The 144,179-nt window shown below is 37.5% G+C and overlaps 1 protein-coding gene across 1 annotated transcript; it reads right to left on the bottom strand.

Annotated features, from left to right (window-relative positions):
- Positions 1-13,694: 13,694 nt before the first annotated feature.
- LOC114053998 (thymocyte selection-associated high mobility group box protein TOX-like) lies at positions 13,695-74,418 on the bottom strand. Its single transcript, XM_027877096.1, is given in 9 exon segments — positions 13,695-13,880; positions 14,014-14,027; positions 14,192-14,336; positions 15,559-15,627; positions 15,630-15,665; positions 16,095-16,349; positions 33,616-33,696; positions 58,962-59,189; positions 74,140-74,418. Coding segments are annotated over 9 exon segments (1,293 nt in total).
- Between the last annotated feature and the right edge of the window lie 69,761 nt (positions 74,419-144,179).

The raw sequence follows: 144,179 nt of genomic DNA on the forward strand, positions 1-144,179 counted from the left end.
AGTTTATGTTCTCAACTTAAAATCTAGGCAATAAGGACTACTGTTGATCAGTACATGATTAATTGCTAAATAAGGCACATAAGTAATATATGCTTTGGCTTCAGGAAAAGGTCAGAGCATCTGTTGAGTAGTCTGAGAAGAAATGGAGAAGAGGTGAGCTGTGAATCTTGAAAAATAGATGAAATCTGGGATAGGCAAAAAGGAGTATGATTACCGTTCAGAGGTGAGTGTAGAGACGAGTATAGGGGAATAGTTGGCAGATGGTGCACTGATTTTTTTTCAATATATCTCATATTCATTCCTCTCCACCATGTCACTCTCCTGATCAAAAATCTTTAATGTTTGTCCAAGAAAGTAGCTAGAGATAAGGGTAGGATGGTGGGTTGGACCTAGATTGTAGTAGACATTAAATGTCAAGTAAAAGACTTGGAACTTTATCTGTTGGGAGAGGAAGATGTTGAAGTGTTTTGTACAGTGAAGCAACATGATGGAAAAAAGTTAAGATAGAAAAAGGTGGTCTGGGCATGAGAGTTTAAGAGAATAAATACGATGATAGTAGTAGGCTTAGAGAGAGATGAGAGACACTGTGAAAAATAAGTAGACTTGGTGAATTAATTCAACATTAGAGGAATGGAAAAGCAAGAAATCAAAGGTAACTCAGGTTTCAAGCCTAAATGGCAGGGAGAATTTTGGTATCACTAACTCAGAAAAAGGAACAAGTTTCAAGGGGAGGAAGATAAGGTCAGTTTTAAAAATGTGTTGAATTTGGGTCGCCTTGCTCCCAAACGATACTTCACCAGTGTAGGTTGGTGTATCTGCCTCTAGGAGATGCCAAAATGTTACCATTCTCTTCTGTCTTACCTTAACTCTGAAGAGACCCTACTGGGTGAGTTCCACAGGGACTTTGTCAGAATGCTTTTGAGCCCCTCAAAATTTATTCAGTAAATATTATATCACCCATTTCTGCATTATTTGTATAAATTTGTAACATGGATGCTATGTGTATTTGTCACAGAGTCTGCCTAGGCTAACAGTAATAATAATAAAAACTAACATTTATAAACCGCTTACTTTATGAATAAGCCAGGCACTTTTCTAAGTGCTTACAATTACTATCTCATTTGATTCTCACAACAACTCTGGGAATCAGGTGCTATTATTATTCCTTTTTCACAGATAGGGAAATTGAGGCAAACTGGTTAAGTGACTTGCCCAGGGTCAAACAGCTAGTAATTGTTTGAGGCTAGGTTTGAAGTCAGGACTTCTGGACTCTAGGCCTGCCTTTTCTATATAATGCGCCATGCTAAGTGAGTTTTGTAGCTACCACTTTGACTGCCATCTTACTAAAATCTTGGCGAGAAGCAAGTCTTATGCATTGTCTATCAACGTGAAAGCAACAATGGAGTTTGTTAGTTATAGTGTTAGAAGAGCAGACCATCAGAGTATACCCAGGGTTTTTAAACTAGGGAACGGAGTCTTATTTTTTGTTTTTAATATTTTGATGAGTCTATTCCATATAATTGTTTCTCTTTGTAATATTATGCAATAAAACATTCTGAGATGGGCTCCACAAATTTTCCAGACTGCAAAGGGAGTCTATGCCACAAGAAAGATTAATAACGCCTAGAATATGCCCTTATACACAAGGTAGTCACTTCCTTAAGGAACCCACCTGCTAAACTGTGAATTCTGTGTTGGGGAGGTAGCCCAGAGGGAGTGCTGAACATATATATCACCATATGTTCAGTTTCTCCAAAATTGATGGGTGCCCACTTAATTTTAAGTTCTTTGCTTCCCCCCGCCCCCTCCACTCAGTTTCTTCTGATATTTTGGAACTTTGTTTCTATCTCTGACTTTCTTGGTCAGTATATAGAATTTAGCCATCTTTCTTAAATAATTCCAAACTGTTATTCAGAGAAACTGGATCAATTCAGTTCCACTGTCATAAATATAGTGTACCTGTCTTCTTGTAGCCTCTCCAAAATTGATTATTTCCATATTTTGATGGCTTAAAGCCATCAGGAAAGCCTCAATGAGGTTTTAATTTTCATTTTATACCTTATTTATTTGGAGCATTTTTAGATGGTCACAGTTTATAATTCATATTCTGAAAACTTTTTGTATTCTTTGACCAGTTATCTATTGGAGAATGGCTGTTGGTCACATATATCTGCATTGATGACTAGCAAAAAAGCCACCTCTTGTATGGGACTTTCCTTGATCCTCTTAGTGGTTTGACTTCCCTCACTCTCTACTGAAATTAGTATATATTTACTTGGCATGTGTTTTGTATTTACGTTTTGTATTTACTTTACTATATATATTATTCCCCCTCTCTATAGTAAACCATAAGTGCTTTGAGAGCTTTGTGCATTATGAAAGGCTTAAGCATCATAAAGACCCACTTGGCTTATCCTATTGTAGATGTGACCTCGTGCTCGAAAAGGTCCCACCAGGCAAGCAAAAAAACTCTATTGCGCTGGAAAGGCTCTGAGTGTGGTCCTTGGGACAGGATGAGCCTTGCTAAACAATGAGAAACTCATTACCTCTTAGCTGCCTATTAGTGATAAATTCTTTGGCCAAAAGAACCTATGGAACAAGAGAGAGATAAGGACAGGCTTCCTATAGGAAGTAGCACCTGAGCTCATCTTTGAAAGAAGTTAGGGTTCTATGAGATGGAGATAAAAGACTTTATATTTGAGGCACAGGAGATAACCTGTACAAAGGTAGACATGGGAGGTATGGTGAAGGGCTCTGAAAGCCAAACAGAGGAATTGTTTTTCATCCTAGCAGCACTGACGAGCCACTGGATCTAGAACTTTTTGAATGGGGGAATCATATGGTAAGAACTTTGCTTTAGGAAGATTCTTTTTTTTTTTTTTTTGGCAGCTGAGTGGAGGCTAGATTGGAGAAGAAAGACAGCGGAAGTTAAGAAAGCAATTATGAGATTATTGCAATAGTTGACATGAAAGGTGATGAGGGCCTGAACTAGGGTATCAGTGGTATCAATGGAGTGAGGCCAGTACTAGGTATATGGAGGTAGAACAAATTGCTGGTGATAAAAAGTGACAAATGGATAAAAGAAAGGATATCAATACCTATTATAATGATTATATATAGAAATTTACCTGATGTAAATCAAGTGCATTGGGAAGAAAAAAACAAAACAACCTCACTAAAACTGCCTTAATCAATGCTTCATCTACTTGAATATAAAGTGATTTATAAAATATTATGGAAAAGTACAACAGAAAAATATTAATGTAGTTATATCATTAAAGAAAGAAAAATGGGGCAGCTAGATGGCACAGTGGATAGAGCACCAGCCCTGTAGTCAGGAGGACCTGAGTTCAAATGTGACCTTAGACACTTGACACTTACTAGCTGTGTGACCCTGGGCAAGTTACTTCACCCTGTTTGCCTCAGTTTCCTCATCTATAAAATGAGCTGGAGGAAATGGAGAATCACTCCAGTGTCTTTAACAAGAAAACCCCAAAAGGTGTCAAGAAGAGTTGAGTAGGACTGAATGAATACACACACACACATATATATATATACATACAGGCACACATATATCTCCAAACTGGCATAGTTTGCCATGCCCTCTGATATATTCTCTGCCCCAAGAAGTTTTCAGGAATCTTGACTAAGGAAAAAAAAATTTCAGACTAGTTGAGCAATAAGATTAACAGCCCAGGCCTCCAGGACATCAATCTAGGAGTAAATAAAAGATTTCCTTCTTTCCAGGAATATCTTAATCCTCTTTCTAAGGAGAAGGATAAATTCTATCAGGTGGTTAGGGAGGCTATGATGTGCATAAAACCAGAGATACTCTTTGTTAGTTCATTTTCCTAAGAAAATCTTTAGTTTTAGTTTTACCCACTTTTCTAAAAGAGTCTAGAAAGTGTTTTGGGCTAGAGCAATATTATTTCTTAGTACAGGGTGTCCCTAAAGTCTTAGTGCAGTTTTAAGCTTTAATAAGTATTATTAAGTTATTATTCTACTAAATAAATTAATGCTTTATTATTTATCAAAATTAAATAAACTATTAGCTTATGGTTATTAAACTACTAAAGCTTAAAACTGCTTTAAGACTTTGAAGACATATTATATTTTCACTTTTACTAAAAATGAGGTTTTAAATGTTTCTACACCAGGATGGTTAAAGGATTTCTAATTAGATTAGCCTTAGAACAAAGAATTTAGGAGCACAATGTAATTGTATTCAAAAACTTAAAAGATGTCAAACTTTATAAGAGCACAATAGGTGTTACTACAACAGTTTTAAATTGATGAGATTGACCTTTAAATTAATCAAGTCTCCGTAAAGTAGGTGGAGTTACAAAAGTAAGAGTACAAGTCACTAGAATAGAATGAATATCCAAGTAACCTGAGGTTACCTGAATCACAAGAATAGGATTATGACCCAAGTGATCTGAGGTTACCTGAGTAAACTTACATGGGCAAAAACAGCGAGGGAGAATATTAAATTTAGCTTAACGAAATAGAATTGAAAATTAATGTTCAATTTCACATTTTCAGAGTTGTATAAACAAGGGATTGCACACATGTGTGTGACTATTATCCCTAAACACTGCTCTCAGAATCAGAGCCAAAAGTAGTAAGCAAACAAGCAAGTTTCTGTTGTCTTTGCCTAGAAGGAGGTAAGATCCCTTTGCTATGATGCCCTTTCATCTCTTTTTAGGGTATGATCTGGAATTGGAATCAGCCAGAGCAGAGTGGAGTTCAGTTTCTGCCCTCTAAAATGCCTTCCTTTGTAGAATTTTCGCTTATTTCTCTTCTCTAATGGATTTGGTGGAAGTGGGCAAGAAAAAGGAACTGAGGATTATCACTGTTCTTGGCTCAAGGAACCAGGTGGACTTGAGAAAAAAAAGATCCTTCTTCCCAACTAATTGGATCTCAAAACTGAGCCAGATCTCCCTGACCTAAAATACATAGGCAGTAATCTATCAAAATATTAGTCTTAGTAGCAAATCCTTGACTGAATATGATTGTTTTTCCTAGCCACTACAATATAAACATGGGGCTTAGATTTCTAGCTAAGATTTAAAATCTGAATATTTTAGTGGTAGCTCCAGTGACAAATATGTCTTTTAGGTTGAAAGATTAGGCTGAATTTAATGGCTGCACACACTTATCTTAATTTGTTTAGGCAATGGTTTTATGATCTTTCAATATTTTGAAACTCTTGTTCAACAAAATATCACTTTTATCTCATACCCTTCAAATACCTAAATTTTTTTAAAGAGAAGAAAATTTTTTATGAAGTAAAAATTTGCTTAACAGAAATCTAAATTGAGATAGCACACAAACAGCTTCAGTAAAACCTGGATATAGGGGTGATACCTATCACCTCCGGTGTTTTCTGGTCTCTACCGAAGTCAGATTCCCACAGACTGTGAGATGTGAAATAACTGATGTTTCCAGGGTTGCCCCAGTAATGCCTTCACCAAAAGAAAAGTATGTCATCCAACATTAAATGGGTTCAATGAGGATATCCATTAAAGACATTTTCTCATCTTTCCAAAAACCAGAGGGCAGTAGATAGTTGGTCTGGCATGTTTGCTCCTCAGTGTTGCCCCACTGGTCCATGCTGGACACTGCCAGAGGCAACAACAGTGGGGCATGAGGTTGTGACACTTTTTTCTCTGCTTCCAGATTCTGGCTTCATTTGGAGTCAGTAGATTTGGAGTCACAATAGGATAAGTGGGCTGTGTCCTACTTATTTTGGATTAAAGCTGTAAAGGTTTCCTTGCTACAGCTCCTTTAGAGCAGGAGTTATTAAACTATAGTCCACAAACCACCAAAGGGTCAATGGATGAATTTCAGGGAGTCATGAGGTCCTTGAACTTAGATGGGAAAAAAACTGGATATTTATTTTAATGAAATTAGTTTCCTTTGTAATCCTATGTAATTTATTTCATGCATTTAAAAAGCATTATTCTGAAAAGTGGTCCATGACTCGCACACAAAAGGTTAAGAACCCTTGCTTTAGAATGAAGGGCAGAAACTAACACACTCCTGAGTCCTAGGCCAGCTGTCTATCTGTCTATCTGTCTGTCTCTTTCAGGAACCAGGCCTTGATAGGCTTTGCTCAAGATGAGACTCTTTGCCTTAGGCACCAAGTCCTTTTCAAGACAGAGCAGACTACCAGTTAATTAGTGTCCTCAGCCTTAATTCTATATATTAAACTGTACTTCTTGATCAATGTGGCTTTAGTCTACATCAAACCTCTCTCATTAGCTTATTGCCAGAAAGTCTATGTGATTACCCATCTAATTTCCAGTAGCTAAACTACAAGTCATCATTCAGGTAAAGGCTACTCTTTGAGTAGACTACCCAGGGCTCTGAGGTCCATCAGGTTTCCAATTTCCAAACTCTTTTTCTTGTACATGCAAATGAATGAGGGAGGGGGAAGGAAAGAAATGAAATGAAATCAAGTCCAGGGGGGCAAAGATAGGATCTTCTGCTGCCTAGACCGGGCCTTACCTTTATTATGTAAATATGACTCACAAAAACTTCCAGGCTTTGAGCTCATTCATCCATTATTCAATTATTTATTAAATGATAATAGTTTTTTCTACCTAACTCAGAGATAGTCTGTAAACTTATCTTTTTTTCCTTTTTAAGATAACTACTTTGGTATAATTGGTTTCCTTCATTAATCCTATGTATTTTATTTTATGCATTTAAAAACATTATCCTGAGAGGGGGTTCACCAGATTACATTGGCTTCACCAGATTACAAAAGGAATCCATGACACCAAAAAGGTTAAGAATTCCTGACTTAGATGGATGCTTGAGGATCTTTAGCACCTTTTACAAATGTTGCTAATCTTAGAAACACAAACCAAACATGTGGCATGGAGCTGGGAAGGACATGTGCCAACAAAATAGATTCTGTAGGAGGGAACCCATGATTATGAAAAGAAACAGTATCACTAATTCTTGTGACTTCCATGATGTACCATACATTCATTATTTTAAATTATACTTTTTCAAAAAGCAGAACTACATTTATTGAATGTAAACAATTTTCCCTTTAGCATCTACATTTATATTGTTTAGCCCTCCTTTTACTTCTTTTTAAAGCAGAGAGAATTATGGGATTTGTATGGCTTTTTTTGGGAGGGGAAATTTGTATGAACCAAAGTGACTCTGTTTTATTTTTTTAATTTTTAATTAATTTATTTTATTATTATTATTTTATATTTTTATATTTAATTATTTTATTAATTTAATTAATTTATTTTGAATTATCAACAATCACTTCCCTAAGCTTCTGAGCTTCAAATTTTTCTCCCTCTCCCTCCCCACCTCCCTCCCCAAGGCAGCGTGCAATCTGATATAAGCTATACATATTGACTCCATTTTAAGACCTAAATTTCATTTTCCTGTAAACTCCACCTGCTTCTTAGTCTTAGGAATTGAGTGACATCCTGTTTCATATCCAGAAAAGCACACTTGCTCACTCTCTAAAGAGGGTTTCATTCAGTTTCGGAAGCTGAGACCTTTGCCACTAATAGTTTTATTATTAAGCCCTTTTCCAAAGCCTGGGCCTCGCCTTTTTTGATATGCATCTTTCCTCCCAGACCCTGAAAAGAACCTGGCTCCTGTGTGTCTCTCTTTAGCTCCATTTGAAAGCAAACTTCTACCTTTCATTTCCCTTCATTATCTATTCTCATTGTCTGTTCAAATCTCTCAGACCTTCCAAACACCTGGACCCTTTTTCTCAACCACCTCCCCCCTTCAACTGGCCTTTCCCATTGTTTTACCTTCCAGTGGCCCCTGGCCATTTCTCACTCTTAATCCTAGCTAGGCACCATGAGGTCCAGGACCCAGGAGTTCTGTTCACCCCAGCTTACTAGCCACTCCCATCCAGATCTCCTTAGACCCTTCCTCCAGTCACTCCAAACTACTTGGCCACTCCTAGATCCCTCCCACTGTCTTTCTGTACTTAAGATTCACCTTTGCCCTCATTCTGATGCTGAGCTGTTCTCATGCCTAAAGGCTGAGACCCTCATGCCTGCTTGTACTCACGGGCGTCATCTGGCCTATATGCTTTATCTTTAATAAGCTTTTTCTCTGGCTGGAAGATGATTTGGGTTGAATTCATACAGGCAGGCCCGCATCATGATCTTGTGTCCCGTCCCGCGGGACATCAACGGAGGTCCGGACTTGTAAAAGAAGGAGGGGAGCAGGGGACACAGGAAATGGAGACAAGACAAGCTTTCTGATCAAGTCTCGTTTATTGAAGGCAAGCTCAGGGTAGTTATACACACAGTAAGAGGGAGTGGGGGAGTTCCACCAATGGTATAGGGGCGGGGTATTCCAGGAAGAGATACAGCTTTGTCCGTAATTTGTTCTTATCACAAGGACAGCTGCAACGCTAGTAATTTTCCAGAGGTCATACTGGGCCTGTGGTCCCTTACATGTCTCCCTTTTCTTTCCTTAAAAGGGAAGGTTTAGCAGAGGGGTTTGTGCCTGTCTTAGGTTGTCCCGAGGAGTGGGAGACTGTTGCCCGTCATGGGGGCAATATGCAAGGCAACGCCCCTGGCTTAGGTCAGACTCCCCTCAGGGGGATCTTACCCGTCATTGGCTAACCAAACCAGCGCTCAGACTAATCCTTGGGACCGGCCAATGTCGGTATAAAGATCAGGGTCGCCAGTATCCAGCCGACAATAATGGACCTGAATAGGTTTGGACAAGGCCTTGTCCAGCTGTTGTTTGACATAGGAGGTGATCTTCCGGAACACCCAAGGACCGAAGGTTAGAGCTAATAAAAACACAAATATAGGCCCTACAAGAGGTAAAATATAAGGAAGAAAGCCATGAAGATTACTTAAAAAAGGATTTTCAAACAGTTCTCTCCGACGATTGACCAGATCATCCTGTAATTTCTTTATCTTGTCCCGGACTACACCGGACTTATTAGCATAGAAGCAACATTTCTCCTGTAAGGCCAAGCATATACCCCCTTGTTCGGCTGTCAAGAGATCCAATCCCCTTCTGTTCTGCAAGACCACCTCGGCTAGAGAGTCGATCTGGTTCTGGAGATCACTAATAGTTCCTGATAAGGTTTGGATATCATCAATGAGCTGTGCAGAGAGTTTATTATAGGAGTATATGGCGACTCCCAAGCCCCTAGACCCTGTCGCAAGGGCTCCCGTAATGCCCAAGCCAACAAGCAAGGGAATAACAAATACGGCCCTTTTATGTCTTCCAGCCATAAAGTCGAGGCTGGGAACCGGAACAGGCTCGTTCCCTGGAACAATATCCATCTCAGGTAGAACGGAGGCAATGGAGCAATAACCAGTCCAATTTACGGGCAACGCTGGGAACGCCATATTCCCTCCGCAGAGAAAAACATGGCCTAGAGGGGGACACAGGAAACTGCTAGTACGAAGGACAGAGGAACAATTCACATGAGGGAGAAAACCCACATCAATGGAGACAGAGGCATTGGGAGTGGTACCCTCAAAGCAGGGGGCTACAAAGAGTGACTGATTCAAAGGGATCGGTTGAATCCTAAAAGGGGGGCCTAGGGAACAATTTACCTGAAGGGAAGGATTTTCGGCAGAAGCAAGGTTACCAAGGCGGGGTAACGCCATAGGAATGGGAGTACCGAGGGGCAAGCAAAGCCAGCAGTCCGCAGCCAACATAGGATTGGTCTTATTTAGCATAAGGTGAGTGGATTCCAAAATAACAGACGTCTGACTATCGAGACTCAATCTGTGAGGCCGGGGACACGCAAGAGGATGATAATGGAGGGAGGGGAATTGGGCCCGAATGAGTTCCTCAATGTGCTGCTGGACCTCATGTTCTCTGGCTCTGTCAGAAGGGCCCCCTCCGTCTGATACATGTAGGGGTGCACGTTCGGGCCAACAGACATCGTGGCCAACATCGGCAGACGAACAAGACGCCTGGGCATATTTGTTAGTATGTCCCTGGAGAGTGGCGGAGGTTTCCCCACCAAAGGTTCCTGCATAGGCTTGCTGTAGAACTGCCGTCAAATAAACCTTATTATTAGAAGAACACTGCTGGACGCTGTTATAGCAAAGGGAATGAATAGCTTGATAGTAGCGACAGGGGGAGGGGCAGGGACCAGGGGACCCAGGCAGAGAGGGAATGACTCGGGGTTTGGCAACACACTCCCACCGTTGCTTAAATCCCCCACCGGTGGATGGTCGATAGGTGAGATAGGCGGTGTATTCATTGCAGTCGTTGGAGTAAGAGAACTGCTGCGGTGTTACCCGTGTATACCCTCCACAGCAGTCACAGGGTGGCCCAAAAAGGGAGGCGAGGAGATCGTTGCCGGCCGGGGCGTCAAAACCAGCAAGGCAGACCCTCAGGACTGCCAGGAGGTACCAGCGTAGGGGTGATCGTTTTCCAAGCATTTCCTGTAGATAAAGAAAAGAAATATTTCTCAGAGAGGTTTGTCCTCCCTGGAAGGAAGGTTAACTGGAGGCGGAGAAGCCATTTCACAGGAATCAACTTGCTTTACAAGCCTCTCAGGAAGCCAGCTAGCAGATTGTTTTTCTTTAATATATATACAGACCGAACCCCGACCCCAAATAAGAACAGGGTCGGGACCCTGCCACTGGTTAGTAAGGGGATCTTTCCACAGTACTTTGGCATAATTGTGCTGGGATTCGGGGTGCCAAAACCTATCAGCCGCTGATTTGCCAGTATCGTCCAATTGAAGAAAATTTAATATGAAAAGAGCATGGCTGACCAGGTTCCGAGGGGATCCTTTGACCGGGTAGAATGCCCCTCTTCGAAGTTTGGTAATAGTGTTTTTTAAGGTTTGATGGGCCCATTCCACAATACCTTGCCCTTGAGGATTATAAGGAATGCCCGTGACATGAGAGATACCAAGGGTGGCACAGAAGGAGCGAAAAGCTGTGCCAGCATAACCAGGGCCATTATCAGTTTTAATAGACTCGGGCTTGCCCATAACAGTGAGGCAAGAGAGGACATGAGCTATCACGTGGCGGCAGGCCTTACCGCTCTGCAATGTGGCAGAGAGAAAGCTGCTGTGAGTATCGATGGAGACATGCATATATTTTAAATGACCAAAATCAGAAACATGAGTCACATCCATTTGCCATAGGGCGTTAGGAAAAAGACCTCGTGGGTTAATCCCCTTACTGGGTGGAGGGGGCAGAAAAGGAACACAGCGCACACAAAGCCTCACAATTTGTCGAGCCTGTTCACGAGTTAAACCATACAGGCGTCTCAGGGAGCTCGCTGGTAGGTGTAAAAAATCATGGGCTTGTTCAGGAGGGGTGAGGCCTGGCAGTAGGGAGCACTGTAAAGCACGATCTGCTACATCATTGCCCTCAAAAATGCCTCCTGAGGTAGACTGATGAGAATAAACATGGAGAATGTAAAGGGGGTTTTTTCGCTGCAACAAAATTTGCTGTAATTCCCTCAGGAGAGAGGATATGGTGGACTTATGAGGTTGGAGGACAGCGTCCTCTATGCATTTAAGAACCTTTACTGCATATAGACTATCAGAGATTATGTTTATAGGCTCAGGATATTTACGGCAAGCCTGGAGGATGGCAAAGAGCTCATTTTTCTGGGTAGAGTCATAGGGGGTTTCTAATACTGTTATTTCCTTGGAGGCCTCATGATAAATAGAGGCCTTATAGTTTTTTATAGCATCAGTGAAAACATTTGGGCCTTGAACAGGTTCTCCCATAACCTTTCGTTGGGGTGGTGCTAAGGTTATTTGCTCTAGCATAGGGAGAAGCAGACAGGAGGAATGAGGACTTATCTCAGCCCATTGGGAGCAATGTGCCCAAGACCAATAGGTTTGCATAATGGCTTCTCGCTGTCCAGGTTCAAAATTCGAGTAAAGTAAAGGTCGTTGTCCAGACAAGTGGACAGCCCTTTGTACTGCAGCTAAGGCTAGTTCCCCTAACATCTCATAATAATTTGGCAGTACCTTGTGAGCCTTCTTTGCATATACAAATTCTAATAATTTGGGACCTTGGTGTATGACACAAAAAGGACTCTGTTGATTGACCAAGGAGACCTCTATTCTACCTTTGGGGTCCCATCTGGCGGTCTGGGCCTGGGCAGCAAGTGAGAATATTTGGGACACTGCTGCCTTAGCAGCAGGAGTCCATGCCCGAGGGGAGTTTAAATCTGAATTTCCTTTTAAGATATCATATAAAGGCTGCATTACAGCAGGAGGAATGGGTGTGCGGGCCCTGAGCCATTGGATCTGTCCCACTAACTTTTGGAAGTGATTCAAGGTGGTTATCTTATCAAGCCCTAATTCAGGAATTTGATTGCTAATAGAAACAGCCTCCATACAAGGCCTAGGTATATAAGTGGGTAATTTTGTTGGACTTTGTCAGGGGCCACCACCAAACCATAATGAGCAAGTGCAGAGATGGTTTCTTTTACTAATCTTGCTAATGTTTCATCACTGCTGGTGGCTAATAAAATATCGTCCATATAGTGAAGTATTGTGGCTTTAGGCCATTTGTCCCTGATAGGGTCCAGCACTCTCCCCACATAAGCCTGACATAAGGTGGGACTGCAGCACATTCCTTGGGGCAGGACCTTCCACTGATATCTTAAATCTGGTCCTGCATTATTGGTAGTGGGTATGGTAAAGGCAAATCTCTTTCTATCTTCTGGGGATAATGGGATAGAGAAAAAACAATCTTGGATGTCTATGACTGTCACAGGCCATCCAGATGGCACTAAATTAGGGGAGGGAAGGCCAGGCTGTAGGGTTCCCATGGGCTCTAGGGTGGTGTTAACCGCCCTGAGATCTATTAACATTCGAAATTTCCCTGATTTCTTTTTTATTACAAACACTGGGCTGTTCCAGGGGCTGGACGTGGGCTCAATGTGCCCCACCTGTAACTGGTGCTGCACTATATCACGTAAAGCCTGGGCTTTCTCTGCAGGGAGGGGCCATTGGGGTACCCAGACTGGGTTATTAGATCTCCATGTTAGAGGAGTGGGTCTGATACAAGAAAATTTTTGCTGTTGCCCAACGGCCCCAATTAAAAATCCTGCGGGGGTGGTATATAAACAGATGCACCACAAGCCTTCAAAATATCCCTTCCCCATAAATTGTATCTCAAACCAGCAACCACCGGGGTCGATTTGGAAAATTCTCTTGCTGTAAAGGGGAAGTCCGAACCACCGGGTAAAAGTCGGAGATTTTCCTGATGCAGCCCCGAGGGCGCATTCCGAGGGGGTGGAGCTTCCATCTGGTAAGCTTGTTGAGGGGCCCTCCTTGCCCCGCCTCCTGACTGGCTTGCAGCATTCTTTAGCATAATGGCCAGATTTGTTACAATTGTAACAAATTGCCTTAGAGCAGGCTCCACCAGATATCTGGCGGCATTGTGCCTTAAACTGACTGGCTTTTCCGTATAGATAGTACAATTTAGTCTCTTTTGTTTTCTGCACTTCTGATAGTCCTCTCCAAGCGGCTGCCTGTAGGCGGGCAATGAAATCCGGGAAGGGTTTTATCAGGACCTTTTTAATCTTGGTCAGGGAGGGCCTTTGTTTCCCCAAAGCCTGAATCTTACAAAAAGCCTGTAGGGCACATTGGGAAACAGCTGCAAACGCTGTATTTAGTGCCTCTTTTAACTCCTTAAACTTCTTCCATTTTAAAGGGGCCCAGGTCCTCCCTCCTTCGATTAAGTGTGGGGGAGGGGGGCCAAAACAGGGGATTCGGATTTGGGTTTGGAGGTTACTGTAGGGACAGTGAGAGCAACAGCAGGGCCAGGAATGCAATCAGCGAGTTCCAAATCAAGGAGCCGTAGTTCCTTAAGCAGCTGTGCTTTCTCTTTCTTAAACATCAACGTCTGTTGGAGGAACTGAATCTGAGAGGGGAGCGAGGTCAAGGGAGTATCAACAGGCGGAAAAGGGGGAAGAGTATGATAAGAAGGGGGAGCAGAAGGGGGCAGAGAAGCATGAAGATGAGGGGTTGGGAGTGGAGAAGCAGGAGCAGCGGGCGCGGAAGCAGAGTGCTGTATAGTAGGAAAACATGCAGGAGCGGTACTGAAATTATAGGGGTCATTATAAGAAGCAGCCTCCTGCTCAAGGTCAGCTGCATCAGTAGGATCTAAGGTATCATTTGACCTCTAGACCAAAGCCTTTTGTAAAACAGGATAAATGCGCTCAACTCTCCTACTTTGGGAGGAGAAATCATCTAAGGGCATGTTGATGGACACAGAATCACAATCCTTCCTAGACTCATCCTCTGTTGCGGGTGGGGCTGGTAATGGACAAGGAGGCTCCGGGGGGCCTCCGTCTTTTTCACTGACAATCTTACAAACCTCCGTCTCAAAAGGACGTATTTTCAAAATATCATAAATACAATTCCAGTAATTGAACGCAGTAACAGGGACCTTCTTGGGCCCGAAAGTTCTAAAATAATCATTAAGACAATGTCCCACCCGTTTCCATCTTTTCTCATCTATAGTTCCTTCCTGGGGGAACCAAGGACAAACGTCCTTTAAAAAAACAAAAAATTGTATAAGATCCTTTTTCTTAACCTTTACTCCCCGTGTCTTTAATGAGGCCTTAAGCCCTTCTACAAATTTTTCATGACTACTAGCATCCTGCCCCATTTTGAGTGTCTCCTTACCTCAGGTCTCTATTCCGCAGATCAGGCAAATCCGCGGCGACCAATTCTCATGTATCGTGACTGCAGTCGTTTTTTCCACAGGAGCACACACCAAAAACCTTTACTCCTTTTAAGGGGGTCTCGGGCCCCACGTTGGGCGCCAAATGTCCCGTCCCGCGGGACATCAACGGAGGTCCGGACCTGTAAAAGAAGGAGGGGAGCAGGGGACACAGGAAATGGAGACAAGACAGGCTTTCTGATCAAGTCTCGTTTATTGAAAGCAAGCTCAGGGTAGTTATACACACAGTAAGAGGGAGTGGGGGAGTTCCACCAATGGTATAGGGGCGGGGTATTCCAGGAAGAGATACAGCTTTGTCCGTAATTTGTTCTTATCACAAGGACAGCTGCAACGCTAGTAATTTTCCAGAGGTCATACTGGGCCTGTGGTCCCTTACAATCTTGGGGTTCAGCAACCCAAAACCCCTATACCTCTTCATCTCCACCCTCTCAGTTCTTTACACTTCTTCATCCCTACCTGGTAACTTGGAAAACCCTAACCTTTCCTCCAATTAGAAAACAGATTACCTAATCTTGCATTCTGGTTTATAACCTGTTGTTTGCTTTTAATGTGTAAAAATCTGTCTCCTCCTGTATTCAGGGTCCAATACCAAGCTGAAGAGGCCTGTTCCCAATTTGTTAATCAGTGGCCACATATGGCTTGATAAACTGATACGCTCAGAAACTCGAACTCGAACCTTTGCTTCCTCAGTTGTTTCACAATGCATCTGATACACTGAAATGCTGTAAAAGTACAATAATTCTATTCTTCAGAACAGAGAAAGAGATAAAAGTCCCTTTTGATTTATTATAATAAACAATCTTGTTCTGTGCTTAACAAAAGAGGCTTGAGTCAAGAGTTAGCAAATACTTACTTGTTGCATTGTGGGTAAATGTAAGGCAGACTGGACCTGCATTGGTAGTTGGTTTCCAACTGGCTGCTCATTGTGATTGGCTGGTGCTTCTGGTGAAGAGGTGGGCTCTTGTCAAGATAAAAATCTGCGATAAAGAGAAACTGAGGCACAGAGATTCAAATATTATCAATTTATTAGCAAAGCTAGTTATTGCCAATAAAAGGGATCTGAAGGTCCTTAGTAGCCAAGGATCCAACTGACAGAGCAGCTCTTTTATAGTTGAGGGGAGTACACAAAAATCCAAACAATATATAGGAGACAAAAATAATGTGGGACTTCAGAGAGGGAGAATGAGTTTTGACTGGCCAGTGTCAAGAGACAGGCATTGTGCTATGATTGGTTGGTGATGCTTAAATTAGACGGAATAGGGAACTAAAGTTACAGGCTTAAGGGAGCTCAAACTCACATAATGAGGGGGCCACACAATACATAGTAGATTGATCATTAAAATGTAATAAATTGACAAAGTAAAGTGGCATATCAATTTTCATTTCCACAATCTGAGGAGGAGACACTGTCCCGTTAGCTATAGAGACAGTCACTGGCCTTTGGTTATCAGGTTTTGGTGCTATGTTCCTGGGAAGAATAGGGTGCATGGCAGTTACTTGAGTCTTCATTCTTGGCTGTTGGTGAGAGTGGGAACTCGGGAAGAGGGCTGAATGAGCGTGGGTGGACCCATGGAACACTGACTTTTTACACTTAATCCGCTGAAGAGGCTGGGATGTTTTAACATTAACAGGATCACTGTAATTCTGTGGAGAAAAGAGATAAAAATAGTATTTAAGATTGACAAGCACATAGGTTGATGTCTATATTCAAGAGTACTTGTTCTTATATTCAGAAACATCCATACTATTTAGCATCCTTGTACACTGTAGATACTTAATGCTTATTGGACTGGACTACATTTTTGACTCCCTGACCTAAATAAGAGAATTTCTTTATGTGACCTTACCAACAAGTCATTACCCAAATAATAGTCTCTGAACACTTGATCTTCTTTTATTTTATACAGTACTTTACAATTTATGTGTTATCCTTACATTAACATTGTGAGTTAGGTACCACAAATATCTTCATCTTCCAGATGAAGAGCCTGAGGCTTAGAAGGGTGAAGGGATTTGTCTGAGGTTATGCAACTGGTCCAGCCAAAGAGCCAGCCCTTAAAACTCCTGTCTCCTCACCCAGGCCCACCGTTCTTTCACTTTTACATCTTGCCTTTCTTATTCCAGCTGTCCTAATACCTCTAAAATTATCTGTTTAGATTTTTTCCCCCCTCTCTAATTTCTAATATCTAAGTTGCTGACTTTTCAGATTCCTTGAAAACAAGAAAGTACCACTATTGTTCCACTATGAATCAGAGCTGTAGTATACTTTATGAAGGTTCATATTTGGGCTTTTCCTCAGGATGTTTTTGGTATATATTTTTCTTCCCAGTGGGATAAAGAAAATTGACCGCAATATCTGTAATGACAGAATTGCTGCTGGAAACTCCTGGAAATGGGTTTTGAGGAATAGACTATTGAAATAAATTACTTAAGTTGCACAGAACCATATTAACATTTTTAAAGTAACTCACTGCAGTAACTCACATTTTGATTTCTTTAAGGAGTTAGTGATGAATTGTTCTCCATAATGATTTGGATAAAAATAACCTTTCCTGATTTTGAAACTCCATCATAAATTACTGTAATTTTGCCTTAAAAATTTTCCACACAGTCATATACTAATACCCTAATGATCTTTAAATTGACTTATAAACTAAATGAATTCCACTGAAAGCCAGAAAACTGTTCAGAATCGACTCCTAAGTGTTTTTTCTTTAGTGCGGTGGACAAAGGCCTGGCCCTGAAAACAGGAAGACCTGGATTCAAGTCCTCCTCGTAGCTATATGACTCTAGGCAAGTCACTTAACCTTGAAGTACCCCCTTACTTACTCTGTAAGACAATAACTTATAGATGAGTTCCTCATATGAATTGTGGGGGGAGTTTGTATTTCATAATTTCCCCACCATAATGTAATGACAGTTGTAAACTAGGGAAGAAAAACAAACAAGAATTCCCATAATCATGAACCTACCTACTAATTATGCAGAGGGAGGAGAGGTTGACAAAATAACTGGTGAAAGGTGAAACTAGCTGGAAAAAATGCTAAAATGGCCCCCTGGAGAAATAAGCCATTTTGTCAAAACAAGGCCTTGAAGATGCATATGGGCCCTCATGCTGTGACTTCCAAGTCACATTTATTCAGCTTACAACCCAAAATACGTTTCTTGTTACTTTTCAGCACTGCTGGCTGAGCTGAGCCTGGAAGGGTCTATTTGTATTCTTCCTGAAATATGCACTATCACCAACAACCAACCAATACTCACATTATAAAAATTATTATGCATGATGACATAGCACTACAAAAAAGTGATAACTTCATTTTTGTAAGTCAGGCTGCCCTAGTAGCAATTTTTAAAATACCTGTTTAGGCCAATAAAGTGGGAAAATTAAATGAAAACGATATGAAGAATGAAGCTGTCTATGCATGCTGACTCTTGAAGAAAACTGCAAATTCTATGCTAAAGCAGAGATAGCTGATGAAAAAGTAGATAGAGTGCTGAGCCTGGAATCAGGAAGACCTGAGTTCAAATTTTCCTCAAACACTTACTAGCTATATGACCCTGGAAAAACCACTTACCCTTTGTTGACCTCAGTTTCCAAAACTATAAAAATGGGAACAATAATAAGACCTACCTTTCAGGGTTGTTGTGAGGATCAAATGACATAATATTTGTAAAATATTTAGTTAGCACAGTTCCAGGGACACAGAAGGTGCTATATAAATGCTTTTTCCCTTCCCTTCTCTGCTTTCTCTCGAGATTTAAAAGACCGTATCTGAGAACTATTAAAAAAAATCAGACATTTTTTGCGAAGTAACACCACAAAATTCCATCTCTTAGATGAATGTTCTAATTGTGACATGTTTCTATGTGTCCTATCAATGCTAAAACAGCCTCCTTAAATAAGGACAAATAATTTAAAAAAAAAACAGCTGAATTATGAAAATGAAAGCTATAATTATTTTTTTAATCACACAAAGACTTTGGGATCAAAGAGTCATTTTATGAAACATAATTTCTAATAAGGTCTTTTTCCAAATGCTTTTAAATTTTTTCCCTACCTATTGTTAAGAGGAAAATTTAGTAGGAAAGTTAAAACTACAGTCACTTTTTACGTGTATATAATTAGTTACTTCTTTTTTATATATATTTGTGACTCACAAATTTATTTATATTTGTGCTCTTTAAAATTTTTTTAATTTTATTTTTCCCCAATTACATATAAAAACAATTTTTACATTCATTTTTAAAATTCTGAGTTCCAAATTCTCTCCATCCCCTGAGAGGATAAGCAACTTGATGTAAGTTATACATGTATAGTCATGCAAAACATTTTTCCATATTAGTCATGTTGTAAAAGAAAATATGGACAAAAAAAACTCAAGAAAAATGATGATCTGTATTCAGATACTATCAGCTCTTTCTCTGGGGATGGATAGCATTTCTCATCATAAGTCTTTCACAGTTGTCTTGGATCATTGTATTGCTGAGAAAAGCTAAGTCATTCACAGCTGATCCTCTTACAGTATTGCTGTTACTGTGTACAATGTTCTGGTTCTACTCATTTCATTTTGCATCAGTTCACATAAGTCTTTCCAAGTTTTTCTAAAAGCATCCTGTTCATTTCTTTCTTTCTTTCTTTTTTTTTTTTCCCACATTAGTCATGTTGTAAGGAAGAATCAGAACCAATAGGAGGAACCACAAGAAAAGATGAAACAAAACAAAGCAGAAGAGAAAAAAAGCAAATAGTATGCTTTGATCTGCATTCTAACTCCACAGTTCTTTCTCTGGATGTGGATAGTATTTTCCATGATGAGACTTTTAGAGATGTATTAGATCATTGCATTGCTGAGAAGAGCCAAGTCTATCAAAGTTAGTCATCAAATAACTTGGCTGTTACTGTGTACAATGTCTCAATTCACTCAGCATCAGTCCATACAAGTCTTTCCAGGTTTTTCTGAAGTCTGCCTGCTCATCATTTCTTATAGCACAATAGTATTCCATTACAATCATATACCACAACTTGTTCAGCCATTCCCCAATTGATAGGCATCCCCTCAATTTCCAATTCTTTGCCACCACAGAAAGAGCTGCTATAAATATAGTTGTACATGTGGATCCTTTTCCTATTTTTGTGATCTCTTTGGGATATAGCCCTAGGAGTGCTATTGCTGGATACATTTTTATAGGCCTTTGGGCATAGTTCCAAATTGCTCTCCAAAATGGCTGGATCATTTCATAACTCCACCAACAATGCATTAGTGTTCCAATTTTCCCCTATCTTCTCCAACATTTATCATTTTCCTGTTTTGTCATGTTGGCCAATCTGATAGGTGTGATGTGGTACCTCAGAGTTGTTTTGATTTGCATTTCTCTAATCAATAGTGATTTAGAACATTTTTTTCATATGACTGTAGATGGCTTTAATTTCTTCATCTGAAAACTGCCTGTTCGTATCCTTTGACCATTTATCAATTAGGGAATGACTAGTATTCTTATAAATTTGACTTAGTTCTCTATATATTTTAGAAATGAGGCCCTTATCAGAGAGACTGGTTGTAAAAATTCTTTCCCAATTTTCTACTTTACTTCTAATCTTGGTGGCATTGACTTTGTTTGTGCAAAAACTTTTCAATTTGATATAATCAAAATTATCCATTTTGCATTTCATGTTCTCTATCTCCTGTTTGGTCATGAATTCTTCTGTTCTCCATAAATCTGACAGGTAAACTATTCCTTGCTCTCCCAGTTTACTTACAGTATCAGCCTTTATATCTAAATCATGAACCCATTTTGACTTTATTTTGGTATATGGTATAAGATTTTGGTCTATGCCTAGTTTCTGCCATATTCTTTTATAGTTTTCCCAGCAGTTTTTTTTCAAAGAGTGAGTTCTTATCCCAGAAGCTGGGATCTTTGGGTTTATCAAATAGTAGATTACTATAGATATTGACTACTGTGTTTTGCATAGCTAACCTATTCCATTGATCCACCACTCTTATTTCTTAGCCAGTACCAAGCAGTTTTGATGATTGGTGCTTTATAATATAATTTAAGATCTGGAATGGCTAGGCCACCTTCCCTAGCATTTCTTTTCATTAGTTCCCTTGATATTCTGGACCTTATGTTCTTCCAGATGAATCTTGTTATTATTTTTTCTAACTCTATAAAATAATTTTTTGGTAGTTTGATTGGTATGGCACTGAATAAGTGAATTAGCTTAGGTAGAATTGTCATTTTTATTATATTAGCTCAGCCTACCCACAAGCAACTGACGTTTTTCCAATTATCTAGATCTGACTTTATTTGTGTGAAAAGTGTTTTGTAATTGTGTTCATATAGTTCCTGGGTTTGTTTTGGTAGGTAGACTCCTAAATATTTTATAATGTCTACAGTAACTTTAAATGGAATTTCTCTTCCTATCTCTTACTGTTGGGTTTTGTTGGTACTATATAGAAATGCTGATGATTTATTTATGTGGTTTTATTTTATAGCCTGCAACTTTGCTAAAATTGTTTATTATTTCAAGTAGTTTTTTACTTGATTCTCTAGGTTTCTCTAAGTATATCATCATATCATCTGCAAAGAGTTATAGCTTTGTTTATTCTTTGCCTATTCTAATACCTTCAATTTTATTTTCTTCTCTTATTGCTAAAGCTAATGTTTATAGTATTATATTGGACAACAGTGGTGGCTGTATTTTGTCAAAAGCTTTGAGATGATCATGTGGTTTCTGTTAGTTTTGCTGTTGTTATGATCATTTATGCTGACAGTTTTCCTAATATTGTTTAGCTCTTTTTAGATAAGTGCTGCCAGGTGTTTATCTGCCTGGGGCCCCTTGTAGTGCTGCCTCCCTTATTTCTGTTGAGGCACTGGGAGACTTCTTTGCTGTAGAATGCTGAGGCACCTGGTGGTTTTCTGAGCTGGTTTCCACCAGTTACCCCACCCTCACTGAGGCACTTGGAGGTACAGCTGTTGGCATTTGCCTGCTCGACCACCTGGGCTTCGGGATCTCCTCCTGGTTGGCAATTGGAGGAGGTAGGGTTCTGATAGCTTACCTGGTGTTGGGCTGGAATCAACAAGGCTGGAACTTTTTGGCACCTCTAGGTTGCTTTCTTCAGCTCCTTTCAGACGAATGCTGCCAGGTGCTTATCCGCTGAGGGCCTTTGTAGTGCTGCTTCCCTTATTTTTGCTGAGGCATTGGGAGACCCGTTTGCTGTAGAATGCTGAGGCACTGGAATCTCCTCCTGGTGTGCTAAAGTGGGTCTTTCCACTAACTGACTGGGCGACTCCCGTTTCGTACTGCTCCCCTTCCCCCAGGGTAAAAGGGGCCTTTCCCGTTAATCCCTGTAGCTACCTGGGCTACTGCACTGCTACACCCTGTCTTTCTTCTGGTTCAGCTGTTCCAGTTTTTTTTCTGGGGTGATATTTTTTGGGTTTTCAGAGGTTGATAGGGGAGGGTGAGAGTGACTACCTTTTTACTCCACCATCTTGGCTCCCGGAAGCGGAAGTCTAGTTTTCCTAATATTGAACCAGCCCTGGTTCAATATAAATCCTACCTGGTCATAATGTATTATTTTTGTTATAAGTTGCTGTAATCTATTTGTTAATATTTTTATTTTAGGCAATTGAGGTTAAGTGACTTGCCTGGGGTCACACAGTTAGTAAGTGTCCAGTGTTTGATCTGAGGCCAGACTTGAACTCAGGTACTCCTCACTTCAGGGCTGGTGCTCTATCTACTGTACCACCTAGCTGCCCCTTATTTGCTAATGTTTATTTAAAATTTTTGCATTTATATTCATTAGGGAAATTGGTCTATAATTTTCTTTCTGTTTTGGCTCTTTCCGGGTTAGGTATCAGTACCATATTTGTATCATAAAAAGAATATGGTAAAACTCCTTTGCCTATTTTCCCGGATAGTATATATAGTATTGGAATTAATTGTTCTTTAAATGTTTCATAGAATTCACTTGTAAATCCATCTTGCCCTGGAGGTTTTTTCCTAGGGAGTTCATTGATGGCTTGTTCAATTTCTTTTTCTGAGATGGGGTTATTTAAGCATTTTACTTCCTCTTCTGTTAATCTGGACAATTTATATTTTTATAAATATTCATCCATTTTACTAAGATTGTCAAATTTACTGGCATACAGTTGGGCAAAATAGTTCTTAAATATTGTTTTAATTTCCTCTTCATTGGTGGTGGATTCACCCTTTTCATTTTTGATACTGGTAATTTGGTTTTCTTCTTTCTTTTTTTAATTAAATTAACCAAAGGTTTATCTATTTTATTGTTTTTTTTTTCATAAAACCAGCTCTTAGTTTTATTTATTAGTTCAATAGTTTTCTTAATTTCAATTTTATTAATCTCTTCTTTGGTTTTCAGTTTTTCTAATTTGGTATTTAATTGAGGATTTTTAGTTTTTTCTTTTTCTATTTTTTTTTTAGTTACATGCCCAATCCATTGATCTCCTCTTTCTCTATTTTATTCATGTAAGCATTGAGAGATATAAAAATTCCCCTAAGAACTGCTTTCACTGAATTCCATAAGTTTTGGTATGTTGTCTCATTATCTTCATTCTCTTGAATGAAGTTACTGATTGTTTCTATGATTTGTTGTTTGACCCATTCGTTCTTTAGGATTAGATTATTTAGTTTCCAATTAATTCTTAGTCTGTCTTTCCATGGTCCTTTATTACATATAATTTTTATTGCATCATGATCTGAAAAGGATGCCCTTAATATTTCTGCCTTTCTGCACTGGATTGTGAGGTTTTTATGCCCTAGTACATGGTCAATTTTTGTGTATGTGCCATGTACCAATGAGGAAAAAGCATATTCTTTTCTATCTCCATTCAATTTTCTCCAGAGTTCTACTACATCTAACTTTTCTAAAATTCTATTCATGTCCTTAACTTCTTTCTTGTTTATTTTGTGGTTAGATTTATTTAGTTCAAAGAGGGGGAGGTTGAGATCCTCCACTAGTATAGTTTTGCTGTCAATTTCTTCCTGTAACTCCCTGAACTTTTCCTCTAAGAATCTGGATGCTAAACCACTTGCTTCATATACATTTAGTAATGATATTACTTCATTGTCTCTGGTGCCTTTTAGCAGGACGTAGTTTCCTTCTTTATCTCTTTTAATAAGATTTTTGCTTTTGCTTTGTCTGAGATCAGGATTGTTACCACTGCTTGTTTTACTTCAGGTGAAACATAATATATTCTACTCAAGCCTTTTACCTTTACCCTGTGTGTGTCATTCTTTTTCAAATGTGTTTCCTGTAAACAACATATTGTAGGATTATGTTTTTTAATCCATTCTGCTATCTGCTTCCACTTTATGGGAGAGTTCATTCCAATCACATTCACAATTATGATTACTGTCTTTCTCTCCATCCTATTACTTCCCATTTATGCTTTTATTTTTCCTTTCTCCCTTTCCCTTCTCAATAGTGTTTTGCTTTGGAACACTGCCTCCCTCAGTCAACCCGCCCTTTTATTAGTCCCCTCCCTTTTTTTCCTCTTTACCCTTACTACTTCTTCCCTCCTTTCTATCCTCCCTCTCTTTTCTTTCCCCTTTTCCCTCCTACTGCCTATAGGGTAAGTTAGATTTCTATATCTAACTGATTATGTTATTCCCTCCTTGAGCCAAATCTGATGAGTGAGGTTCAAACAATGCTCATCTCCCTCCCTTCTTTCCCTCTACTGTAATAGGTTTTTGTGCCTTTTCCTGTAATATAATTTACCCGTCTGCCTCTTCCTTATCTTTTCTCCAAGTGCAATTCAGTTTTTTCTCCCCAAATTCCCCTTAATGAACACAACAGGGCAGCTGTGCTGGTCTTCTGTTTCTTGAACATACCACTCTCTCTGTTATAAAATTCTTATTTTTCAAGGTTCTGCTTGATAACTCCTCGATGAAGACTCCTCTGAATCCTCCCACTTAAATGTAATGTTTCTCTCCTCTGACCCAACAAAGCTCTATTAACTTTTCATTCTAGTTTCACTTTATAGCTTGTATTACAGTGATTTGTTTGTATGCTTTATCTCGTTAAGGACAGGGATTGTTTAAAAAAAAAAAGAATACACACACACATATATCTATGTACATATGCGTGTATATCCACAGACATGCACACACATATCTACATACATATATAATATATATATATTCATATTTAACAAATATTGATTGAAAATGCAATATGTGCAAGGCACTGTAGATTAAAAATATATGAAAATATTTCATATAAAATACTAGTAGTATACTACTAGCAGTATACTATTTTGGTAAATACTACTGAAATGGTATTTTACATATATATGTATACATATACATATATATGTAGATATAAAATGTAAAATCTACAGTGACTTGCACATACTGAGTTTTCAATTAATATTTGCAAAATGAATCTTTTGAATTTCCGCAACCATAATATTATGGAAAAACTAGTAGTTAATGATCATTAACCCACTATTGTCTATGGATTCTGACACAACTTAATCTTACTCACAAAATATTTTCTGAGAATAGTGTATCAGAGTTAAAATTGGCATAGTTTTTGGCATGGAGTAAACCCTTAATAATTTTTTTTTCATTCATTCATTCATTCATTTATAATAAAAGAAAGTTAATCTATTTTCATTTTCATCCCTTTGTGGTAGTTTGAGGTATCATTTCCCCCATTTTATAAATAGAGGAGTTTAGGTAATAAAGTATTAAATGTCACCCAAACCTGAACAAAGCTGAACTCAAATTTATAGACTCATTTTTCAAGCCTATGATCATGACCTATCAAAGTTAATGGAAACTCTTTGTTAACACTGTAAACATTGTAATAGTATTTTTATTAACATTGTACACACTGTAAAGTATATTTTTTCCAAGAAATTTCTCTTTAAAAGTTCTTTTGTTTAGCCATCTGTACTGGCATCTATTTGTGTCAGAGATCATGCCAGTACTTAAACAAGTATAATGTCAAATACTAAACATAAAAATAAATAACATTTTTTTATTTTAAAAAGCTTGTTTTGCCCTAATGGAAACAGAGAGAAATGTGACAAAAACAAGTCAAATATACTTGCTCTTGGCATTTTCAATTCAGTGCTTGTTGAACTGAATTTCTCATTTAAATAAAATAAAATGACCAATGACTCTAGAAGAGAAAGTGAGGCCGACAATTTTGCAAAGCTCTGCCGCTTAAATCCAACTTATGTGTACAAGATATTACCAATACCATTTTACCATTTTTACCTACTTTAAAGTCCTGTGGTAATGGGTAGGTGTTGAAGACGCAAGTGCTCATATACTGGGAGCTTTAGTTCCATCTCTGAACAGAGGCAGCCCAGGCCATAATGTCATCTTCTCCCTGGACCAAAGCAGCAGTGGGATTTGGGAGCCCCTTGGATGTCTGAGCAGCTGCCTTTCTTAAGTACTGCATTGTTCACCTCCTGAGGTGAGGAAGGGGCTAGAAAAGGTGCACTGAAAATTGTCTGCTTTGTTTAACTCTGGCCTGCTTACTGTGGGAGGTGGGGATCCTTCTCTGTGTTCAAAACACAAAAAAAATGTACAAAAACTTTTGCAAAGATGATTCCGCTCACCACTGTTGTGTGGAACATATGTATGCTTATGGACAGCACAAAATCCAGCAGACCTGAAAGTTGAACAGCTCTTGTTGTGAGAAAACTCAGCAGGTATTGCATCCAAATAGCTGATCATTCCAGTATCCGCATGGTTTCTGACACAAATAATAGCCTGGAGTGAAACAAGGCTGGCAAGTGAAATCCAGCTTACAGAAGTCAGAGCTGGGTACACATTTTTCTAGAATGTCCACAGTGATGGGAAGTACCATGAAGCTATCATAGATTTCACAATCAAAACTAATCTAGTCAGCAAACTTGTATGCCTCTCAAAAGAGTCAATGACAGACTCATGACAATGTGATTGCCAATTGCAGCAAAGGACCACACTACCATCATCAGTATGTATGCTGCCACCATAATAAACCCTGATGAGGTCAAAGAAATTTTTTAAAAAATTTTTAATAATTTATTTTGATTTATCAACAATCACTTCCATAAGTTTTTGAGTTTTAAATTTTTCTCCCCCTCCCTCCCCTCCTCTCTCCCCAAGACAGTGCGCAATCTGATATAGGCTATACATATACATTCCTATTAAACATATTTTCACATTAGTGATGTTGTAAGAAGAATTAGAACCAACAGGAGGAACCGCCAGAAAGAGGAAACAAAGCAAAACAGAAGAAAAAAATAGTAAATAGTATGCTTTGATCTGCATTCAAACTCTGTAGTTCTTTCTTTGGTTGTGGATAGCATTTTTCATCATGAGGCCTTTGGAGATGTCTTAGATCCATGCATTGCTAAGAGGGGCTAAGTCTGTCAACATTAATCATTGCACAACGTGGCTGTTTCCATGCACAACATTGTCCTGGTTCTGCTCGCTTCACTCAGTATCAATCCATAAAGTCTTTTCAGGTTTTTCTGAAGTCTGCCTGCTCATCATTTCTTATAACACAATAGTATTTCATTACATTCATATACCACAACTTGTTCAGCCATTCCCCAATTGATGAGCATCCCCTCAATTTCCAATTCTCAAAGAAATTTTTTACAAAGATATAGAGACCCCATCAACAATGTGCCAAAAGAGGACAATCTTGTAATTCTTGGTGACTTTAATGCCAGGGTAGGCACAAACTAGCTGACATGGCAGGGAGTCCTTGAGAGGAATGAACTTGGAAACAGTAACAGCAACGATCACGTATGTTTGAAGACTTGTGTGTCTCATGACCTTCTCATCACCAAGTTTATTTAAATTCAATAAAACTTCATGAATGCATCCTCACTGCAAACATTGGCATTTAATATACTTTGTCATTGTAAGGAAGAAACAGACAGAATGTGAGGGTGATAAAGGTGAGGTGTGGCACAGACTGCTGAACCAATCAAAGACTTATCCTCTCCAAGCTGAACATTCTCATTCAACAAAAGTGGTGGTTCCAGAATACCATTAGATTTAATGTCAACAGATTAGAATGCTTCCCTGAGTGTGAACAGTTTCTTAATAACTTATAAGGGAAAGCTGAACCAACACAAGGTTGGCAACAGTGGAGCAGAAAAGGAATGGGCAGCTTACAGAGATCTGGCAGCATCAGAGCCAGAACACTTGCAAACATCAAGATTGGTTTGATGAAAATGATGGGGAAATTCAGAGCTACTAAACAAAAAAACAAGAACTTCATAGGGTTTACCAGCAGGACAAATTATACATCTCTAGTAAGGCAGTGTTGAACTCCATCAAAAGTAAAGTGCAAGTGGAGCTCAGAGGGATGCAGGATTGATGGCTCCATAAGAAAGCAGATGAAATTCAGTTTTATGCTGATAGTAACAATTCACAGTATATTTACAGTTCCCTGAAGGCTATTTATGGGCCAAAGACCTACAGTGCATCCAACTACTCAGCACTGATAGAGCCACACTGATCAGTGATAAGGACATGATCCTGGAGAGGTGAGCTGAACACTTCCATAGTATCCTCAACAGACCATCATCAACCAATGCTGACACCATTGACCGTACACCTCAATTTGAAGTCAATCCCTCTCTAGCTGAACTTCTAACTGAAGAAGAGGTTTTAAATGCCATTAAGTTTTTCTCATGTAGCAAGATATCTAATGCTGATTCTTTTCCAGCTGAGACTTACAAAGCAAAAGGTCAACTGTTCATACAAAACCTGACTGAGATCTTCCAGGTAATATTGCAAGAGAAGGCTATCCCTCATGAATTCAAAGATACCTCCACTGTCCATCTATAAAGGAAAAGGAAATAGGTTGTTCTGTGACAATCATAGAGGGAGTGTCTCTCTTAATCACTGGTGGCAAGATTCTTTCCAGAGTCCTCCTTAATAAGCTGATCCTTCACTTGGAAGATGGTCATCTACCCAAGAGCCAGTGTGGCTTCAGAAAGGGCCGAGGAGGAATGGTCAATATGGTGTTTGCTGCTGGACAACTCTGGGAGAAATGCCAAGAGCAAAACAGAGGTCTGGACACAAAGTTTGTTGATCTGACCATGGCATTTGATACTGTCAGTTGTGAGGGCTTGTGGAAGGTCATGGGAAAATCTGATTGCCTGAAGAAGTTCATTAGTATTATATGTCAGCATGCTTGCATGTGTACTGGATAAAGGACAATGTTCTTGGGCTTTCCCAGTCACCAGTGGAGTGAAGCAGGGCTGTGTGTTTGCTCCCATGCTTTTTAAGTATGACATTTTCAGTGATATTGTCAGACACCTTCGATAGGGATGAAAATGGCATAAAGGTAAGCAACTGCACTGCCGGTAAAATTATTTAACTTGAAAAGGCTACAAGCCAAGACTAAATTGGAGGGAGAGCTGGTGGATGACTTTTTGTGCACTTACTGCTGCAATGCAACAGAGTGTGGACCAATTCTCTGCTACTTGGGTTAATTTTGGCCTGATAATTAATATCAAGAAACAGAAGTTCTCCACCAGTTAGCACTACACCATCCATAAATGGAACAATTGGTTACAGCCAATGGAGAAATACTGAATGCTATGGATAAGTTCACCTATCTTGGCAATATACTTTCCAAGGATGTACACACAGAAGATGAAGTTGATGCACACACTGCCAGAAATAGCTCCGCATTTGGAGGTTCCCAAAGAAAATATGGGAGATAAGAGACTGCCTACCAAACTGAAGATCTACAAAGCCACTGTGTTGACGTCGTTGTCATATGCCTGTGAAACCTAAAAAAGTCTACTGAGGCCATGTTAGAAAACTAAACCACCTCAAACTGAATTATCTTGGGAAGATTATGAAGATCACATGGTAAGAGGTGCTAAGCATTCAAATTCTGCTGCTGATGGGCTAGCCACAATGTCTGAATACCAAACACACATTTCCCTAAAAGACGATTTTACAGAGAACACATAAAAGGCAGGTGTTCACAAGGAGGTCAGAAGAAGTGATACAAGGACACTCTCAAGGTCTCTCTGAAGCATTCTTGAATTGATTGTGAGATATGGGAGATATGGGAGACACTAGCATAGGACCACCTAGCATGGTGTGCCCACATCAAAGAAGGCACTGTGCTCTATGAGCCAGGCAGAATTGGGGTAGCTCAAAGAAAAGTGAGAAGTGAAAATTCACAGACATCTCCACTCCAAATGTTCACATGGACTATTTATACCCGATTTGTGGTAGAGCCTTCTAAGCTCGTTTTGGTCTGATTAACCACAGTCAGATACACTGTACCTTGACACCAACATAGTGATGTCATTTTGGTTCTCTTTAAGCACAAAACATGACAATCTACCAACCCTGACATGTACCCTTCGATCCAGTGACACTGGCCTCCTGACTGTTCCATGAATAAAACATCCCTTCTCTAAACACTGAACATTTTCTCCGGCTGTTCATTTTGCCGGGAATGCTCTCTCTCCTCCACTCTGACTAATGACCCCTCCTGGATTCCTTTAAGTCCCAACTAAAATCCCATCTTCTATAGGAAGCCTTCCCCAATACCTCTCGATTGCAGTGGCTTCCTAAATGATTTTATATATATCCTGGATGTGGCTTGCATTGTATATATTTGTTTACATGTTGTCTCCCCCCCCTTAGATTACAAGCTCCTCAATTGCAGGGACTGTCTTTGGGTTTGGTTTTTTTTTTAATTTTTTTTTTAAGGCAATTGGGGTTAAGTGACTTGCCCAGGGTCACACAGCTAGTGTCAAGTGTTTGGTCTGAGGCCGGATTTGAAGTCCTCCTGACTTCAGGACCAGTGCTCTATCCACTGCACCACTGCTGCCCGTCTTTGGGTTTTTTTGTGTATCCCCACCTTAGCAGAGGGATTAGTACATAATAGGTGATGAAAATATGTTTATTGACTGATTGATATGATGGTGAGCAAGTAAGTTTTCTGCAGTCACCTACAAGATTATGCTGCATATCTATCCACCCATGCATAGCATCAGGGCATTCTTTTCCAGCTGGGAGTGGATGTTTATGCTTCTTCTTCATTGTGTATACATACAATAGATAGCTGTACATAAATAGACATATAACAGCTCCAGCAAAATTCCTACTGGCAAAGAGCAGAAAGATGTCAGAGTAAGCTGTAAAAAAGAGCTTGGTGTTTTAAATGCAGAAATGGTGATTTCAAGCATTTATACAAATTGCTACGTACTGTAGGTTGCAATTCTGAGATAGAATAATACCCAAAGTTGCAACCAAGAACAAATCAAAGGACAGTCGTTTTGAAAGTGAAAGCTTAGTCAGTGTAATGGCATACTGACAATCTGTACAGTGTTAATGCTTTTTCCTGGAATTTTTACTTTATGTATTGATTAACATGTATTAGAAATAACCTGAACAAAACTCAACGTATTTTATGTCTTTAAAAAGAAACTAAACTGAGATGAGAAATGTAGCAAATGAATTGTTTCATAATTTGTGCAGATTAACCCTCCATCATAAATATCAGAATCCTGGAATCTGAAGACTTTTAAATGTGTGAGCTGATGAAATCTACATAATGAACTTTAACTTTTTATCAGTGAAAAACTATTAAATTCACATTAACTTCACACAATTTTATATACTTCATATATAATTGCTCCTTCATAAGAGAGGGCATAAAACATAAATGTAAAAATAAGCTCTGATGAATGAATGGATGCGAATCATAGGCTGACAAAAGGGAAGTTAAGGCTTTTTAGGTAAACTCCTACCATCTCTGGCCCAAGAGGTATTAAGAAAAAGAACTAGACCAGGTGTCAGGATATGTAGTGAAATCACTTGTACCTTTCCTGGGCTCAGTTTCCTTGTCATCTGGAGTACATCTTACATTTTAACCCCTAAAATGAGGAGATTCTTCTTTTCCACTGCCAGGGATGGAGTAGGAGGCCACGTAACCCAACATAGGTTATTTTATGTTCTAAAATCTTAGTGCTAATATCTTAATATTTCTTTTTTTGTTTTTAAATCTATAGGACTGTAGTCTATTTTAACTTGTTTTACTTTTAAAAAATGCACCCAATCAGACACTCAAAAATAAGTATTTAAGACTTTTTCTAGAATGGAAAGTTAAATTTTAGAGAAGATATGTCACACATGTATCTTTTGGTATCAATTCCGAATTACTATATATCCAGTAGCTTCTCTGAGATTCCAGGGGAGAACACACACAGAGCCAATGTCCAAAATTAAGCTCAGGTAATCTGGGTGGGTTACCTAACCCTCAGGTGTTGCAGTAAAAGGAACTACAAAGGTGTAGGCCCTGCCTTCTGTAATGCAACATGGCGTACTGAGAAAGCACTCAACTTGGAGTCACAAGATGTGGGTTTGAGTTTTGGCCCTGATACAAGCTATGTCCATGTCACAATTCTGAGAAGATAGTTTCTTATCAGTAAAACAGACGTGAATACATTTGAATGATGCTGTGAAGGTGTTATCTGGTACAATGTAAAGTATTGTATCAAAACAACCTGTTATTCTGTAATAATTTGAGGCCCCAGGGAGACAACAATAAAAGGCAATTGAGGGAGGGATAAAAGATTTGGAGACGGAAGTTGCTTTAACCCCAAGTCATAAGTGGTCAGTGAGTCACAGAGCCAGAGCTCACACGCAGGCCATGTGACTGCAAAGCCAGCATTCATTTTCACAAGTGCACTATATTGAGTGGTCCCTGGATTCCTTTAAGTCCCAATGTAAAATCCTATCTTATAAGACACCCTTCTAAATCCTCTTAATTCTAATGCCTTCCCCCTATTAATGACTCCCTATTTAACCTGTATATAGCTTGCTTTGTATATACTTATTTGCCTGTTGTCTCCCCCATTAGATTGTAAGCTCCTTGAGGGAAGAGACTGCCTTTTGCCTCTTTTTGTATCCCCAGTATTTAGCACAGTGCCTGGCACACAGTAGGCACTTAATTAATGTTTACTGATGGATTGAATGGTTGATCTAGACCTTCAATTTAAAATACTCTACTTTGCTTTGGAAAGTAAGATAAGTGTGTATGTATATATATTATTTATAATATATATGTGTGTATATATACATATACACACATATACACATACTTGTGTATGTGTGTGTGTATGTATATGTATATGAAAATATAAAATGTTTTTCCCCCCCAGTGAAGGGTCTCTGATCCTAAGGAGTTTCCTAAGGATAGAAGTGTCAAACTCCAGGGGCCTGCAAAACTCCCGAGATTGGAACCAGATTAAAAAGTAATTTGGAACTATTTAACAAAAAAAAAATACAACATAATGAAGATAATGTTAATTTGTTGTTTTCTAAGTCAATATGCAGTTCACACTGATAAGTTTCTATTTGAGTTTGATATCCTTACTCTGAAGCATAGAGAGATTAAGTCACTTACTCAGGGTTACACTACTAGTAAGATGAGCTGGCATCTTAGAACTTGTACCTAGACTGCCATGATTCCAATCCAGCTTCCAGCCACCAAGACTGTGTCTTATTTGCTACCTGTATGCTGCTGCTAGATTAGTAACTTTCATTATTTTCCTGAGCCTTCACCAACAAGACTGTGGAAGAAAAGATGCCTAGGAGTGTGGCATAAATTGAAAGAGAGTTGATCTGGTACAAAAAAATCAACTATGGAGAACTCCACAAAATTGACAACCCCCAAATAGATAATTCTTCATTAATTAAGATGAAGAGGTCTTTCTACTCTGCTTAGGTTTGTGAAGCATGAATATCTATTTAGAAAAAAAGTGGGGATTTAGTTTTCAGTTGAGGCAAGTGTTGTTAACAAACACCAAAGTGTCCTTTCTTCAAAACTGCTATCAAAGTCTGTGCCTACATGGCCACAATCTGTCACAATAGCAAACAGTCATGCAGTACCTTCGATACGAGGCTTGTTCTGTATGCTGCTAGCTGCTTCAGGTATTCTGTCTTTGCTGCTTTGGTTTTTCTTTTGTAGATCTATAAGAATGAGAGTGTTCTAAATGAGAGAATATACCTCCTTTTGTTTTCAGAGAAGCATAATTTATACTGACAACCTTTCTCATACTGCCAACAATATTCTGTTCTTAATAGTCCACGTAGACACACCTGTTTTATTGAAAGATTTTTTTTCTTTTGAAGAGTGTGCCTACGGATTATTACAAGAAATAGACTAGAGATAGAACAATTTCACTTAGGTCATAATAAAGAACTTATTTAGGTTTCAATGAGCTCTAAGCTAGCTGATTAGGGAAAGATATTGCTTATGAACACTGGCAAGGAAACATAAACACAAATAAGGTGTTTACCATTCATAGAGCAGTTGAGATTATTTGACCAGAACAGTAAAACACAACATATGCACTTTAGCAGCCTATAAGAAATGGTTTCCAAAAATCTTAATAACTTCTACAGGTTTACCAACTTTATTGTTTTCTTTTGTTGGTTCCCTACTGCCTATAGTCAGGATCACTGAAGCTGAATTTTAATCTTTTTCTTTTGGATTGATTTTAAGAACATTTTCAATCTCACTGTCCTCCTTCCCATGATAATCTTATATAGGATGATGAAAATGTACAGTACAGAATTGGAAAAGCAAATGACTGTAGGATTATACTTGGACCACTCTGCTGATCCTCTACTGATACTAGAGGCAGATGGGTGGTACAGTAGACAAAGCACTTGGCCTGGAGTGAGGAAGATTTGAGTTCAAATTTTGCATCACATATTTATTAGATGTGTGACCCTGGGAAAGTCACTTAACTTCTTTCTGCCTCAAGTTTCTCAGCTATAAATTGGGATCATAACAGCACCTAATTCCCAGGGTTGTTGTGAGGATCAAATGAGTTGCTATTTGTAAGAGTTCTTAGCCTAGTGCCTGGCATTGAGTAGGCATTATATAAATAGTTATTCCCTACAGAATTTTCCAAGCAGAACCCTGATTGTCAAGGAACTACTTCACCCTTATTTTAAAAAATAAACATGGTCTGAAATGAATAAGATTTGCTAGGTATATGGCAAAGGTCATACTGCTAAGCTAAACAAAGAAAAATCATTTCAGAGTAAAAGAAAAAATTGGTGACATGAAAATAGGTAGGCATTTGTAGATTCAGTTCCTACTTTCACTATATTATATAATGGTTCTGCCATCTGCTGTTGCCAGTACTTACTCCTCAAACTTTCTAAATACTAGCTACTCTATACAAGGCAAAGTTTTAGGTTTAGCAAAACTAAGTCTGATGTTTTCACATACTGAAGTTTACATCAGGGAGCTAGGCTTTTCCACGTTTTTCCAATACTGACATTCATAAGCAAAGAAATAATAATTTGGACATGTTATCTTTGGCTTTGGCCAGACTATCAAAACATTTATAACAGGTAAACACTGATCATAGGCCTGCAACACAGAAACACTATTTCATTATTTCCAGGGCAGATAATTGCTGGCTGAGCCTGACTTCACGCTATGAAATTCAATATGTGAGAAATACTATTTATTCCTGGGTACTAGTGGTTTTAATTAAGATGTACTATCTCAAGGTAAACAAATGATCAGCCTTGACAAAGGAGTTAGAAACAGGACCCTAACTGATACATTTCTAATTGTTCATTCCTTTCTGGGCCCTGTTACTCACTTTCTCTGGATTGAAAATCATGCCTCTACTGCAGTTTTAGCCTGGGGCCTCCTCATTCTGGAACATCTGGGACAGTACCTAGAGTGTGCACCCTGGAATATCCTTCCACAAGCCCTCCTCCCTTCTCCCACTGGTAAGTATCTCCTGGAGCCTCGATTCTGTGAAGGGGTCCAGGATGGACTGTCTTCAGTCCCCTCCTGATCCCATTCCTGACTTTCTCTGGACTTCACAATTATGCATTCATTCCATGGACCTTCTTAACCTTCCATCCTCCCCTTCAGCTCCCCTTTTGTGTGTTGTCTTCTCCAATTAGAATGTAAGCTCTTTGAGGGAAGGGACTGTATTTGTTTTTGCTTCTATTTGTACCCTTCAGTGTCAGGAACATATTAGGTGCGAATAAATGCTTAGTTCCTTCCTTCTTCCTTGCTTAAAGAAGGCCCCCAGCATACTGGATAGACCTCTTGAACTTATAGTAGGACATGGACACATGCTGCAGAAGATGCATCATCAATTTTCTCATTTTTAAAATGACAGTTCAGCCTAGGTTAGACACTGAGGACCCTTCCAGCTCTGAGTGTAGGACGCTACAGCCAAAGGCACCAAAGCAGAGGAAGCAATACCAAATCCAGCAAACACATGCAGGTCAGTCCAGCTAGAATATAGAGGGCATGAAGAGCAGCCATGTGAAATTCAGCTGGAACTATAGGCTGGGGCCAGACTGTGTGGGACTGAAATGATGCCAAGCTGAGTCCTTCTATTATGCTAGAGGTAGTTGGAAGCCACAAAAAAATTTTGAGCAGAGATGATATGGGCTTTAGGAATACCAATTTGGCTTCAGTAATAAGTGATCACTGATGTTGCTGTTTCCAACTCCATTCCTCCCAAAGAGTCCCTACCATGTCTAGGAGTCTGAGCCTACTCTAGCGTTAAAGTCTCCCAGCATTATAAGCTTTTTCTTTTTTGGCACATTGATGATAAGGGTCCCCAGGTCTTCACAGAATTTTTCTTTTGACCTCATAGGGTTTGTTATGGTAGGAGCACAGGCATTGATGACAGTGGCATGGTGTTTTCCTGCAAGTGGCAATCGTGTTATCATGAATCTGTTATTTACTCCTTTTGGTAGGCATACAAGCTTATTCACTATATTAGTTTAGATTGCAAAACCTACACCAGCTTCATGGCACTCCCCTTCACTGTGGCCATTCCAGAAAAATATGTATCCAGCTCTGTCTTCAGTAAGCTGGCCTTCGTTTGCCAGCATCATTTCACTCAGGGCTGCTATTTGGATGTAATACCTGCTGAGTCCTCTTGCAACAAGAGTTGTTCATCTTTCAGGTCTGGATTTTGTGTTATACATAAGTGTGTGCATTAATTATTTCATTATTACTATAAAATAAAAACATTCCTAAAAAAGAAAATGCTCTCTCCAACAAAAAAAAGGAAAAGAAAAGAAAAGAAAAGAAAATTGGTCCTTTGGACATATACAAGTATTTACCACTTTTACTATAGCACAGTCATATCAAAAGGAACAATCCAACTCAGTGGTGGAAATTACAGAGTTGATAAGGTAAAAGGAATTATTATCTATCAATTATTATCATCATCCATCTAATATAGTGCATAAAAATATGTAACAAGTCTGCTAAAAATCATGTGAGTATTTTCACAGGATAAAAAGTGCTAGACAGTGTCCTTCTATTGTATTCGACTTTCTCCCTCCAGAATTGTGCTCATTTTGTTCCCTTTACATGGAAAACTCTTTCCTTCCTCCCATCTCAACTTACTAACATCAACTTTTTTTTTTAAGGTCAAGTTCACATGCTACTGCTTCCAGTAAACCACCTCTGTTCTCCACAGCTGGACACCTTCTCTTATGTACTTACTATATTTTAATTTTTATTTAGCTTGTCTAATTTATCTAGCATGTCTAATCACTCCTGCTCAACTGCAAACTGCCTTCTCATTTATCATTGACTTTCTCCCACTGCTTGCCTTAATGCACTGCACATAGTAGAGATAACTGTTGAAAGCTGAATGGATGAATGAAAAATACCTCAAGAAAAAAAAGTGTGCCTTTAAAACCATGCTAATTTAGAACTAAGTAGGATATTTTGAAAAGATCACGCTAGAGTCAATGTAGTGACACGATGATTGCATATATCTCACTTTCAGTATACTCCATGAAAATTCCCATTTCTAAGTCTGATAAAGTGTAGCAATTATCCAATATGAGTGTCTGATTTCTCACTTTGAGAACACTTAGCAGGAAGTCCACTCCTGTCTGCCATCCTGCAGAGCTGCAGAAAATTCCTGCTGGTTCATCTAGCACTGCAAATGGTCTTCTTAGGTAAGAGGCCTATTACACCTTCTTTTATCAATTAGTCATTAGGAACAACAAGTATTTATGGACAATTTGGCAACTGCACTTAAAGCCACAGAAATAACTTTACCTTTAAGTGGAAATGAGAGATGCCATACGTTATCTTTGCTATCTTTAAATATATTCTTACTTAGCTCTTCTAGTAAGAGGTTTTTTTGCTAAATAACTGAAGTAATGACATTGCCTGTGTGACTGATAAGACATTTAAACTACATGAAGTCAATAAAAGTGCCCAGCAAAGAAGAATTAAGCATGCACTATATATTTTTTCTTAATATTTTTAAAGTTTTTAGTTCCAAATTCTATCCCTCCCTCTTGTTTCCTCCCCACTCCCTGAGATGGCAATCAGATGTAAGTTATACATGTGCAATTATGTAAAACATTTCCATATTAGTTATGTTGTACAAGAAGACTCAAAAGAAAAAAATGAAAAATAGCATGCTTCAGTTTATATTCAAATAATATCAGTTCTTTCTCTGGAGGTGGATAGTATGCTTCATTATTACTCCTTTGGAATTGTGTTGGATCACTGTGTTGCTGAGAATAGCTAAGTCATTCACAGTTCTTCACTGAACAATATCTTTGTTACTGTGTACAACATTCTCCTGGTTTTGTTCAGTTCACTAAGCTTCAGTTCATGTAAGTCTTTCCAGGTTTTTCTGAAATTATACTGCTTGTCATTTCTTATAGCACAATAATATTCCATTACAATAATATACCACAGCTGGTTTAGACATTCCCCAACTGATGGGCATGCCTTTGATTTCCAATTCTTAGCTACCACAAAAAGAGCCACTATATTTTTGTACAAATAGGTCCTTCTCCCTTTTTTTGGATGTCTTTTGTATATAGAACTAGCCATGGTATTGCTGGATTAAAGGTTATGCAGTTTTATTGGAGCATAGTTCCAATTGCTCTCCAGAATGGTTGGATCAGTTCACAATTCTACCAACAGTGCATTAGTGTTTCAATTTTCCCACATCTTCTCCAGCATTTAGTAACCCAGTTTTCTCACATCCCCTCCAACATCCAACACTTTTATTTGTCAAATTAGCCAATCTGACAGGTATGAGGTATTATCTCAAAGTTGTTTTAATTTGCATTTCTCTAATCGATAATGATTTAGAGAATTTTTTAATATGACTATAAATAGCTTTGATTTCTTTGTCTGAAAACTGCCTGTTCATATCTTTTGATCATTTATCAACTGGGGAATGACATGTATTTTTATAAATTTGACTCATTTCTCTATATATTTGAGAAATAAAGCCTTTATCAGAGATACTTGTTCAAAATTGTTTTCCCCAGTTTTCTGCTTTCCCTATAATTTTGGTTAAATTGGTTTTGTTTGTGCAAAACCTTTTTAATTCGGTATAATCTAAATTATCTATTTTACATTTTGTAATGCTCTCTATCTCTTCTTTGGTCCTAAATTTTTCCCTCATTCATAAATCTGACAGACAAACTATTCCATGCTTTCTTAATTTGCTTATAGTATTACTTTATGCGTAAATCATATATCCATTTTGACCTTGCTATATGGTGTGAGATGTTGGTCTCTACCTACTTTCTGCCACACTGTTTCCTACTTTTCCCAGCAGTTTTTGTCAAATAATGAGTTTTTCCTTGAAAAGCTTAGATCTTTGGCCTTATTATATACTAGATTACTATGGTCATTTACTATAATGTAATTTGTACCTCATCTGTTCCACTGACCCACCACTCTCTTTCTTAACCAATTCCAGATCATTTTGATAATTACTGCTTTGAGATCTAATATGGCTCGACCACCTTCTTTTGAATTTTTTTCCATTGATTCCCTTGATATCCTTGAGCTTTTGTTCTTCCAGATGAATTTTGTTATTATTTTTTCTAGCTCTATAAAATAATTTTTTGATAGTTTGACTGACATGGCATTGAAAAATAGATTAATTTAGGTAGAATTTTAGTTGATTCTCTAGGGTTTTCTAAGTGTAACATCTTATCATCTGCAAAGAGTGATAGTTTTGTTTCCTCATTGCCTACTCTAATTCCTTTAATTTTTTTCTTTTCATATTGCTGTAGCTAACATTTCTAGTACAGTATTAAATAATACAGGTGATAATGGGCATCTTTGATTCACCCCTGATTGTATTGGGAAGGCTTCTATCTTAACCCAATTACAGATAATGCTGATAGTTTTAAATAAATATTACTTATCATTTTAAGGTAAGCTCCTTTTATTTCTATGCTTTCTAGTATTTTGAATCGGAAGGGGTGCTGTATTTTGTCACAGGCTTTGTCTGCATCTATTCAGATAATCATATGATTTCCGTTGATTTTATTCTTGATATGGTCAATTATGCTGATAGTTTACCTAATATTGAACCAGCCCTGAATTCCTGGTATAAATCCCACCTGCTCATAGTACACGATCCTTGTGATATATTGCCATAATCTCTTGGCTAATATTTTATTTAAAATTTTTGCATCAATATTTATCAGGGAAACCGGTCTACAATTTTTTCTGTTGTGGGTCTTCCTGGTTTAGATATCAGCACCATATTTGTGTCATAAAAGGAATTTGGTAGGACTCCTTTGACTATTTTTCCAAATAGTCTATATAGTATTGAGATTAAATATTCTTTAAATGTTTGGTAGAATTTATTTGTGAATCCATCTGGTCCTGAGGATTTTTTTCTTAGGAAGTTCACTGATAGATTGTTCAATTTCTTTTTCTAAGATTGGGTTATTTAAGTATTTTGTTTCTTCTGTTAAATCTGGGTAATATATATTTTCATAAATATTCATCTATTTCATTTAGATTGTCAAATTTATTGGCATACAATTATACAAAATAGCTCCTAACAATTGTCTTAATTTCCTCTTCATTGGTGGTGAATTCACCCCTTTCGTTTTTTTTTTGTTTGTTTTTTGTTTTTTTTTTGTTTTTTTAGTCAGGCAATTGGGGTTAAGTGACTTGCCCAAGGTCACACAGCCAGTATGTGTCAAGTGTTTGGTCTGAGGCTGGATTTGAATTCAGGTGCTCCTGGCTTCAGGGCCGGTGCTCTATCCACTGCATCACCTAGCTGCCCCAGCCCTTTCGTTTTTGATAGTAGTAATTTGGTTTTCTTCTTTCCTTTTTTTTTTTCTTTTTTGGTGAGGCAGTCGGGGCTAAGGGTCACACAGGTAGTAAGAGTTGAGTTTTTTTAGGCCGGATTCCAACTCAGGTCCTCCTGACTCCAGGGTCAGTGCTCTAACCACTGCACAACCTACCTGCCCCTTCTTTCCTTTCTAAAATCAAATTAACCAATGGTTTATCTATTTTATTGGTTTTTCATAAAACCACCTTCTAGTTTTATTTATTAGTTCAATGGTTTTCTTTTAATTTTATTAATTTCTCATTTGATTTTCAGGATTTCCAATTTGGTGTTTGGGGATTTTTAATTTATTGTTTTTCTGGTTTTTCTAGTTGCATGTCCAATTCATTGATCTGCTTTTTCTCTTCTTTTATTGATGTAAGCAATTAGAGATATAAAGTTTCCCCTAAGTACTGCTTTGGCAGCATCCCATAAATTTTGGTATGTTGGCTCATTGTTGTCATTTTCTTTAATGAAATTATCTGTTTTTTCTATTATTTGCTTTTTGACTCACTTAATTTTTAGGATTAGAATATTTAATTTCCAATTAATTTTTAATCATTTTCCTTTGTCCATTATTGAATGCAATTTCTGTTGCATTATGATCTGAAAAGCATGCATTTACTATTTCTGCTTTTCTGCATTTGGTTGTGAAGTTTTTATGTCCTAATATATAGTCAATTTTTGTGTAAGTGCCATGTACTGCTGAGAAAAAGATATATTCCTTTCTCTTCCCATTCAATTTTCTCCAGAGATCTATCATCTCTAACTTTTTCAGAATTTTATTCACTTCCTTAACTTCTTTCTTATTTTTTGGTTAGATTTATCTAGTTCTGAGAGGGGAAAATTGAGATCCCTCACTAGTATAGTTTTATTATCTATTTCTTCCTGTAAATCATTCAGCTTCTTCAAAAATTTAGGTGCTATACCACTTGGTGCATACTGATATAGTTTCCTTACTTATCTCTCTCTTTTTTTAAATATTAATTTCCAATATAAAGCCTGGAAGGGATTTCTTAAGGACAATACCCTGAAGGAATTTTTTCCCTCAAGAATGACCCTCGATTGACATTGGGGGATGATCAGGGAGAGTGCACACCAACCAAAGGTCTTCAGAGCCTGTGAAAAATTGGGGAAGCCTTGTCTTCCTAGCCCTGCTAGTCTGTCTTCCTAGTTAGAGAGAAAGATAACTAAAACACATAAATTAGCTTAAATCCCAATATTGGCCTAAAGAAAAGATTTCTAATGTGTGCACACTGATTCTCTTCAGTGTTTCATTACTAGTGTTTAATTTCATTATGTCAATTTTCTTATGTAAATAAAGCTGTTTTCTTCCCAGGACCAGATCAACCTAGGAATACTGTTTATGTGAAGGGTAAAGAGACATGATAGAATGGTCTCTGGAGACATCTTGTGGTGAAACTGGGAATAGCATTATTATCTTTTGATATTTTAAGTGTTATCATTAGTGTCTTGATATTTGTAAGTCATCATTAGTGTTTAATATTTGCTATATGACAACATCTCTTTGATTCATTTAAGAAGAGAGAGACAGTCTCTAGGTCTGGCCCTAATACTTTCCTTTATTAGTTCATAAACTGGGTCCCTGGACAAAAAGATTGAACCTACTGGCAGCCGCACTTAAGCCAGGGAAATGTGGCACTGTGAACCCAGAGGTAGAAAGCAAGGGTTAGCAGGAGAAATCTGAGTCCTCTCAGGAGGGACACACTTATGACGAAAAGTATCAATCAGCCATTTTCTTAACTGTTATCTGACTACCCATTCTGGCACTAAAGTTACCAATTTGAACACTATGAACTTTCAGATGACTCCTGCTAGGAATTTCTGAATCCTTATTAAGATCTATGAACTGAGCACCAGGCCAGCAAGTAGGCTATTCAGCAACACCACGTGGCTCCTCAGGATGAATTCCTGAGAAAGGATAAAAACCTTGGAAAGGATCTCTACTAGCCACCCAAATATCTTAATTGGAAATTTATCTGATAAAAGATTTTAACTTCTTTATATATATATGTATGTGTGTGTGTGTATATATATATATGTATGTATGTGTGTGTGTATATATATATATATATATATATACACATATATATATATATTTCCCCCAATTACATGTTAAACCAATTTTTTAACATTTGGGTTTTTTTTTTTAAGTTTTGAGCTCCAAATTCTATCCTCCCTCTCCCCCGCCTCCACAGTAAGCAGATAGAGGTTATACATATGCATCATGTAAAATGTTCCCATATTAATAATTTTCAAATAAAAGAAAAAAATGAAAGTGAAAAATAGCATGCTTCAGTCTGTATTCAAACAATATAAGTTCTTTCTCTGAAGGTGGATAGTACGCTGCATCATTAGTCTCCCGGAATTGTCTTGGATTATTGTATTGCTGAGAATAGCTAAGTCATTTACAGTTTATCATTGTACAATATTGCTGTTACTGTGTACAACGTTCTCCTGGTTCTGTTCACTTTGCATCAGTTCATGTAAGTCTTTCCAGGTTTTTCTGAAATCATCCTACTTGTCATTTCTTTATTATTATTAATTTACTTATTTTTAGTTTTCAACAGTCACTTCCATAAGCTTTTGAGTTTTAATTTTCTCCCCCTCCTTTTCCTCCCTCCTCCGCAAGATGGTGTACAATCTGCTATAGGCTCTACATATACATTCATATTAAGCATATTTTCACATTAGTCACGTTGTAAAAAAGAAATAGAACCAATAGGAGGAACCACAAGAAAGAAGAAACAAAACAAAAGAAAAAAAAAGGAAATAGTATGCTGCGATCTGCATTCAGACTCTGTAGTTCTTTCTCTGGGTGTGGATCTGCTCCTCATCTTTTTTTTTTTTCAGCCAAAGACAAGGTTTATTAGAACATCCATCATATTGGGCAGACTCTATTGGCTATTGGCTAGACTTTAAGAATGTGAGCAGTGGCTAGATTTTAAGAATCTAAGCCTCTTAACTTCTCCAGATTGAAAAGTACCTCACCTGAGTAGGAAAGGTAAAATTCAACCCATAAGGGAGAAGCAGAGACTTCTATTGAAGCCCTAGTGAATTTGAATCCTCATGTTTATTGAAATTTTTCTTTGACCCAGATCTAAGCCAAGAAGTTTTCTAAATTTTAAAGCGATAGTCTCTTTGCCTCCTGACTTTGGACAAGTTAGAAAACAGACAAGAGACACAGATAAGAAGTAGTCTGTAGGGAATTTATGGCATCATAAACCAATTAGAGACTAATCAGAGACTTAAATGTAATTTCTCTACTTTAAGTTACCAAATTGTGGTTTGAATGCTTTTAGAAATGATAAAATATCTAAGTGAATTTCAGGGTAACATTCTGTAGAAATTTGTTTTAAGGAAAAGTATGAAATAGGAGCACATAAATAGATCTGAGATAAGCAATGGATGTCTTTCTCTAGGTGTTTCCCTTCTCCCACTCAAATTAAAAGGATACAGAAGTACTAGGCAGAATTTAGGGTTAGATCCACTCAAACCATGTGATGCAGAAATTATCAATTTTACTTTTGTAAATCAGTCCCTGCCAGAGATCAAATGGTATTTGTATTTTTCTGCCCTAATTGGCACAAAAAGAGCATAGAAGGACCAAGCCCATCCAGGAAGACAATGAGTCTCCTAGTTTATTTTATGCTAGACTTTACAACAGTGCTAAGAAGTATTTTTACAAGCACTATCTAGGGTGGCATGAGAAATGCTTTTTATGTTGTCACCCAATATTTGACATAAGGAAAGTATATTTAGGAATTACATCATTAGACTTCTATATAGGTTATAATTGAATCAAGAATGCTCTATACTGGTCTTATATGTGATCACTAAAGAGTGTCAAAAATGATTTAACAATTGAATAATTGATTGGAAATAAGTTATGTTTTTAGATTTTTCTTACATTAAAAGGGTATTGTATCTGAGATACTAATAGATCATGAACTGGGGAGTTTCAGAGTGGGATCAGATTGTTTAAGCCTTATTGATAATTTAATAGGATATAAGAGGATGATGCCATTATATTAATGTTGATTCTAAATCAAATATTGTAAAATTATTTGTTATACAGAATGCTATAAGGCTATCAGAAATTAAATTGGATGTATTTTTAAATAGATAATTACTTACTTCAGTTCAGTCAGGTAAAATCTCATTGTTAATTAACAAGTCAGGTACCATGGCTCTGACTTGACTGTACTGAGGGTTAACTGTGCAGAAGTTTTTTTTTTTTGTTAAAGATTTAATTGTTATCAAGCATTATTTGATCATTACTTCTGAAAATTACTAAACTGTTGATAACAAATTACATTGAGTAAACAATACAAATTAAAAGTTTGCATTCTTCTGCAGTTCTGAGTCACCCATCAGGTATAAAACCCATGGCACTTAAAATATTGCCAGTTGGGAGGACATACCCAAACTTGATTCAAAGAGTTCTATCTTTAACTGTAGTTTGAATTTAAAAAAGGTATCTGACACATCTTTACAGAAGTTATTCATAGCCAGCTATAAATACTACTATACTATATAGGGAATAACTTACACGGAAACAAAGTTATCATTTTAGAGGAATTTGTAATATGAGCAATATATTAAAATAACATTAAAGTAATTAAGAAAAATTAGGTATCGTTAACCATTCTCTCTGAAAGATAGATAAAAATTAAAGCTAGGTATTTTAGTAGTATGGTCTTAGACATTTTAATAATTTGATAGAATTTATAAATTATGTGATCTGATCTATAGTAAGATGTATTTGCCCCTATATCTGTATGCTAATCTGTGAAATGGATGAAATAATGATTCTAAGAGACAATTATATAAAATGTTTTGACAAATCTTATAGGTTTTATTTTAATGAAAACTGCTACTGTTATTTTTCAGATTGCTACATAAATGTCAGCAAAAATCACAAATCAAGTTAATTGTTTATCTTAGTTTCTCCAATCAGAGGTTTTACAGTTTGCTTGAATCCTGGTTTTCTAAGATAAATTCACTTAGGACTAAAACTTAAACTGCTTTGGACAAAAATTTGATATTTAATCATGTACCATATAATTTGGTGAAATTTTTTGTTTTAATGCTATAGTACATTTTACATTTTGCTCAACTAGAACAATGTGAAATTTAGAAACAGCTGCTTATTTAAAATAACTCTAAGTAAGCTAGCTGAGGGTTGGAAACAATCATATGAGGAAACTGTATTATGCAGTACAGGGGTGCCATGACTCATAAAATAGGACTGATTACCCCCCAAAATTTTGAACACATGCTAATCAAAAGGAATGGGCTCTAAATTTTGAGGTACTACCAAGTAATGACCCTTGGGGGAAATTTTTTTTTTAAGTTTTAAATGTTGCCACTATTGATTAAAAATCCAAATTTAATTTGGGTGAAATTTTGTTCTGAAACTAAATAAGATAATTGTGGTAAATCAGAACCTATTACAAACGATAGTTGTTATTTGGCTTTAAGAAATTTATTAGCCATGTGTCCTTAAGCAAATTACCTTACCTTTGTTTATCTCAGTTTAGTAATCTGTAAAGGGGATAAAAACAGCACCCACCTCCCAGGCTTGTTACAAGAAGCACATGATTACAAAGTGAACATAAGACCTAGTATATTATAAGCACTTTACAAGCATTAGTTATAGTTATTTCTTTAATTGAGTGCTGCACTGGGTTTTTGGTGTGGTTAGTTTAAAATGCCAAAGGTGACAAGATGAATGGTTTTCTATGTAAGATAATTGGGAAATGCATTTGAATGATTTGATGCCATTTGACTAGTAATAAATTATGTTTCATGCTTCAAATTCATGATACTGTGAATGTTATGATTGTGCTTTGTATTTTCTTGTATTGTAAATTCTGGGAAACTACTGCATAAGAAATGCTATTAAGAGGATAATAAGATTTTGTTATTGGAGAATTTAACTCCTTTTGATTTGGATACTATGAAATTATTAATTAACTTATAGGACACTATTGTCACGATGTTAAAACCTATGAAACATTTGGTACATTTTAAAAAGGAAAAATGATAATTAGTTATGTTGTGGAAAAGGAAAACAGAGAGGGAAAGAGACCTTATAAAAAACTCCTTATTTGTAAACTTGCCAAGTTTCTTGGGACCCTCTGCTTGAGCAAGGTCATAAAATTGTATCTGCCCTGTTAAAGAACTTGTGAATTGGTTTACTGAGAAAATTAGATTCCCTTCTTGCATTACAAATACTCCTTGATAAAGGGGAGAGGATTTATAAGGTTGTTTACAGTATAGCAGTGATTTATGTGATGACTTGTGATTATGAAAATTATGAAGTTAGACCTGGAATAGTATATGCTGAAGATACATCTTGAAACTAACTTAGTCTTAACAGACACCAGTATTAGATACTTAATTTTGCTTAAGGGATTAATATGCAATACCTTAAGAGATAGTTATCAGTTTGGAGATTTAAAGTAATTAGCCAGTGTTTTTCTTTCTTTCTTTTTTTAAAATGAATGATCATATATTCACTATATAATCATATATTCATCTATGTAAAATTCCATAATGTAATGATTTTCATTTCTAATAATTAATTTTGATACCAGAATGAGTTTAAAATAGGGGATAAGAAGAAGAAAAAGATGTTGAATGTAATTTTTGAGGTAGTTGTAAGGTCTGGTAAATGTTAATTGCTAATTTATTGCAACAACATAAGAGTATTAATAACTGTATGTAAGGTATGATTAGTGAAATTTTGGTATTTGAGGTGAAATCTCATGGGATTGTAATCTGGTTTGCTCTGAGTTTTGAATTCAAGTATAAAATTCTGCATAATCATTAAGTCAGTAATCTACCATTCAAAGGAAATGCCACTAGCTCTTCCAAGGGAGTCCAGTCTGATAGATGTCTGTGCCCAGCAAAGGTTGAGAAGAGAACTTTGGTGTCGCCTAAGGTAGGAGCCTCTTGACTCAGTTTCCCCACTGTGTTATTTACATTTGAACAGGAACCTAAGCCTGGCTAAGTGACCTGTGAATGACTGGCTGTTCCAAAGAGTAAAATCCAACTCTTACCTGAAAACAAACAAAACTAAGGCTGCTTTATCCTATTATACCTGTGTTTGTGCCTACCCTGTGGTAGAGCCTTCCTAGTTCATATTGTTATTATCAGTCACAGTCAGACAACTGTAGATCCCATCACGATGTCATTTTGGTCCTCTTTGAACACAAAGGACTTAGGCTTAAGCTTGGAGGACCAGTTTTGATGCAGTTAGAATCATGTCCCTGCTTATTTCTTTCACAACAAATGTCTTTAACCAGTGCAGGTAAAGCTGTAATTTTTTTTAATATAATGAATCTTCTTATACCAAGACCCCAACACCTCTGAGTTAATATAATAGGATGCAATTATGAAAGATCCCACTATTTTTTAAGCTAAATTTGTAGTAAGATTTCATATCTTATAAAAGTAAGTAAATGAGTTTTTGAACCTGTCATCTACCTATTAATAGTTTAATAGGGTATTATATGGGGTATTCAAGGAGGACTAGTACCTCTGGTGTGAGGGCTGCTAAGCCCTTTTCAAGGCTACTCATCCACCCTTTGTGTCCACCTGACACCCAGCTCTCACCTGTGGCTCCAAGAAGCTATAGCATGCACAACAGCCGAACCCCAGTAAAACCATCTTAGCAAATGGGCTAACCCAGTTGGAGGTTAACTGACAGACCTCAAACCTGTCAGTAAGTTAGGGTATCTACCCCAAGCAAATGAAAACTTCCCTGGCAGAATACGTAAATGTGAACATTTTGTTTCAATGGTTTGGTATTTTTGGCTATGTTGTCAGACACCTTCAATGAGGACAAAAACAGTATCAAAGTAAGCTACTGCACTGACAGTAAATTATTTAACTTAAGAAGGACATAAGTGATGACTAAAGTGGAGAGTGCACGTGACTGTGCACTCAGTCTAGCCCCTGAGGCTGAGATGGACAAAGTATTCATCAATTCTCTGCCACTTGTGCTAATTTTGGCCTGACAATTAACACAAAGAAAATACAGGTTGTCCACCAGCCAGCACTGTGCCATCCATATATGGAATAATTGCTTACAGCAAGTGGAGAAATACCGAGGGATGTGGATAAGTTCACCTATCTTGGCAGTATACTTTTCTGGGATGTAAACTTAGCTGATAAGGTTGATGCACACATTGCCAGAGCCAGCTCTGTATTTAGAGGCTCTAAAACAAAGTGTGGGAAAGAAAAGACTGCCTACCGAACTGAAGGTCTGCAGAGCCATTGTGTTGACCTCACTGTTGTATGCCTGTGAAATCAAAAAAATCTACCAAGGCCAGGCCAGAAAATCAAACCACTTCCATTTGAATTGTCTTAGGAAGATTCTGAAGATCACCTAACAGGTAAAGTTACTGGACACTGAGATCCTTTCTTGAGCTAAACTGCCAAGCATTACAATTCTACTGCAGAGAGCACAACTATGATGGGCTGGCCACATTTTTTGAATGCCAAATGCATGTTTTCCTAAAAGAATATTTTATGAAGTCAGCACTCCCATGGTGGTCATAAGCGATAACAAGGACACTCTTTCTCTCTCTGAATAACTGTGCAATCAGGTGTGAGACATGGAACATAAAGGCACAGGATTGTCTAGCATGACATGTCTACATCAAAGTAGTTGCTGTGCTATACGAACAAAGCAGAATTGTGGTAGTTCAGAAGTAACATGAGATGTGTACGTTTATTTATTTATTTATTTTGGCTAGGCAATGGGGTTAAGTGAATTAACCAGGGTCACACAGCTAGTAAATGTTATGTGTCTGAGGCCACATTTGAACTCACATCCTCCGGAATAGAGCTCTATCTACTGCGCCCTCTAGCTGCCCCGAGATGTGTAAATTTAGAGACATTTCCCTACCAAATGGTTGTACAGATTATTTGTGCCTAACCTGTGCTAGAGCCTTCTTAGTTCATACTGTTATTATCAGTCACAACCAGACAATTGCAGGTGGATCTCACCATCAAGATGTCATTTTGGTCCTCTTTGAACATGAAGGACAAACAACAGGTCAGGTGTAAGATAAGGTCCTTGAAATATCTCAATGTTATGGGAATAATTAGCCAAAGATGAATAAGTTTGTGGGACAAAGATATAAATATATTAATTAGTAAGGTTAAAATCAGAAACATCTTCTGTTTGGTGATAAGGAAAATAATTTCAGTGCAATTAGTTATCTTTGAGGACAATAACTTAAAGACTATCTTGTGTTACCTCAAAGAGAAATCCAATTTTACTTAGGTTTATTATTTAGTTTGGGATTAACATCTGTATGTGGGGCATGTCCTAAAGTGCAAGCAATTTACACATAGACTGCTAGTTTGAGATGTACACTGCTCTCTGCATACAATGTGAGATTATGTACTTAGTATATTTACACAGCCCATCCCAAGTGTTTTGTTGTCTGTTACAACTGAAGTTAAATAAGCATTTTTTTACTTACAAAGAGTACTGACTGCGATATATTCATGTTTAGGATTAGATTCCTAATGTTTCTCATCCTCCTGAGAAGGGAATTAGCTGGTTAGCTAGAGTGGAAAATTTTGAGAAAGCAGTAAGATCAAATGATTATATATGTCAAATGTAAATGAGTTCAATGGGATATAAAAGTTTTGAGCATGTTCTAAAAACTGGGTTTACAGAGATACCTAGATAGATAGATATACATATACCTATATATGTATATATAGGTGTATGTATGTATGTGTATGTATGTGCATATATATGTACATACATATGTATGTATGTACTGGTCACCCTCTACACAAAAAAAGTATTTTCTGTTTGTTTTGTTTTTTGTTTTTAAAAAAAACTCACTAAATTTAAAAGGTTTTCAGAGTTCTAACTTATGCTGTCATACTTTAAGATGTTCAGTCTTTGATTTCTCAGTCATTATTTGAATTTCTTAAATATATCAACAGAACAATTTGCTAACTTACGTAACAGGACACTTATAAGTAGTAAAACTGCTACTTTCCATTTCTGAGGCTTTAATTTGAAATTAAAAATGAAATAAATGAATGCTAGTCTTAAAAAGTTAAATGAGAATAAAGTCAATGCCAATTTAGAAAAGCACACAACTTTGGTTTACGTGTCTACTTTGGTAAATATTAAATCTTTAACAAGAAGGGCTCATTTTACAAGTGAAATCCTTGCATATTCTTCCTAAGATTCTTCCTTCAGCCTGTTGTTGGCAGCATCTACATCAGGTATAGAGTTTATTTTATTTTAATTTTATTTTCTTTTCAGGCAATTGGGGTAAAGTGACTTGCCCAGGGTCGAACAGCTAGTGAGTGTCAGGTCTGAGTCACATTTGAACTCAAGTCCTCCTGACTTCAGGGCCAGTGCTCTATCCACTACGCCACCTAGCTGCCCCCAAGGTACAGAGTTTAGATAAAGATAGAAACAGCAGTAAAAACTTAAATTCTCTGAAATTTCAAATGAATTAACTAAAAGTTCCTAATTTGATGTTTTTCTTACAACCCTTTTGTTAACAGGATTAAAACCATAAGGTCTGAGCTGGTTTTCATAACATGAACTAGTTTTTGGAAAAGTAAAATTTAAAAGGCTGTACTAAATTATATTGAGTCTAGTTCCTGGGCGATGTTAACAGAAATATCTAAGAATCTCCATAGGTAACCTGAACCAGAGTAATCGATCTTCTACAAGCTCCCTTCAGAGCTTCTCTGAGATCAGACCCATTCCAGAATGCCCAAAGTGTTTTCAGAAACCAAATTACCACATAAGACATCTGAGCCTTAAGATATGAAGTTCTAATAAAATGGACATTGGGAATGGGGTCACCCTTCTCTCTTGTTTCTTCATGAATCACTGTGTCTGTAAGGCCTACTTATGAAAAGGGACTGCTCTTACTGTAGTTTGCAAATGTGTCAGTCACTGGTGGTCTCAGAAGGCAAGGGGTGAATTGTTATAAGATTAAACCTTATGGTTTGGGGGACATCCCCTCTGAAATTAGTCCCATTAAAGTGGAATGTTGGGGATAAAATTTCTTTAGCCTATTCCCATGTACTGGCATTGCAGCATTAGAGAAAGCAGCTAGAATTCCAACAGAGATGCTAAGCCAAACCATTTTTGTTTTTAAAATCATTGCTTTACAAAACATTACTCTACTTTGATTTGTAACTTTAATCAGACTAAGTGATTTATGGGAGGCATGGCCTCCCAAGAATCAAACAAGAGTTTGAAAAATTCAAATTATTTTTCCTATGTATTTGATTCTATACTGTATCAGTTTCATATTGTAATGGATTCTGTATCTGCTAAAGTCCCCTTTCTATGTTTTTGGGTTGACTTCACGAATTAGGCTTTCCCTCTGACCAAGTCTGAAGTTACAATGAAAAGAAAAGTTGTTCTCTCTCATATTAGGAGGCTCTGAAATACTTTCAGGACATCTGTTTGCTATCTTTATGCACAATGAATTAACTTGGTACCATCCCCAAAAGATAAATCACAGTCCTTTCCTGTCCCTGTAAAATTAGGGGAGTCTACTTCTTCCAAGGAGACAGGAAGTCTGGTAGTTTTGAATCCCTAGCAAAGACTACAAGATGGAAACGGGTCCCATAAAACAATTAACATTCTTTAACTGTCAGAGAAAAGTGGTGATTAGCCTCATGTAAATGCCAGCCCAACTCTTTTAATATAGCCAATTGTAATGTACTGGCCCTAACCCTACAGCTTTCCACTTTTTCTCCATACCTACCAAGACTCTTTCTTTGTTGTGTGTCAATAAAGAGGATACCTTCCTTCTCATTGGGGTTCAGTGGCTTTACTGAGGTTGCCAGTTTGACTTCCTTTGTTAATAGTTATACACATAACTGTTAATAAACTGATTTTGCTTAGAGCCATATATCTCAGTTTGCCTTTATTAATTTGCCACATAAGTCAATGATTTGATTTTGTCAGCTCAGAGGATGTCAGCTGCCTAATAAGTATAATTCTGGTTCTTCATATCAGTGCTGTCCCTAATTTAGCAGGACAGGCTCATAATTGCAGCAAATTAACTATTTACACTTGCCACTCTTACCATAGGAAGAGGACAAATTGGCAGTAAGGAATGAGTTGGAAATTTAATTCTTCCCATTTGCTTCAGATCAGCTCTTATATAAACAAATTAACAGGAATTTCATGAGGCATCAAACATAAAAATAAATACTGAGAAAAAATACTGAGGTGTTGCTAGTGAGCTGAACATCTATGGCTAATATTGCTAGATATGAATTATGCAGCATGAAAGAAGGTATATGTTACAGTACTCAAATACTTGGTTTGCAAGTGCTTGGAGCCTAAGAGCCCAAGGTAAATCTATCTTCCTTTTCCACCATAAGGCAAATCTCTCTCTCTCTTTCTGTTTCTCTCTCTCTCCTTCTCTGTCTCTCTCTCTTCCCCTTTTACACACACATACACACACATAGGTTGTTGTCCCTTCCAAATATAACAAACTCTGAATGGGCATTCCATTTCATTTTTAGCATAATAGCAAGTTTCTTTAGCTCTTTGGTTAAAACTTTAAAGCCATTTAATGTAATGTAAACAAGAACATTTTGTATGTAATTTGCTAAATGTATTACAGCCTTACTGTGTCTCCAATTAGGAACTTAAGGTTCATTTAGTACATTTACATCTGGTTCTGATTTAAAGTGACTTTCCTTTTCCATTTAAGAGCTACTTTGACTTGGCTGGAAATGACCTGAGTGCCCTTTATAGCTATTTGGACCATTCTTGTCTGCTTTAAAGCCAGAGGGACTCTTATTTAATAGGCTTAGTTTGAGCTTCACAGTAGCCAGTGCACATGGGATCTATATTGAGAGAAGCAGTAGAAAAGAATTCAAGAATACTTAGATAAAAGATTTAATTGGAATTTCATTTTTTAAAAAAGATGCTAAGGATTGCTGGAAATCCAATGAAGCATTAGCTTCAAAAGAAGGGACATAGTTGAGTTTCTCTTTTTCCTGCTATAGTTTTTAGTCAGTGAAAAATAAATAGCAAAGAACAACATCACAATGATAACTTGTTTTATATTACTCTTCCCATCTGGTGCCTTCTTTAAAAAAAAAAGACAATATACTAGCTTACTGAAATGAGCTCTATCTATTGTCTTACAATTCATTAGCATTTAAAACCTCCAGCTGGACTCCTCAACACAATTCTGTTCCCACTCCAGAGTCAGCACCATTTTCTAAAGTATTAAAATGAAGATATTTCTGATTTGATAGCTATATTTTTTCAAATAGCTTTGGGAAGAATTGTATATGTGCATGTATGTGTGTGTGTGTGTGTGTGTGTGTGTGTGTGTGTGTATGTGTAGTTTTGTGTCCCTCAGAAGATTTGATCTCTTCTTTCTGCTTTCCTTTGAATTCCTTCTTTGTACAGAACTTGAGTCACAGTGACCCAAATCAATATGTGTGTGTGTGTGTATGTTTATGTGTGTGTAAAACATAGAATATATACCAATATATGTACAAATACATGTATATATACATATATGTATACACACATGTACTATACATATAGATGTATGTGTGTATATATCTGTATATGTGTGTGTGTGTATATATCTATATCTATATCTATATGTATATATATCTATATATCTATATATATGTATATATCTATATCTATATATATATATATGGAGAGAGAGAGAGACTCTCCTTAACTAACCATGGATCCTGAAAATAAAGACCTGCCATTCTCCATGGCTTCTTTTTTCCTCCCACACTTCCCAAAGAAGGAACATGTGATATAAACACATGGCAACTCTATTAGTCATGATTTCATGTACAGTCAAGAAAACATTCAATTGTTATCTCCCTAATAGCTAGTTTTTCTTAAATATTGTAATCTTCTAAGTCCCCAATAAATTATCAATAATTTTGTCCATTTTCCCCAGTTTGTGTTTACATTTGTAGCTGTTCATAGTTGTGGGTTATCAGGACAACAGGAGTTATGCACAACTATAGTCCATGGAATCCTAGCCTCCCATTTGAACCAGTCACCTGTAAGATGTCAATTGCATCTGGAGACTTTGTTTTCTAACATGCACATTTGTCCTAAATTTTGGGGCTTAACAGCCTGCCTCTAAAATCTCCAGTGAAATTCCTTTAAAAATAAATAACAGTATTGTATGCTCTCCAATTTGAATATTAAAAGAGGGCAAAGTAGAATTAATTTAGTTTGAAACATGGATATTACATTATGCTGGCACAGTGAGTCAACATAAAGGGAATGAACAGGTGGTAATACACCAATAAAAACACTTATGGATATTTTGCTGAAATTCTCATGATGCTGAAATGTAAAAACTAGGCAAATACCTTGACTCTGTTGGGAGTTCTTTCAAGCTCCAGGAGGGCTATCTCCTGTGAAGAGAGCCCTGGTCTTCCACATGCAGGATACTGCTTCTAGGAATTACGAGCTGGTTTCATCTCCCTGGCCTCATTCTGTTCCCCAAGATGGGCTGGGCCTATTTGTAGTGTTTTCTATAGTTGTAGAAAAGAGAGTCATTGTTCCTTTTAATTTCTCCTCAGGCAAATCTCACCATCCCTGCTTAAGCAAGTCCCTTTGCCAGGTGGAAAAGGGAGCACTGGACCATTTTAATGGAGATAAATAAATAAAAACAATGCCAAGGTGCCTGTTGTAAGACTTCTCACTTCCCTGGTCCTTTAAAGTTTAACAAGCACTTTCCTCCCCTAACAGTGTTGGGAAGTAGGCAGTAACATAAAAACAGCTTCCTATTTGTGAAGAGGTGGGGGGTTTTAGGGTGCTCCTAGATGCACAGAGGCACCCCAAGATCACGGGAGGTTTTGGGGTGCTGGGAAAAAGCCCCAGATCGCAGCGCAGATCTGCCTGAAAGAATTCAACCCAGATCTTCTTTTAGCCAGACAAAAAGTTTATTAAAGATAAATCACATATAGGCCAGGTCATGCCTGTGAGGATGAGTGGGCTTGAGAGTCTCAGCCTCTAGGTGTGAGAGGTTCTCAGCCCAGAATGGGGGCAAAGGTGAATCTTAAGTACAGAAAGACTGTGGGAGGGATCTAGGAGTGGCCAAGTACTTTGGGGTGAGGGGAGGCAGGGCCTAGGGAGATCTGGATGGGAGTGGCCAGCAAGCTGGGGTGAACAGAATTCCTGGGTCCTGGACCTCATGGCACCTACCTAGGATTAAGGGTGAGAAATGGCCAGAAAGGCAAAACAATGGAATGAGAGGCCAGTTAAAGGGGGAGGTGTTAAAGATAATAAGGGTCCAGGTGGGAATTTCCATTTGGAATGTCTGAGAGATTTGAACAGACAATGAGAACAGATAATGAAGGGAACTGCAAGAGGGGGGGAAGTTTGCTTTCAAAGGGTGATAAAGAGAGCTTTCAAAGGGAAATAAGGCAGTTTCTAAAACTTTAAGGTTTTCCTGGGACCGGCTGACAAACTGAAGCCAGGTTCTTTTTGGGGCCAGGAAGGAAAGTGCATTTGAATAAGATTAAAAGGTGAGGCTGAGGCTTTGGAAAAGGGCTTAACAATAAAACTATTACTGGCAAAGATCTCGGCTTCTGAAACTGAATGAAACCCTCTTCATTTGGAGGTAGGCTTTAGAGTTTCTGCTAATCCCTTGTCTCCGTATTCATGTCTTAGGATGCTTTTCTAAAATAGAATAATAAGCATAAGAAATCCCATTTCTCCTATCTGTTTCCTTCCCCCATGCAGCACTCCAACTGGACTCTGAAAGGCTTTTGCTTCACAATACCTAATGTGTTGTGCCATCTAAGTAACACAAGGGTTCAATTATGATTCATAAGCTGGATGCTCCAAAGCAAGCTCTAGTAAGATACAGACAAAAGGCAGTCTAATTATATGTAACTTATAAATGAATCAGAAAGTAAATGCAAGAAACAATGTGGAGCAAGCCATGTAATCATACATGTATGAAAACCATGCAGAGCCTTTCTAGCTCTCTATCTAGGACTCTGTGATGGGTTTATGAAGAGGCCTCTAACACTGCTTCTGTGTCTTTATTGTTTAATGAATGTCTACATTGGGAAGGCTTACCTTCCTTCTTAAAGGCAGTGTTGCTATGGTTTATTTCAAATATAAAAGTAGAATTAGAACATGATAATTGAAAGTCTTTTTGTTTATGAACGTCTTAGGGAAAAATGACCTCCTGTAGGCCACCTGGCATCCCTTTTCCTCCTCTTCCCACTCCAAAAATAGAAAAGAAAAAAAAAGCCCTGCCAAAATTGAAAATGATGCTGCTATTAGAAAGAGGAAAATTAGCTAAAGTTCAAGTTTTTTCAGTTTGTGTTTTAAATTGCAAAGTGACTAGTTCCTGACAGAAACATAAGATCACACATTTACAGTTGGAAGAAACCTTAGAGGCCATCTCAAGTCCAACTTCTTAATTTTACAGCTGAGGAAACTGAGGCTTAGAGAGGCTAAGTATCTCGCCCATGGCGAAGTGTCAGATGGGATTTGAACTGAAGACTCCCTGTCTCAAAGTGCAGCATTCTATTTACTGCACCATTATTTTATTATATACATCAATACCACAGAAGAATATCCTAAGGAAGCGATGTGAGGACACTCTGTACATTATTGGTCTATAACAATCCTGATTTTTGAATACTGCCCAGGAAGATAGAAATTTAGTCAGAAATCAGAGCAATATTTTGGAGAATGTAGGGACACACATGTATTTAACTTATTCAATTATTTCTTCTTTAAGCAATGTCTGCATTGCCTCTGAACTTGGCTTAAGTAACATGCTTGGAAAGTTTGTCTTACAGGGTATTTTCCTCTCCTTTAATAGAACTCTATGGCAGCTTATGACTTAGAGACACAATTCTCTATTTTTCCATCAAAGGGACCCCTTTGGACTGGATATCTCTCAGGGTGGCTATATCAACATTTGCAGCCCCTATTTCTCTAAAACACAAAAGAGGGCAGGTAGGGGAGGTTCTCTGGGTGACCTCAGCAGCAGTTTCCACAAATGAGTTAATTTTCACAATACATGGGCATTTCGAGACTCTAAGGGAGGCAGCAGGCACAAATTCTCTGTTTCTTCTGACATGATTTCAGGAACCTGATGAAAAAAATGTGGTGGTCTATAAGTCAACTAAGAGGAAAGGCACCAAATGTAAGAGTAACTCATCATTAAGGGGATGTTCATATTCCCCAAATCATGAAGGTGCAGATTTTTAAGCATTTCAATGGCCAGTGTATTCCCCCTTCATTGTAAATAAATCTCTTGTTAGCTGCTGTATTGTTTAAATAAGAATGCCAATTTGTCTGGTCGTTGAAGGACCATGGTAAACGTGTTCAAGGTTTAGAAAAAGGGGCAAAACTGGGTCACAGTCAAGGGATGGGAGTAACTCCAAGGACCACCTCACTAATTAATTCCCTACTATTCCCTAAGGACTCCTGAAACACCTCAGGACATGACTGAGAAGCAGTTTCCCATTTGGTCTTCCCCTCTAGTATTCAGTGATACCAGGGGATGCATTAAATGATGAAACAAACTGCACACTTAACCCAATGTGGACTACGTTCTAGAAGGGTTTGGGTAACATACCTGAGTGGTCTTTAGAGAGCGGGTGATAGTAGAAGAGCTTAAGCTTGAGGTTAATTCAGCAAATAGCAAAGCTGGGTTTTGATGACAAATAAGCAAACAGTAAGTGCTAAAGAGAGGTAAGGACAGTTTTCAAAACACCCTGAGGATTTTTTAGTCTTTATGATCACACCAGCAACTCTAAGGAGTGATATAATTCTGGCTAAGGCATATAAAGTCCCTTTCAAAAGTAATTGTACTATGTATACCTTGAAACAAAGAAAGTAACATATAGTAGTGCAATAAAATGGTATAAAATTATATGAACGTCTCCTAACATGTGATTCTGATGTAGCCCATTTTCTCTCATTCATTCCAGCCAATGAAAAAGCCATTCAAAGCACTTAGAAGCAATTTCTTTGCAGCTTACCCAATTTCTACAATCAAATTAATGCCCACTTCCTTTTGTAACACTTCTTACCTGTTTTTGCTCCTCTCCTAAACCTTCCCACACTGAGGCTACAATTTTAGAGACCTCACCAAAAGTAGCATTTGGATTTTGGCCTTTGATGACTGCCTGGGTATCTCGGGAGAATAATGCATAGGATGATACAGGCTTCTCAGGCTCGTTAGGGTCCTTCTTTTTCTTTTTATGACTTTTTGGTTTGTTTCCTGTATCAGAAGCAGGCCATTTCTCTTCACCTGTTATCTGGAAGAGGATCATGGGATGATTACAGACGGGACCACTAAAGCATGGGCCAAACCAAATTGCTGCTTCTCATTAAGACTAACAGACACACACACACCATCCTAAGTAGCATTTTTATTTGTAGCTCTGGGCTCATAAAATCTTTATATCTCATGTAAATTATAACTGTGTCCCTCACAACTTAGATAACAAGTCTTTAAAATAATTTTTGATTATCTTTATAGAATTATTACCCTAGTATATTAACTCCACTATCCTTTTTTTAAAAAATGATTTTTATAACCATAGTGAAAGTTGCTTGGGGATTGAGTCAAACACATTTTAATTACACTGATATATACAGACTCTCACACATACTATTTCTATTAAATGAAGTTACCTTCTTCTTTAGTCAAAAATCTTATCCTACCTTTTCTTTAACATGGATACTCTCTCAGATCCCTGGAATCTCTAACATTCTAGGGGAAAAATACATGGGAACCAATAATAGGGTCATCATAATAACAAAGTCATCTAAAAATAAAAAGTTGAATGGATATTTGACTTGTAACTTTGTAGTACAGATAAAGCAAGCAAAAAAATCAATAAATTTATCTACATATCCTAAACTAGAGGCTTTCTAAACAGTTTTTAATAGTTTCTGAATCTTCAGAAAGAATCCTCATGTATTAAAGGTTTGTCCTTCCATTCTCGTGCCTTCTAATTCTTCATCAGGACGTAAAAAGAATTACATTTTTGAAGGCTATGCTAAGAGTGAGAATTCTGTCAATTTCTATGAGGCTAGAAAGTATAAGTACTAGAAATGAACTACAGGTTTGTTCTCTTTGCATCAGCCTAATGTTCAATGCTCAGACACTGGCCACCATGAGATGAATTTTTGGGTTTGGGGGAAGGATGGCAAAGCAGCTAATGAAGCTGTCTACTAAGATATGGAGAGAACTCTCACATCATTGCAATCATATATCCTTAAAGCACTGGAACTTTACATTTGTAACTACTGAAACATATAAACAATGAACACCTCACTTGTTGAGACTAACTGGTGGCATGATTTGACTGAAATAACGAAAAGCCAATAATAAGAGTTTCTTTAAATATACGAAATGGAAGAACTCAAGTAGAGAAACAATGGAAACAAACATTCCATGATGACAGTGAAAAAAATTTCCTCAATAATAAAAAGTCTATAGCAAAAAGGTTTTAATGAATCATCTGGCTTGGGCTTGCTGAGGCCACTAGGATAGATTAAAAGATCATCGCTATAGAACTGACAGAGACAACAGAGGTTATACAATCCAATTGCCAATTTTATAGATGAGGAAACTGACACTTGGTAATATTAAGTAACTTGCCAGATTTTACAAGGTACACCCAGCAATAGAGTCAGGATTCAAACCTCAGGCTTTTCATTTGATGCTTTTTTGAGATGTGACCTGAGCCTCTGCTTAGCACTTAAGAATTTTCAATTAGGAACTATATCAAAGGTAAGACATAAATAGTAGCCACCAACCAGATGAGAACTATACATTTTAGGGGAAGTTTAATTTGAATTGTACTTATGGGGACTAGAATTATGTAGATAAGCAGAGTTTACTAATTGACTGAAAATTACATTTTGGCAAAGGAATTTGATTTTTAAAAATTTTTTTTTTATTTTTAACATGTGTTTTTAAAACTTTGGGTTACAAATTTTCTCCCTTCCTCCCTCCCCACCCACCCTCATTGAAAAGGCAAGCATCTCAATACAGGTTATAGATGTGCAGTCATGCAAAACACTTTCATAGTAGTCCTGTTATGAAAAAGTAAGTATTTTTCCCTTCATCCTATCTTACCCTCCATTTATTCTATTCTCTCTTTTGACCCTGTCCCTCCTCAGAAGTGTTTGCTTTTGATTATCCCCTCCCCCAATCTGCCCTCCCCTCTATCAACTCCCTGCTCTCTTATCCCCTTCCCCCCTTATTTTCCTGTAGGGTAAAATAGATTTCCATAACCCATTGTGTATGTTATTCCATCCTTAAGCCAAATCCTATGAGAATAAGATTCACTCATTCCCTCTCACCTTCCCCCATTTCCCCTTCACTGTAAAAGCCTTTTCTTGTCTGTTTCATGTGAGATATTTTACCCCATTCTATATCTCCCTTTCTCCTTCTCCCAGTATAATCCTCTCTCATCTCTTAATTTTATTTTCCAGATATCACCCCTTCATCTTCAACTCATCCTGTGCCCTCTATCTCTCTATCTATACATACATATAATTTTTTCCCTCCCACTACCCTAATACTGACAAAGGACTCATGAGTTACAAATATCATCTTTCCCTGCAAGAATGTAAACAGTTCAACCTTAATAAGTCTCCTATGATTTCTCTTTCCTGTTTACCTCTTCCATGTTTCACTTGAGTCTTGTATTTGAAGGTCAAATTTTCTATTTAGCTCTGGTCTTTTCCACAGGAATGCTTGAAAGTCCCTTATTTCATTGAATGACCATTTTTTACCCTGAAGGATTATACTCAGTTTTGCTGGGTAGGTGATTCTAGGTTGTAGTCCTATCTTCTTTGCCCTCCAGAATATTATACTCCATGCCCTCCAGACCCTTAATGTAGAAGCTGCTAAATCTTGTGTTATCCTGATTGTGTTACCACAATACTTGAATTGTTTCCTTCTGGCTGCTTCTCCTTGACCTGGGAACTCTGGAATCTGGCTACAACATTCCTAGGAGTTTTCCTTTGGGGATCTCTTTCAGGGGGTGATTGGTGGATTCTTTCCATTTCTATTGTGCCCTCTGATTCTAAAATATCAGGACAATTTTCCTTGATAATTTCTTGAAAGATGATGTCTAGGCTCTTTTTTTGATCATGGCTTTCAGACAGTCCAATAATTTTTAAGTTTTCTCTCCTGAATCTATTTTCTAGGTCAGTTGTTTTAACAATGAGATATTTCACATTCTCTTCTATTTTTTCATTCCTTTGGATTAGTGTTACAGTGCCTTGATTTCTCAAATTGTCACTAGCTTCCAATTCCTCCATTCTAATTTTTAAGGAAGTATTTTCTTCAGTAAGTTTTTGGACTTCCTTTTACATTATGCCAATTTTGCTTTTTAGGGCATTCTTTTCCTCATTGGCTTTTTGGACCTCTTTTGCCATTTGGGTTAGGCTATTTTTTAAGGTGTTATTTTCTTCAGTATTTTTTTAGGTCCCCTTTATCATCACTCTCAGTTTTTCCTCTACTTCTCTTACTTGCTTCTCAAAATTCTTTTTGAGCTCTTCCATGACCTGGTACCAATTCATATTTTTCTTGGAGGCTTTGGATGTAAGAGCTTTGACTTCATTGTCTTCTTCTGGTTGTATGTTTTGATCTTCTTCGTCACCAAAGTAAAATAATATAGTCTAACTCTTTCTGTGCTGCTTGGTCATGATCTTAGCCAATTACTTGAGTTATAAACTCTTTGTTAAGGTAGGGGTCTGCTTCCAGTGTGGAGAATGTACTGTCCCATGCTTCAGGAGTTTTGTGCAGCTGTTTTCAGAGACACTTCTAGGGACCTGTAAATTTTCAGTTCTTCCAAGGTGCTATGATCAAGGGTGAGGTGTTTACTCCTTTCCTGGCCTGTGCTCTGGTCTATGAGCACTCTTTTCTGTCTTGGAACTGTAAGGCAAAGAAATTTGATCTTAAAGAGATATGGCTGGGACTAATGGGACAAATGGTATAGGTAGAGAGGAAGGTGAGCAGGCACAGGTATATAAAATGGCAGAGGGTGTACAAATCCTTCTAAGCATCAACAAAACTGAGTTGTGATCTAAGCGCATAGTAGGCTGCTCCCTCTTGTAAGCCATATATGGAGTGGTAAAAGTAGCTGTAGCAAATGCTTACATCATAAGCATTCAAGTAACCCAGAGTTACACTAACAGGAGAAAAAGAGAGCTAACAAAGAAAAGAATTTCAACTCCCAAGTTACCTTTTGGTACTGAGGTTGAATGTGCTAGATCCAAGAGTGCTAAATATAAAGGATCTACTTAATTGATGAAAGAGATGTAGATAACATACCAAAACCCAATGACATTCACTGGATAGAACTTGAATGAAAACATGTAGAACTGCTACCTTAAACAAATGCCTATCATTTAATACAGAGGTTCTCAAACTTATTTGGCCTACTTCCCCCTTTTCAAAAAAAAAATTACCCAGCGCCCCCCTGAAAATCTACTTTCTTTAACACTTTAACTTTTTTTTTTTGAAATTTGCATCATTTCAAAAAAATATCAATATTTGTTTTAAAAAACTATGCATCTTAAATTAAATAACATTGTAAATTTGTGGGTATTTTCCTGCACTGAAATTTTGATGACCCAATATTGCATCATGTAACCATGTAGTATCATGCTATAATGAAATTATTACATGCACATATTCCTGCTGATGCATGCTGGACTTCCCGACAATGCATGACAGGCTTGCCTGCCAACACTTTCTTGTTAAGACCTATCAGCAGACTTGACCATTGATTGGTTATAACTTGTATTTTGTATGTTTATTTGGAAAATAATGTAATCACTATGACTTTAAGTCTGTTACATAACAGATGTAACATGTACGAACAGTTTTTCAAAATTTTCTTCTCTTCTCTTCTTTCCTTCTACCAACCCCTTATTTTTATTCAATGCCCCTCAATTACACTTGAGCTACTACTGCCCCTCCGGATCCTTCCAACACCTCCAGAGGGTGGTATCACCCATTTTGGGAACCTGTGATTTAACAGCTACTGGGTCACAGTACTGGCAGGGTTTCTTTGCTACTCTTATTTGTACAAAGAGGTTTAAGAGGAAACCTGGAAACTACAGACTATTGAGTTCATACTGAACAGGTGAGTGGAATTTATCATATGGGCAAGAATTTCTGAATACTTAGGCAAATATGACCTGAATTCTGTAAAGTAAAATTAAACCTAATTTATTGTACTTCTCTGAGGAATCATCAAAGCAGTAAATAAAGAGGAAAACAGAGGATATAATTTATTTAAACTGTCAAAGACCTTTTGACAAGAGACTTAATTACACACAATTTTTAAAAAAGAAGTCACTAAGGTGTTTAGGGCAATTTTTTATTAAAGGAAACTAAAAAACAGAAAATAGAGAGCAGGCCAAAATGTTCACATTCTATGTATGTAGTAGTATTAGACCCAGTCTTATAAAATGTTTTTCTGAATTAAATGAAGAAGGAAATATGAAATGAAATCTTAATCTGTGGATATTACATTCTTCTGAATAAGAGAATGCTTGTGATAAGACACCAAACTCTCAATAAGTAAAGACTAATGTGCATGACAATAGTTATTTTAAATTGTTTAACAACCTCTGCCAACCTTACCTTTTTATTTATACTATTACTCTGCATAACAAATATTGTCTTCATTGATGGTATCTGGCAAACTTTAGCCCAGCTGCTGTGCCCATTCTAAATGAATATGATCAATCTTAAGAATTTGCAATAATTAAGTGAAGGAATATATGCTAACCAAAATGTCAAGTAATGACAATTCGTATAAAATAATGGATTTGCTAATTATTCATGAAAGTGAGTATTATAAAAATTTTTATATTCTGGAAAACTATTAAGCTAGATGAAAACAGGTTAGAAAGATCAGCCTAATCTAATAAGATATAATTTTATTTTATTTATTTTTTATTAATTTATTTATTTTTAGTTTTCAACATTTACTTCCAAAAGATTGTGAGTTTCAAACTTTCTCTCCATCTCGTCTCTCCCCCCACCCCAAGATGGCATGCATTCTGAATACCCCTTTCCTTAGTCTGCCCTCCCTTCTGTCTCCCCCACTTCTCTTATCCCCTTCCACTTCTATTTTCTTGTAGGGCCAGATAGATTTCTATACCCCATTACCTGCATATCTTATTTCCCAGTTGCATATGAAAACACTTTTTAACATTTGTTTTTAAAACTTTGGGTTCCAAATTTTCTCTCTCCCTCCCTTCCCATCCACCCTCATTGAGAAGGCAAGCAACTTGATACAGGTTATACATGTGTAGTCATTCAGAACACTTCCATAGTAGTCATGTTGTGAAAAACTAACTATATTTCCCTTCATCCTATCCTGCCCCGTTTATTGTATTCTATCTTTGACCCGGTCCCTCTTCAGAAGTGTTTGCTTCTGATTACCCCTCCTCTAATCTGCCCTCCCCTCTATCATTCCCCCCCCCCCGCTGCCTTTCCTCCTATTTTCCTGTAGGGTAAGATAGCTTTCCATACCCAACTGAGTGTGTATGTTATTCCCTCCTTAAGTCAAATCCTATGAGAATAATATTCACTCATTCCCTCTCACCTTCCTCCACTTCCCTCCACTGTAAAACACTTTTCTTGTCTGTTTTATGTGACATAATTTACCCCATTCTACCTCTCCCTTTCTCCTTCTCTCAGTATAATCCTCTCTCACCCCTTAATTTTATTCTCCAGATATCACCCCTTCATCTTCAACTCACCCTGTGCCCTCTATCTATCTATCTATCTATCTATCTATCTATCTATCTATCTATCTATCTATCCATCTATCTAATTTTTTCCCCTCCAACTACCAACTACCCTAATACTGACAAAGGTCTCATTAGTTACAAATATCATTGTTCCTCGTAGGAATGTAAACAGTTCAACCTTAATAAATCCCTTAAGATTTCTTTTTCCTGTTTACCTCTTCATGTTCCACTTGAGTCTTGTACTTGAAAGTCGAATTTTCTATTCAGCTCTGGTCTTTTCATCAAGAATGCTTGAAAGTCCTCTATTTCACTGAATGTCAATTTTTTTCCCCCTGCAGGATTATACTTAGTTTTGCTGAGTAGGTTATTCTTGGTTGTAATCCTATCTCCTTTGACCTCTGGAATATTATATTCCAAGTTCTCCAGTCCCTTAATGTAGAAGCTGCTAAATCTTGTGTTATCCTGATTGTGTTTCCACAATATTTGAATTGTTTCTTTCTGGCTGCTTGCAATATTTTTCCTTGACCCTGGGAACTACGGAATTTGGCTATACTATTCCTAGGAGTTTTCCTTTGGGGATCTCTTTCAGGAGGTGATTAGTAGATTTTTTTCAATTTTTATTTTACCCTCTGGTTCTAGAATATCAGGGCAGTTTTCCTTGATAATTTCTTGAAAGATAATGTCTAGGCTCTTTTTTTGATCATTAAATTCTCTCTATGGGATCTATTTTCCAGATGAGTTGTTTTTCCAATGAGATATTTCTCATTGTCTTCTATTTTTTTTTCATTCTTTTGGTTTTGTTTTACAATTTCTTGATATCTCATAAAGTCACTAGCTTCCACTTGCTCCATTCTAATTTTTAAATAAGTATTTTCTTCAGTGAGCTTTTGGACTTCCTTTTCCATTTGGCCAATTCTGCTTTTTAAGGCATTCTTCTCCTTATTAGCTTTTTGGACCTCTTTTGCCATTTGAGTTAGTCTATTTTTGAAGGTGTTATTTTCTTCAGTATTTTTTTGGATCTCCTTTAGCAAGCTGCTGACTTGTTTTTCATGATTTTCTTGCATCACTCTCATTTCTCTTCCCAGTTTTTCCTCTACTTCTCTTACTTGCTTCTCAAAATCCGTTTTGAGCTCTTCCATGGCCTGGGACTGATTCATATTTTTCTTGGAGGCTTTGGATGTAGGAGCTTTGACTTTGTTGTCTTCTACTGGTTGTATGTTTTGATCTTCTTTGTCACCAAAGTAAGATTCTATGGTCTGACTTTTTTTGGTGCTGTTTGCTCATGATCCTAACCAATTACTTGAGTTTTAAACTCTTTGTTAAGGTAGAAGTCTGCTTCCAATGTGGAGAATGTACTGTCCCAAGCATTGGGGGTTTTGTGCAGCGGTTTTCAGAGATACTTCTAGGGACCTATAAGTTTTCAGTTCTTCCAAGGGGGTATGATCAAGGGCAAGGTGTTTACTCCTTTCATGGCCCGGGCTCTGGTCTATGAGTGACCACAAACATTCTTTTCTGCCTTGGAAATGTGAGGAGGATTCCCTCTCCACTGCCACCATAAGCTCCACCATGCCAGTGCTCTTCCTCACCCCAGGACCGCCACCCAGAATTGCAACCCAGATCCAAGCATGGGCAGAGCAAAAGAATCCTTTCTCAGCAACAGCAAAGAGATCCCTGCAATCCCCCCCTTGTCAGCCACCTGATCTCTCCTCCGTCCATGGGCCTAGAGCTCCAGAAGCAGCTGCTGCTCCGGGGCTGTACCGATACTGGAGTTGGGACTGAGCTTCTCTTTCACTGCGGTCACAGACTTTTCCTACTGACCTGCTAAGTTGTCTTTGAAGTTTGTGGGTTGAGAAGTCTGGAAATTGCTACAGTTGCCTGTGATTCAGTCCTCTGAGGCCTGCTCCAGGTTGTCTGAGGCCTGGTCTTTGCTTGTGTGCCCAAGCTCCCCTCCCAGCCTGGCACAATAGACCTTTCCAGTAAACCATCCAGGTTGTCTTGGGCTGGAAATTTGTTTAACTCTGTCTTTCTGTGGGTTCTGATGCTCTAGAATTTGTTTACAGCCATTTTTTACAGGTATTTGGGGGAGAGTTCAGACAAATCACTGCTTGTACTCTGCCATCTTGGCTCCACCCCCTTAAGATGTAATTTTAAAGGGACAAATGAATATTCTTACACTTGGGTTCCAAAAATTAACTGTATAAGTATTTGTATGTGTTTGTGAGGGGACTAGATAATACTTCATATGTAAAAGGCCTATGGTTTTTGATGAAATGAAAACCTAAACTAGTCACTGTAGTCAAAAGAGATAATTCAATCTTAAACTGAATTAATATAAACATAGTTTCCTGAAAAAGGGAAGTAATGATGCTTTTGCATTCAGCTTTAGTGAGACCATATTTGGTGTCTTGTTTTCAGGCCAAAGTGTCACAATTTATGAAGGACTTTGACAAACTAACGCACTTCCAGTCAGTGATCAAGAGAGTGAGAGGACTTGAGGCCATGCCATTTAAGAATCAGCTGAAGGAAATAGGACCATTAGCCTGGAGAAAAGAAGACTTAGTAAAGTAAAAAACGGATAGCTGTATTTAAGTCAGTCAATCACTAGCAACTGGAAGATGAACCAGACTTATTCTTCTTGATCTTGTATACAGAAAAAAACAACAATGCACGGAAATTGCAGTGCTGTAGATTTCTACTAGATCTGAGGAAGAATGACTCAGAAAAAGACCCAAACAACTGTAGGGCGGATGACTTCAGGAGGTACCAAATTCCTTATTCCTGGTGGTCTTTAACAAGAAATTAGATGACTACTTGTTTAGTTGAACAGAGATGAGACTAAATGATCACAGAAATCACTCCCAGCTCTGTGATAGCTCACCCAGTGCCTACCAATATAGGCACTTTTTAAACAAGTTTTGACTTTTACAAGTCAAATTTTACAAGTAATGACTTGTAAAAGTCATTGAACTGAGCTGTAAGAATAACATTCTTATTCTTTCCATGTTCTTTAAGGAGAGACTTAAGTACTTTACACCGCATCTATTACCAATGAAGAATACAGAACACAAGTTAAAGAACACAAGCCACCATTAAAGTCTGATTTTCCTCTTTTGTCAAACACAAAAGGCAATGAAGTCTAAATGAAATAGAACTCACCCAGGAACCAAAACTGGCCTGGGTGTTTGAATCCTGAGTTTGACATCTGAGGATGTCAGAATGTATAACAAGTTGACAAGGTGGATACAACTTTTTATGCCTTAGGGTTATAACATTATTATGAAATGAGAATGTTCCACTTCATTGTAGTTCTGGGTCTAAAGAGTCTAAGTACTAAGGTGGTCTATAAAGGCAGTGTAGGGAAACTGGGCATATTTTGGCTTTTTCCTTTGCATTTTTCCAGCAAGGTGCAGAATGTAACAATGGTCTGCTGCTGTGTGATGTGTTGAATATCACAGAATCAGGGAGACTTGTCTGGCCTGCTCTGTAGACTCTGGCATGTGAAAAATAGAGGTGCTTATTATTTTGTCTGTTATTTTGGGGGGAAAACATAACTATGATTGGGATGACTGTATAAACAAGTTGTTGATCATATTCTTGAATGATTGCTGGTTTTCTGACCACGAGTTATTTGAAATGAACACAATGAGGATGGATGTAGTTATGTTTGAAATTAGCTAAATGAATGCATAATCAGCCATTAAACCATCATTATGAGCTTTGCCTAACTTCTGAACCCCGTGTAACTGAACAGAAATAAATCAGTCCAACTTATGGTGAATCCAGCGCACTTGTGTTTTTTCCCTCACATTGATGTTTATTATTGGAAACATTAAGTGACTAGCTTAGGAATACAGTTACTAAAAATGTGATTTGAACTCAAATCTCTGTAACTCCAAGTTCAACTCTATCCACTACAGTTAAGAAGCACAGAATAGCTATTGCATTATGCAAAAACATGAACTATAGAAAAAATGCACACAAAATCCAAGATAGTTATTAAAATAATTGATGAATAAACACCTTGGATTTCATTAAGTAGAATTTAACATGAAATTCAGGTGAGCTTAATGTAGTCACTCAGAGACTATACTCTTCAACTGAAGCAGCTGATAGACAACATGAGCACTTAATTATATGATTTTAAAAATAAGCATTTAGTGCACAGGCTTATTTTTGTTCAATCCATATGCTTTTCTGTAATGATGCCTGGAAAATACATCCAGTGTTTGACCTAAGCTTCAAACAGTTTCAGAACAATCAGAAAAGTATATTAGGCACTATTTTGAAAGGTGATGTTTACTTTACTTACACTGTGCCCATTTTGCCACAACTATTTCTTTTCTTCTTAAAGTCAAACTTACAGTACATGAATACCCACCTAGGTCAACTGAGGTCAGTGGTCCTTTCAAAAGAAATCATTTACTTAAAATTTATAACTTCTCAAGAAGATGAAAAAGTATCACGGAGAAAGGCAAGATTTACAGCATTGAAGTCTCTCTTCAATGCACTTCATAGCCAAGTTCTAACTGGTGATTTAAATTACATCTAGAACTAAAGTGTATATATAATACAGCAACATATCAATCCCAGTTACCAATTAAGCGAAGAATTCTGGTTTGACCAGCAGAATGCCTACATGTTTTCTACCGAGACTTGGGCTGGTGAAAGGAAGTGAAGGCAGGGAAAGAAAGTGAAAAATTTAAGCTACAACTGGGATGGTAGCATGAATTTAATTGAGAACAGAAACGAGATAGAAAACTACATAAACTTAATCAGACTAAAGGTAATGTCGGTAGAGAAAAAGAATATGCAAATGCATGCTTATACTAGCAGAGGAAAACAAACAAATATACTAGTAAAATGACAGTGCTTTTCTGATTTTATGAATTATTTAAATGTGCATAATTTCAGCAAAAGAAAGTATAAAGATTAAAAACCTAACAGAAATGCATAAATTGGTCTTTAAAGAGATAATTGTTATATCACAATATACTTGTTTTTTCCTTTGGGAATGTTTTATTTATACTTTTTTTGGGGGGGGGAGTTCCATCACTTTCACTTCCAACTTAAGTGTTGTCTCTTCTCTTTTCATTCCTGGGCACCCAATAGAACCCTTCCTTGTGCCAACTATGCAAAGACAAGCAAAGCAAATCATTGCCATGTCTGCAAAGGTAAAGGTGAAATTTTTTCAGTGAAGCTATTTTGTAAGCGGGTGTGAATTATCCATAGGAAATCAGCTCTTTGACATCACTAGGGGGGAAAAAGGATGCTTTTGAGTATCATTTTGGTTCAAATACACATTTGTTGGAGAGATGCCATCAGGATGTTCCACACTGCTTAATAATACTATTTAAGATAGCAAATTCATAATTTAAAGTTTTAGATTGTCAATATCCCCAAATATCTGATTATCTGGTTTGTGGATTATACATGATGATCTGTGCTCTTCCATTCTGACTTATATCCTATCATAGTGACAATAGGGGGTACAATTTTCTTCTTTATGTTGTAAATTTAAGGTTATATTCTAAAGCCATATATCCTAAAGTTTATACTTATACTCTGCCTAATTTTATCTCTTCTTCAACAGCAAACAATTGGAGAATTGACTATTGAAGAAAGTACATCATGAATATCAAAATGCCATTGAAAAAAGAATTTATTAAGTGCATTCCACTAGAAAAGCTAGAAACTTCTATAAACATATAAGCCTACTATCACTGAATGTCATTATATAGTTTCATGAAAACACAATATAAAGTAGAATGACATTCTAACAGGATTTGGAAACTTTGTGATAGGTTTTGTTAATAGAGTATTGGTGAAGGTATTGAGAAGTGAGATTGGCTGGGCAGATTTCATGGGGTATTTTCTGCAGTATGAAATAAAGCAGCATACCATAATATTGACTATGCTACCATATTATTTTTCACTTTCTGGAAGAAATCTGATGAAAGTGAAAGTGCTCTTACTTTCAAAAAAAAGGAAAAGAGCAGAATTTTCAAATTACAAGACACTGGAAAATTCTAGAACATCAAGAAATAACCAACAAGAGATCATGAATATTTAGAAAAAGAAGCTGTGAATAGAAGGCCGTAGCATGGCTTTACCAAGAACAGGTCATTCTAGACAACCTTATTTCCTTTATACATAGCTTTACAAGAAGAGTAGATCAGAGAAATTAAAGAATTCACTTACATTCCTAACAATTAAACAAGTATTTATTGACCCAAAATAGGAATAGATATAGATAGATAGGAAATAGGAAAGAGATAGGAAAAATAACAAAGAAATAGTTCTTGTTCTCAATGAATTTCCATTTTACTGAGGGATACAATAAATATGCAAATATATAAACAACATATGCACAAAGTAAATCCAAAATAATTGCAGAGGGACAAAAACAGCACTAATAACTGGAGAGATCAAGAAAGGGCTCCTACAGAAAGGGACAGTAGAGCTCAACTTGGGATTCCAAGAGGCAGAGGTAAGTGAAGTGGGTGAACATTTCTGACAGAGCCACAGAGCCAGAGTGTCATGTATGGCGAAGAGCAAGTAGACTTGTTTGTCTGCAATATAAAATGTGTGACGGAAAACAATATGAAATCAGCATACAAAGATAGGGAGGAATGAGAATTTGAAGAGCTTAAGATATAACAAATGAAGATTTTTGCCAAGCATTTGATAAAGTCCTTCACGTGGTTCTTGTTGAAGAGACATGGGATAGATCAGCACTTCTTAAACTGTGGGTTGCAACCTCATATTTTAAAAAGCGCTGGAGATGACAGTGTATCCCGACTGGTTCAATGGCTAAATAAAGACTAGTCATTAATAGTTCAATATTAATTTGTATTTTAGGAAGGGCCTTGATAATCTGGGATTTCCACTAAAAGCTCCATCTCGGAAAAACCTGGAAAGATTCCTGTGAACTGATGAAAAGTGAAATGAGCAGAACCAGGAGGTGAGAATCCTGCTACATTCTGCCATAATGTAAGTAAGGAGGATTTTGTTATTCTTTTTTTAGACAATAGTTCCCAGGATCCATGGCCAAAACAGTCTACTGGCTCCCAGGCTCATGCTTGTAAACAGTTTCTACTGTGACTGCACAGTAAGATACAGGGATGAGATAACGTAAAATTGTGAGGCTATTGTTGGCAAATTCCCTTCTTTGTGTACTTCTCTATCAATCAAGAGAGCATTGGTCCATGAGTAGGAATTTGAGAATGTGCGTGCCTCAACTGGCCCCCAACAGAGGCTTAAGGGGAATATGCTAGCTAGAATGCTATTTGTGCCTTAACATGCCCCCACTGAGGCTTGGGGGGATTTAGGGGAATGCACAAGCTGGAATGCTATGCCTGTCTCAACTGGCCCCCATTGAGACTTATAGTCTCACCAGGCTCTGTGAGAAGGGTGATTAGCGTGTCCTATAGGAATTGGTGCTCCCATTATCAGGAACCCACTGAAAAGAACATATTATTATATAACCCCTCATAACTTCTCCATCATTTTCCTTCTGGCTGCCCAGATCAAGAGTGAATCTGCTAGAGGCTGGAGCCCCAAACCTACAGTGGTAGCTCCTGCCCAACAATTAGCATAGTTGGTGTTTCCTATGTTACGTGAAGTCATATTATAGCTTGAATATTATGTCAAATTCTGGGAATCCCATTTTAGGAAAGCCCTTGATAATCTGGAATTTCCAAAAGAGGGCAAACAGGATGCTGAAGAGCCACAAGATCATGCACCATGAGAACTGTCTGAAGGAACTGACAATGTTTAACCTTAAGAAGTGAAAACCTGGGGGCAGAGTATGATTACTATGTTCAAGCATTTGAAGGGTTATCATTTGGCTTGGCCCCAGAGAGTAGATATAGAAGCAGTAAGTAGACATTGCAAAAGATATTTTTGATGTTGTAAAGAAAAGCTTCTGAACAAGGAGAGCCATCTAAAGGTAGAAGTAGCTGCCTCCTTACATAGATTCTGGATGGCCTCTTGTTAGGTATATTTTGAATGAGATTTCTAATTCAGGTAGGGGTTGGATTTGATGATCTCCGAAGTCTCTTTTGAAATTGATATTTTGTAATTCCTGCTACAAAACCCTATAGTCACTTTATAAGCATTCTTATATTTTTTAAAAAAGCAACACATTTTCTTGTTAAAAAAAAAAACAAATTGGTTCCTAGAATTCTAGGCAACTTTTCATGATGTCTTTTGCAAATCTTAAGACTCTTTATCTATGGAATTTATTTTAATATTAAAACGCATGTCTTGTTTTTTTTTTAAAAGATTAACTGCAAAGCAGTTTTGGAGAAGCAAATTATTTAGTTATTTCAGTATGTGCTCTCTCATGCCACTTGATGTGGCTCCCACTTACACTCACAACTTTTGCCTGTCGTAATTTAGACAAGACCACCCTAAAATTAAACTTGTAAATGACTATCTTATTCAGTAGCTGCTAAGAAAATCTTACTGCACCTTAGTGGTATCATCCCCTTCATCTTCATGGACTGAACTGGATGGCAATGGAGTTGCAGACTTGCTTCCAGGTGGTGATGGTAAGTTATGGGAAACATTGTTTCTCACCATATTCACACCAAGCTATACACTGAGCTGTGATTGGTTAACGGTAGTCAGCTGACCATGCTGTATCATTACAGGCTGCCTAACATCTGGAGGCTGAACTCTTGGTCTCATGGCTGCCATCAGAGGATGGGAACTATACTGAACTCCTTCTGTACTCTGTATATTTTGCATCTACAAAAGGAAAATTAGAAAGGAATAATTTTCCATAAATATATTGCTAGCAAAAAATGATTTGCTTTCTTTAGACTGAAATATGCCTTGCTGATCTTAACATTATTCCCAGTTTAAAATAATCCTGTGAGTTTAAGTCAGCAAAAAGCTTTTGTTAAGTAATAACCAAAAAAAGGCATTTCATAAGTGAACATTTACATTCTGCTACTCATGATCTGATTTATTAGATTTTATAATTCTTTCCATATTAATTAAATGAAAACACATATCACCAAGAGTTTTGCAAGGTGTATGTTTCAAAATATTGATGATTATGAGAGCACTTTATAAAATTAAACAATTATTAGTGATTATACCGGACATATCAATTCATTAAGCCCTGTTTCTCATTCCTAGCTTATTTCAGAAAGGGTTTAGAGGACCACTGAATATAATATGGACCTTGGTTGAATTCTATATAGGCCAGAACTAGCTCATATCATGTAATAACTCCCAGATTCATAACACTCACAGCCTCAGACTGACTATTTTTTAAGTTTTTTTAATTTAACGTTTAATTGTTCTCAAATATATGTAAAAGCAATTTTAACATTCTTTTTTTTTTCAAATTTTGAGTTCCAAATTCTCTCATACTTCCCCTCCCCCCCATTGAGGTGAGCAGTTTGACATAGGTCATACATATGTAGTGATGCAAAATACATTTCCATGTAAGTCATGCTGTGAAAGAAAAAAGGCAAAGAAAAACAAAAAGTAAAGAAAGCAAAGAAAAAGTAGCTTTGAGCCACATTCAGGCTCCATCAGTTATTTCTCTGGAGACAGAGACCACCTTTCATCATAAATCCTTCAGAACCATCTTGGTTCTGAATCTTGCTTCAATTAAAAGAGTGGGTCTGAGAATAGCTAAGTTATTCACAGTAAGTTGTAATATAGTATTGCTGTTATTGTGTACAATGTTCTCCTGGTTCTGCTCATTTCACTTTTCATCAGTTTATATAAGTCTTTTCAGGTTTTTCTGAGAGCATCCTGCTTGTCATTTCCTATAGCACAATAGTATTCCAAAACAATCATATATAACAACTTGTTCAACCATTCCCCAATTGATGGACATCCCCTCAATTTCCAATTTCTTTGCCACCACTAAAAGAGCTACTATAAATATTTTTCTACACATTTTTTAATCCCTTTGGGATACAGACCTAGTAGTGGTATTGTTGGGTCAAAGAGTTTTATAGCTTTTTATAGTTTCATAGTATATAGTGTTTTAGGCATAGTTCCAAATTGCTCTCCAGAATGGTTGCATCAGTATACAACTTCAGCAACAGTGCGTTAGTGTTCCAGTTTTTCACATCCCTTATAGTAATTGGTTTTTTTTTTCCTTTTCTGTCACATAAGTCAATCTGATGGGTATGTGGTGGTAATTCAGAATTGTTTTAGCTTGCATTTTTCTAATCAATAGTGATTTAGAGCATTTTTTTACATCACTATAGATAGCTTTGATTACTTTGTCTGAAAATGGCCTGTTCACATCCTTTGTCCATTTATCAATTGAAGAATGGCTCTTATTTCTATAAATTTGACTCCGTTTTCTGTATATTTGAGAAATGAGGTCTTTATCAAAGAAACTTGCTGTAAAATTTTTTTTCACAGTATGATTACTATGTATTTCTCTCTATCCTATTTTTCCCTGTTTATCTTACCCTCTCTCTCTCCTTTTAGTCTGCACATTCTCAAAAGTGTTTTGCTTCTGACTTTTACCTCCCCCAATCTGTCCTCCCTCCTATGAGTCCCCCCGTTCCCCTCCTACTTTCCTATATGGCAAGATAGATTAATACTCCTGAGTGTGTGTATTATTCCCTCTTTGAGCCATTTCCAATGACATGAAGGTTCACGTGCTCCCCTTCCACCTACTTCCCCCCTCTTCCTCGGCACCGTAGAATTTCTTTTGGGCCTTTTTTATGTCAGATAATTTACTCCATTCTACCTCTGAAAGTCACGAGGTCACCATATTAGCCCACTGTGCTATCTGGGTCTCTGCTTTTTGGCATTAATGAGACCCACTCTTTTAATCGAAGCAATGAATTCAGACTGCAAGAATTAGAATTAAAAGTATTAAAGGATGAAACTCTTAACTTATCCAGAGTCCAGATGTACAATACAGCAGAAAGAAGGAGGATTTTACTTATTGTTCCTCCAATACTCTCAAACTTCCCCGTAATGGTGAACATTTTAAGGTGCTGATAGGGGTGGTGCGGTTTTAAAAGCATGTGTAGGGGAAGGAAGGATAAAAAGACAGGGAAGAAAAAAAGGAGAAAATGCAAAGATGGATAGGAAAAGTTTTAAGGTTAAAGTGACCTTTGTCAAACAAAAAATGAAACTGACATAGTTATCAGTCTATAAATATTGCTGTATCATGTAAACATGGTGAAGAATAATTATATATAACAGCACACATTTTAACTATAACCTTTTTATCCATATGGTTGCAATTGAAATTCAGGTAAACTGACGCACAAGTTCCTAATCACAATCAATTTACTAGCAAAGCATGGATTTGCTAATAAACAAGGTCTTAGCCTCCTGAGCAAGCTAAGACCCCCAAAGGAGGGCTGAAATATCATTTTTACAGACAAAAGGGGGAGCACCCAAAAAGTAAAAGGCAGAATCACAGATAGGGAAGAAGTTACTATTGCTTACAAGGTCAGAAGCATCATAGACATGAGGGACAATGTGATTGGCTGGAATTTGGGAAGGAGGGACTAGCAACAACCCCTCTTTCCATCTTGTTGCTAGGAAATTCTGATTGACTTCATCTACCTCTAAGAATATCTAACGGTATATAGTTAAAAGATTTCGTCTAATTGTACAAGGACAGCTAGTGGTATAAAGATAACAGGTTTCTTTTGATTTACAGAGAAACTAAACTTTTAACTCAGAAAGACTGAACTTGTGACCCTATGAATTTCTGAACTTAATTTAGAGACAAATATGACAGGCTGTCATACAAAATATCAGCAATGATACAGACTAGAATCAATTACAAAAGAGAAGCAAATTTTATTTTCTCAATACTATTTAGGCTATTTCACTATATTGGTTAGATCATTTTAACCTGGATGTGGAAATTTAGGACCTGAAATTGCTGTCTAGTGCTCTCAGTTTTAAACTCTTCTCCATTATGTTTCTGTCAAGCTGATTCCATCAAACTTCTCTTAACTAACTTACCATCCAGCTGCCTACCTAGCTCAAACGAAATTAAACTTGTTCTTGTTCTTTACTGTGTATTCCTACCTGTCCCCCTCTATTGCTATTCTTTTCAACCTTTTTTTCTCTTTTTATGCTCTATAGCAACTGCTTTCTGATCATGAATCAACTTTCTCCCATAATCCAAGCATCCATTTCCCATACTTTAACCTGTAATACAAAAATCTACTTTTCTATTAAGTATTCTGTTGTTACAAATGAGCTTGTTTCATACCTCAGATATCTTTGCTTAATAGAAAATGGATCCATTACATATACATACATATCCATATCCATATATACACATATATAGATATACACAATTAGACCTATAATATATAGTTGTGTGTGTGGATTGGACATCTAACACATATATGCTATATATATGTATATATATACTGGACCTGTAGCATATGTCATATATGTGTCTTTCTGTGTTGAGCCTGTATTTTCACTGATACAGGAAACTCCTAGGTGAGGAAAATCCCTCTACCAATGTAGGTCAGCACTTTCTCTGCATCTTACAGATTTAGAAAAGTTGCTTAGGTGACTAATACACTTTCAAAATATCTCTCGTATATGCCCCTTTCTCTCCACTTGCAGAGCTACAGCCCTGCTACAGGCCCTTATCACCTCTTACCTTGACTATTTCAATAGTCTTCTAGCTGTGCCCTCTCCCCCAGTGCCTCAAGTCTCTCCCACTCCCATGCATCCTCTACTCAGTGAGCAAAGGGATTTTTAAAAAAGTTTAATTCCGACCACGTGACCTCCTACTAAAACTCCAGTTACTCATTATTTCCAAGAACAAATGTTCTTGGAAATGCTGTGGCATTAAAACCTTTATAATCTGGCCCCTTCTTGCCTTTCCATTTCTTATACTTTTCTCCCCTCCAAGAACTCTAGATTCCAGCTACACTGGCTACTTGTCGTTCTTGAATAGGACTCTTTTCCACATCTTTACCTGAGCTGTCTCCCATGCCTGGAATGCTCTGCCCTCTCGCTCCAGACCCTTCAAATTTCCTAACCTCCCTCAAGACTTACCTCATTTTCTGTAAGAGGCCTTTCCAAGTCCTCCCCCCCGACCCAGGTTCTACACCCTTCTCCTCTGAGGTTACCATCCAGCTATACTGTATATATACTTACTTACTTATATCTTGTCTGGCCCATTAGACTATAAACCCCTCGAGGACATGGATTATTTTTGTTTTCCTTTGTATCCTTGGGCTTAGTATAGCACTTGGCACACAGTAAGAGTTTAGTAAATGTTTATTAACTGACTCACTAGGGTCACACAGCCAGTATGTGTCAGAAGCAGGACCTCAACCCTGTTCTTCACAGCTTTGAGGCCAGCTCTCTATTCACCACATTATGTCACTTTGGTATGTGTTTGTATTTATATTTTATATATATATATATGTATATATATACACACACATATATTTATACATATACACATACACATACATACATACATACATATATTCACTAGACTTCTGATTTCATTGCTCTAGGTAAGGAACTCCCTTCACCAATGCTGAGCTGTGCCTGCTTCTGAATCTAGCCTTGGACTTGAAGAGGTGTCTAATTCTCTAAGGTACTAACTACTGGGGTACTCAGTTAAATAACTTGCCCAGGAAATACTCCAAGTCTGTAAGTAATAGAAGGATTACTGATCTGCATTGGTGGAGAAAGTTTCCATATCAACAGTAACATCAGTGATGAAATCACAGATTCAAACAGTTGTCTATATCCATATACAAAAACATGTGCATGCACATATATACACATACGTTTCCATCTGGGAGATCCCTACACCAACAAAGCCTCAGACATGATTTAAAAAACCACACATGTATATTCACATATATACATGCACACATATACAGACATATCTACTTGTATAAATATATTCTTTTGGGGAGGGAGGGATTGGTCATTTGAATCACTGGTAAAGAGAACGCTTATTGAGGAAAATGACAATGATTTCTATAATGCAGATCAGCAACTATTCTGCTATTTAGTCTTAGAGATCTGTTTGGGATAGCAACAGGTCACACAGCCAGTATGTGTCAGAAGGAGGAAGTGAGCCCAGGTCTCCTGGACTCCCACAGCCTCTTGGAAAAAAGATGGAAGTCTTGGATGGAAGAACATTAATGGATTCTATATTTCCCTTTTGCTTTCTGTTTTTTTCCCTACCCTACAACATAAATCTTACCACGTGAATCCATCTAATGAAGTTTCATATGTATGATTACTGCCTTGTATTAAAATACAACTCCTTTGTTTGGTATTTAAAGATCTTCACAGTCTCGTTCTATTCTGCTTTTCCAGGCTGATGACATTTTGCCTCCTCTCACATACTCCAAGTTCTAGGCAAATTGGCCTACTTCAGATTCCCTATATGTGACAATCAATCTCCATTTATGCCTACATAGAGGTTGTCCACCACGTCTGGAATGCTTTCCTTTCTCTCCTCTGCCCTTGGAAGCCTCCTTTCAATGCTCAGCTCAAGGGGCACTTCCTATGTGGGGACTTAACTAATCTTCACAATATATCCTTGATTCCGTGAGGGCAGAAACTGCCTCATTTTTGTATCCCTGGCACCTATAACTGTTCTCGGCACAGGATTAGCACTTAATAACTTTTGTGAAAGTAAAAGCCTATTGAGTGGCAATGGCTAAACAAATCATGGTATCTGAATGTAATAGAGTATTACTTTACCATAAGAAAACATTAAGATGAAGAATTTAAAGAAGCATGGGAGGATTTATTTGAACTAATTAAGAGTTAAGTACACAGACCCCAGAAAACAATACATATAATAACTGTGACAACATAAATGGAAAGAATTACACGAAAGGGATAAAAAAGGAAGCTGGATTCTAAATACCAAACTTGGCTCTGGAGAAGACATGAGAAAATGCAGCTCTGTTACAGAGGTGGTGGTGTTGCATGCTGCATAAATTCACAGACTTATTTTATATGCTGGTCAGTTTTGCTGTATTGATTCTTCATTCTTTTTTATTATTTGTTTTTCTCACAAAGAATGGCTCACCCAGTGGAAGGATGGATATATTTGAAAATGACAGTGACATGAAAACAAAAGATATCAATAAAACATTTTTAAAACACGTGTTGATTTGTTGAATTGAGTCCAATCAGCTATTTTACATTCACCTTGTATTTGCAGAAGCTTGCATTCTTTCAGCCTACTGAAAAAAAAAAGGAAGCCGCTAGGTGGCGCAGTGGATAGAGCTCCAGCCTTGGAGTCAGGAGGACCTGAGTTCAAATGTGACCTCAGACACTTCACACTTACTAGCTGTGTGACCCTGGGCAAGTCACTTAACCCTGGTTGCCTCACCCCCCCCCCCCCAAAAGAGTCTGAAGGGCTAAAAAGAGGAACAGCTGCTTGAGTAGTTATAGATGAGGTCAGTGCAGTAACCAAGGGTGATGTGCTCTTTTAAAAAGTCTGATTTTAAGTCTAATATGCCAGGCTCTGCAAACAGCGGCAAATTATAGCAACAAATCAAGGAGTCTTTAATAGGTGTACAGTGGAGGAAGTATATATTAGAACATGTATCCATGTCTTCAGTTACGCTGATATTAGGTCATTGCTATTAGTAGTAGACTCTTCAGATTATGAAGTTTTGTATAGTGTTACACAGTGCCTTTCCTTTAGAGGGCATATTTTTGTTTATGTGTGCACACAGGTAGGGGTGTGTGTGTGTGTGTGTGTGTGTGTGTGTGTGTGTGTGTGCACATGCATGGATGTGTACGCGCTCCAGTGTGCTCACTCTGGGCAACAACACCAAACACTGGTTAATGTGCTAACAAATAATAAATTCAATAATGGAAGTTCTGCTTATACTTCTGTTCTGAAAGCATCATTTGTTACCTTGGATAGCAAACATTGAACCTTGATAATTAATGTCATTATCATGAGATGCTGACTAAACCTGGGTACTTCCTGTAAAATCCAAATAATAAGAAAAGAAACATATTATATTTTACTGACAATCATCACTTATTTAATAGCTGTATAACATCTAATTGAAAACACACAAATGATTGCCTTCCAAATAAGGCATTGTTACTGCCCTCCCTCCTAAACTTTGTTGTATTTATGTTTATGCTTTATATATTTACATTTATACTTGTTTTCCCCTTTGGAAAGTAAACACCTTCCAAGTAGGGATTATTACATTCTTTGCACTTGCATCTCCAGTGCCTATCAAGTGCCCACTAAATGGTATTTGCTTAAGAAATGCCTGTCTATGGATTGATTTCAGTCCATCAACAATCACTAAGCACCTAGTATTTGGCAGGCACTGTGCCAATTAAGCATTAAGTGATAAAAGAAGTATAATTCACAGAATAATAGAATGTCATAGTGGGAAGAAACATCACTGGCCATATAGTCTAACCAATACTTGATTAAGAATTCCCTCAAGATATCCGATAAGTGGTTCAGCTTTTGTTTGAAAGTCTCTGGTGAGGGAGGATCCATTATTTCCATGGGCAGCTGATGACATCTTGGAATAGCTCTAAATTTTAGGATTTTTCACCATCATCAAGCCTAAATCTGCTCCTTCACAACTTTTACCTATTAGTTCTAGATAATAATAAAATAACAATGATAATAAACATTTATATTGTGCCTACTCTGTGCTTGGCACTGTGCTTTACAAACATTACTTCATTTGATCCTCACAACAACCCTTCAAGGTAGGTTCTGTGATTACCTCCATTTTACACATGAGGAAACTGAGTCAAACAGGTTACTTGCCCAGGGTCACAACATCTAATGTGTGAGTTCAAATCTGAATTCTGGTCTTCCTGATTCCAGGACCAACACTTCAAGAGTGGCCAACATAAGAACTCACCCATATGACAGCCCTTTAGGATTTCAGCTCCTTTCAAGTAGGGACTATTTTATTCTTTGTAGTTGTATCCCCAGCAGCTAGTATGGTGCCTGCCACATAGAAGGACTGTTGATAGATGACTGAAATACTTACAGATGGCTATCACGTGCTCCCTACATCTTCTCTAAACCATCCCTCTCCAATCCCTTCGATCTCATTACATAAACTTGAAGCCATTCCTTAGAACCCCACAACTAATCAGTATTCTTCTTAAAATGTGATTTCCATAACTAAACAAATGAAAAACCCTCCAAATTTGATCTAATAAGAACAGACTATTCTGGCTATATTCTTTCTGATCCTGGACACTATTATTTAATGCAGCTTAAAATTGCATTAACATTTTTAGCCACCATATATCACACTGTTTACTCAAATTAACCTTGCAGTTTGCTGAAACCCACAGTATCTTTTGATGAACTATTTCTATTCACATATCTCTCATCTTATAAGTATGAAGTGATTTTTCAAAAAACATGCCATCTATGTCTTCATCAAAATCATGGATAAAAATGTGCAAGAACCTGAATAAGCCTGGAGCACTGAGGCTCCACATTAGGGACCTCCTTCTTAATTGAAATATTAATGATTACTTTTTGGGTCTAGTCATTCAACCAGTTACGTATGCAACACAGCTTTCCATCTTGTCTAAAAGAATAAAATAAGAAACAGTCAAGTATTTCTCTAAATATAGGTAAACTAATATCTATAGGATTTTTAGATCTACTCATTTAGTCAGTCTGTTTAAAGAAAGAAAATATGCTTAGTTTGGGAGCATTTTCTTGGTAAAGTAATACTCATTTTTTGTGATCATTGCTTCTTTTTCTAGGTTGTCCCAATCACCCTGTATTTTCTGTGTTTTTTAAAATAGGAATCAAAGTTAGGTTTGCTGGCCCCTTTTAGCATATTTAAATCTTTTCTTTTTGCAAATCCGAATAATATTTTCCCATCTGTAGTCCTGTAGTACCTCTTCCAGTTACCATGATCTTTTAAATATCACTGATCATATAAGCTTATTATAAGTTTTAATGTACCCAACCATATAATCTCAGAACTATACAATGTTTTCACATCTACCATTCATTATCCACACTTTCTTCCATATTCTTTATAAGTCTTTTAAAAACTGAAATTAGTCAATGAGCTCTCAGGAATTAGTCAATGAGTTCTCAGTGAATTTTCTTTTTAGACAACTCCCCTTTTCCCACTTTGTCAGAATTGTTTTTCTTTGTGAAAAACATCCAAATCACTTGCTTATGACATATTTTGTACATTTATGGAGAGATACATGAGGGTATGAATTTTATGGCTAGTTCCTTTTTTCCTGATTTTTTCTCCTTTATGATTTTGGGCATTTCTGTTGAATTATTCTTTCTATACTCTAGCTACAGCTACTCTCTCTGGTATCTAGCTTGGGAAAAGTATGTTGGCAGTTTTATTCTATCCTTTTCTTTTTCAGTTTAGACTCCTTTTTTATTAATTTATTTTTATTTATCATCACTTCCATAAGCTTTTGAGTTTTAAATTTTTCTCCCCCTCCGTCCTCTTTTCCTTCCCCAAGACGGTGTGTAATCTGATATGGGCTATACATATACATTCCTTTTAAACATATTTCCACATTAGTGATGTTGTAAGGAAGAATTAGAACCAATAGCAGGAACCACAAGAAACAGAAAACAAAACAAAACAGAAGAAAAAAATAGCAAATAGTATGCTTCTATCTGCATTCAAACTCCATAGTTCTTTCTTTGGATGTGGTTAGCATTTTCTATCACGAGACCTTTGGAGATGTCTTAGATCCTCACATTGCTGAGAAGTAGACGTCTTTTTGTTAGATTTTCAAGATTCTTAGCATATAAATTCTTACCAGGAACTTAATCCCTGGCCAGGAACTCATAATTTTTCTATTTAAGCTTCAGAAAACCAACTCTCAAAACTGAAAACAGATAACATCTTCTTAACCAGCTGATCACTACAGGAATCTGCCTTTTTATTTTTTGTTAAATTCTTGTTTTTGATCAGCAACACTGATAAAAACATTATTTGTGTCCCAAAGGTCATTCTTTTCTAACCCAAGTCCTCATAATATTTAGCAATGCCTTTCGGCAGTATCATTTGTATCCAGATGAATCATGTGACACAAGTAGAGTCAACTCGTTTGACAAGTCTTTGGAGGTTCTCTTTAACACACTTTCACACTGTAGATATTTAAAAAATGTTTACTGATTAACCAACATGATCCAGGAAAGCAGGAGACCTAGCCTGTTGTTATTATCATGTCACAAACTGCTATTTCAGTACCCCTGAGGAGGGAGTCACTAACTACACTACTTATTTGTCTCTTCTTGTAGTCTTTATGCGATGATGGCTTATCCATCATCTGTGGCTCTACATTATCATTTCCTCTTCTTCCTATGTCTAGCTCGTTCCTCCTCAGAAAGAAAAGCCTCATATCTCTTACTTAACTCCATATGGTCCTTGTTTCCTTTATCCTCTGTGTCACAGTATTCCACTTGCCTACCTCTTGAGATAGAACAGAATTCTCCCTTGCCTCTTCAGGGCCCTTTCATTCTTTGTTTTAACATTGATGATCTACTGATTTTTTGTTTTGTTTTCTTAAAAGAACATCACTAGCTTCGTTAATCTGTGTAATAAAGACATATCTCTCAAGTCCCTTTTATCTTCTTTTTAAGAAGAAAGTGAGATCACAGTCACTTGAACACAGATAAGAGTAACTCGGCTGGAGTAGAAATGCAAAAATGATAGATTCTATGAAGACTACTGAAAAATTTTTTCTTAGGTTCCATACTTGCCAGAGGTAGGAGCCTCACTGCATCCTTGTCTACACTGTCAGTCCTGCTGTAGGTCTTCTAGATGACTGTAATTTATTCTAATTATTCCATTACCTGATTTTTCACCTTTGCTATGAACTTGTCTAGTCTGATTTTCAACCATGAGATAAGTAGCTTAACAGAGAGACTTTAGGGATATGGTTTATTTTGTAGACAAAATAAACTACCTATACCATTGGGATTATTTCCTCTGATTTTACATGTGCAAATACCAAACTGCCTAGCTTTGTGTTTTTTCCCTTTGTATTTATAACTCACTGAAGTCTATTCTTGGTGCCCTATATCTCTCAAGCGGGGTGTATGGGATGTTCAGCGAGGACTACGAGCTCTGGTGTGAGGGCTGGTGTCCACCTGCCACTCAACTCTTACCTGTGACTCCAAGAAGCTGTAGCACGCACAGTGGCTACACTTTGCTAAACCATCTCGGCCGATGGGCTAAACCAAGTTGAGGGTAAACAGGCCTCAGACCCACCAACAAGTTAGGGAGGTGTCTAGCTAAAGCAAGTGAAAAATTTCCCAGCAGAACAGATGGATGTGAACAATTTGTTCCAACAGGACATAAAGGTGGCAGAAGGTGACACCGTAGAGAGCTTACAGTTTGGTCAGACACTGAAGGTGCCTAGGTCATCTACTGCTTCTCGGGCCATTGTCAGTCTTCCTAACTTTTATCTTGCCACTGGACTTTGATGATTCTGGAAGAGAGAGTGAGGCTGAGGACTTCATGGAACTCTGTCTCTTTCAAATCCAGTTTATGCATGATTCAAAAGACATCATCAATTACCATTTTACTATTTCATTATTTTATTGTTTTGCTATTTAGGTATTTTACTATATTTCATTTTTACTATTTTTAGTTATCTTGAATTCCTCTGGCAACAGGCTAGTGATGAAACAGCACGTATGGATACACTGGCAGCTGTAGCAACAATCCTGTGCACAAGCAGCCCAGGCCACAGGGTTGTCTTCTCACTGGACTGAAGCAGCAGTGGGATTCAGCAGCCCTCTGAGTGTCCGAGCAGCCTTTTTAAGGACTACACTGCTCACCTACTAGCATGAGGAAAGGTCTAGAAGAGGTGTCCTAAAAATTATCTGCTTCACCTAACCCTGGCCTGCATACTGTATCAAGCAAAGTTCCTACCCTGTGGTCAAACAAAAAATAAAGTACAAAAATTTTTGTAAAAATAACTTCACTCACCATTGGTACATGGAATGTGTGCAAGCTTATGGACAACCCAAAATCCAGTAGACCTAAAAGATGAATAGTTCTTATTGGAAAGAACACAGCAGGTATGGTATCCAAATAGCAGCCCGGAATGAAACAAGGCTGTCAAATGAAGACCAGCTTACTGAAGTCAGAGCCGGTGATGCATTTTCTGGAGTGCTTGGCATGATGAGAAGCTCCATGAAGCTGGTGTGTGTGTTGCAATCAAATCTAATCTAATCAACAAGCTTGTATGCTTGCTAAAAGAAGTGAATGACAGGCTCATGACAAGTTATTCTGAAATTCTTGTTTTTGATCAGAACAAAAGCAGAGGTCTCAAGGCAAGAAGACTATCAGAAGACTCTAAGACAACAAATCAGAGTGCTTCTGCTTGGGTCAGCAATTTATTGCTAACTTGGAGGGAAAGATGAGCCAACAGACAGTTGGCAACAGTGGAATAGAAATAGAGTGGATAAGTTTGAGACATCTGGTACACAGTACTACATTTGCTCATGTGGGCCAGAATACTTGCAAACATCAGGATTGCTCTGATGAAAATGATGGGGAAATTCAGAGCTACTAAATTAAAAATGAGAATTCCACAGGATTTACCAGCAGGATAATTTGTCTCTAGTAAGGCAGCATTTAATCCCATCAAAAGTAAAGTACAAGAGAAGCTTAGAGACACAGAATTCTTGGCTCTGTAAGTAGGCAGATGAGATTCAGCTTTCTACTGACAATAATATTCCAAAGTACTTTCATGATGCCCTGAAGGCTCTTTATGGGCCAAAGACCTTTAATGCATCTCAACTGCTCTGTGCTGACAGAGCGACATTGATTAGTGATAAGTCCAAGATCATGGAGACATGGACTGAACACTTCCATAATGTTCTTAGCAGACCATCATCAACCAATGCTGAAGCCACTGACCATATACCTCAGGTGGAAGCCAATTTCTCTCTAGCTGAACTTCCTAATGTAGAAGAAGTTTTGAAAGCCATTGGGCTCCTCTTGTATAGCAAAACACCTGGTGTTGATTCTATTCCAACAAAGAATTTAGAGAAATCTCCACAGGTTCATATGACCTGTGGTAGAGTCTTCCAAGCTCATATTGGTCTGAACAGCCATAGTAGGACACAATGATCCTTGACCTCAATATAGCGATGTCATTTTGGTTGCCTTCAAGCACAAAGGACAAAAATCAACAGACCACTCAACAAAGTAAGTGGTCTATTGCTAGGTTACATGTCAATAGAAGTTATCCCCCAGGAGAGCAAGGGTGCCTCCATTGTCCATCTCTATAAGGGAAAAGGAAATAGGTTGTCCTGTGACAATCATGGGGGGGGGTCTCTCTCTTAGTCACTGCCAGTAAGATTCTTACTAGACTCATCCTCAATTGGTTGGAAGATGATCATCTGCCCGAGGGTTCATGTGGCTTCAGAAAGTGTTGAGGAACAGTGAACATGGTGTTTGCTGTCCAACAATTCCAGGAGAAATGCCAGAAGCAGAACAGAGGTATGTACACAATGTTCACTTATCTGACCAAAGCCTGTGATGTTCTCAGTCGTGATGATTTGTGGAAGATCGTGGTGAAATTTGGTTGTCCAGAGAAGTTCATCAGTATTGTATGCCAGTTTCATGATGGCATGCTTATATGGGTTCTGGATGATGAACAATGCTCTCACACTTTCCCAGTTAACAGTGGAATAAAGCATGATGTGTACTTGCTCCCATATTTTTTAGCATGATGTTTTCAGTAATGTTGTTGGATGTCTTCAACGAGGGCAACAATGGCATCAAGGTCAGCTACCACACTGTTGGCAAATTATCGAACTTGAAAAGGCTATAGCCAAGATTAAAGTGGAGGGAGAGTTGGTGTGTGACTTTTTGTTCACAGATGATTATGCACTCAATGAAGTTTCTGAGGGTGAGATGCAACACAGTATGGATTTATTCTCTGATGCTAGTGCTGATTTTAGCCTGACAATTAACACCAAGAAAACACAGATTCTCCATCAGCTGGCACCACGCCATCTATACATGGAAACATCAATTACAGCAAAGGAAGAAATTTTGAATACTGAGGATAAGTTCAATTGCCTTGGCAGTATACTCTCTAAGGATATACACACAGATGATGAGGCTATGCACACATTGCCAGAGCTAGCTCAATGTTTGGAGGTATTAGGCTGCCTACCAAACTGAAGGCCTACAGAGCCACTGTGCTGACTTCATTGTTGTATGCCTATGAAACCTAGATAGTCTACCAGTGTCGTGTCAGAAAATGGAACTGCTTCCATTTGAATTGTGTTAGGAAGATTCTGAAGATCACTTGACAAGATAAGGTACAGAACACTGAGGTCCTTTTTCAAGACAAATTGCCAAGCATTCAGACTCTACTGCAGACAGTGCAACTATGTTGGGTCAGTCACATTGTTCCAATGTGTGTTTGCCTAAAAGACTATTTTACAGAGAATTCACATAAAGCAAGCACTCACATGGCGATCAGAAGAAGTGATACAAAAAGACACACTCAAGTTCTCTTTGAAGAACAGTGGTATTGATTGTGAGACATGAGAGACACTAGCACAGGACCATCTAGCATGGCATACCCACATCAAAGAAGGTTCTGAGTTCTATGAGCAAAGGAGAAATGGAGTAACAAAAACAAATGAATAAAAATTAAAATGAGATGCTCAAATTTAGAGACATCTTTATCCCAAACGTTCAAATGGACTACTTGTGCCTGACCAGTGCTAGAGCATTCTGAGCTCATACTGGTCTGCTCAGCCACAGTAAGATACATTGTACTTTGTCCCTGACGTCGTGGTGTCATTTTGGTCCTCTTCAGTATGAAGGACAACTGTTATCTCTCAAGGTACCTTTTAGACTGCTTTTTATTTTGTTTTTCACAAATGGAGGTAATTCCACATTCTTTTGGCTAAGAGCCTTCATCATATTTTCATATTTCACTTGGATGGAATGGCTGAGTCTTCCCCTCCACTTGAAGAAGAGTGATGAGACCTATTTGCAGACAACACATCTTCATACATCTTTAAAGTCCAAACTGTGTTTTTTCCAAATCCTTTTTTGTTTTTTTTTCATTTTCCTTTGTTTCTTATTTAATATGCATATGTTTTCTGCTCCTCCAATTTTGAAGAAAAAAAAGAAACACAAAATCTATTTAATAAATACGCAGTCAAACAAAAAAATCATATTTTTCCATATCCCAAAATGTCTCATTCTGCATCCTGAATCTATCATCTCCTGTGTAAGTAGAAGTAATCTATAATCTTGCATAAATCGTGATCAATCCTTTGGAATCATGGTTGGTCACTGAGTAGAGTTCACAAGTCTTTCAATGTTGTTTGTCTTTATATCATTATTGTTATGGTATACTCTGCATTAGGTCATTTTCAGTCTACCCAGGATTCTCTAAACCCATCCCTTTCCACATTTCCAATGGAAAGTAGAACTGTTTTTACATTTATTATATTTATATACAAGATTATTTCTTTATATAACATATTATTATATTAATTACATATCGTTATTTACATTTATACTAGATAAATTGTTCAGCCATTCTCCAAATGATAGGCATAGCCTTCTGCAAATTCTAATACTGAATGATACAGTGCTTTGTGGGAACATTTGAAAATGAGAAGGATTTGTGACTTATTATGCATGAGGTACTTTGAATTTGGGAACTCCCTTTCACATAGCAAGTTGTGACTCATCCATGACTTAGTAGAAAAATCCTAGGCAGGTGCCCAAGGTGACCAAAAGTTCTATGACTTGCTCAGAATCAGTGAACAAGATTCAATATTTGAACTCAGGTTAGCATTCAGTATACAACATTGACTCCAGTAGAGAAGAAAATGATGATGATGATTTATTATTGTGACCATGTTCCAAACTGGCAGAAAGCAATAAGTTCAGATGAAACTAGTTTGTGAAAGTGAAGGATGCACAGCCTAGTTCAGAGACACATGGCACTTCTCATGGCCTAACACGTAAGCATTTCCTGGATTTCCCTACATATGTCTTCTCTCAAAAACTCAAATAGTCCTTCTGTTAAGAGGAGTTCCACACTGAGAGATGTTAAACACTGGGAAAATAGAGAAATGCTTTTTGTATATATTTTATTTAGTATTCTTTTCCAGTTTTTATTGAATTTTCAACATTTCAGTGGTTGGTGGGAAACTCCCTTTTCATTTAAAATACAAATATTGCTAAGCTGGGTTTGCTATTTTAAAGAAGAAAACAACTTTAATTGAGGGGTAAACATTGTCTACCTTAATTTACTGGGGAAAAATTGATGGAATGAAAATAGTTGCATTAGGTTCTATAATTGTACTATTCTGAATAAACTGATTTGTGTACATGGAAAGGACCTGAGTGAAGAGCTAAGTTTTAGTTTTGTTTTGTTTTTTAAAAACTGCATGTTTTTTTCAAAATCTTCACTGATTTTGTGCTTCCTTCTTTCAAATATCAGTATCCCTCTCAATCCAACATATAAGCTTTTAAAGCTATCATTATCCCTGCTGCTAGCAGATAATCTATATCAAAACAGTTGTGCACATAAAATTCTAACTACTTCTTGGCTGTATCTCTTCTGATCCAGCTGTTTCACTGAATAGCAGTTGGTGAATGGAGAAGTGGAACATGGGTAGCCCTGAGGCTTTATTTGCTAATGTTACCCACCAGCTGCTGCTTTATGTGGTGTTAGCAGGCAAGGCCTGGAAGTATGCCAGGTGCAGCAAAAACAAGAGAAAGTAAGGAATCTCTGAAGTCCTTCCATTTACCCCTGTCTGTCATCCTTTGACACTGAACATTGTTGAGTGCTATCCCTAGGGCTCCTGTGAGACTCTGTTGGAGTTAAACTGTGAAGAGAGCTTATCCTAGCCCCTTCTGAACACACTCTTGAATGCATTTCTCTCTTATCATCCAAAGAGGACTTCTGATCCCTGCTACTAGTAGTCCTTTCAGCTTCCTATGATAAATTAGGTTGGAAAGAAAAAAAACCAATTTCATTTTTCATAGGAATAATGCTTTCTGAGTGTCTCTGAGAAGAATGTAAATGCTGATTTTTTTAAGTACCCAAATTGATTACATATTTTTGTCAGTGGTTCAATTAATATGTAAATGTATGTTACATCCAGGGATGGAGTAATCAAATTTTATTTATTATTTTTAAAAAAATCATTATCAAAAAGAAAATTAAGTTATTATTTTTCCAAACTAATTAAGAAAATTCCTTCTTTCTTATCAAAGTTTAGTAAAAATAGCCATCATTTTTCATATATGCACAACTCATCATTAGTAAATTTCACGAACCACGTAAATACAGAGCTGAAATGTATGAGAGAGGATAGTCCAACCTTCTTATTTTACAAGTGGGAAAACTGAGGCTGACAAAATTTGAGGAATTTACACAACTTCATATAGGGAATAATTGGCAGTCAAGATTTGAAAGCATGATCTGAAAGCACTCTTCCAGATATACCATGTTGACTCCCTAGGACAACTAACTTTGGATTGTGAATTAGTTGAATATCTAGACTCACCTGTAGGGAAGCGTCACAGCTTCCACAGGGATGTTCCACAGGGATTTGTTCTGGATTTGTCATATTTGTTGTTGTTTGCCCTTCATTTTTGTAAAGGACTAATAACATCACAGGGTGATGTCTTGACTTGCATGTAAAATGGATTTAAGTGAGGAACAGTTGCAAAAAAGCATCAGCTTCACTCTCTATTACAGAGTCACTGAACGCTAGTGGCAGGACAAAAGTAAAGATGTTAGTGTATGACCTTGGCATCTTTCATGTCTCACAAGCTCTAAGCACTGTACAATGTCTCCTTCAGCTGCTTTCATGGTTGTTGGAAAAAAAATTGTTCTCATCCATCCATTCAGCCAGAGGAAGCCTTCACATGCTTAGGGTAGACATCCCCCTCACTTACCAATGTTTTTGAGGCCTGTCAATTGCCCTTGATCTGGTTTAGCAGTCTGTTGAGACAGTTTTACTGGGGTGTGGTGGCTGAATATGCTACAGTTTCTTGGAGCCATAGATGAGAGTCAGGTGAACGGTGGACGAGCAGCCCTGAAAAGGGCTCAGTAAGCCCTCACACCAAAAGTATGAGGATCATTTTTATGAAGACATTTTTTAATCAAAGATGACAATACTTATCATATATGTGGATGACACAAAGTCGAGGATAATTAATTGTCCAATTGTCCAATTCCCCCACCTAGGGAAAGAGGCAGTAATGGTGCCCAGAGACTTGTGGGCAGTGAAAGAGGAGGTTAGGACAATGCTAAAGACAATGGTATTAGGGTTGGGGAAAAAGGAAAGGGAAAGGAACAAGCATTTACTAAGTGCCTACTGTGGGCCAAGCACAATGTTAAGAATACAAAGGAAGGAAAGCCGGTCCCTACCTCCAAGGGGCTCACAATCTAATGCAAGAGACCATATGCAAACAACCATGTACAAACAAATTATTTATAGAATGGATAAGAAATGATGAGCAGGCAGATTTCAGAAAAACCTAGAAAGACTTACATGAACTGATACTGACTGAGGTGAGCAGAACCAGGAGAACATTGTACACAGTTACAACAACACTGTGTGATGATCAACTATGATTGACTTAGCTGTTCTTAGCAATGCAGTGATCTAAGACAATTCCAAAAGACTCATAATGGAAAATACTACCCACATCCAGAGAAAGAACTATGGAGTTTGAATGTAGATCGAAGCATACTATTTTCTCTCTCTTTTTTTTTCTTTCTTGTGGTTTTTCTCTTTGGTTCTGATTCTTTTTTACAACATGACTAATGTGGAAATATGTTTAATATGATTGCACAGCCTATATCAGATTGCATGCCGTCATGGAGAAGCTGGGGGGGGGGAAGGAGGTGGAGAAATTTGAGAACTCAAAATCTTATAAAAATGTTGAAAACTAAAAATTAATTTACTAATTAAAATTTTAAAAAGAAGAAATAATCAACAAGGAGAAGGCACCAGAATTAAAAGGGATATCGTGAAATACTGCCTGTAAAGGGTGGGATCTTATCTGGGACTTGAAGGAAACCAGGGAAACCAGGAGTCAGAGATAAGGAGACATAGCATTTCAGGAATAAGGACAGGCAGTAAAAATTCCCAGTCTAGAGATGGGGTGTCTTGTCAGAGGAACAGCATGGACACCAGTGTTACTGGATCCACTGATGTGGATGGTGATGTATTTGATCAGTTTGTTTTTTTGTTTGTTTTTTTGGTGAGGCAATCGGGGTTAAGTGACTTGCCCAGGGTCACACAGCTAGTAAGTGTCAAGTATCTGAGACCAGATTTGAACTCAGGTCCTCCTGACTCCAAGGCCAGAGCTCTATCCACTACACCACCTAGCTGCCCCATGATCAGTATTTTTTTAAAGAGCCTACTTTGTATAAGACACTATACTAATGCTGATTAAAAAACAAAATAAAAAAATCCACAACATCAAGAAACTTACATTCTGTTTGTTCCAGGATGGGGGCAGAAAGTGTGACTAGGCTACAACATATAAACAGCTAAATATATACAAGATAAATTGAGGAAGAGGGAGGCAGCACTAACAAATGGGGGAACCAGGCAACGAGAAGGTTACACGAGCTAAACCTAAAGAAAAGCAAGACTAAGTTATAAAATTTGAAAAGAGGATTTCCAGTATGGAAGAGAGCCTGAGCAAAGGCATAAGAAGGTGGGAGATGGAATTCTGAGATTGGACAGCAGAAAATAGGCCAGTTAGACTGCACTATAAAGTAGGTAAAGGGGAATAATATGAAATAAGCCTGGAAAGGTAGACTGGAACCAAATTATCCAAAGGCTGAATGAGCTTGAGAGACAGGGACTTCCTCATTGTCACTGAAGGTCTTTGGAAACTGGCTAACCTCCAGCTGGTGGAAGTTATGGACAGAATTCATACCACATAGAGGAGTTGGGCTAAATGGCCTCTCCCTTCTAACTATTATTGTGATTGCATTCCATAGGAAAGGCTCTTTGCAAACCTTAAAGTGTTCTATAAATGAGTTATTAGTCATATTTCATCTCTGTGTGCTAAGGGGATATTTGTATTTTAAATAGTGTAAATAGCCACAGTAAAAGTAATTAGCATAACAAAGCAGGGAATAAAATTCTCTCTGGAAATTCTCAATGGAAATATCACTTTCTGGAACTGCTTACTCTTAGGAAAGATTAAAGCTTTCTGAAGAAAACACAAGCTCATGGCCACCTGAACTCCCATATAACCTGACCCTAGACATTTTTTACAATCTATTTTCTTTGCTATGATACTACTTTCCTGTGAATGCATACAGAATAGTTCCCAGGGAGCTCAGGGAATAGAGGAAGAATTACACTGGCAAGCTTCAAAATTCATGTACAAAAATTTCACAGGGTAAGATATATTTTCCCAACAATTTCTTGCATCCCTCATACATTATCCAAAGTTATGGTAAACAGAAGAATCAGAAGGAGTACATTCATTATTCATGACTCAGTTGCCGTGGTCCTGGCCACTACTTCTTTAGGACCACTACTCCTGTTTTTTTACCACAACTGAGATTTCTAGGAATAGTCGACTCAGGTAGGTACCCCCATTTTATGTGTCTGCATCCATTTCCAAGGTTAATTCTTTGTATTCCCAAAGATTCCAGGAGTAATACTAGGTTACTGTTTAGAAACTGAATGTACAGAATAACAAACCTTCCTTTTATTTAAAGGTTTGCTGTAATAATTGTAACTGAATGTTATGTTTTGCAAAGAGTATTGGTCCTGGGGTCAGGAGACCTGGATTCAATTACCTTGTGATGGTAGGAAAAATCACTTCTGTGAACAAGACCAACAGCATATTTGCAGAAATGAAGATCTGGGATAGGTGAGTGAGCTGCAGAACTGAACTTTTCTACTTGGCGAAGTAAACTAGGTCAAATGAACACTGAAATGACAAACAGCTTTATGAGCCCAATGCTTAAACTTCCTGAGCTGAATGACCAACAAGGCATTATAGATAGCTTCTTGCAAGTAAAAATGTGTTTCTTCCATATGCTGTAATGTAATGTAATGTGTCTTTTGGATCATGATTGGCCAGGCCCGTGATGGCATATAGTTTTAACCTCATAGCTGGAAGTGGCAGTTGAGCCATACCATCTCTGATTACTTCATTCCAACACTATTTGTCTCCTACTGCTGTTTTTAAATTATCAACTTCCATACTACCAAGCTTGAAACAGTGTTTCTGTGTGTTCTTGAAAATGGTTCCTCTGCTGGATTCATGAACAGTAAATAAGCATATGTACTGCAGGCAACATTTTTCTGTTAAATGCTTCGGAGAATCTGACCATTATTCCAATGTAATGACTGTCAGGAATTCTTTATTGATATCTTATCCAATGAGAATATCCCCAAGCTGAGACAATGATAACATCGAGTTCACGTTCTGGGGTGCAGGACATCTGAACGGCTTGTTCTTCAAAAGCCCTTTATTATTTGGCAAGAATTGTATATGAAGCTGCTTTGGGTTTAATTATGAGTGATAGGCAAGAAAGACTTCAGTTATATAGATCTCACTTTTTGCACCTGCATTACGAAATGCCCAGGGCAGTACTTTGTTCCCAACAGGACTCTCTAATTCTCCCTTAAAAAAGGTATTCAAATATGCTAATATCACCTGACAAGGCTTTGCTTTAAAGTCCAGAGAACTGCTTGCATAATATATCACTTTATTTTCAAAGCACTTTCAAAAGAACTGAAACAAATAAAATGACTTAGCCGGGAAATTAGTAATAGACCAATTGGCCCATCCATTAGACAAGTCCTATGGTAGCTGTAAAGTGACTTCTAGAAATTTTGCCAGGTTCTTGCATTTACATTTTGAGTAATTCAGGTCAAAAAGGTCCCTTTGGCTTTATGCTTTAGAATTTATTGTGCTGCTTTTTTTTTTCTTTTCTCTTGATGGTACCTGAGAATAACAATGAAGATAGAATGCCAAGTAAAAAGGACTGTCATCTGGCTTCATGTCAGCATGAAAAAAAATGGAAAATTGAGTTCATTTAAAAGTACTTTGATCATTAAAAATAAACTCTTATTCATCGATGCTAAATCTTAAGAGCACTAGTAGGTACCTGTCCAAAATGTGGAATTGTAAACCAGCTTGAGCCCCTCCTCATCTGAAAAAGGCCAAAAACCTGGATCGGCCAATCAAGAAAAAAGACATTTTGGCCCAGTCTGAGTTAATGTACCATAATGCTTTGCATGCTCTGAATGAACCCCAAAATTAAGCTGACTGGGAACACTCTCCTGTTTATGACTGATAAGGACCAGGAACCTTGAACCAGACACTATCTTGCTTATGTTTTATAGACACTATCCTGTTATGATGCTCGTGTGTTATGACATTCCCATGTTTATGGCTGACAAAACCCAGGCATCCTGGGGGCATCCTCTTGTACTATGGAAACTATAATTTTGACTGACATAGGCATCCTCAGTCAGGAAGGAAAGGGGTGGGGGACATTTCCCTGCTCTATGAGTATATAGTTTCCTTCAACTGGCCTTTCTTTGAGCCAGTTAATCTGACTCTCTTGCAATACATGTTTCACTAGCTCATAGACAATAAACTGCACATATATGACCTAACTTCATTTGTCTCTTTTAATACCAAACTCTGAAGGTTGGCCTATTTCCATTTGTTTCTTTTAGACCAAACTCTGAAGGCTGACCTAATTTTATTTGTCTCTTTTTAGACGAAACTCTGGAGATTGACAGAATGTACATTTAGTAGCTTTTTTGGACATAACATTATTTTTCGCTAATTTATCAGGGTCTTAAGAAGAGTTTAATTCTGTATTTATTATGGCAATTATGCAATAATCCCATATAATATGAAACACTAGAACAAAATAAAACCAAGATGGGGAAAAGTAAAGAATCCTCTTCTATTAAGCACTAACTTGGGAGAAGAAAATCTAGAAAAAAAGACCACCTTTTTCTTCCTCTAAAATGTCTGTCTGTAATTGACCTTAACATCTTTTAAAACAGTTGAATACTTAAATATTTGTGTGCAATATTTTAAAGCATGTTCAGAAAATAAGAATACAATCATATAGAGTTTCCATATTTTTGGGTGTATGCTTAAGGTAATTAACTATTAACTTTCCTCTTCCTTTATGCTTTTATGGCCATTAGAGTCATGTAGGGTCAAGGTCTCAAAACTAATCATAAAAACTACTGACTCATATTCATGCTAAGATAATAAATATTTCTTTAAAACAACTTCCAATAAATTTCATTATAAGAAGTTATTAAAAGGGTTAAAAATCTATTAAATGTCAAAGAATTTTCCTGACTGAAACTTCTAATAAAGAAACAGAATAGGTTTTCTTTTTGAATTATTTAAATCTTTGCTGACTCTGCACTGAACCATGAAATTAGAAAAGTATTATGAGAAGTGTTTTCTGGTTTTTAGGAAATTTGCAGCACACAACATATCATGCCATAGTCTTTAACTAAACTAGTTAAAGCAGTAGGTTTTTAATCCCAAATACATGGTTTCTGCTGATATAAAGGAGTCATAATTAAAATTTTGTCCTGCAACTTAAGAGATAATAAAAATCATTATTACAGTAACATATATGTCCATTTAATATTATTTGAGTTGTATGTTCTAATTTTCATTTGGACAAATACCTTCAATTTTTCTTTGATCTAGCAAAGTCCAATATTGTGGACACTCACTGAAAATAATTAGGCTTTTAATAGTAAACTCATTTTAAAGTGCTAATTGCCAATAATTTGCATTATCTGTCTTTAGCTGTCTACTTCCTACAGGGTCAATGGCATGTATAGGTTGTAGGCAAACAATGGAGGGCATAAAAGATTATATAATTCAGTATGAGTGGATCTGGGACAACATTATACATTTAGTATATTTTAATAAACATTTTATTTAATACTACAATAAAGAATGGAATACATATACCATTGCCTATTATTAATCTAATTTAAACTACTGATTGGAACATTTGTCTATCTGGCAACTTATTAAAGTAAGCTATGCCCAATAATTTCCTTTTCTTTTGACTTACTCTAGTTCTGAATACTGAATTCTTACTCCTTTCTGACCCAGAGTGTCCCCTGCTGCTTTTGGGTATTATGCAAGCAACAGTATTTGGGAATACCTGGAGCTTAGAATAGAATAGAATAGATTCCAAAAAAAAAAAATACCACTACCAGGTCACTTGAACAAAACAGGATAATAATACCAAAGTTGGTAACACTGTCAGAAAGCATGATATTTGAAAAATGGAAATAATGGTTTAATGTAACTCTCAGGACCACTGTGGTTTGTGCCAGTGGGCAATCAATAAGCACTTATTAAGCACCTACTATGTGAAAGGCAACTGGGATACAAAGATAAAAGTGAAAGAGTCCCTTCTAGAGGGGGCCAACATATACAGATATATGCTTTATGAGGTCGGGTAAGGGGCATACTCATTGAGAATTCACTCTGGTTGAACTCACAAATCATTTATTAAGCACCTACTATTTGCTAGGCATCATCCTAAGCAAGCACTGAGGATACAAAAACAAAAAAAAATCATCAACAACAGCCACTACGCTCAAGAAGATCACCATCTACTGGGGGAAGACAACATGCAAACAAATATATGTAAACCAGATGAGGGATAATCAATAGAGGTTCCATAAGGAGAAACATTTTATCTGGACCAACACTGAAGGATTGGCAATTTGGGATAGAGAGACAGACAGAGAGAGAGAGAGAGAGAGAGAGAGAGAGAGAGAGAGAGAGTATGTGTGTGTGAATTAGCCTCTGCTCTGGGCCCTTGCAAAGGGCACATATAACCTGAGGGTCCCAGTAAGTTCTCCCTAGATCTTATCACTGGGGCAGTGTTGAAGGTCATTGGTGACGAAGCAGGAACTGTCAGTTTTGTCAGGTTAAAAGGAGAAACAGCTTTCACTCTCATTCTTTCTTTCCATATTCTCGATATGTGGCCTAGGACTCTGAAACTGTCTATTGCTCTTATATGGAGGGGTGGATTTCACTCCCTTTCCCTCAGCAACAAGTCTGCAGCTGCCTCTTCTTCATGTTTCTTTCCCTCTGAGAATAGTGGATTTAAGCTCTCCTCAATTCCTATATTATGAAGTAAAGGTATGAAGCCATTAAGAGGTGTGGGTCCTGGATGCTCAACTAAGATCTCACTCGAGAGGACTGCCATAGCCAGGAGGCTGAGCCACGAACAGCTGCCAAACCAGAAGATATGGACCTTAAGGGAACTACTGGGGTGAGAAGTTGGCTAGACTTGAAGTGTGAAAACGAAATCTGGTCAGCACTGCCAGCAGGTGATGAGTTTCTATGAATCTTCTGAGTGCCTCAAGTGTTTTTATATTTGCTCATGGGCTCCTGGGAATCCATTGTGATATATTATTTTTTCATGTTTTAAGTATTTCTCAATATGCACTTAACTAGTCTTCTGTGTTTTAGGAACTTCATTCGTGGAAGAGGAAATACAGTAAATAGGTGTACTATACCTGTTATCTCCCATTTTGCATAATGTGTATATTTTCTAGCTTGTTAATTCCTTTGGGAAGACTCCAGAAACAAGCAATTGTTGAGTTTTGTTTTAAAAATTTTCTCTGGACTTCTGCTGTGGGGTAGGGGCATAATGAGCCAGAGAATAGGAGAACAGGCTTGACATGAAGTAATGGGGAGAGGACACTAACAGCCAGAAGTATTAGGAAATGTTTCTCGTAGAAAGTAGAGCACGTGCTGTGTCCTGAAGGGAACTTGAGAGGTAACTTAAAGAAGCAAAGGTGAGAAGAGGGTGCACTCCAGGCACTGAGGACAGCCAGGGGAAAGACACAGAGATGGGAAACGGAGTGCCATATAGGAAAAACACTAAGCTGGCCAATTTTACTCAGCTATAAAGTGAAGAGATACAGGAAAATTAGGTTGGGGTTTGGTGGAGAAGTTTTAAGTAAAACACAATTTACATTTGCTTCAAGATCTAATAGGAAGCCATTGATTTCACTGAGTAGGGCAGTGACATGATTACATACATGCTTTATATTCTCTTAAACATGATGAGGAAGAACATGGAGATAGGTCTGTAGTACAATCTAGACTAGGACAAGTGACTAGGATGAAGTCATAGGAAATATGGCTGTCACAACTGCAAATGCATGAAGTTTAGCTAATATGCTGAATGACATACCATTCAAAGTGATCTCAACAATCTGAATTGAGAGAGGTAAATTTACATTTTGACTAAAAAAAACCCTACAAGTACAGTATGAGGGAGGCAAGGCTAGAGAACAATTCCTGTAGAAGAGTTTAAGAAGAGGATTAAGTGGGTGGCAAGAAAAAAACAGCCACATTCTTCACAGAATAGAATGGAAGCCAAGAAAACAACATCAGGCCCTACATTAAGAAAGGCAAAGTGTCCAAAACCATTTAAGTGATCCTTTCAATGCACTTTTTCCCGATCAGACCACATCTGGAGAGTTTAGGTGTCATATCAGGAAAGATGTTGACAAGCTAGAGAGAATCTGAAAAAAGACAATCATGATTCTAAAGGGCTTCAAGATGCTGTCACATGAATATTGGCTGAAAGACCTGGTGATGTTTAGCCTGAAGAAAAGAAAACTGGATGGGGATGGGGCACCACAGCTGTGTTCAAGTATCTGAAGGGGTGTCATGTGGAAGAAGAATTAGACATGTGAAGGGTGTGGTTGCTTCTAGACTGTGTTTCCACCCCAAAAGGCAGAACTAAAAGCAACTGGGGGAAGCTACAGAGAAGGAGGTTTTGTCCATATGTAAGGAAAAATTTCTAACACTAAGAGCCCATCAAGCAAAGGTTGGATGACCCCCTACAAAGAATGCTACAGAAGGGATTCTTCCAAAGTGTATGGTTTGGATGGGATTCCCTCTGAGGGTCCCTTCTACCTCAGAATCGCTGGGATTATACTTTGAAAAAAATCAATAAATAGATGACATTAAAATAGAATAATTATTCATGTTCTCAAATATTTATAAAATCAGTTTAACCATAAATAAAAATAATTATACCATACAACTAGGTTATTATATACATACATGCACACACACATACATACACTCACACACACATGTGTACACATATGCACACACAGGGAATGCAGATGAAAAACAATCAAAATACTTCAGGTTGGGGAGCTGACAATTTATTAAATAAGCATTTTATGCCTTGAGCCATACAGTATATACAAAATATACCTACAGTTCTGTTGTTTTGAAATAATGGGATTGAAAATCTCCATCATTTGGATACCACACCATTTGAGAGAATATCTTTAAAACTATACCTTGCGTTATGAGTCTACGGTACATTTCATATGGGTTCCCACCCAGGAGAATGTAAGTTTCTTTAGAGCAAGGACTATATATATTTTCTATCTTCATACTCTTAGTACTTATCACAGTGTCTTACACGTAGTAGGCACTTGATAAATTGAATTTAATCTATTTAACTCAATTAATTAAAATAGATTAAAAGTTGAATTTGAACTTCTAAATTTATTATTCTAGTGGGAAGTAATACCTATCAAATGATCTAAGATTTAATATTATATTACAGAATATCTTACAAATGTATGTCTAGCCTTCACAACTCTGATCAATGTAATGAGGCACTTGACTCCAGAGGACTGATGAAGCATATTTATTACTTCCTGAAAGAGGTGATGGATTAGATGTACAAAATGAGACATGAATTTTTGGATCTGTTTGCAGCTATTTTGCTTTCTTGTGCTTATAGCCAGGGAGGGCTTCATTCATTCATTCATTTATCTATCTATCTGTTTGTTTATGGAAGGGGTCCAGAGATGGTGATGCTTTCAAAAGGAGGTCATTAAATTTTTTTTTTAAATTCACAGAAGGAAATGGAAGGAAGGTAGGGGGAGAGACGAACTAGTAGGACAGCTTTGAAATGAACTACTGAATTTTTTATAAACTTTACTTTTAAAAAATCAAGCTTTTTGTCTTTGTTTATGTTTAAAATATTTCAATGACCCTTTTTTGGATGTAATAGAATATTAATGTGCATAAAATGATGAAGGGAATGGTTTAAGAAAAACTTGGGACTCTGAAATGTGGCAGAGTGAAGGGAAGAGAATTAGAAGAGAAATTTATACCATAACAACATTATCAAAATGAAAGTTTGAAAGATTTAAGGACTCTTAGTTAATGCAATTAATTAATGCAATGATCAGTCATGATCCCAGAGGACATATGAGGAAGAAAACTTACCCAGCTCCAGACAGAGAAGTAATGGACTAAATATGCAGAATGAGACACATATTTGTGGATATGGCAACTGTGAGATTTTGTTTTTGCTTGACTATGCATATTTGTTATAAGGATTTTTTAAACAATTTTCCCCCCAGCGGACAGGGGGTGAGGAGAGAAATATGAAAGATAAAATAAACATTTGTTATTTTTAAAACAAATTAAAGAAAAACACAAGCTGTACCCAAGAGATTTAGTTTTGTTAAGCAATCCTCTTTGTCTGCTCTTTGTAAGTGAAAATATTCATATCTGTCAAAGTCCAAGTGACAAAAAATAAAAATAAAACAAATATGGATCTAGTACTGAAGAACATTCTTCACTGACTTCTAAAATAGCTTTGTTGATATCTTACCACTAGCTGGTGTCTTGCTTTAGACAAAAATGTGGACGATTTTGGTCTGGGTTTGCACATAGCCACCAACAAACATTTTGGTCAACAATTTTTATCTTTGTTTCAGTATATGGCTACATGGCAGCACCAAAATAATAAAATGTTCTTGTGGCTGGATTTTTCTGGGCCTTTAGCAAGCGGCAGACCATCATAGGAGTGCATAACTGAAAGTGCTTTGTGCTTAGTACTGAGTTAAGCGCTACATTTACAAAGCCGTAAAATCCTGTCCAAAAGACCTGAGTGGTATTTCCACAATCACTACTCCACCTCTGAGGAAGTTCCATCTCCAAGACAATTGGGGAGCAAAGCCCAGGAGTACATGCCAGAGGATTAAATAGAAAATTGGTCAGACTAATTTGCCTAAAAAATTGCAGAGCTGACATGGTTTGCCAGAGCTGAAATGAAATTTTTTGTGTACCTTAGCAACTACTGAAAACTAACTCCACAAGGTATTCTTCTGAATCTCCGTCCCCATCGAAAATATCATTAGGCTGTTATTGTAGATGCAACTTTTAAAAAAGTTCAATGCTGTACTTCTTAACATAGATGCAAAGCTATATTTTCGTCCTTCCCCTCTCCAAAGGGTTTTTCTATAACACCAGATAGAGCTATTTGCTGTTTATTGGGCAAACTGAGGGTTTCCCCATATTTTTTCACTTCTAAAGTAATAGAGAATTGGGGCAACTGTTGGGATGTTAGTCTTAAAAACATAGAGGAGGAAAAAAAAGTCAGTGTGTGGACAATCTCCAAGAAAAATTCTAAGCTTCTTAAATATTTTACAAAGTATATCAATGAGTTGGTGCACAGGATAATACTGAATTACTACCTTTTTTCTGTGAACAAATGCATTTATTTAATGATGATAATGAAAATGATCCTTCAATGAGGTTCTACTCCAAGGTGGATATGACTTGAGTTCTTAAAGGTCACAGGAAAAGAGTATACGTTTTGAAAGACTCTACCAAGTTGGAAGAGGACTGAATGTAGAACAGGCCACAGGATGTCCATGCCTATCATCTTAGGACCTGTGAAGTTGACTAAGGTGACACAAATAATCAGATGGTTAATGATTTTTAGGGAGGTATACAAATTCAAAGCCATGAATACCCTCTACTAGGACTAAGACATGGATGGCTTCTTTTCATTTCAATTCTCCAAGTGTTTATTAAGTGGCTACTACCTGCCAGGCACTGTGAGACGTGTTTTGGGGTGTTTTATTATCCTCATTTTACAGTTGAGGTAACTGAAGCAACAGAAGTTAAGTGACTTGCCCAGGGTCATACAATTACTGAGAGTTTGAGGGTGGATTTCCCAGAGCTCTATTCACTGTGCTACAGCTGCCTCTCTGAGACACAACGGCAAAAATAAAAGTTTCTAGATTTAAAGAGTTTACATTTTATTAGAATAAATAACATATTCACAAATAAGGATTGTAAGAGAAAAATTGATGAGGGAAATGACTGGGAGGTGGGCCAGAGATCAGAGAAAGCTTGTCAGAGGAGGTGGTACCGGAAGTGAATCTTGAGATTTGGAGATGAGGAGGGAATGCATTCCAGGCAGGGAGGACCTCTTGTACAAATGTATTCATGAAACAGAGTGTCTAGTTTGGGGAACAGCTTGTGGCCCAGTTTGACTAAAACTTAGATTTTCTGTATAGGTATGAAAATTTGGTGATCTCCTCAAATTCCATGGATTCAATGATCATTTCTATGGAGATGATTCCCAGATTTATATATCTAGCCCTAGTCTCTCACCTGAGCTCCAGCATTCTATCACAAACTGTGTCTTAGATAACGTAGAAACATGTTCTTTTGGCATCTGAAACTCTTGGAGCCAAAACAGAATTCATTGTATTTTCCCCTCCAAATCCACTCTTCCCAATTTCCTAGTTATTGCCATTGAGGATGCCATTATCCTTCCAGTCACCCAGATTCACAACTTCCATGTAGTTCTCCATCCCCCATTCTCGCTCATATAACCAGTCAGTTGCAAAACACTCATTTTCGCTATCACAATTTTTCTTATACATGCCTCCTTTTCTCTTTTCACACCGCCTCCATCCTAGTTCATGCCCTCATCACCTACCTCTCACCTGAAAGTAGCCTTCTCATTGGACTCCCTGTCTCAAGTCTTTCCCCCTACTCCATTCAATCCTCCAAATAGCAAGTGATTTTCCTAAATTTCTTTGAAAATTCAGCTTAAATTCTACTGTAAGAGGCCTTTTTTGGTCTTCCCAACTGTTAGTGCTTTCCTCTCTGAGGCTACCTTCTATCTACCCTGGATGTATCTTTTGTGTATGTGCCATTTCTCCCATTAGTAACATAGGCTCTTTGAAGGAAAGAACATTTTTGCTTTTCCTTTGTATCCTCAACAACTGTCACAGTGCCTGACACATGACATGGGCTTAATAAATGGGTTGTTTGATTTACTGCTAGATTTCTAACTCTAGAAAGAGTTGTGGGCACTCACTGCTTCTGCATCCCTTACTACTCTTTCACTCCAAACAATCTGGCTTCCATATCTATCAACCTACTGAAACTGTTCTTTTAGTGACCGCCTAAATAGAAAATCCAACACCTTTTTTGCGGTCTTTATTATTTCTTCTTTACAGAATGTGAAAATGATAGCCACTTCCTTTTTTTGGAAATCTTTCCTCCCTTGAGATAGGTAGGTCACCGGCATTTATTAAGTACTCAATATATGCCAGGCACTGTGCTAAGCACTGGGGATGCAGCTAGAAGCAAACGGAGAGATAGTCCCTGACCTTAAAAAGCTTACGTTCTAATTGGGGTAGACAACACATAAAAGAAGGGTAGATTTGGGCATAAGGGACACTCAGGTGGAGGTGTGATGGCAAAGTACATAGAGTCAGAAGCACAGCCAGGAGAGGAATGAAGTTGTACTGGATCATTCCCCAAATGGAGGCACTGAAAGGAACTCATCCATAAGAGAACGGGATTAAACATGGCTCACATTCTTTTGCCTTTGTTTTTCCTGTTTTTTATGCTTGGACTACATGCTATGCCCCCCATTCTCTCTTCCTTCCAATTTTCTTCTTCTCTCTCTATACAAAAAACTTATCTTCAGGATCCAACTCAAATTCTGTCTTTTTACTGGCACCTTTTTGGAATCCTGTCTCCCTCCCTACCCAGAAGTAATTTTATCTTCCTCTAAAATACCATACATTTTAAAAATCTCTTTTACTGGTCTTTTTCATACTTTGACTTACAATATAGTTATTCTGTCTACTTGTCTCATACCAACATCAAGACTGTGAGCTGCCTGAGGGCAGAGACCATGTCTTATTCAACTTCATATTTCCTAGAGCACATATCCCCCCAGCATCTTAAATACAGTGGGCATGCAATAAATATTTGTTGAATTGCACATTTCATAATTCTCCATTGGTATAAAAGAGTTAATAAAATGTCTTGAGCTAAAGATATGACCCTGGCATGTCTGAGGAGAGTTTGGCTCAGCACATTTGATCACCCAGGGTCCTTCACATACTATGTCAACACATTCTGCTATGTGGTCAAATATAAGATAGGGCCAACATCAATATAAGGCATTAAGCATTTCAGAATGTTGACAAGAGAAATTTATGAGTTAGGACAATAAATTGTAAAAAATGATTTCTGAAGGAATGAAGACTGAAAGACAGAACATGGGAGAGGAATGTATGAAAATGGCAATAGAGATGTTTTAGAATAAATCATCAGAAAAGCTGGAAAACCCCAAGGACACTTTTCACGAGTCCAACAAATTTCCTTATTTAAATTGTCCATAATAGTGTTTGACATCTTATTCATGGACTTATAGATTCACCAAATAATAGAGCTAGGAGAGATATTAGGGCTAATCTAATGTCCTCATTGTACACATGATCAAATCAAGGTCTAGAAAGATTAAATGACTTTTCCAAAGACAGAGAACTAGAAACTAAGTGTCAGAGACAATAATAATAGCTAGCATTTATGTAGCACTTTAAAGGTTGCAAAGTACCTTACAGATATCATCTCATTTGATCCTCAAAACAGTCCTAGGAGGTAGGTGGTATTATTATCCCCATTTTATAGATAAAGAAACTGAGGCAGTTAGAAGTTTAAGTGACTTATCCAAGGTCACAAAACTAGTAAATATTTGAGTCCAGATATGAATTCAAATCTTCCTGACTCCAGGTTTAGAGCTCTACTGCACCACCTGGATACCTCAAAACAGTGTATTAAAGTGCCTACAAAACCTGACACTGAAAATGACATGGTCTGTTAGTCAAGGTCAATTACCTTGAAATAACAGGCCAATTACCTTGACTTCTTATCAAACAGAAAAGCAGTTAAAGGTTAGTCTTCCTCATGAAAGGAACATTAAAAGAAAAGTCTCAGTTCTGTATATCATTGATACCAAAGACATAGTTTTGACTCCTGTACTAGATACTCCAGGAGAGAGAAGCGATTGGGTGATTACACAATTTGTATTTAATTAGACATCTGTTAGATGATCCACCATTTGCCCACTCAAAATGAACAAGGAGGAAGAAGTTTCACTGAAAAGAAATCTGTTCATTGTATTGCACAGATAGTGCCCCTAAGACAGGCTTGCCCCACCCCTCCCATTTGTGTGACAGTGAAGGAGAAGACATTGACTTCCCTAACTGGACTTCTGCTTGCTTCCTGTAAAGATCCCTTTGCATTGCCATTTGAAGGAACCCCTCAGAGGGATAGAGAAAAACTTCCTCTAGACTGTTCCATTGGTCTTTTTCTCTCCTTAGTGCTCCCTCATGAGGTAGACTCTCTACTTGCTTGTCTAGCTGCCAGAAGTTCACTGAGAAAAGAGTATTTCCACTCCATCATCTCTGTAAGTGCAGAGGCTAGGGAATCCCTGAATACCTTGTACTTTTGAAAGGGACATCCAACTTGAATGCCAGAAAGCTTTTCTCATCATGATGGATGAGGGCCTATTGTGGGCCAAGTGTGACAAGAGTCCTAAGCTATATCACTAATCATCCTAAAAGCTAACAAACTTAAGTTTTCATTTTACCTGGCTGGTGAATAGACTATTACACACGGCTTCTTGAGCTGGATTCTAGTTCCATCCCACTCCAGTCTCAGAGTCCTGAAGATCTGTTAAAGCAGCCCCCTGATCTATGACATCCTCCTACCCCCAAATTGGAAAACGAGTCCCTACAGAAATAGGGAAAAATAGATTTCAAGATATGGTGGAAAAATCTACTGAGTAGGGGAAGAGAATGTGTGAAGGGTCTGCTCATGAGAGCTTTGTATTCACCAATGTAATCTTGGTATCTGGATTTGTCTTAGCAGAGATACAAACTAAAAGAGAAAGTTCTATTTTACATTTCTCTTCTTATGGAGAGGAAGGAATTTTTAGTTCAGGGAATCCACAGGTTCTGGAGAATTATTTATAAAGGTTTTTATTTTATAAAATTCAACTTAACCAAGAACATTTTTAAAAAAAATACCATCTACTTTAGATTTATGATCTTATGCAACACTTATCAGAAGATGAAAAAAATTACAAGTAACAAAAAGTATGGTATCACAACATTGAAAAGTTTGAGAATGCTGAATTACCTAATGCTTAATTATTTTTGGCAAGCGATTCCAGGATATTCTTGGGGATTATGACTAACCATTCTTTCTGGAAGACTGACTAAATATGGGCCAAGAACAAAAAGAAGAATCTATATTTGGTTTTGACTGTACTTCATTTAACCATATATTCTGTTGACAGTTTGTCAAAGGACAACAAGCAGTTATTTGATTATACGAAGACTCTGGCACAATCCACAATCCATAAACCATAATCTTCCTTTCCAATCTTATCTCACAGTATTTCTCTTCATCGTCAATTTTTGAGGCAAATTGGATTATTGGTCATCTTTAATTCTTATCAAAGGCCTCTCCTATCTTTTGCCTTTGCTTTTGTTGTTGCCATGCTGGATTTGAACTCCTTCCCTTGGGCTCTCCCTCCTAGTCTCTGCCTCCTAGCTTTGCTGGGCTTCCTTCAAGTCTCAGCTAAAATCTCATATGTTATAAGAAAACTCTTCTGATCCCACTTAACGCCAGAGCCTTCCTATGGAGATTTTATTCAATTTATCATATCTATCTATTTATATTATCTTTATAGAGATGCAAAGAAACACAAAAGCAATCCTTTCCCTCATGGAGCCCACAATCTAACATGCAACATATATAAATACATATGCCTATACATATGTTAACACATGTTATGTTAGATTGTAGATGTGCACATCTAGATCTATATAAACACATGCATGTATGCATGTGTATGTGTTTATATACTTTTTTGTTGTTCTGCTGGTACAATATTACAAAGTTGTTTTCTTGCTGTTTCCCCCATTAGACTATGAGCTCCTCAGCACACAGCAGCAGATAATAAATACTTGTTGACGGCCTGCCTGTTCTGTACCTCTCTTCTGCACTTATCCCATTCACTTCTATCACAATTATTTGTGTACACATCTCTTTCCTCTATTAGAATGAAAGCCTCCTAAAGGCAGGGTCTGTGTCACATAGAACTTTGTATCCCTAGCAACTAGCATAATCCCTCAAACACAGATGATTATTTAATCTTCACTAAATTAAACTGCATTTATAATCCCTTTCAGACATGTTTATTGTTGCTTTGGGACTCCACAGACTTAAACAAAATGCCTTTCACTGGCTGCCTTTGTCACTGATTTCTGGTAATGGATTTAGAACGAGCCCGTGAAGACAAGAGACCAGAGACAATTTACTATGGATAGGTTTCATTTTTTTTTTTTTAATATAGCGGGAAGGTAAGTCTACTGGATAAAGACTATGCTAATATCTTGGCAGTAAGCTGAAAAAGGAAAATGATACTGAAAAACCTAACTACCTCAGTATAATGAAATAATATTTGATACCTACTATGTCACTATCTTTAAATGCTAGGAGACAAAGATTTTAAAAAATTAATTGGTATTTTTTCCTCCAATTACATATCACGAAAATTTTTAGCATTCATTTTTACAAGATTTTGACTTCCAAATTTTTCTCCCTCCCTCCCCTCCCTTCATCTGAAAATGGTAGGGAGTTTGATACAGTTTATACATATGCTATCAGGTAAAACACATGTACACATTCATCATAGTTGTGGAAGAATAAACAGATGAAAAGGAAATAAATCTGTGAGAAAGAAGAAAGTAAGTGAAAAAAACATGTTTTGATCTGCATTCTGAGTCCATCAGTTCTTTATCTGGATATGGATAGCATTTTCCTTCATAAGTCCTTTGCACTTGTCTTGGAACATTGTGTTGATGAGAAGAGCTGAGTCATTCATTGTTGACCATCACACAATGTTGCTGATACTGTGTACAATGTTTTCCTGGTTCTACTCATTTCATTTTGCATCAGTTTGTATAAGTCTTTCCAGTTTTTTCTGAAATTTGCCTGCTCATCATTTCTTACTGCACAATAATATTCCATTACATTCCTATACCACAGCTGGTTCAGCCATTCCCCAATTGATGGGCATCCCCTCAGTTTCCAATATTTTGCCACCACAAAAAGGGCTGCTATAAATATTTTTGTACATGTAGGTCCTTTTCCCTTTTTTATGATCTCTGTGGGATACAGACTTAGCAGTGATATTTCTAGATCAAAGGGTATGCACAGTTTGGTTGCCCTTTAGCCATAGTTCCAAATTGCTCTCCAGACTGGTTGTATCAGTTCACACCTCCACTTACAGTGCATTAGTGTCCCAATTTTCCTATATCCTCTTCAACAGTTATTATTTTCCTTTTTTGTCATATTAGCTAATCTGATTGGTGTAAGGAGGTATTTCAGAGTTGTTTTAATTTGCATTTCTCTGATCAAAAGTGATTTAGAGGCTTCTTCATAAACCTATAGATAGTTCGATCATATATCAATTGGGGAATGGCTTGTACTCTCATAAGTTTGACTCAGTTTTCTATATATTTGAGAAACGACGCCTTTATCCGAGACACTTGCAGTAAAGATTGTTTCCCAGCTTTCTTCTTTCCTTCTAATCTTGGTTGCATGGGTTTTGTTTGTACAAAAGCTTTTCAACTTAATATGATCAAAATTATTTATTCTACATTTCACAGTGCTCTCTATCTTGTTTGGTCATGAATTTTTCCTCTCCCTACAGATCTGACAGGTAGTCTATGCCTTGCTCTTCCAATTTGCTTCATTGTCTATGGTACCTTTTAGCAAAATGTAGTTACTTTCTTTATCTCTTTTAATTAGGTCTATTTTTGCTTTTGCTTTAAGATCAGGATTGTTTCCGCTGCTTTTTTTTTTCTTACTTCAGCTCAAGCATAATAGATTCTCCTCCAGTCCATTATCTTTACCTTGTGTCTCTCTACTTCAGATGTGTCTCTTGTAAGCAACATATAGTAGGATTCGGGTTTTTTACCTACTCTGGTATTCTCTTCCATTTTATGGGAGAATTCATCCCACTCATATTCATAGTTATGATTACTATCTGTGTATTTCCCTCCATCCTATTCATCCTCCTGTTTGTCCTCTCTCTCCTTTCACCTTTTTCCACCTCACCACTGTTTTGCTTCTGTCTACCACTTTCTTTGATCTGCCCTCCCTTATGTCAGTCCCTACCCCCACCCCACATCCCCTTTACTTAATCTTCTCCTCTCCTACTTCCCTGTCGGGTAAGATAAATTTCTATAGTCAACTGATCGTGTTTATGATTTCCTCTCTGAGCCAATACTGATGAGAATTAAGGTTCAAGTGATGCCTATCATCCACCCTTCCAACCTCCCCTTCACTGTAAAAGGTCTTTTTCACCTCTTTGTGAAATAATTTGTCCCATTCTACCTCTCCGTTCTTTCTGCACCCTTTGTACTTCTCTCTCATCCCTTAATTTTTTATGTCATTCTCCCAAATTTATCCTATACCCATAATGTCTGTCTATATATATTCCTTCTATCTGTACTGTTAGTGACACAAGTTTTAAGAGTTACAAGTATCACCTTCCCATGTACGGTTGTAAACAGTTTAGCTCTATTGAATCCCTTATCTTTTCTTTTCCTTTTTTAACTGTTTCTTTAGGGTTTTAACCACAGGTGTTTTGACATTGTTGTCCTCTTCTGAGTTTGTGTCATGGCCTTCCCCATCACCACAACAAATTTTTTTTGTTATTGTTGTTGTTTTCTGCATAGCTTGGGGGGGTGGCTTTTTCCTTTATTTTGAATTTGAGCTCTGCTACCAGAGTGTAAGGGGTACTGTCTCTGGCTTCTTGTGCTAACGGCCACAGGCCCTGACTGTTTAACTGGTGCTGAACTGATGTCGCCCTGAGGCCCATGGGGGACTCTCTTGTCTGGTGCTGTGCTGAGGGTGTGGGGTGGTGTTTGGCTGCTGTTGTTGGAAGCCATAGGGATCTGGCAGCTTAGCTAGTCCTGAGCTGGGGTCCTAGTGGTGGTGTTTGGTATCTGTTGAGGCATGACGTAGTGTTTCCACATTTCCCCATGGCTACACTGAAGCACCTGGTGGTCTGGCCACTAGAGGCTGCCTGTTTGCCCAGGGCTACACTGAAGCATGGCAGGGGCAGTGCTGGCTGGCTGCTCCCTGTTTGCTTAGGCACCCATAGGGCAGGCATCTATCTGTTTGCCCAGGGCTGTGCTGAAGCATGTGGAGATACTGCAGCTTGGAAGATGCTTATTTGCTGGGGGCCACCCTGAAGCATGTGGTGATTCTGGAAGCTGGTGTCTGCCGGGTCCCTTGACTATGCTAAGGTACATATGGGGGGGGGAGGCCCTGGTGTTGGCATTTGCCAGCTCCACCACACTGGGGCTCAGGATCTTCCACTGGTTTGCTGAGGTGGGGCTTACTCCTAGCTTGCTGGGACGCTTCCTCTGCACTCCCCTTTCACCTGAGTGAAACGGACCTTTTTTGCTGATCGTCCAAGTTTCTTGGGCTAAAAGATTGTTTTACCCTGTCTTTTCCTTAGTTCTGCTGTTCCAAGATTTGTTTTGGGGCTATATTTTATGGTTGTTTGGAGATGAATATGGGAGAGCTGCAGTGGTTTACTGCTTATATCTTGGCTCGCGGAAGTTGGGAGACAAAGATTAAAAAGACATGGTCCTTCTTCTCATGGAGGAGTTTTTAATCTACTACTACACAACACAAATAATTGTAAATAATCATAATGTAAAATAGATTTTGGTGAGTAGATAAAAGTGTTCCATGAGATCTTCGGGGTGGGGGGTGAGGAACTTGGTAGGAAGATCAGGGAAGTAGGGAGGTGGTAACTGATCTGAATTTTGAAGGAAGGACAGATTTTCCAAAATCAGAAGATGGAGAGGTGGCCATACAGGTAGTAGCTATTGGACAAGGAATAATGGCTAGGATAGGCAGGTCATTCCAAGTATAAGTAACAGAGTGAAAAAATGGAAAAGGCATTTTCATGGGAAAGGAGAAAGAGGAAGGCATAATTCATGAGCATGTAGACACTGCTGGGATATATACAGGATATACTAAGTAGTGCAGCTTGGCAAGATTGTATAAGAAAGGATAAAGAACAATGTGAGTTAAAGGTAGATGGTAGGGTAATAGAGAATTATGAAGGACTTTGAGTTTGGACCCACCATTTTACAAATTTCTCATTTATAGAGATATACATAAGCTACTTTTCTTTTTCATCCCTAATGCTTTCTGTCATCCAATTTCTTATAAGTTGCATCTGATCTCAAGGGCTTTTCTAGGCTAAAAACTTGGATATACCATCTGGCCTATGCTGGCTGTCTCTGGAAGAGTGTTTTCATCTCAAAATGGTAAAACAACCAAAAGACAAGTTTATCTTCTTTGTATGTAAGGTTATTAAAAAGTAACAATTTTAAAACTTTGTGGGTCTGCACTAGAATAACTCAAGCAAGAGCTATTGTTATGTATTTGCTATTGTTTTGTGGCTCAACCATAGCCCTAGGGCCAGTTCATTTTTTTTTCTGCCTTAATTAACTAAATGGGTCCAGAACTTACTGTCCTGAAAACAATCAAAACAACTCCATGAAGTATTCATTTTTCCTACTTTGGGGGGAGGGAAAGAGGATAAACCTTTATAATTATTCTTCATGGATCTTTGTAAATATGAATTAGATTAATACAAATGAAGTCTTCTATATCCTTAGCTTTAGTAGGATTTGTAGATATAAGTATAGCAACATATAAAAATGTTGGCAAGTTCTATATCAATAATTGGTGTGGTAGGAGCAAATTACACTCTCTGAGAGGGATAATCTCAACAAGAACTGACAATTTGCACGTTTTCTTTTATTAACATGAATTACACTACTAGAAGATTGAGAAGACCTTAGGAAAGACCCAAGCTCCAGGGGCAGAGGTCTGGTCTCACTGAAGTGCTAATACTTCCAGGCAGATTCTGCTGAATCAACAAACAAAAAGCCCTGGAGGCAGCTTGGTCAGGTGCAGTAGGGGCAACAGACTCAGCTTATGGAACTTTCACCTCATAGACAGTGTCGTGGTCTGATATCTGAACCGGGGAAGACTGAAGGACCCTGTGCTGTCACGGGAAGCCGGGCCCAGTTGTGCTGACCAGACGTGATTCCAGGCAGTGACAGTGAGGGAGTGCAGCACCAGAAGGGTAGGGACCCTGATGGCTATGGGAACTGGCAGGAGAGCAGAGTCCCTGGTTTCGGTTCCAGGGCAGAGAGGTAAACTGAAGTTTGTAGTGACCACAGGGTTCAAGAGCTGTTGTGGTGACAGCATAGATGGGGACCCTAGCTGTAACTCAAGGGTAGTGAGGAGTGCCTGAGAGTGGGCCCTCAGACAGATCTCATATAACAACAATAAGAAAAGCCTGAAACTTAAAGCACCATCCACTACAATTCAAGACTAGAACATGACTGTAATAATAATAAGCCACAAAAGTAATAATAATAATCATGAGTAAGCAAAGGAGAAAGAACACAATAGACAGTTACTATGGGGATAGAGAAGATCTGGGTTCATACTCAGAAGACAACAGTGAAGTTTAAAAAAGCCAATCCTACTTCAAAGAAAAATGTCAAATAGTCATAAGCCAGAAAAGAGTCCTAGGAAGAACTTAAAAGGACTTTAAAAATCAAATAAGAGAACGTGAGGAAAAATTAGGAAATAAATAAGAGCAATCCAAGAAAATCAAGAAAAGTCAACCAACTGGAAAAAGAGATCCAAAAACTTAAGGAAGAAAATAACTCTTTAAATGCTAGAACTGGGCAATGGGAAGCTAATGATGTCATAAGACACAAGAAATAATAAAATGAAAAGAATGAAAATTAGAAGAAAATGTGAAACATCTCATTAGAAAAACAACTGATCAAGAGAACAGACTGAGGAGAGATATAAAAAGTGTTGGACTATCTGAAAAATATATCATTTTTTTAAAAAGTCTAGCTATGATATTACAAGAAATTATTAAGGAAGATTGCCCTGAAGTTCTAGAATGAGAATAAAATATAAAGAGAAAAAAAAAATCCATCAATTACCACCCAAAAGAGATCCCAAAGATGAAAACTCACAGGAAGATTATAACCAAGTTTCAAACATCCCAGGTTAAGAAGAAAATAATAGAAGCAACAAGAAAAAAAAAACAATTTAAATACTGTGGAGCTACAGTTAGGATAACACAAAATCTTGCAGCTTCTACAATAAAAGACCAAAGGATATTGAATATTATATTTCGAAGACCAAAGGAGCTGGGTTTGCAACCAAGAATAACTTACCCAGCAAAGTTGGTTATAATCCTGAATGGAAAAAAATGGATATTTAATGAATTGAAAGATTTCATAAGTCTTTCTTAAGAGTACAGATAACATTTTTCCATATAAAAAGTAAACAGACCTTATTGAGTCCCTTATAGTTGGTCTTTAATGTTTACCTTATGTTTCTCCTTAATCTTATATGAAGATTTTTTCCATTCAAGATTATACTCAGCTTTGCTGGGTAAGAGAAGGGATTCTTAAAAAGGATAGAGATTAGGGAGGTAGTGTCATTAAAAGTAAATCAGACTTGTTAGGAGGGATAGAATAAAAAGAGAAAGTAACAAGGATAATAGGAAAAATAGGATGGAAGGAAATACACAACCAGTAATTATAACTTTGAATGTAAATGGGATGAACTCACTCATTAAAAATAGAAATGAATAGCAGAATGGATTAAAAATTAGAATCTGACAATATGATCTTTACAAGAAACAAATTTAAAAATGAGAGATATATACACAGAGTTAAAATAAAGGGCTGGAGTAGAATTTACTATACTTCAGCTGAAGTAAAAAAAAAGCAGAGGTAGAAAACATAATCTTAGACAAAGTTAAGACTATAAGAAATTTAATTAAAAGAGATAAAACAGGTATTTCTATGTTACTTTGTCCAACACCGTAAGATTCACATGACTGCTCTTTACTAATAACCATTAGATGTTGGCAAAATTTGGTAGATAAAAGAAATCATAGGACTTGAATGTTGGGAAGTGAACAGAGTAGAGGTATAGCTCAGCTTACAACAGTCATGAATATGAAGGGCATGGTGAAGGGTTTATGAATGAAATGTAAAGCTGCACAAAGTCACTGAAAAAAAGTGTGAAAAGAGGGATAATGCAGTCAGAGTGTCTGGCTAGAGAAATTATTTAGCACAGCTATCAAAGCAACAGAAACTATACAAATGATGAATAGAACAGTATCTTCTAATCTGAAGGTATGTTCAAGTTGACAAGGAAGAGGCATTGGTGTTCTGGGGTTTATAAATGTAAGGAAAATTAAGAACACAACTATTTAAGCTTTGGGAACATTCTTATTAACATTTTCTTAAGTTCAGACAATCAACAAAGTAACAAATTCAATGTCCCTTTTTATAAGGATGGGTTGTGAGTTCAATCTAAGTATATGTCTTCATCAAACAATTCAATATAACTGCTCCAGAATCAGGACCGGGACCTGAATGCCTATTTCTTTTCCCTTTTCACCAAAACAACAGGACTAGTTTATAGTAAAGCAATCTCTCACTTCTCTGCAGGAAAAACACATGTCTTAGAAAATTAAGAAGTTTTAAGAAGTTATTTTTACACCATTAAATTTCAGAACTTATTTGTCTCATTATAAAAACTATAGGTTAGAAAGTTGCTTTGAAAAATGTCCAATTATATGTTTTATTTTGTTTCCTATTAAATTTCTATGAGTATTTAGAAATTTAATTATGAGAACCAGGCCACAAATTTAAACCTCTTAGAAGACATTTAATTGGCATGATAAATAATTGGTATCTTTCCATTTAATCTACATTAATGTAAACAATAAATCTACTAAACAAAGATTGTGTGAACCTTCATTTATCTTTTTTTGACAAGGGAGCAAAGGTTGTGTTTAATGGATGGAAAGAAGCAAAAAGGTTGGTTTTAAAAGACTCATAGGTCAAATGTCTGACATCACCAAACATTAAAAAAAAAAAAACCAAAATGAAAAAAAATCCAGCCAACAACCTTCACATGGTAATTACTATTTTAGTCAGGCCACCAAGGGCCAGCTGCGGCTTCAAATAGGAAGAAAGAAAACACCATAATTTAGTAACATAAAGACAGGCAACTGGAATGATAATATCCTTTTAAGACGCATTCACCAAGCATTTTAAATAGCTTTGAATGAAATGAATTTAAAAAAAAAACAATTTTGCAGCTTGGGAAGCTAACAACAGACACTGGCATTGATAATTAGCCTGGGAAAAGAACACCAAATACTTTTATTTTACCTATGGATTAATCCAGTCCCCTTCTCCCATGGAAGTCCTCTGCGACTGTCTTACATCATTGTACTGCTGAGAATAGCTAAGTCATTCACACTTGTTCATCATACAATATTGCTGTTACTGTGTATAATGTTCTGTCCCCTTTTTTAAAAATTTCCTTGGAGTACAGACCTAGTAGTGATATTTGTGGATCAAAGGGTATGCACAGTTTAATAGCCCTTCAGGAAGAGTTCCAAACTCCTAGCCTTATTTCAACACACTCGTCTCTCATAACATACTTTTTAAAAATGTTTTTCACCCCTTTCTTATCCTTTGACACTCCCCTGTGGCCCCTGATAATTTCATTTTAGTATAGCTTTCATAAATGGTGGCTTCCAGTTCCTGGTGCCTCTCTCAAGACTGTGTGCATAATAATATGCATAGTAAATATCCTTTGAAGTATTTAACACTCTACAATAAAGTAATACTAAATTGAACATGTTGACTTTAGAACACACTGTAATAATTAATTTTATATTCCTACTGAGCAGCTGAAGCAGTTTGATGGGTTTTTGAAATATTACTTGATTTCTGGAAAACAAGGGGAATATAACCTGAAATTGTGATGTGCTGGACAAACAAAGTCTGGCTTAAAGAATAGACTTCTGACTGGGTACATGACTAAAAATCCTAACCTTGGAATGGTTTGTGATGATAAATGTTTTTCTTTTAAAGTGTTTAAAAATAGGGTCCCTATCTGCCCTGGAAATTTTGGGTCCAATTCTTCTAGGAGTCAGTAGAGTTAGTGTCTTTAGGGAGCCTTCAAAGCTTTTGTATCTCTAAGTTTCTAAGAATCAGGAAGACTTAGGTTGAACACCTACTAGCTATATTATCTTGTAAAAGTCACCTACTCATCCAGTGCCTCAGTTTCCTCATCATCCAACTTATGAGGGAGTTAAGCTGGACACCTCTAAGATCCCTTCCAGCTCTAAATTTAGAGCTCTAAATCCTCTAATCCAATATTCCTAAGACCCAATTTACCTTGCCATGTTTGAAAGAGCCCATTTGCAATTACTTAAATATTAAAACGTTTCTCTATGGTAAAATATGAAAGAACATTTATTTCTTACACTTCCATGTACAAATGTTAGCTGACATGAAAGGCTGATCCATGATGTACTCTAACTACCAATACTGATTGACAAATAATTGATATGTTTTGTAGTTATAACACTATCTCCTGATATCTGTCTGGATATCTGGACACCCCCTTGGACCATAAAAGTTCTAAGAACCACAGGATCATTGAATTAGAGGGGGAAGGGACCTAAATCCTCTGGTGTAATATTCTCATTTTACTGATGAGGGCTGGGGCTCAGCAAGGTTAAGTAACTTACCCAAGACTTCATAGGTAGTATCAAAGCTAGAATTCAAACCCAAGAATTCTAAGCCTGAATCAGAGATAGTTAGGTAGTACAGGGGATAGAGCACTAGGACTGGAGTCAGGAAGACCTGAATTAAAATCTTTCTTCAGCCACTTACTAGCTGTGTGACCCTGGGCAAGTCACTTAACTTCTGTGTGCCGCCATTTCCTCAACTAAAAAATTGGAATAACAACAGCACTTACCTCACAGAGTAGTTGTAAGGATCAAATGAGGTAATACTCGTAAAGTCCTTTGCAAACCCTAAAGTGCTAACAGCTATTAGCTGTCACTAGAATCTATGCTAGAATCAACAGAACTTGGTAACATATCCCATATGCAAATATTTCATATTCAATTAGATATGAGAAATAGTGAGAGGATACTGAGTCTATACATATTATAACAATCTCATCTGTAATATAATCCATGACATAGGCCTTAAGGGTGGCATTATATTATACTGAGATTCTGTTGTATGTTTACAGCAGTCACATTTTCTCCCTAATCACTACAAATAAATTAATGCTCCACATCTATTCCCTACACTCAGTGTATATCAGAAGGGCATGACTTGGCTTCATATAAGGATTCCCTCGTTAGAATCTCCACAATTTGAAGACTGCAGAGACTCCACCAGGAAGAATTCTGGGACCAGACCTGACCTATATACTTATATTGCTGAGACTCTTTCAATTCACGTCAAGAGCAAAGTGTCAGCTAATAGGAAAGGACAAGGTGGAAATGAGTAATATGAGCATTACTTTAAAAAATTATTAACCAAAATTATTTCATTAATTCCGCTTCATAAGCCTGCCATTTTCTATTCTAAATTACAGCAGCAGAATGTCTGTCAGGAGGCAAAATTGGGGTTAACTGGAGGCAGCACTTGGTGAGAGACAGCCATGCACACGTGTACATGTAAATATGCCTGAAGTGAATTTCCTCCTGCTTGTAAACGGAGAAGGCGAGACCAATGATAGGTTGCACACGGTACGTGGTACATGGGCACTGTCAAAAGATTAGATAAAAGACAGATGATCGGCAGTTGTAATAATGAGTTATTAGTGTTTAGACAGCTGATAGAGGATTGTGAAAACATGTTCTTCAAACAAACAAATGTGAAGAATTAAGGAGCCAGGCCAATTATATTATAAAAATCTCTGTTGGGAGTAAATGGATCTCTCAGAGGTGTTAAGGAAATATAGCATTTTCCTTCACAGAACAGAAAACTCTAAGTACTACAAGTTTCCAAAACTGAGACTTTCAAGAAGGAACTTTGTCAGATCAATACTTTAAAGTCCAAATGTCTTAATTTCACTTGAATTAGCATTGCTAAATTTGTACTATAACACCTCAATTCTGAGTTATAGGAAGAAAAATATGCAACCTACATAAAACTGGAAACCAGACTATGACTAAAGTACCCTCTTACTTTAATATACATAAACAGTTCAACAAACTCAAAACTCATCACTCAAGAGATCTGATTTATGTAATGACACAACTCACATTTGGATGACTGAACATTCAATGAACATGTGTGAAACCACTGTTATAAAAATGTTAAAATAAAACTAGCAGGAAATCTATAGAAGTAAAATCTATAGATGCCACAAAATACAGTGAGATTTTTTTTTCTTTCTTTTTTTTAAATCTTTTTTTTTTTTTTTAGGCAATTGGGGTTAAGTGACTTGCCCAGGGTCACAAAGCTAGTAAGTGTCAAGTGTTTGGTCTGAGGCCACATTTGAACTCAGGTCCTCCTGACTTCAGGTCTGGTGCTCTATCTACTGTGCCACCTAGCTGCCTGAGATGCTTTTCAAAAGTGAAAATCTTCCTCCCTTTCTTACTCTCTCTCTTTCATCCTTCCCTTCCACTTTTGGCCATGTGGGTTTTAAGATACCTATAGAGATCAACAGCTGGACTTCATTGGTAGGAAATCTTCTTTGAATGGACATTACCAGTCTTCCAGCAGGGAAGTGACATGATCTAATGGGTTTTAGGATGATGATTCTGGCAGTGAGTATGCAGGTTCCAGAACAAAAAGGAAAAGCTCAGTTAGAGACAGTAGCCTAGATAAGAGGTGGACACTGGGAATGGAAAAGAAGTATTTCTTGTCAACTGATTAGATAAATGAGGGAAAAGAATGTTAAAGATGGTGGTAAGGTTTCAAGCTCAGATGGTTGCAAAAATGGAAGTTCAATAAGCAGAAACATAGAGGTCAAACAGAAGAAGCTTATGGGAGGAAAGAGGAGAAGAAGGAAGGAATAACTGTGTTAGTTCACTTTTGAACATGTTGAATTTAACTGACATACATTTGGAATATTCAGGAAAGAATGTCGATCCAGGAGGTGGAAATGTGGAAACAAAGTTCAGGAGAAATAGTTTTCATTAATTTGTACCATTTATTAGGCTGTTTCTGAGGTTTTTCTATGATTGTGGACTACATTTCTGGATTTCTATCTCTCTCTTAGAATTGAAATAATCTGATTGATTCTGTGTCTTTTTTAATTGATCCTATTGAGGGTTCACTATCCTGTAACTACCTAAGTCATGGTTTTTTGTCTCAGAACTTAGTTCAACATTTAACTGACGTGTAATGAGGTAGGTTTAGAAATTCAGTTCTCTTGTTAATCACTGTTTTATCAAGTAAATTTGTTACTAGGGAGTCTGGTTTAGTATCATTACACCACCAAGCCACCCTTCAAGGATGTCTCATTTGTTATCCAAAGAAGTCTGGTTTGCTATCTATTTTCTTGCAGATGCAGCTGGATTCAAACAGTGAACATTTCCTAATCATAGGAGGGGAGGAAGAGGCTGTTGCTAGCTCTCATTCCCTATTTCCATTGAATCATGTTTTTCTTTTCTCATCTACGATGCTAAGCCTTCCTAATTTCTGTGCTCTCCAAAACTATAAAAGAGAACTGTCCCTATCATTCAGAGTCTTAGCTTTTCTGGGAAAGCCAAGATACTATTTTATAGTACATTCACACTTTCTTAGTAAATTGATCATGCTCAGAATTTTGTTCCTCAGTATACTTTAATTTTAATTGTTACGGACTCATTACCAAAAGAATCATTACCACTACCAATTCTGAAATGGCACAGGCTCTTATCTCTGGGTTGCATAGTTTTGTGGGCTTTTTCACACTCATAGGAGAGAGAAAAAAAAAAACCATGAAATTATACTGCTTTATCTCAAGAGACCACCCCCACTGTTACTATTATCATTTATACAGTGTTCTATCAAACAATTTATAGTATACATTTTGTTGTTGTTTTGCTTCTTAGTCATTCAACTTTGGTTTTCCTGGCATAAATATTTTCAGCCCAATTTTTTTTTGTGATGCAAAAAGATTTTTAATCTTCTCAAAATAATTCTGCACACAGGACAAAAACAGATCCTTTGTTTTCAATCTCACTCATTATAGACAGACTGGCAATCTTAAGCAATTATATGAAGGAAAAGAAGCCGTGTACAACTTCTGCTGTCCAAGTCTGACATAGTCAACAATAACAAAAATCATCACTATATCCTCACTTTATAAATATGCTCTGTTTATTCAGACACTATATAATAGTAATTTCAGGAATTTTCATTGCTATTGCACAATGACAAGATTATCTAAAGTGGCACAATTAGTTACCTCTGAGAATGACTTTTATCATGTTTTTTAATAATGTCCCTAAGAGCATCACCAGTTACCATGGTGTTCCATGCCTGGTTAACTCTATGCTGTTCTTTTCTCTTAAGTTCATGGATATAAGGGGAGCTTAGTAACTGAGGAGGAACGACTCCTGTTGGTTTGACTCTCTTCACAATATCCAAAAAAAGCTTCTTTGTGTTGTCATTGATGAAAGCAATTGTGGTTCCACTGTGACCTAATCTTCCTGCTCTTCCAACCTGATGTACATATTCATCCATACTAGAAGTCAACCCAATATTTAAATCAAAGAAGACAGCCTTTCATATCTGGACAACAGAATTCTGGATTCAGAAATAGAGGCTCTAAGTCATTATTGAAAGAATGTATGAAGAAAACACCTGGGTTGGGGAGTGACCCTAACTCAAACAAGTGTGTATGAGCTGTACATTCTAAGTGCATGTCAGCTGTGGGTGCAATAACCCATCATACTATGAAATTTACCTAACAAAAATCACCCCAAACTCAGTAACATATTCTCTGTTTCTTTCTGACCTTTTGTTGTTGCTTATTTGAAGATCCTGGCAATTGTAACTGATTGAATATTCATGAAGTAACAGTCATTCTAAGACTATAAAATGTTAGATTCTTCCACTTTTTGTTTTTCTTGTTTTTTTTTTGTAAGGCAATTGGGGTTAAGTGACTTGCCCAAGGTCACACAGCTAGTACGCGTCAAGTGTTTGGTCCGAGGCCGCATTTGAACTCAGGTCCTCCTGACTTCAGGTCTGGTGCTCTATCCACTGCGCCACCTAGCTGCCCTATTCTTCCACTTTTTCATAGATGGATATAGAACTGGGATTTTATTTAAATAGCTGTCTTTTTTTAAACACAACTTGCATCTGTGAGTCTGTAACAACTGTGTTTGTGTACAATTTTCCATGACTGTTGAAAGCTATTTACCTTCTTAGGCTAAATATTCCCTACAAAGAATATCCTTCTTGGTCTCTCTCTCTGAGCTCCCCCTGCCCCCAAACTCTCCCTGCACACACACACACCTACAAATAAATAACTTGGAAGTTTGTTAACCTGGCTAGCTTTTGGTCCTGGAAAATGGAAGACATATACTTTCATTAAAGATGATCAGTTAAAATATAACATTTTGTCTGAGCTTAATACAGCTCTGTCAAGATGGCAGGAGGAGTTAATAACCGAGTCCCAAACAAGAATGCCTGGGAATAAATGAGTCAAAAAGTGATAACAGTCTTGGGCTTAATCTTTGGCACTAAAAAGCTTTTAGACAGAAAGAACACGGTAAATACACACCACTTATACCTTCTGTTTCTATGTAGTTTAAGATATTTTAAGCAAATATCAGGAAGACTTTTATTTAGGTCTCCCAACAGTTACACAGAATTATTATGAATGTAATAGTTTTATATTTAACTGGGATTTTGGGGAATTAAACTCATTGTCTAACAAATCATTCAAGCTCTCTCTGGGATTTCAATTTGCACCTTTATAAAAGATAAGCAGTGTTTCACTGTTTTAAAGTTTGATTATTAATATACACCTTTAAAGAGGCTGGATCTTACCTTTAAGTAGTTGTTTTCTTTTATCTTTACTTAGGAAGAAATACTATACATTTTAGTCCCAATAGGTTATAATTAACTCCTAGTAATGTTACTGCTAATGCATTCAGGTTCAAAGTGAAAATGTTGTACAGAAATTCTCTCTTCCCTGGAAAGCAAATTGAGGCTGTCTCTGATGGTGAGGCATCTGTCACCAATGCCAAGGCACCTGGCCCCCCAAAGCCCCCCAAAACACGAGGGCATGATAGTTTTGGAGCAGGAAAAAAGGATCATAGACTCAGAACCTGAAAGGGCTTTAGAAGTCAATTTGTTCAACACCCTCATTTTGCAGATGAAAGAACTGAGGCTTTGAAAGGTGAAGTGACTACTGTATTTGTATTCTCAGCACCCAACACAATCCTTGGCACACAGTAGATGCTTAATAACTGCTTGTTGATGATTGTCTGATAGTAAGTAACAGAGGCAGAATTTGAACCCAAGTCCTGTGACTCCACACACAGACTTTGTTCTACCATACCATACCCCAAAAGAATTGACCTTGAGACAAGTGAGGTAAGTTTAGCCTCATAAAATTGGTGGTGACCAGGATCAATTATGGTTTAAAACTAGGTAGATACATCATTTCCTGTATCTGCTTCCTTTTGGGAGGTGACAGCTTAGTTTGAATTCTTTCACTTTATACTTTCCTTACTTTCTACTAATCAATTTGAAGTGTTGAAACTACTTCTTCTGTATTTAAGAGAAGAAAACCTTTTTGAGACTCAACTTTCAGCAAAGACAGTATGAAGTAATATGGTAGTATGATCTCAATTGTCAATGGTGGGCTAGAATTTCAGCTTTGGAACCAGGGTTCTCTTTTTCTTTTTCTTTTTTTTTTTGGTGAGGCAATTGGGGTTAAGTGACTTGCCCAGGGTCACACAGCTAGTAAGTGTCAAGTGTTTGGTCTGAGGCTGGATTTGAACTCAGGTCCTCCTGACTTCAGGGCTGGTGCTCTATCCACTGCACCACCTAGCTGCCGCCGGAACCAGGGTTCTGAAGGGACAGAAATTCTGTTTCTTTTGGTTAAGTGCTAAGGTTTTGGGAAGTGCTTTAGATAAGACTACAGAAGTGTGAACCTTAGACACCATAGATTATGTTTCTCAGTTTGTCCACCTTGACAAAACTACAATCAAGTGAGCCAAATATGTTGGGACTGCACAGAAAGTAAAAAAATCCTACAGATTTACCTGTAGAAGCATTACTGTAAACAGGGTGTTTGAATGAAATAGGGTGCCGAGGCTGTTATTTGGATAATTCTGGCCAAAAATAAATGCCTATTCATGTGGGGGGGGGAGGATTTGAAGTTTGACCTGAAGGCTCAAGAACTTCCTGCTCCTATACAGATCCAACTCAACTAGATATTTGTTCATGTGTTAGTTTACTTTGCTTGTAAAGAAAGGGATAAAAACAATTATCCCAGGAAACTCCAATAAATTTATTCCTAGGACTCAGCCCTCTCATTTTACTTTCTCCCCACTGGCTAACTGGTCCTTGTCTTGCCTTGAATAGTTATTTATGGACAAAGAAACCTCCACTGCTCACCTAATGAACTGGGTCTTGGGGTCATCAGATCTATTCATCCAATAGCATATTATTTTATCATAAAATAAATCATGTAGCAAGTGACCAAAAGCAATCTCTTACACAAGATAGCTATTAAAATATAATCCTTGCCATTTAAGTGGTATAATTACTATCAAAACCTGAGATTATAGATACTTAAGATGGTATATTTCATAGTGCATAATAAATATGGTATATTTAATATTATAGAAATCTACCCATTTGATAATACAGGAGAGTAAGCTACTTATATGTCTCTGATGGAATAAGAACATCAGAGCAAGCTAATATCAAAAGTAATACCAAGCATATGAACTTCCCTTTTAATAGTTTTTTTTTTTACTTGGAACATTTTTTTCACAGGGCTTTCTTATTTGTTCTTTACTCTTTCTGACTGCCTAAACAATAGAGATTTGATTTACCTAAAATTTCAAAAATCTTCATAAAACATAACAATTTAAAATATTGTATGAACATTTAGTAGGAGCTGACACCACCTATTTACATCATCTGAATGTAGTTCTTAGGGTAAAGAAACCTGCAAATCATTAATATACAGCCCATAATTTAAGAGCTGCAGCTAAAGGATACTTTAGACATGACAGCAAAATGAACATATTTCCTCAACTTAATTATAAGTCAATATTGAAGGGGGCGGAGGGAGTGAGACAGGGACAATGTATGATTGCTAGAGATTAATGTATTGGGACTCTGACATTCAATGAAACTAATTTTTCTTTTTGCTTCCTTTTCACTGATAATAGAATGTTCCAATTTTTCACATGTTGAGGAAGAGTCAGTTATTTTATCCTTTAACTTTTAGATCCAGCATCTGAGTTTCAGCTGTAATGCTATCCTTAATTAGAAACCAGTAGTTAAGCGGTACATCTTATTGAATATAACTTCCTTCAAAAATCCACATAGGATTGTTTGGTGATTTTACTTTGAAGAAACTGTCTTTTATTACTTATTTTAGTATAACACATTAAAATCAAATAACTTCTGTAGAAAAATGATTCAAGTCCCTAGAACTCAAATAATTTTCTAATAAAAAATTCATGAGACAAATAAATGCACTTTATGTTCCACAAGAAAAGGCAGTTTCAACAGGCTAATGCTCAGAGAAAATTCATTTCATCAACCAGCCATTTCATTCTTTGGTGCTGTTACAAGCGCCTTCCAGTTGCTAGGCAACCATAATTCACAGTACCTTTTAACGGATACTCTGCTACTGCTGAGAACATTAAGGTGAAGAGAATAATTGCCTTGGGTGAATCTTGAAATCTTTCATTATGCATGTCATTCTATTTCTGTAATGCTATAATGCTGAAATGTTTCTATGACAGGAAACTGAGTTGAGGTAATTGCATATTCCACTCATATATGTTTTGTAAGCAGAGCAGGCACATACTTGCCTAAAATGAGTTATTTCAAACATGATTCAAATTGGACTTTTCTACTTCTAAAGGTAGTAAATAAATCTAAAGGAAAGAAAGAATAGGTTTAGAGTAAAATGTCTTGAAATTTCAGGTAGGAATGACAAAATTCTACAGCCTAAGTTGAAAATAATCAAGCAGTTTTCAGAGTGATTTGTTGCTCAGTCATGTCTAACTCTTCATGAACCCATTGGGGTTTTCTTGGCAAAGACAAAGGAATTAGAATAGACAATGAAGAAACAAAAATATTATCTTTGCAGATGATATAATGGTAAACTTAGAGAATCCCAGAGAATCAGCTAAAAAACTAAGTAAAATAATCAGCAACTTAAAAAAATTTTTTTATTATTTATTTTGATTTATCAACAATCACTTCCATATGCTTTTGGGTTTAAAATTTTTCTCCCCCTTCCTCCCCACCACCCTCTCCAAGACAGTGCACAATCTGATAGAGGCTATACATATACATTCCTATTAAACATATTTTCATATTAGTGTTGTTGTAAGTAAAAATTAGAACCAATAGAAGGAACCACCAGAAAGAGGAAACAAAACTCAACAGAGGAGAAAAAAAATAGCAATTCAAATTCCATGGTTCTTTCTTTGGATGTAGATAGCATTTTCCATCACGAGGCCTTTGGAGAATAATCAGCAACTTTAACAAAGTTTCAGGATGTAAAATAAACCCACATAAACCATCGGCATTTTTATTTATCACCAATAAATTCCAACAGCAAGATCTAGAACGAGAAATTCCATTTAAAATAACAGTAAATAATATAAAATACTTGGGAGTCTACCTGCCATGACAAACCCCAAAACTGTATGAATAGAATTACAAAACATTTCTCACACAAATAAAGTCAGATCTAAACAACTACAGAAATATTAATGGTTCATGAACAGGCTGAGCCAATATAATAAAAATGACAATTGTACCTAAATAAATTTACTTATTCAGTGCCATATCGATCAAACTACCAAAAAATTATTTGACTGAACTAGGAAAAAAATAATCACAAAAAAATCTGGAAGAACAAAAGACCAAGAATTCAAAGGATTTAATGGAAAAAAAAATATGAAGGAAGGTGGCCTAGCCATACCAGATCTTAAACTGTATTATAAAGCAGCAATCATCAAAACAATCTGGTACTGGCTAAGAAACAGAATGATGGATCAGTGGTATAGATTAGGTACACAAGACACAACAGTAAATGATCATATAACCTAGTGTTTGATAAACCCAAAGATCCAAGCTTTTGGGACAAGAACTCAATATTTGACAAAAATTGCTAGGAAACTAGAAAACCATATGGCAGAAGCTAGGTAGAGACCAATATCTCCATACAATATACCAAGAGGTCAAAATGGGTTCATAATTTAGACATAAAGGAATAGTTTACCTGTCAGATATATGGATAAGGGAAGAATTTATGGCCAAACAAGAGATGTAAAATGATAATGTTTTTCCAAAAACAAAACCAATGCAATCAAGATTAGAAGGAAAGCAGAAAGCTGGGGAAATTTTTTTTTTTACACCATCTCTGATAAAGGTCTCTTTCCTCAAATAAATAGAGAACTGAGTCAAATTTATAACAACACAAGTCAATCCTCAAGCGATAAATGGTCAAAATATATGAACAGATGGTTTTCAGAAGAAGAAATCAAAGTTATCTATTGTCATATAAAAATGTTCTAAATCAATACTGATTAGAGAAATGCAAATTAAAACAATCTCACACCTATCAGATTGGTCGATATGACAGAAAAAGAAAATGATAACTGTTGGAGAGGATATGGGAAAATTGGGACACTAATGCATTGTTGGTGAAGTTGTGAACTGATTCAACCATTTGGAAAGCAATTTAGATCTATACTCAAAGGGCTACAAAACTGTGCATGCCCTTTGATCCAGCAGTACCATTACTAGGTCAGTATTCCAAAGAGATTTTTTTTAAAGGGAAAAGGACTTATTTGTACAAAAATATTTATAGCACCTCTTTTTGTGATGGCAAAGAACTAGAAATTGAGGGGATGTCCATCAATTGGGGAATAGCTGGAATAAGCTGTGGTATACAATTGTAATGGAATTCTATTCTGCTATAAGAAATGAAGAGCAAGATGGTTTCAGAAGAACCTGGAAAGACTTACATGAACTGATGCAAAGTCAAGTAAGGAGAACACTGTACACAGTAGCAGCAATATTGTGCAATGATCAACTGTGAATGACTTAGGTATTTTCAGCAATACAATAATCCAAGACAATTCCAAATGCTATCCATCTCCAGAGAAGGAACCTATGGAGTCTGAAGCATGGTGGGGTAGGTGAGCTGTATTTTCTTTCATAATACGACTATATGCTATATGGAAATATGCTTAGCATGACTACATGTGTATAATCTATATCAAATTGCTTATCACTTCAGGGAGGGATGAGAGGAAGAACGGAGAAAATTTACAACTTAAATTTTTAAAAATGTTAAAAATTGTGTTTAAATGTAATTAGGAAAAAATAAATCATATTTTTAAAACAAAAACAAAAAACAAAACATAGAACATAAGATTAATGGTAACCAGCATAGAAAATGTCACTATTGGAAAGCTTTAAAACCTCCCGTTGAATGCAAAATAACTTCTGTCAAAGGGCTCACCTTGGCAGATGGGAAAGATTATTGAAAGCAGAAATTAAGAAAAGGAAGAGGTGAGTCACAGTGAGATTAGGAATTGTAAATAATGTGTTTGATTCTGAAGAACCGGCTTTACTGAAATCCAGTACTAAACAAATGTATCAGCATGAGTATTAAGGACATTTGTAAATTCCATCACAAATGAGTACTGGACTCCACTGTTTTAGACTGGATGTTAAATTGAGGGTCCTGATCATGCTGCATAATTAAAGGTCCTTTGGTAAATGTCCTTTTTGCAAGAAGACATGTTAGTCAAGTTTCAACTAGGGAACTTCTTTTTTTTTTTTTAAATGTCTAGCCCAAAATTGAGATGCTGTATACTGTCACACTGTTTAACAGCTGATATATCTTACCTCACTCTATTTTGATTCAGATATATACATAAACTTTACATCACCTCCCCAGTAGTACTTGTGTTTTTTTTCAAAGTTTAATAAAGAATCATTGCTGATCATTTTCTAATGTTTGCCAATATTTATGATCCTAAGAATCTTAGAGAATTATTGGATGTTAAGGCTGGAAAGAATCTTAGAGATCACGTAGTCCATAGGTGCTTAATCTTTTTGTGTGTGTCATAGACCTATTTTTTTGATAACCTGGTAAAGCCTATGGACCCTTTCTCAGAATAAAGTTTTTAAATAAATGACAGAAATACTAAATTTCAGTTAAAAGTAAGTGAAAATAAGACGTAATGTTTTTCTCCTTCAAGTTTACAGATCCTATTAGAGGCCTGCCCAACTCAGGTGGACGTTCTGCTCCAGATCAAGTTAGGACACAATGAGGCATTCATATGTCACTGGACAGTTAAAAAAGCTTACTTAGCCTTCAAATAGAAATAATATTCAATAATGATACAGTAAGTAGCTTCCCTCATATGGGAAAGCATTTGGTCAATAGGTGTGGTGACCTGATTGGAGCTCTGCCAAGTCTGAAGGGCCCTAACCCCATGTGGGTGGGTCTCTTTTTGCCCTTAGATAATCAGGGAGTCAACGTGACCATATGTTACCAGAAGGCTACATCAAGGGAGGTTCACCCCTGCATTTCCAGGCCAATCAAATACCAGCTTTGTTACCTTTTAGGGGAAAACTAGCTTAACTCATGTTCCAGTAGAAGAGGGAAACCTAGTAGATGATGACCTCACCATAGACTCCCCAAAATCTGTCTATAGATACCCCCTCCTCTTCAATAACCTATAATCCAGGTGAACCCTCTCAATCTGCAGGGAAGACAATGAATATCTGGATAAGAGAAATAACTAGTTTTAGAAAAAACTTTGAACATTGAGTCAAAAGACCTGGGCCTCAGTCCTGACTCTATAGCTTACTAACTGTATAACCCCCAAGAAAGCTACTCAAACCTTTTGGGGTTCATGGGCCTCATCTAAAAAACAGGGATAATATTACAGACAGTTCTCATTTTATGTAAGTGGATGGTTCCACAGACCTTTACATAAAGTGATTTTCATGTAACATGAATTTTACCACAGATGTCAGGGAGGGAGGGAGAGAAGAAGGGGGAAAAGGAGCACACGCTCATGGAGGGAAGAAGCCAGCACACAGTTCAAGGACACAAGGGAGCTGGGGACAGAGAAGCAGTCCAGCCACAGACACAAACAGGAAAAGACAGGTAACATGTGGGAGCTGGGGACTGACACACTGCACCCAAATGGAAGACCAACACATAGGGGTCAGACACAGAGATGGGTGGGGCAAAGGTCTTCTCTCTTGATGCCAGAGATCTCAAGCCAGGCCCTGATCCACCACTAGCAGCAGCAGCAGTTTCTCTCATTCATCTGTTGTTCTGCTTTTCTTTTTTTGGCGGGGGGGTGGGGGAGGGAGGAAAAAGAGGCCATGGAGCACTGAACCAAAGGGCAAGAGTGGAGACAGAGCACAGGATTGTACAGTAAAAGTAACATAGGTGTTTCTTTAGAATACAGATTTCTTTCAAGAATTCTTTACATAAAGTAGAATTTGTATAAAGCAAATTTATGTAAAAAGAGAATTGTCTGTATTGTATTTCAAGATCTCCTCTCATTTACCGTACAAGCTGCTAGGTCTTGTGTGGTCCTAAATGGACTTCCTTGGTACTTGAACTGTTTTTTTCCTCCGGATGATTATCATATTTTTTTTTCTTTGACACGGGTGCTCTGGATTTTGGTTATAACACGTCTAGAGCTTCTCCCTTTGGGGTATCAGGAGGTGATTGGTGATTTTTTTCTATTTTACTTTTGCCTCTGATTCCATTAAGTTTTAAATTCTTGAAATATAATGCACCCAGGCTTAAAAACAAAACAAAACACGATTTTAGGGAGTATGATGATTCTTAAATAGTTTCTTTTTGACCTATATAACTGAGTTCTTTTAATATCAAATATCTGACATTTTAAATTTTTTCAATCTTTCGATTGTACTGTACTATTTTTGCTATCTCGTGGAGTTGCTGATTTCTGTCTGGTCTATCCTAGTTTTCAAGGGGTCAGTAACTTGAGTAATGTTTACTATTTTCTCTTTTAAGCGCTTTATTTTCCTTCCAATTTTCTTTCCTCCAGAATTTTTATTTCATTTTTATCTCTTACTTCATTCCTTCTAGGTATTTATGTGGTCCTTGTGGAAAACACATTTTCCCCTGTTGGTCCTCTGCTTATGGTTCTTCCAGAGTTACTTGCTCCTTCTTTTGGAGTATCTCTAGATCTATAACAATTTTTATGCAGATTGTTTTCATTGACTTGCTTATCTCTGCAGTTTTAGTTTCTAAATTGGAGCTTTGTACCAGGGCCATCTTTCACACTCTGCTGCTGTTTTGGGTGGGGTAGTTTTGACTTTGGCTTCCTGTAATGACCTTTTAGAGTTAGGTTCTCCTGGATCTTTAAAGCCCAAAACATTGGATCTTCAGGGTTTCCTATGGCATCTCAAGACAAACAACTAGAAGGGTGGCTGTGCCCAGGTGCCAGCCTCTATGTGCAGCACAAAATACCTGCCAACTCACAGAACTTCAACATTTAGAAACGGCTCTTCACAGACATGGTGAGCTCCCCAGGAACCAACAGTGCCGAGGTCTATCACAACTGGGCTGACCTTTGGAATGTCTTCTTCAACTTGCATAAAAACCTAGTAAAATCCAGTGAAGCAAACTCAGCAGCCCATGAAGAATTTGAGACAATGCTTCTGATTGCTCATTACTATGCCACTCATTCTGCAGCCCAAAGTATCAAGCAGCTGGAGACAGTGGCTGCCCGGCTTTCCATGTCCCTCTTACACCACACTCAACTAATCCATACAGACAAGGCTTTCTATGAGGCAGGCACAGCTGCCGAGGCAGTAGTAGGCTAGAAGAACATAGCATTCATCTTCCTGAACCGCTTCTTGGATCTGACGGATTCAATAGAGTAAGGCACTCTGGATGCCCCTGACCACTCAGATTTCTAGGATACAGACATTCCCTTTGAGGTAACACTACCAGCAAAGCAACATGTGCCAGAGGCCCAAAAGGAAGAAGTTCGGGATTGGGTGCTCACAGTCTCAATAGACCAACGGCTACAGCAGGTTCTACCTCGAGATGAACAAGGCGCCTATGAGGCTTCCCTGGTGGCAGCAAGTACTGGCATCCAGGCTAGGTTGCCCAATCCTGAGGAACAAGATTGAATTTAAGCGACCAGGGAAAGCAGCCAACTAGGACAACGGGTATAAGTTTCTTATGGCCATTAAGACCTCCCACAGCCCAATATGCCAAGATGCCCTTAACTTTATTAACCAGTGGTGTCACCCAGCACCAGCTTCTCCTTTCAGTGACCTGAAACAATGGAGAAGATGCTGGGTTGCTGTGTTCTTCTACATCAAAGTTCTGAGTGTAAGGAAAAAAAAAAAACAACTAGAGATCTCAGAGTTCCGGAGACTGGGCAGTCCCCGTGTGAGAACTGCCATACTGCTTTCATAACTGCTATTCCATAGGGTTTCATAGTACCCAATTTAGGGCTTTCTTACTTCCAGTTACTTTCTCAGGGGGGCTTCTATTTTTGCTGCCTATGGATATATAGCCTTGAAGGTCATGCATATTTTTAGTGCATCTCTAGTTACTCAGAAAGGCTATAAGCTTGTTTACCTAAACTGGTGCTGGATTTGCAGCCAGCCCCCTTTCCTAATGCCTGTGACTTTCTGGCTGAATTTTTCTGCAATTCTGAAGAGGGAAAAAAATCACTTATCATAGTTTCTCATTAGATTTTTTGATCATTACTGTGTTTGGTGCAACTTTCAGGTTTTTGCATAAGTTAAATAAAGAAAAGCTGGGTGGTCAGCCTCACCTTTAAGCAACCCTCTTGGCCAGAAATAAAACTGTCATCTTTTTAATCTACTCCCTTCCTTACTTCCCCTAGCCCTCCCAAATTGAGAAGGAACAAGTATTATGTGTATGAAATAGTCTACATTTAAGTCTATATCTAGAGAATTATTATACAGTAATTATATTATCTTATGTTAAATTGTATTAGATCAGATTAGATTAGATAGTTTCATCAAAAATTCTCAATTCTTCCATTTGTTGTTGTTGAGTCATTTCAGCCATGCCTAACTCTCTGTGACCCCACTGAGGGTCTTCTTGGCATTACCATTTCCTTCGCCAGCTCATTTTATAAGTGAGGAACTTAGGCAAACAGGGTTAAATGACTCACTTAGGGTCACATAGCTAGTTAATTGTCTAAACTCAGGTCCTCCTGACTCCAGGCTAAGCATTTTATCCACTGCACCACCAAGCTTTACTTTTCTTCCCTTAAGTTCCTTCTTTTTCCCTGTAGGAATATATTCCACTTTGCAGGGTTATTATTCCTGGTTCTAAAATTATCTCTTTTGCCTTCAGAACACTGTATTTCAAGATCTCCTCAAATATATTGTATTATTGCAGAGATAGAAAACCAAGTCCTTTGTGTAATATCCTTATCATTAACTCACAGAAAAAAAATTGTTTTTCTCTAGCCACAAAGGCTGAGAAAGCAACATCCTTAAGAGTAGGTAGTGTGGAGGATGGAATGCTGGTCTTGAAGTCAGGCTACCTGGGTTCATCTCTCAGCTCTGACATTTACTCACTGTGTGGTCACTGACAAGTCACTTAGCCTCTCTGAACCTCAGGTTCTTCATCTGTAAAATAAGGGAGAATACTACCTACATTAGCTATCTTACGGGACGGTGGGAGGAAAACACTTTTAAAGTCTTAAAAGTGCTACATAAATGTAATTCTTTTCTTCTTATCTAACATCATAATATTTGCATATGACACTGTTAAAAAGAAATGAAACAGAGGGAGAATATGTCATTTAAATTATATCCAGTATATTCTTAATATCATTTTGAATAGCTGCAATTTTATTATCTTGAAGAAACCCAACATGTCTTTAAGGAGAAAAGTATGTATGGAATATGTATGGTAATATGTATGGGAAAAGGGGAGTAAATGGAATGTGGATACATTTTTTCTTTACACAGAATAAGGAAAATAAAAGCAGAAAGGGACTATATATCATGTACAAAGAAAGATGCAACAGAGAGGTTTTCCTCAAACTCTGTCCTTTGTCCACAAAAATAAAGGTATCCATGTACCTTCATGTCAGAGTTGGAACCAGCAGACTTATCATTCCCAGGCCACAGCAATAAGCAAGACAAACAACAATGGAATTCCAACTCTATTGTATCTTCACACTATATTATCTTTCATTTAGAAATACCTAGATAATTGGTTTAATTTTTCCATTTTGATCAGGCTCTAGAGGTTTATCTTTAGAGTTTTCTCCAAATACTCCCATGAAAATCTAATAGAAAGTTCAAGTAAGACATTAAATTTATTCTGGAACCACCTTCCAATTTCCCTTAACCCAGTATTTGTTCTCATGGTTTCACCAGACCATGTTGCCTCCTGAAGGGGATGCACACACTCTGAGAACTACACTCAACCACAGCTCATTTAGGCTTTGGCTTATGTAAGTAACACTGTAATTTATTATAGCTGGCATTTATATAACTAAGGGTTTGCAAAGTGCCAGATATAAATCTTCTCCGGACAAGCAAGTAATGTAGGGACTATTATTATTGCCATTTTATAGGAAACTGAGGCTAAGGAAGTACTACACAAATGTCAGCTATTATCATTATTATTAAGTGACTTGACCAGAGTCAAGTTAAGGTAAAGAAGTTATCTGAGGCAGGATTTGAATTCAGGTCTTTCTAAATCCAACTCCAACATTCTTTTTGCTATACCACCTTGTTTCTTAATCTCACAATTTTAATGTTAAAAAAAAAAAGACACGCCTCGCTACACACAAAACCCTAAATATTTTTTAAAAATTCTTCAGTTCACCAATCCTCCAACAACAAAATGGTGGAGAACTCTTCACCTCAAATATCAACTCTCCTAGGGTGATTTCAGATTTAGGGCAGGGAGATGGGAAGGGGAATGAGCTTAAGCAAATGATCCTTCCCATGCTAACAATGTTCTCCTAACTTTTAAATCCTCCCAAACCTATGAGCACAATATTTCCTATCCTATTTTCCCCTTCTTTGCCATTTGATTTTGCAACTCCTTTTTTAAACTCTGTATTACATATGCAAAATAAAAAATTTTCAAATAAAAATGTCAGTGAGAATCAGAGTCCATGAACATGAGGCATGATTCGTATAGCCGGAACCCTCAGGGCAGTCAGGCTCCTACATTCTTGGCCAGATGACACTTTGGGTGGCATTCAAAAGGCCTCACATGTATTATCACATCTGCAAGCTATGGCTGTTATGAGCTTCTTTAGGCTGAATCTGGGTTCTGAATCATAAACACAAGGCTGCATTTATTAAGTCAGCATTTGAAGGACTTTGGTAACATTAAAAGACTTGAAGATCATGAGGAATTTCTAAGACGTGGCAATGGCTCTAAAGGCAGAAGCATAAAGTTAATCTTATAGGAAACAAAATGCCAGAGTAGGGCTCTCTTAGCTTTTCAAACCAGTTGGCATTTATTTAGCACTATAAGATTTACATAGTACTTCATTCACATACATTATGTCATTTGATCCTCAAAACAACCATGTGAGGGAAGAAACATAAATGCTATTGTCCCCATCCTACAAATGAGGAAACCTAGCTGGCTCAAAGGAGGAGAAGGGAATAAGCATTTATATAGCACTTGTGCTAAATGCTTTTCAAATATCTCATTTGATGCTCATAACAACTCTTCAAGGTAGGTCTGGTTATTATACCAATTTACAGTTGAGGAAACCAAGGTTAAGTAATTTGTCCAAGGTCTCATAGATGTCTAAGCCTATATTTGAACTCAGGTCTTTTTGACTCCAGGCCCAGCTCTATCCACTACACAATCTTGCTGCCTCAGAGAGGTAATATAATTCCCATAAGAAGTACTGAAGGGGCTGCAAGTGGAAAAAACTTAAAAAGCCCTGGGTAAGTCATGAGAGCTTTAAGAAGTGTAATGGCTGAAATTAAAGTAAACTGAGTCACAAAGTTCCAAGCATGATGAATTTGACATATCACAAATTTGCCAATAAATAGAGTCTAGCCTCCTCAGATAAGCTAAGACCTCCACTGAGGGGGAAGGAGCCTCCAAAACACCGGAAAACAGCATGATATGCAGCAAAAAAAAGCATGACTGATTACAACACCTGCAGCATCATAGCAGCAAAAACAATGCAACTGACTGGACATTTGGGGCTAGCAACAACCCCTCCTTCCATCCTGCTATCCAGGAAAGGGTGATTGATAGAGTCCATCTGCTTGTTAGTAGAACACAGACAATAGACTTCTTTGATATGGAGTGATTCACAGGAAAGCTAAACTTCTGATTCTAAGAGAACATATTTCTACTAATTGTCCAAGGACAGCAAAGTGCTGTAGAGATAAAAGGTTTCATTTAATTAAAAATTATTTAAGGGAAACAACTCTTAAACTTAAGAAAGCAGGCTTCTTTTAATTACAATGTTTTAATAAGGTAAGTGAACTTTTAAATTTAACTTAGAGAAGAAAGACATTACATTTGGACCTTTAAATTTTGGAAGAAGGGTGATACTGAATAGAAACAACTATAAAATAAAATTAATCAATGAAAATCAGTTTGATTTTCTCAGAAGCAATTCTGGAACTCAACCACTGCACCAGAACTGCACAAAAATATGAAAATGACTAGTTAAACTATTTGTAGCTTGATTCACCTTCACAGATAGGGTAAATATAACAAACCATGTGGCCATGTGATGATATGCTGGGAGAATGACACAAAGATAACTGCACCAAAAAAAGTCCTTTTATTAAGGGGAATTGTTCTGTGAAGTTTGGATTCAGTCAAAGGGCCACACTCAAGGGCTTAGAGGGTCACATGTGGCCTCAACACCACAGGTTCCCCAGCCCTGGGCTAGGCATTGTGCTAGGTGCCAGGGTATTAAAACAAAAACACAGTCCCTGCCCTCAAGGGGCTTAAATCCTACGCAGGAGAAACATGTACATAGGTAAGTAAGCACTAAACAAATACACACTAAGCAAATACAAACTAATTGGGGGCAGGAGGGAAGATCTAACTACTGGAAGCAAATTCAAGGGGTACTTGAGCTAAATCTGGATGATGCTGGGACTATAGGAGGGGAAGTAAGGGAACACACTCCAGGCATGGGAGGCCTGTGCAAAGGCACAGAAACAGGAGATAGAGACAAGATGCATGGGGAATGTATGGGAAGCAGCAAGTAGGCCCGTTTGAATGGAAAGTAGTGTGCATAAGAGGGAGTAATGTGAAATCAGTCTGGAAAGAAGCTGGAGCCAGATGGCAAAAGGCTTTAAATGCCAAAGTGAGTTTCCATTTTCCTGGTAGCAACAGGGAGCCAATGAAGCTTTCTTAGCAGGTGAGTTCCTTGTGCTGTAGGAATATCAATTTGGCAGCTATGTGGATGATGCATTGGAACAGGAAGAGATCATGGGAAGAGAGACCAATTAGGATGCTACTGAAATAGTCCAGGAAAGATGTGAAGAAAATCTAACTTTGGTAAATGGCCACACGAGTACATAAAACTGTAACGGACGTGACGATGAAGATAACTTTATTCAGTGATCCAGATAAAGAACTTGGTAGGAAAGTATGCAGATTTTCCAGATCATGGGGTACCACACCCCCTACTTAACTCCTGTGAAGGTCTAACTGTATAATGTCTAACTGTATAATATTCTTTTCTTTCACACACATAATGTAGCTTTGTTGGCCTCTCTTGATCAGAGAAAGGCAAGTGATTAGCCAGCAGCAGCCAAGAGACTAATGTGGTACTCTCAAGAAGAGCATTATCTTATAAAATGATCTCTCTCATGTTTACTGTTACCCTTCCCAAGAATGAGGACACTGATCCCTAAAATTCATAAGCAAAATCTGCATAGGTTTCTCTCACCACAGAAACACACACACACACACACACACACACACACAATATCCCTATTTGGACAAGAAGTTATTTTTTTTCACAGGAGAAGGATAGTTACTTACACATAAATATTTTGCTGAGTTGTTCAATTTAATTTTGGCCTAAGCTGATACTGCTGCAGAAAGGGATTGCCAGACATATGTGTTCCCAGGCTCCCATGAAATATTTGAGGTAGGGTGCACATAATCCGTAATTCTACTGTCTTCAGTAAGGAACTTTTTGCCTTCATGCAAACTTCCCAAACACAGAAAGAAAAGAAATCATTAGCCTTGCATTCTACCTTGGAAGAATGAGAAAGTGAAAACAAACAAACACAAACTAGGGTATAGGGTAGTAAAAATAATCTAATGTTACTTAACCTCACCCAGGGGTCTCACTGATCCTCAGTAATTCTTCTCATTTTTCATCAACTCCCAATAAGACTTCCCATGGCTATTCTTCTAAATCTTTTCCACTCCCCTAAAAATTTCCAACTGCCAATCTCACTCTCAATTGGTGTGACCACTTCTATTTTACTGAGATGTTTGTTTTCCTGAGGTCATTTGGCATAAAGTCCCTCAACTCCCCTCTTCCACCCCTCAAAAGTTCTCCATATTGCTAATTCTTACTCTTATTCTTAAGGGAGTTTAAAATATATAAAATGCTTTTCTCCCAATAACCCTGTTAGCTAGAACTCTATTATACTCATTCTACACATCAGGAAATTAAAACTAAGAGGCTAAGTGACTTATCCAAGGTAACAGTAAGTCTTAGGATTCAAACCCAGGTCCAATGCCCTTTCTATATACTTCACTACTGCTCACCTTCCCTTTGGTCTCAAAGGAAACAGTTTTCTTCCTTTCCAGGGCCAACCTCTCCTCCTGGGTCCTCAATTCAGCACTGCTCCCTTTTCTTCTCTTTCCTCTTTGGTCTCTCTACCTCTATTTCAGGGGTTCTTAACCTGGAGCAATTTAATATTTTGATAATTATATTTTAATACATTTGTCTTCCCTGTATTTTATTTTACACATTTACATGTTTTAAAACACCTGAGAAGGGCTTTACCAGACTGCCTGGGGCGGGGGGATCCATGACACACACACAAAGTTAAAAACCCCTCTCTACTGTTTCTATGCTTGGGTCTCTGCAATATTGGGGAAGCGGGGAACCTGCCCTTGTCTCAGATGCCTCATTTGTCTGTCAGGACACTGCACACTTCTGGTTATTTTCCTTCTCTGATTTTTCCTCCTGTTTTGTTTTGTTTTTTTTTAGCTCCTCTTCCTGATTCCTTAATGTAGGATTGTTCCACAAGGCTCCACAAAGTCTCTTGCCATTAACCCCTTTCTCTTCTCAAATGCAATAACACATGTAAAGAACACTGAAAACTTTAAAATTCTATATAAATGCCAATTATTATCATTATTCTTTACTTTTCTACTGTCTTCCTTGGGGATCTCATCTTCTCCTACAGGTTCAACTATCTTTTATGCAGATGCTGTCCAAATCCAGACTTCCAATCCAAACTACCCTCCTGGGTTCACAAACTGCATTTCCAACTGCCTGTACCTACTGTAAGCATTATCTTCACCTAAAACATGTCCCACTTCACAAAATCCCTCTATTTCTGAAAAAGTCACCCAAGGAAAACATCCCTTCATCTTTGATTCCTTTTTCTTCTTTAATCTCCAGTCTTTTCAACTCTGCTTTTAGGATATCTCTTCCCTCCAATCTCACCCTACTTTCAGCTCTCATCTCTTCTTTCCAGATTACTATAATAATTTCCTGACAGATCTTCCTACCTGTTTTCTTATTCCTCCAATGCATCTTTCTCCATGTGGCCACAGTTCTGATCACATCACAAGGCTGCTCAAAACTCTTCAAGGACTCCCCACTACCTCCCAAAGGAGGTAACACAAACCACTGTGTGAAATCTGGGCAAATCACCAAGCCTCAGTTTCTTCATCTGTAAAATGAAGGAGCTGGGATTAAATGACTTCTCCAGTCCCTTTCAGCAGCAGCACCCTTTAAACCACTGGACACTGAAAACTAATCCTGCAGCTGAACCTTTTTGGGTGCATTGTCTCTCCCAGTTAGGTGAAGTCCTGGAGAGCAGGGATTGCCTTGCTTTTCCATTTGTATCCCCAGTGCTTAGCACATGGCAAGTATTGAAATAAATGGTTCTTCTTCATTCATTAAATTTAGGACCTCATGACATTTACCTTGATATCTAAGGCTTTCCACACCTGGTCTCAAACCATTCTTCCTGCCTATGCCATAGTACTCCTTTTCAAATACACACCATACCCTGAACACAATCTGAGGTTTCTCACCTCCAAGTCTTTGCTCCCAACATACCCTAAAAATACCCATCCTTATTCCTCAAGATACTAACTGTGTTTTAAAGTCTAGTTCAAAGGCATGTATCTTTGAAGTCCTCGCAAATACTAACCTCAGCCTCACCACCAAATCTCTCCTTCCTCAGAGCTGGACAGGCAGCATGATAGTGTGGAATGGTTTTTCTCACTCCTCATGCTTCTTGACCTCTCTGCAGTCTCTAATAGTATTGATCACCCTCTTCTCTCCAGGTTTTTTGAGACACTGCCCTCTACTAGTCCTCTTATCTATCAGACCACTCCTTCCCAGTCTCATTTGCTGGATCTTCATCCAGATCATATCTAGAGGTTCCCCACTAATTAACACTAGAGGTTCCCCAAGATTCTGTCCCAAGTCCTCTTCTCTTCTCCTTCTAGACTATTTTGTTTGGTGATCTCATCAGCAGTTCCCATGGTTTCAAGCATCATTTCAATGCAGATGATTCTCAGGTCTATTTATCCAACCCTAAGCTTTCTCCTGACCTTCAGTCTGGCATTTTTCTCCTGCAATCTTTACAACTGCCAATTGTACATCTTACTAAACATGTCCGAAACTTTTGAACTCATTAATTTTCCCTTCAAACCTTCCTTTCTTCCTAACTTCCCTATTACTGTGGAGGACATTATCACCCTCCCAATCACAGTTCTAGGCTCAAAATCTATATATCATCTCTTACCCTATCCCCTACCCCATATCCAATCAGTTGCCAGGTCCGGTTGATTCTACCTTCACAAGATTTCTCATATACACCTGTTTTTTCCTCTGACACTGCCACTACCCTAGTGCAGTCCCTCATCGCCTCAGACCAGAACCACTGCAACAGTCTGCTGGTTGATCTCACTTCTTCAAGTCTCTCTCTATTCCAGTCCATCCTCTAGTCCAGCAGTTATCAACTGATTTTCATAAAGTGCAGATCTGACCATGTCACCCTGGATTCAATCAGCTCCAATGGTGCCTTAATCCCTCTAGGATATGAAACTGAAAATCAATAACCCACTTTATTTAATTATTGACTGAGACTTAGGAATTAGTTTGATTTAGCGAACAGTTTGACTTCTTAACATTAAGGTCTATAAGATGGTTTGACTTCTTGAAAAGACTAACAACCATTTCTGGAGGCTACAGCCTGGACTGACTGAATTGATGTGGTGCTAAGATGTGCTGCTGTGGGCTGCAAAATTTCCAATCAGCAACAGGCTTTGAGTATAAGCAATAATCAGTTTATTTAGGGAGACCGTGGTTCCTAAGCAATTGAAATCCCAGACATGTCATGGATGCCCACTGCTTAAGGGTGGCCAATATTTATAGTGATTGAGATAACACTAAAAATAGAATAAGGCAGTACAATTTCACAATTGGTTGACACTAGAAGTGGGGAAAATTCCATGATTGGTTGAGGGGCATGCACATTAATCATAACCACTTTGTCAGCAGGCTTTTAGGTCATTAATTCCTGGTCATTAACTGCAGGTTTTTCTCAGAAAAAGTATTCCACCTGCCACCTCAGCAGAGGTTTTCATAAGAAATCAAACATTTGGTGTTTTGTTCAGCATTATCATGGGAATTAAGGAAGTGGTGGGCAAGAGGAAATTTTATAAGGGAGTAGTGACAATTGATTCATAGGGATGAGGGGTGCTGATGCTGCAGTAACAAGCTCTAGGGTTAAATGTAATGTAATTCTCTATAACACAGTGAAATGATTTTATTCTACAATCTACAATGATATCACTAACACAAAAATCAATATCATTAATATATGAGGTTATTAGGTCCTATTATATATAACTCTTAACCCAACAACATGACTAGCAATCTCAGCTCTATTCAGTCTAACATCAATCACC

Source organism: Vombatus ursinus, unplaced genomic scaffold, assembly GCF_900497805.2.
Source record: "Vombatus ursinus unplaced genomic scaffold, bare-nosed wombat genome assembly UNPS02014812.1, whole genome shotgun sequence".
NCBI lineage: Eukaryota > Metazoa > Chordata > Mammalia > Diprotodontia > Vombatidae > Vombatus > Vombatus ursinus.